Source organism: Vulpes lagopus, chromosome 2, assembly GCF_018345385.1.
Source record: "Vulpes lagopus strain Blue_001 chromosome 2, ASM1834538v1, whole genome shotgun sequence".
Lineage (NCBI taxonomy): Eukaryota > Metazoa > Chordata > Mammalia > Carnivora > Canidae > Vulpes > Vulpes lagopus.
The window spans coordinates 67,303,313-67,431,007 of NC_054825.1; the positions used below are offsets into that span (position 1 = coordinate 67,303,313).

General features: G+C 38.5%; 3 protein-coding genes across 5 annotated transcripts; 1 reads left to right on the forward strand and 2 right to left on the reverse strand.

The window, feature by feature from the left end:
- Positions 1-16,837: 16,837 nt before the first annotated feature.
- SLC12A1 (solute carrier family 12 member 1) lies at positions 16,838-108,743 on the reverse strand. Of its 3 annotated transcripts, none has more exons than XM_041740500.1 (27): positions 108,671-108,743; positions 106,871-107,524; positions 95,978-96,112; positions 95,752-95,827; positions 89,677-89,772; positions 87,637-87,776; positions 86,445-86,555; positions 84,426-84,537; positions 82,234-82,361; positions 75,935-76,019; positions 73,101-73,252; positions 71,838-71,945; positions 71,397-71,520; positions 69,519-69,620; positions 67,428-67,583; positions 64,256-64,355; positions 63,383-63,494; positions 54,728-54,868; positions 52,095-52,201; positions 48,133-48,215; positions 37,476-37,619; positions 34,319-34,450; positions 33,969-34,080; positions 32,117-32,203; positions 21,242-21,377; positions 19,133-19,200; positions 16,838-18,150 (listed from the first exon to the last, which is right to left on the reverse strand). In XM_041740500.1, the coding sequence occupies exons 2-27, from the start codon at positions 107,288-107,290 to the stop codon at positions 18,015-18,017; spliced, it is 3,303 nt and encodes a 1,100-aa protein (XP_041596434.1). In that variant the 5' UTR covers positions 107,291-107,524; positions 108,671-108,743; the 3' UTR covers positions 16,838-18,014. The 3 variants fall into 3 exon arrangements, with proteins under 3 accessions (XP_041596434.1, XP_041596427.1, XP_041596423.1); XM_041740493.1 differs by lacking the exon at positions 89,677-89,772 and adding an exon at positions 90,297-90,392; XM_041740489.1 differs by lacking the exon at positions 89,677-89,772 and adding an exon at positions 90,925-91,020.
- On the forward strand, positions 25,356-26,744 carry LOC121482691 (elongation factor 1-alpha 1). Its single transcript, XM_041740506.1, has one exon. It carries the CDS (start codon positions 25,356-25,358, stop codon positions 26,742-26,744), a length of 1,389 nt encoding a protein of 462 aa, XP_041596440.1.
- Positions 108,744-112,748: 4,005 nt separating the features above from the next.
- Positions 112,749-119,942, reverse strand: CTXN2 (cortexin 2). The gene is made up of 2 exons (XM_041738998.1): positions 119,772-119,942; positions 112,749-113,051 (listed from the first exon to the last, which is right to left on the reverse strand). The coding sequence occupies exon 2, from the start codon at positions 112,992-112,994 to the stop codon at positions 112,749-112,751; it is 246 nt and encodes an 81-aa protein (XP_041594932.1). The 5' UTR covers positions 112,995-113,051; positions 119,772-119,942.
- Between the last annotated feature and the right edge of the window lie 7,753 nt (positions 119,943-127,695).

The following is a 127,695-nucleotide window of genomic DNA, read 5'->3' on the forward strand; positions in this document are numbered from 1 at the left end:
ACTAGAGAAAGGGGCAAGGGCCAGGGGAAGGAGGATTATATGGGCTAAACTGGAAAGCTTTTTTTTTTTTTACTTTTTTGAAGATTTTATTTATTTGAGAGAGAATGAGAGAGCACAAGCAGGGGGAGAGGGAGGCAGAGGGAGAGGGAGAAACAGCCTCCCCACTGAGGAGGGAACCTGATGTGTGCTTGATGTGGAGCTGGATCCCAGGACCATGGGATGACCTGAGCTGAAGGCAGACACTTAACCAACTGAGCCACCCAGGTGCCCCAGAACTGGAAAGCTTTTAAGAACTAAGTCACCTCTAGACGTCTACTATTTCTCCTGGCTCACATGACCTCTTTCAAATAACATCTCCCTCTTTCATCTTTGAAGAGCATCTGATGGGACTGGAAAACTAACTTTATCATGTTTTTTAATGTAACTACCTTACTGATTAGTCCCTGGTTCATTTTCTTTTTCTTTTCTTTTTTTTTCTTTTATTTATTCATGACAGACAGAGAGAGAGAGAGAGGCAGAGACACAGGAGGAGGGAGAAGCAGGCTCCATGCCAGGAGCCTGACGCGGGACTCGATCCCGGGACTCCAGGATCGCGCCCTGGGCCAAAGGCAGGTGCTAAACCACTGAGCCACCCAGGGATCCCCTAGTCCCTGGTTCAGAGAGTAATTGCATGATCCTCTCTGGCCAGAGTAGCAGAGCTGATTTCACTCCAGCACACAGACATGGCAGTATAACTGGCCAACACTGTGAGACTGTAAACTGTCCAGTGTATTCCTTTCATGAAACATGTTTGGTGATGAAACCCCTGGAAAATTCTGACCAGTGCTCCAGGCACCTCAGATCTTCTGACATACAGAGGAAGTTAGTTGGGAAAAAAAATGGCCATTTGTAGGCTCTCGGACAGAGAAGTCAAGCAAGTAGGGTGATCTTTGACAAGGGTTTGGTGGCATAGGAGTTCCTAAGATCACCGGGAGAGTAAAGAGGCTGGAGACATTGGCAATGTTATATTGTGCTACACCAAGCTTGAAGTGATAAAGACCGCATAAGTTTTCTTCTGCTGTAATAAACAGCCACAGCAAATTACCTTAGTGGCTGAAACAATACAAATGTATTATCTTATAGTTCCTTAAGTCAAAAGTCTACCACGTGTCTCACTTAGCTAAAATCAAGGTGTTGACAAGGCTGCCCTCCTTTCTAGAGTCTCTAGGAGAGAATCCACATCCTTGCCTTTTCCAGCTTCTAGAGGCTGACCACATTCCCTGGCCTCTATCCTTCACCTTCAAAGGCAGCAACAGAAGGTTGAGTCCTTCTTATGCTGCTGTTTCTCTGGTTCTCTGATCACAGCTGGACAAGATTCTTTGCTTTCAAGGACTAATGTGATTAGATTGGACCTTCCCAGATAATCCAGAATACTCTGTCTCAAGGGCAGTAGTCTTAATCACATCTGCAAAGTCCCTTTAGTCATGTAAGGTACTATATCCTTGGGTTCTAGCAATCAAGGTGTGCATGTCTTTGGGGGCTGTTACTATGTCTACCATAAACACCCAGAACAGATATTTTAAATAATCAATAAGACTTAACCTTTAACTGGATCAATGGCCCATAAAGTCAATTTGGTATGGAAATACACTAGAAGAGGTAGAAGAAGATAACTGAGATCAAGCATGAGTTATTTGGGTAATTTTACCCTTTTTTAACTGTTCTAAGACATGTGAAGGTCTGTCTGCCTGCTGTCATTAATAGGAACAATCTGGTAGTCACAAAAGCATGAGTGTCTTAGGGAAGCTTCTAGATCTGGGATCAAAAAGCCTTATAAAAAAAGCAGGCCTTGTCTGTTTTTTTTTTTTTTTTTTAAGATTTTATTTATTTATTCATGAGAGACACAGAGAGAGGCAGAGACACAGGCAGAGGGAGAAGCAGGCTCCCTGCAGGGAGCCCCATGTGGGACTCTATCTCAGGATCTCAGGATCATGCCCAGAGCTAAAGGACACCCAGGTGTTCCAGGCCTGGTCTGTTCTTGAATGTTCCCAAGGGTGCGTTTATTTTCTCACCTTCCCTGGGAGCATTGGTGCTTACCCAGTTGGCTCCTAGTTGTTGGGGACCATCTATCTCCTTCTGTTCCTCTTCTCCAATATGGGCCCCATCTCAGGGGGCTTCCTCGATGCTTCTTGGATGAAGCAGACAGGTCCAGGGAGCAGGTATGGAGAATGAATGTGGAAAAAGAAGATGATATTAGGGCCACACTGGACAATTCTGGTGTGAGTAGAAACCCACTAGATGGTTAGTTTGGGACAAGTGAATGTGTGACAATAATTCTGAGCACAAAGTGAGCATGAGAGCCTTACTATACCATTGGGGGTGGCTCCAGGAGAAAGGGTGCCTAGTTAAAACACTACCTCAGACAGTTTTGATCTCTTTATTTCTCAGGTCTTGTTGGTTGCACCTGATTTCCTCCATGACATTAAACAACTGTTGTATGATTTCTCTGTTGGTAGCACACAGTTTTTCCAAATTAAGGAAAAAAAAGACAGGAACAAAAAGGTTATGCTTTTCATCTATGTCTGTGTAAACAAACCCAGTAATTACCATAACTCAAATTGCTGCTTAAATTCTCCATATTTTAATGTGCACACTGTCGCTCTTGCTACTAAATCTCTGCATATATCCTGGGAAGTTAATCCTGAATTAGGAAACAGAAAAACTGATTAAATAAAATTGGGCCAAGTTCATGATTTTTATATTCATAAGATTCAGAATATCTGTGAGGAAATGTGAAATGCAAATTGAATTATCTTCCAGAGTAATAACAAAAAAAAAAAAAAAGAGAGAGAGAGACAGAGAGAGAAACAATGGTAAAATATGGGTATCCATGCAGAGATGTATGAATTAGGCTTGCTAAGGTTTCAGTTGATTGTGATTCAATATTCTGCTCCTCTGAAACAACCTTTACTTACTAGGCTGCACAAACTCAATTCTCTTAGACTATAGTGGATATTATCCAGGTTTCATGTAGCAACATTTTGTCAAATTTTATACTCTTATCAAAAGAGATTTTTTGCTGAACTTTGAAGATAGCATTATTAGTCCTTATAAGTGTTTCAATCACGGTCTTTCTTGATTGGCTTTGGCACAAAAGGGCAGTTGTAAACGTTCAAAGGAAAGTCAGGATGGCAAAAGAGCATTGTTTTTGTGCCTATAGGCATGGGGTAGGTGAAATTGAGTATTAAGGAAATAATGTAGAAAATTCAAGACTCACCATTTGTCTCTAAAAAAAGAAAAAAAGAAAAAAATTCAGGACGCCACATTGTCTTTTTTTTCTTTTTAAAGATTTTATTTATTTATTCATGAGAGACACAGAGAGAGAGAGAGAGGCAGAGACACAGGCAGAGGGAGAAGCGGGCTCCACGCAGGGAGCCTGACATGGGACTCGATCCCCTGTCTCCAGGATCACATCCCGGGTCCAAGGTGGTGCTAAACCACTAAACCACCAGGGCTGCCCTCCACATTGTCTGTTAATAAATTGGACTAATTGGAATGTTTTTACTATATCTCTTTCTTTTTCCCCTCAGAGCCCCTCTCTGTCCCTCTGTGCTCTCTGCCTGGGGAGGCTGAGCTCTTTGGACCTGACCAGGGAGCTCTCTTGTCATCTGGCTTGCCTTGGGGGTCTAACAACAGAGAGCCCCAGCAGGAAGTCAGAGGGAGAGGGGAGGGTAAGTTCTGGGTCCCCTCTAGATGGCTGTGTCCCTCCACTGAAGACCACTGATTTTGCCAAGCTTGCCCTTTCTTCTAAGCTCTGGAAACTACTTTTTTCCCCTTTCCCTTCAGGCCTGGCACTGTTATAAACTTCAGGGTACTACACTCTCCTTGGTAGTTTTGATTTCCCACATCCTGGCCCACAACTTTTAATACCCCTTTAGTCAGGAGTCCCACACTGGCCCAGAAGCACAGGGGCTAGGCTCTAGCATCCCTGATGTGAGCACTTCAGGACTACCTTTCATGTGGGACGGAATATGTCTACTGTCACAGGTTGGCTGACCTGTGTGTGCGCGGCCATTAGGATCTGTCCCACCACCTTCCAACCACTACAGGGAAGTCCTGGCTTCCCCCTCGCCTCAAGTGCATCCATCCCTTCTCTGTGTCACATGCCTCCCCATGCCCTAATTAAAAAAAAATACCCCCTTTAGGAAACTCTGCTCGAATTATCCTGATTTGACTGTGCTCCATTTTATATTACCACCCCTTACAGAAATCAACTCTGGTTTATCCAGTCCTGTATTTAAATTCTCCTCCCATTCCTGGACCACCATCATCTCTTACCAGGACTGCTAGGAGCTCTCCACTTCTACTCTTTATTGCCTCAAAGTCTTCTAAAGGTTTCCTATCACAAATATAAGATCCAAATCCCTCTCGTGGGCCAAGGCCCCATATGGTTAGGCTCTTAATCAACTTCATTTTGAGTCATACTCATCTTGTAGGCTCTAGAACACACCAACTTCTCTTTTGCCTGAGGACCTTTGTCCATATTATTCACCCTGCCTGGACTGTTCTGCTCCCTGTTCTTCATGTGGTTAGCATGATCAAAGACAAAAACTGAGTTAAGTAAGGAGATGGATTTTATTCAGTCCATTGCAAAAGGGAAAGTAACCCAGATCTAAAGATTAGAGTGTATATTATGTTTGTTGTAACAAATTACCACAGAATTAGTGGCTTAAAATGATAGAAAGTTATTCTCTTATACTTCTGGAGGTCGGAAGTCCAAAATGAGTCTCAGTGGCTAAAAGTGAGGTGTGGGCAGGGCTGTGCTGCCTCTGGAGAGTCTAGGGGAGAATCTGTTTCCTTGCGTTTTCCCACATCTAGGGCTGGATTCTTTGGCTCGCGGTCCCTTCCTCTATCTTCATAACCAGTGTTGTTGCATCTTCTGTGTGACTCTGATTCTCTCTGCTTCTATCACATGGCCACCTTCTGTCTGTGGTCAAGTCTCCTGCATCCCTCTCACAGGGACATTTGTGAATATACGTAGGGTTGACCCAGATAATCCAGGATAATTGCCCCATTTCGGCTCTTTAATTACATCTGCAAACACCTTTTTTCATATATGAAAACATTTATAGATTTTAGGAATTAAGACCTGGATATTTTTTAGGGGTCATTATTAGCCCCTATCCTGTATTCTAGCACAGTGTTTTTGCCCTAGATCTTTATAGGAAGTTGGAACAGGAAAGAAGAAATGTATATTTCTGTGCCTAGCTCGTTTTAGGGGGACAGTCAATTCTAGTGTCAGCTAATTATTCATGAGACAAAGAACAAAGAGAATCTATGTCTGATTTTTGTCAGCAGATGTAGGCAAAAGGTTTGCTCTTGTCACAGGTAAACATGGTAGTCATCTATAAGTTTTAGGAGTTATAAAAAAGAGTGGACAGCAAGTCTTATCAAAGCCATGTGGGGAATGGTGGTTCATCAGTGAGCCATTTTCTGGAACACAAAAGGGTAGCAGACTTGAGGGAGGGGGGAATGTTGGGGAGATTTCTTAACCATCACTGTCTTCCAGGAACATGGAGTTCAGGTAGTCAGCACCTTCTTATCCTTAAATCTTTTTGCATAGATGCCCTCCCTGACCACCCTAAGTGCTGCTTTTCCATTATTCTCTCTTACAGTTTCCTCTTTATTTCTTTCTGACATTTTCCATAATTCATAATTATTTTGTGTATTTGTTTGCTCATCTATCAAGACCATAAACTTCTTGAGGACAAGGAGTGTGGTGTCTTACATTTGAAGAGCTTAGAGGAATGTCTTTGTATCTATAGAACATTTTTGTTGAATTGACCAAAAAGGAATTATCAGATGACCAATAAACTCCAGGAGAAACTGTCTAGTAATTACCTCATTAGTAGTTAAAAAGAAGAAGAAGAAGAAGAAGAAGAAGAAGAAGAAGAAGGAGGAGGAGGAGGAGGAGGAGGAGGAGGAGGAGGAGGAGGAGGAGGAGGAGGAGGAGGAGGAAAAGAAGAAGAAGGAAAAGAAGAAAAGGAAGAAGAAGAAGAAGAAGAAGAAGAAGAAGAAGAAGAAGAAGAAGAAGAAGAAGAAGAAGAAGAAGAAGAAGAAGGATGAGAATCACAGTGAAATAAACAAAAGAGAGTCAGAAATCCCGGGCAGGAGGACCCACATGTTCAGAGACACACAGAGGTGTGTGTGAAATGTGAGTCATAGCTGGTATCTGAGCAGGGTGGGGTGAGGCTCCACAGTGAGTCAGCGACCAGAGTCCAGAGGAGCTTGGGATTTATACTTCCTGTTCCCCTCTGTGCCTTTCATTCATTCATTCTATCAACAAATATTGAGTGTGTTTCATGTGCAGGGCACTGGTCTAGACTTTGGGGACAAAGCAGGGAATAGAACAGACAAAAATAAGTCTGACCCTAGGTAGAAATCATTGAAATAAACAGTTCTTTCAAGGTTGGTTTTTTCTTTTTCTTTTTCTTGTTTTTTTTAGATTTTATTTATTTATTCATGAGAGACACAGAGACAGAGGGAGGCAGAGGCAGAAGCAGGCTCCATGCAGGGAGCCTGACATGGGACTCAATCCCAGGTCTCCAGGATCCCAGCCTGGGCTGAAGGTGGCACTAAACCGCTGGGCCACCCAGGCTGCCCCAAAATAAACAGTTCTAAGCATTAAGGAGAAAAGTAAAGCAGGAGAGTAAGATGTGGAATGTAGGCTTGTGATTTATAGAGTGGCCAGATAAGGCCTCAGTGAAAATAGACTCTCTGCCAGGCGTGGAGTTGAGGGCAGGGGGCCCTTAACCAAACTTAAAGGAAATGATATCCTGGGGAAGGGTGTTCCAGGCAGGGGGCACAGCAAATAGTCAGATCCTGTAAGATGGCCCAAGTGGTCTGAAGAGAGTGATGGAGGGTCTCAGAGTTGTAGGAGATGAGGTCATGGAAGTGGGGGGCAAGGTGTAGTTGTAAGGCCTTGTAAGCTTCTGTAAGGACTGTGGCTTTTCCATGGAGTGAAATAGAAGCCACTGGAAGGTTTTGATAAGAAGAGTGACCTACTCTATTTCATTTAACAGGATCGCCTGGGCTGCTATGCTGAATGAGACAAAAAAGGATCAAGGCCTGATGGAGGAAGACCCTTTAGGAGGCTGCTCAGTGATCCAAGGGAGAAATGATAGTGGTAGCATGGGTTGGGAAGGTTGCAGTGGAGATGGTGAGAAGTGCTAGATTCTGGATATATTCTGAAACTGGGTCAGATGTGAGGTGAGAGAGAGAAGTCAAGGATGACCCCCCAAGATTCATGGCAAGGATGAGAGTTGCCATTTATTGAGATCTGAAAGAGTGCCAAATGAGCAGCTTTGGGAAGGAAGGTCAAGTTTTGGACAGATTAAGTCCAAAATGCACAAGTAATACTTTTTCAAAAGAGAATTCATTTTGTAAATGTACCTGTGAGCATTAGGAAATCATAGAACTGGTGATCATATCTCTCCAGTGTGCTGATTGCCTTAGTTGTTGGCTAGGGTAACACCTTTTGAGACCTGTTATTGCTTTCTTCCTTGGACTTTCCAGCTTCCCTGAGAATGTTTCTACCTCTCCTTTGTTGGAAGAAGTACAACAGGAAATTTAGAAAACCCAAATATATAACTGCTTTGGAAATAGCAATTTTTTGCTGTTAAGCAAAGTCCATCTGTGAAATAACTCCTTTTCTTGACCTCTTGGACACTCAGAAGAACAGATGAACTATATTCAAAAATTCAGGAAAGCCACTAGCTTGGGGGAAAGAGCTGTGTCAGGACAGAGGCCCATGCTTTGGCTTCCAGGGCTGTGTCACTGAGTCCACAGCTTGGCTGGCATAGCTTTCTCCAGTAAGTCAACTGCTTAGCTTTGGCCCCAAATAGCCCTCTGCTGAGTGGTTGTCCAGGCTGAGAAAGCAAGCAAAAAGGCTTTTTGCTCCAGATATCATTGCTCTCACCTTCTCTGAAGCAATGACATTCATAACCTGGATCTTGGCCTTAACCTCTGAGTTCCCCTTCCACATTCCTCATCTTGAACTACCCAACCTGAAAATACACTCTTTAAGTCTTATGCAAGAGTGCCATGCATTCTGCTTCATCCGAGTCATTCCGTGTAAATTAATTTTCCAAATAACTGAAGCTTAGCCATCCCTTGACATCAACTATATGAAGGAGAATTTTTCTGAGGATGAACTATGTCTATTCTTACTGTCTTAACCAGAGTACGTGGAACAAAATTGAACTTTCTGCCATAAGGCCGTCTTCTCACAATGACAATGTCTGAGGCTCTCATGAAGTATGGAGAGTCTATGTCTGTGTCTGCTATACTGGATGACCTCAGATTGCCATGTTTTTGAGGTGTGTATTTCTTCTTAAAAAGGTGTTTTTCATGTTTTACTGCATCATTCCTGCTGACATTTGTTGTGTAGTTGCTGCTCATTTAACATGCTGGAAAACACTGAAAAACCACATAGTCAGGATTGTGCATAAATAATCTGTCTGAGAACCTTGATTTAGTGCTAGAGAATTTAGTGCACTGAGGTCGTTTTCAGCTTTATTTTTATGGTTCTAGATTTCCTGAAAAATAGGCATGATGGATTATGCATAGATAATGGGCTTTTATTTGGATATGACTTGAGCATTTTTAACTTATCTAATTCCTAACTTTACTCTTAGTGGCTGATACATGATCTTAGAAATGTGAGATAACATTTGTAATAGAATTCTAATATTGCTCTTCATGGTCACCCTATGTAAGCTCCTTCTCTTGAGTTTGGGCAAGACCTAGGAGTATGATGGGATAGCACTCTAGTGATTAGTTTACTTTATATGTTTGGCAAAGGTGAAGGGATTTTGAATATGTAATTAAAGTTTCTAATCAGCCAGCTTTAATTCAATCAAAAGGGAGATTGACCCAGGTGGGTCTGGCTTATTCAAGTGAACCCTTTAAAAAAGGGTCTAGAGGGAAGCGGTCTTATCCCCTGCCAGCTTTGAAGAAGCAAGCTGCTGTGAGTTTATACAGTTGTGAGTAAATTAATTTAGCCAGCAATCACGTGAATTTGAAGAATCTTGAACGTCAGATGAGACCACAGCCCCAGCCAACACCTTGACTGTAGTGGGAAATCCTGAACAGAGGACTCCCTTAAGCTATATCTGTACTCTCCATCCATGGGAGCTGTCAGATAATAAATGGGTATTGTTTTAAGCAGATAAATTTGTGATAATTTATTATGAAGGAATAAAAAATTAAGACAGCATCCTATTTGGATTTTGTGTTTGAAAAGGTAAAAGAGCATATTGCACTTGCCATGCATGGGTTCACACAAACGTAATCACGTTATTATAATGACCTCATCCTACTATGGATAATATAAATTCTCAGTTTTAGTCAGTCCAGGATATAAAACCCAAGAATTTATTAATATTATCCTTGTCCTTTCCTGAGATTCAGTAAATAAAATGTGCAGAGTTGTAGTAAGTAGTAAGTCCAAGCCAACATTTCTCTATCACTGTTTTTACCCAGGAGAGAATCGTAAGCTTTAAAAAAAGATCTCACTTAAGAAAAAAAAAAAAAAAAAGCTAAACTAAACAGTGTGTAGGAGGTGGGATCAAAAAATTTTTATGGTGGTGTTTTTGTTGCTTATTTATTTTGTAGGTAAGTGCAACAGAATGTAATGATGGTAAAATATCTTACATTTTTCTGTGCTTTATAAATCTTTTTAAAGCTTGTTACATATGGCCCTCATGATATATGTCACTTCAACATGAGTTAATTAAGTACAACCTGGCAGGCAAGTAGTTTCGTTATTTATGGATTTCATTTTTAAAATTTTAATTCCAGTATAGTTAAGATACAGTGTTATATTAGTTTTAGATGTATGGGATAGTAACTCAACAATTCCATACATTATGGATTTCATTTTAAAAATATTTTTAAGGAGTCATTTCAATATAGCAGAAATTTGATCTCTCTCTCACACACCTGTCCTTGATTCATCTTGTTTTCCTCTTTGGAGTCCACCCTTAGTGGTTATCTGAGCATTCTATGGAGGTATTCTATGTAGTAACAATTAAATATTCAAATAATTATGCATAAGTAAATGGTACCTAATGCTCACAAAGTGCGATTAATTAATTTAACTGATTTTCTGACAATAAGGTATATCTGCATTTCTAATTATGGCAAATTATTACTTGAATATATTGATAAAATTGAGTTATTAGTATTTTATTTGGGATTTTTCTATGTTTATTCATGCAAGAAAGTTATTTGTCCTTTCCAGTTTTTATAGTCTTTCATCTTTTGGTATTGAGGTCATGAGAGTTTCCAAGAATAACTCAAGAAGAGAAAGACTTTTATCTTGCTCCATTCAGCAACAGCTTAAATAGAATTGTAATTATCTTTTCTTTGAAAGTTTAAAAGGTGTCACCTAAAAACATAAAAAATAAAAGGTATCACCTAGAAAAAAATCCTTTGAGTTGATATCTTTCTGCAGCTAATTATTTGACAATCTTTGTGTTTTATTTTGAAGTATTAGATTTTGTCAGGTATTTTGTCTTCTTGTGTTAAGTAAAAAATGTAAATTTTACTGGAAATTGATATATTTCACTAGAATTAAAAAAATTTACAAGGCAAGGGTTTTGAAGAGCATTCTCCAAAGTTGTACCAACAGTCTCTTGCCCAAATGTGAATTTGTATGTATTTTTATCTTTCATGCTTTGATGTGCCTTTTTTGTTTTAGCAATAGCAACAAACAGCACTTGAGTTTATTAACTGTACTGTTTCTGTCTTTCCTGAAAATAATAATGTCTAATGCTTAATGTCTACCACAAAGTGCTCAGCTTTTAATACACATTATCTCATTTCTATGCAACAACCCTCAAAGGTAGATTTTTAAAAATAATCTCAAGTTACATATAAGAAAATGGTTTCTTCAGGAGGCTAGGTCATGATCCTTCTACTGCTAAATAGGAAACTGAGACTCTGCTCTGCTCTCTGACTCCAGATACTAAGCTTTAGATTTTACTTCCCTGCTTTTCTTAATTTTTTCTTCATGTTTTCCTCTAGTTACTTGGCACAACTTCTAACTTCTTTTTTTAATTTTTATTTATTTAATTTTAATTTTTTTATTGGAGTTCAATTTGCCAACATATAGCATAACACCCAGTGCTCATCCCGCCAAGTGCCCCCCTAAGTGCCCATCACCCAGTCACCCCAACCCCCCGCCCACTTCCCCTTCCACTACCCCTTGTTCATTTCCCAGAGTTAGGTGTCTCTCATGTTTTGTATCGGAAAAGACAAACATTATATGGTCTCATTCATTTAGGGAATATAAAAATTAGTGAAAGGGAATAAAGGGAAAGGAGAGAAAATGAGTGAAAATATCAGTGAGGGTGACAAAACAACTTCTAACTTCTTGAGTTGCATGTTAACTTTCATTTTTTCAGGGCACCTGGGTGGCTCAGGAGTTGGGTATCTCCCTTCGGCTGAGGTTGTGATCCTGGGATCCCGGATCTAGTCTTGCATGGAGCTACCCGCAGGGAGCCTGCTCCTCCCACTGCCCATGTTTCTGCCTCTCTTTGTCTCTCATGAATGAATAAATAAAGTCTTAAAAAAAACTTTCATTTTTTATTTATGAATGAATCTATTTATAGGTATAAATCTATCTGTGAGTTCCACTTTTCTCAGATACATTTTATGTGTAATTATCAATGTCATTTTAGCTAAATATTCTAAAATTGCATTATTTCTTTTTTGAATTGAATTTAGAAGAATTTTCTTTTCCCAATGAGTGAGGTTTTTGATGTTGCTTACATGATGTTGTTGTTTATATCTGTAAATAATGGTAGTTGGATTTTGATAAAAATATATTTACTATTTCCATATTTGGCATTTACTGAGGTATCTAACATATAATTTGTTTTTAAAAACATACTGTAGATTCCTAAAAGGCAATGTATTCTCTGTGCATAAGCACTGTTGTACCCATTCAATCTATTTTTAATTTTTATATTTATATATATACATATTTAAAGATTTTATTTTTTTATGCACGAGAGACACAGAGAGAGGCAGAGGCACAGGCAGAGGGAGAAGCAGGCCCAATCCCAGGGACTAGGACTCAATCCCAGGACCCCAGGATCATGACCTGAGCCAAAGGCAGACGCTTAACCGCTGAGACACCCAGGCGTCCCTAAATCCATTAAAAAAAAAAAAAAGATTTTATTATTTGAAAGAGAGAGAGAGAGAGAGAGAGAGAAAGAGAGATGAAGAGCACAAGCAGGGGGAGCAGGAGAGAAGAAGACTCTCCCCTGAGCAGGGAGCCCGATGTTGGGCTCCATCCCAAGACCCTGGGTTCATGACCTGGACAAAGGCAGACACTTAACCCACTGGGGCCCCCCAACCCCCTATTAAATCCTAATTAAATTTTTAAATGTAGTTTGAATTCTCTTATCCTTGGTCTTTCAAGGTTGTGATATAGGTGAACTGTTTCCCAAGAAAATTGACTCTCTGTGACTCTTTTTTGTTTCCAACAATTCTTATGTGATTTATGTCAATATTATGCTAGTTATTTACATAAAGCTCGGTTATTATTATTATAGCTATCTTGTGGCTATACGTTTTTTGGAAACACAAAACGATACTCTCTTTTTCTTCTTAATTCTTTTAGTCCTAAACTTTTAATAATACTGCCAATTCTACTTTTTGTTTGACTGTTTCTGTATTTTTGTTTATTCTTTTGTTTTTAGCCTTTTTGATATATAATTTAGAATATGATGCTAGAGTTTGACTATTTTTTGTTAAATTTGAGAGTCTTCATTAAGAAAGTTAAATACAGATAGTTTCTGTTTCTTTGTTGTATGTGTGATCTTCTGTTGTATGATCCTCTGATAAGATTTCCCTTCTCTAATGAGAATTTTTTTCTGACTTTACTCCTATAGATTTTTTTCCCAGTTTTTGTGCTCTTTATGTATTAAAATTTACACACAATGTCTTACCTTCTACTGGAAGACAACTTTAAGTTATTTTTTAAAAAATCATGCTTAGACTTATAGTTATCCAAAATATTAATGCCAATAACAAAATAGTGTCTATTGGTTTTCCCTTGTAAGAAACTGCATTGTTAGCTCTCTTGGTGGCACCAGAGTCCTGTCATGTGGAAAAATGGGGACATCAACTCTGAGTATAAATATGAATAGAAGAGTGGGGCGCTGAAGTGGAACCATATTTTACTTCTTTTCCCCTCTTTTTATATCTATAAGAATGGTATATGATTTAAAATTCTACACTTACATAAGTCTTAAAAAGTTATCTCAATTAGTATAGCAAAAATGTCAAGTGATCAAATACCATGTCATAGTTTAAATGGCAAGGATTTTTTCTCCCTTAGTGGGACCTAAAATAATGGTGTATTTAGGATGGTGAAATAAGTGAGAAGAAATCTTGTAATTTTTTGGAAAACATTTTTCCTGCATGATAAAGGAAGGCTGAGATCATTGTTTCAACCTCGGAAATCCTAAAAGAGATAAGTAAGATTGGCCACACCTTGCTGTGGAAAGTTGGTTCCACCTGTTGACCCAGGCTGACAGGATGTAGGGGAGCTGGTGGCTCTGCAAGAGCAGTTGGGCCACCTGCTGGGGCTGGAGCAAGAATCTAACTTCTTGGCTGTTACTGCAACTGCTGGGGGTGTCATGATCTGTCAGCAGCTGGGATATAATAGCACTAAAGTGAGTTACACCACCAGAGAAACTTCTCCTCTTGTGGAGTCCGGACAGATCTCACCCTTATGTCATGTGTCCCTAAATCTCTGCAGAGGAAAGCTTTAGAAATAAATATCTAGGTGACCTGGGTGGCAATATCCAGTAAGCATCCCCATGGGCTTTTAAGGACCCAGTGAGTCTTTTAAACCATGCTGATGACAAGTAGATGTGGCGGGACTGGTGCTTGACACAGGGCCCTTTACCACACCATCTAGTTATTGTGACAGTTTTCCTATTTAATCTTAGCTAGAGGTCTGCTTGATAGCACCTTGTAGTGCCTGCTTAGTAACCTAGCAGCCTGAGAACAGAGACCAAGGGCCAAGATTGTCCATCTCTGTGACTTTTCTTTGTATTAGGAGAAGTTGTGTACTGAGAGTTGATTTTGTCTTTGGCTCAGTCTCTATGGCAAACACAGATTTTTCTGGTACCTCTCAGAGGCATTCACGTCTGTTCTGGGCACTTGGGTGGCCCCTCTGAGTAGGTTTTTCTGAATATTCTTTGTATTCAGCAAAACAGATCCCACTCACTGCTGTACTCAGTCCCATCTCTAGTTTCTCATCTCCAGATGCAAACTGGGGGAGGGGCTGGTGGAAATCTTTCAGGGTCTTCTTGTGATTTTTTTCTCTGGAGTATTGGTTACAAAGCTGACCTTTGATAGTTTCCTTTAATCTTGTCCCAAGTAAACTATAACTTGATTTTTTTAATGTTATCATAAGGATGGCATCCTTCCTTAGTTCCTACTGTGATACAGATCTTTCCTATTTTTATGTTACTTTGGTCATTTGGGGGGTGAGGAGCTGTAGACAATGGAGAAAGCCTTTGCTCCAATTGTGTGTTTTGACTTTTTTTTTGTTTGTTTGTTTGTTTGTTTTTTGAACAGAAGTCTGGTTTTCCTGCATCTGTAGGATTTACAAAGAGAAACACTGTGAAAATTACTAATTCCATACTTGTATTGGAGACTTCGGGGAGATGTGAAAAATATAAATTTGGGGGACAGGGACACCTGGGTGGCTCAGTAGTTGAGCATCTCCCTTCAGCTGAGGCCGTGATCCCAGGATCTAGTCTCTTGTGGGGCTCCCCGCAGAGAGCCTGCTTCTCCCTCTGCCTATGTTTCTGCCTCTCTCTGTCTCTCATGAATTAATAAAAATTTAAAAAAAATTAAAAATAAATAAATTTGGGGGACATCAGCCTATAGTGGCAGTCAGGTCACAGGAATAGGAGAGACTGCCGCGAGCAGGTTCCAAAACTTTGCAGATCATTGACTCATCTCCCAGATTCTAATTTAGCAGATCTATGGGTCCCAAGAATCTACAATCTTTTTTTTTTAAGCTTCCAAATAAAGATTTCTAGAATTGGGTATTAAGAGAAGAACTTATTAAGACAATGCTCCCAGAATGGTCCTATTTAGATAAGAAAGGTTTATGTCTACCACACATGGATATGTTGTAGGGATGACGGCATGGTCATCAATTGAAAAAGTGATGAAGATTTTGAGAAGTCATTGTGAGGAAGAAGTGGGCATGCTGATGAGAAATGTAAACAAAGTGAGAGGGCAGAGAAAATTTGACACAAATGCATGTGATTATGCAACTTTCTCCGTCCTGCTCTGAAAGCTGAGTGTAGACACAGAGATGGGTAGTTGGCTTAACTGAGTTGAGTGAAGCAAGGGACAAGGGCAGGACACCAAGGGCTACATGAATCTGCAGGTGTCTGACCACAGCCTCTATCTGTTTAATTTTCTGCTACCCTAACCGATTCCCAGTATAGCTACCCTGGACCCCAAAACTGCCAGTCCCTACTGCCATTCACCCCTTTTTCTCAGGCTGTCTACCCTTGTTTCATTAACCTGGAGCCCAGGGACATCACTTCAGTCCCTCTCTTGCATTTAGCCCTCAGAAAATTAAATAACTAGTTTAAGGCCAAACCACTAATAAATGGTAAGACTAAAATTTGAACTCAAGCCAGTCCAAGTTTTTGGGCTTTTTTTGTGTGTTTTGTTTTATTTTAGACCACTACTTTATAGGACTGCTGTGGTGGGATCGCGATGTCCCACCAGACCCTGTTTCAAGGACTACCCAGTGGCAGGGAGTGCAATTAGCAGACACACTTCAGCTCTCAGGCCCCTCAGAGATGCTTCTGCAGCAGAGAACTGCCTCACCCTGCTAGTGACCGATCAATGCATGAGTATAGAGGCTTGGCCCTCTCAGCCCGGCTTGGGACACCTCTGAATGAACTTTGTCTCCAGAGCTCCCTGTGGAGGTGGCTGAGGCTGTCCCGGGCCCACATCATGCTTTCCTTCCCCTTTCCTGCCTCCTTCCCAGCCCTCCCTTCCATAGGCGTTGATCCCAAGGGCACTCCTTAATAAACATGCTCCATGTTAAATGTTCTTCGAGAGTCTGTTTCCCAGGGAACCCCATGTGCAACAGCTTCTCAAGCATGTAAGAGCCAGAATTCCCTGTTACAGAAGTCCTATGACTTCTCACCTTTCCCAGAGAAAGTGTTTCCAAAAGTGTTTCTGAAAATTGTGAGGTCCAGATGAAGCTGGATGCTCCTTCCCCTGGTCACTGGGATCATACCTAGTCTAGTCTTTAGGTTTTGGGGATATAGGGCTCAAGAGGGATGGTTTAATCTGGGGCTGAGTGAGGCAAATGTCCCAGATTTAGAGTGGCTAGCCTGCTACTTAAGTTTTGGTGACTGTTTCCTTTTTCCTCCCTCATTATCCTCCTGAGCTGAATCGGGGCTTAGAATTTAGATTTTTTTTTTTTTTTTAAGATTTTATTCATTCATGAGAGACACAGAGAGGGAAGCAGAGACAAAGGCAGAGGGAGAAGCAGGTTCCCCGCAGGGAGCCCGATGCGGGACTTGATCTTAGGACCCTGGGATTCCGCCCTGAGCCAAAGGCAGTTACTCAACCACTGAGCCACCCAGGTGCCCCTAGAATTCCAAATCTTAATTCCTGGTTTTAGGCAAGCGTGAGACGAGGCAACTGATTGAATTTTTAATGCTTACATCTGATATGCCATTGCACGGTGATCTTCATCAACTTGAAAGCAAAAATGTGACCTGGCCAAAGCATACAAATTTCAATGCTTTTATTTCAGGTTCATTTTTTCCCTTGTATTTTATCAGTTAGAATAAGCAGTCAAAATGTGTTAAGAAAAAAAAAAATCAAGTCATTCATCAGAAAAAAAAAATTGTTGATTTTTCAGTATGATTATTATAGGAATATTAACAAAAATTAAAAAATCAATACTTGTATGTTGTCTACAACACACAATTTTGTAATTTTGTAAGTTTCTCCACTTCACATTAGATTATTCCTCTCAATCCATACAATCAGTATATAGAGTAACTAAGTATATGATTCAGGATATATTTCTTTATAATGGTTTGAAAATTTGGGTATTAGGTTTTCAATTAGACATCTAAGAAGATCTCATCTGTGCTAACCACTTAATTAGAAACAAATATGCAAAGAAATACTATGATGGAGATTTCAAAATAGTAGGCAAAACAAAGTCTATATATTAAAAATGGAATCTAGTTCATCTAATTTGAATATTGTTGTCTTCTGATCCAGCTGACATACTCTTCAGTCAGCAGCAAATTGAAGCCATATGTTATCAATAATCACTCAGATCACTCTAAGTATATACACTGTGTTACATTAAATAACCTTATTTAGGTAACTGCTTTAAACATGTTGTAGACTCAAGTACTTCTTAAAGTTTTCAGTTATTGATTTTCAAATCTTCTTTGTAGGTATAAGCCTCTCAGAAGGCCAAATGTAATCGAGGTTCCTGCCCAGTCTGTCTTTTCCTTTGATAACCACCCACAGTTACTCTACTAGCCTGTCAATAAGCATTTAATGAGGACCTGCTGTGGGGCTGAGGCCTCTACCAAGGCCTAGCAGCAAACACAAGATTAGGTTTGCCTGGAGATGCTTACAATCAAGTTGGTGGTTTTCATGAGGATAAGCCAGCATGGTCTCCTTAATTTTCTTGTTTATCAACAGCAACAATAAAGATGTTTTCCTAGGGGTAGCATTTCTAGGATATCAGCTTTGATACCCTCTTAAGCTGATAGAAAAAAAAATAGCCCCCAATAACTAATAAAAAATAATGACAGTTTCTATGGAATCCTGTAAGATTGTCTCAGAGGTTTGTAAATCCATAGATCAGATTTCCAACATAAAGTACCAGAACATGTTTCCTAATTTTTCGTATATTAAAATGTGTTCCAATCTTTCACATATTAAGAGTAAAATGTCAGGACATTTTTGTGGTTTCCTCTAACTAGTAAAACAGGAGGGAGGTTCTTTGTGAGGATTTCCAACCAAGCCATGTACAACCAATCTGATATAGATCCTTTTCTTGCCACTGGAAGGCTCCTGACAGCATGGAAGAAAAATTTAAAAAGTGACAATTACTATAGGCAGTAACATCACTAGTCATCTGAGCTATTTAATAACCAATGGCCTGAAACTTTTGTAACCCTCCCCCCAAACATGAAAGCACTGAAATTATTCTGAACATAGATATTAAACCGATGTATTTCTCAGATAAGACAAATATCTATAAATCAGAAAAATAGTCTTAGGCCTTGTAGAGCAGCAACAAAATATAACCATAAATTTTTACTCCTCTATAAATAGAAAATTTGATCAACCAATATCTCTCCTTTTTTGATGGAAATGATTTTCCCTATATTTTAAAACTCTTGTATTTGGCAGAAGCCTCAGAAAACAGCTACCCAATTCGGGAGACTGTTCTAGGTCTTACATGGATAGTCCTCTGCTGTAGACCTTGAAGGCATATTAATCTTTATACATAGGAATCATATCATGGGGTAAAATGTGAAATAGCTGTTTTTCATGTTTAGTTGTCAATCTTTAAGTAAGCATTCCTATTTCCAACAGGTACACCTCTAAAATTTGTGAAGTGAAGGGCAAGAGTGGAAACAGGAAGAGTCCTATGCCTTTTTTTCCTACCTTGGTCTCTTTCAACATAGCAGGGAGCCACATGCTGTGGACTCTACCTCAGGAGCACTACACAGGGAAGAAGCCCATGAGCCTCAGTGGCTGACTTGAGGCCTGTTAGGCAGAAGGTTCCAGGGTCAGGTTTCTGGAGCATGGGCTGAAAAGGGAGCCAAGATTCTATGTGGGCACATGCCTTGGCCCTACATGTGGGGCACACCAGAGAGAAAGTCCAAGTGGCAGGGTCTCAGGGTGACGTTTTTTCTCACTGTCTAAAATCCCATGTGTTCCAAAATTTTAAAACTTTCCACCTGAATAGTCATTATTTTTTAAGTCAATTAACCCATTTACCTAAGATTCCCCTGTAATATTCTTAAATGTCTGCAGTGATACTTACAGAACAATGAGATTAGCAGCTCTTGAGTGCTCCTGTAAGAGTTCATTCAGTCGAACTTGGCGGTAGCTCTGTGGACAACATTTAGATTTTGTTGAGAGCAGTTCCACCAGAATTATGAATGTGAATCTACTTAAATTATGGAGAAGTAAAAAAAAAAAGACCTCACTTCAAAAAAACTTACAATTATTTCTTTCAGCTTTGGATACTAGTAGTGTTTTAAAAACTCCTGGGAGGGGCACCTGGGTGGCTCAGTGGTTGAGCACCTGCCTTTGGCTCAGGTAGTGATCCCAGGGTCCTGGGATCAAATCCTGCATTGGGCTTCTCACAGGGAGCCTGCTTCTCCCTCTCCCTATGTCTCTGTCTCTTTCTGTGTCTCTCAGGAATAAATAGATAAACCTTAAAAAAAACTCCTGAGAAATTTTGGAAAGATAAAGAATAAGATCAGGTTGTTGTGCTATAGTGGCTTATTGAAGTCTAAGGAAAAAAAAAAACAAGCGAGCAGAAAACATGGTTAACAGTAAAGAGAAGGTGAGAATGGCCAGATCTGGGAACAGATTAGAGGTAGAAGAACTAATAGAATCATGATACCAATTTAATATCCTAAGCACATAAATTATATCCTAGTCTACATTATATAGGCTCTTTGAATATTTTATCAGCACAGCAGACTGGTTTCAACTAAAATGTCAGCCAAAGACTCACTTGGAAAAATAACTACATTGACAATTTTGCAGGGATGAGAATAATACTTACCATTATACTTCATTGGTTCAGAAATCAAGGCTTAGATGTATGATTTGCTCAATTAGGTGAAAAATCTTTGTTAGAAGTGGGCAGTTTATGAGAGAGAGAGAGAGAGTGAGAGAGGGTTGCTGGAGGGAAGTGGGTGGGGGATGGGCTAAATGGATGATGGAGATTAAGGAGAACACTTTTTTTTAAATTAATTAATTTATTTATGATAGACATAGAGAAAGAGAGAGGCAGAGACACAGGAGGAGGGAGAAGCAGGCTCCATGCCGGTAGCCTGACATGGGACTCTATCCTGGGACTCCAGGATTGCGCCCTGGGCCAAAGGCAGGTGTCAAACTGCTGAGCCACCCAGGGATCCCAAGGAGAGCACTTGTGATGAGCACTGGGTGTTGTATGGAAGTAATGAGTCACTAAATTCTACACCTGAAACTGATTATACTGTATGTTAACTAAGTGGAGTTTAAATGAAAATGTGAAACTAGGGGTGCCTGGGTGGCTCAGATGCTTAAGCAACTCTTGATTTTGGCTCAGGTCATGTTCTTAGGGTTCTGAGATTGAGCCCCGCATCGGGTTCTGTACTGAGCCTGGTGTCTGCTTAAGATTCTCTCTCTCCCTCTCCCTTTGCCTCTGCTCATCCCCCAACTCTCTCTCTCTCTGCCTCTCTAAAAATTAAAAAAAAAAGTGAAACTAAAAATAATAAAAATAAAAATCTTCCCAACTTCCCCTAATAAACAAGCAAACAAATAACTGGCCAGTTTATTATACAGTTTATCAATCTTAGCTCAGTATTTTCTCCACTAAATTTGAAAAGCTTTAGTATCTCTCATTCTAATTTGTTTCAAGTTCAGCTCCTAATGTAATTTATTATATCCATCCTACAAAATGTGCTCAACCCAACTTTGATAATCATTATTCCAATTATGTATTTTCTCAGATTACTTTGTTAGTTTTCATAACCTCATCAGGTTAAAATTTTTTGTTACTGTGTTAAATTGTGAGTCACTTACCTTTAACTTGGTACACATATTGACTTAAGTTATTTTAGAATGATGGATCTATCTCCTGGTCTATAAAATTAAATCTGAAAGGAGACTTCGCAATATATATCAATAATCTGAGATTTTTTTTATCTTTCAAGAAAAGCATTGATTTTATATTAAGAAATGGAAACCAGTTTCTAAATCCTCATATCCAGTAATATATGATTGAAAAGGACTTGAAAAATGCAGAAACCCTGGATCTGGAATAATGAAATTCTATAACAGATACATCGTTACTTCTTGATCTTTAAATCAACCACTGTTTTCTTTTTCAGCTAGTTAGACAGTAAAGTAAAAATTAAGGAAGACAAGTCCTTACCTTTTCCTTGACTGCTTCCAGTTCTGCATCTGTAATTTTCCATGGGGTTTCTCTCTTTAATTTCTCAGCAGTTGTTAAATCTTTGCAGCTTTCATGGAGACGATATGGTTCAATCATCTCTTCAAAGACTTTCCAGCTGAAATTGGAATTATAAAGGAGGGCTCACAGTGGGAAACTAACTCATTATTTCACAGATACTCCAGGTATGACTGGCTCTGCTGGCTGCAGAATCAGAGCTGAATGTCATGCAAATCTTTTAAGAATTATCTTTGCAGGGGAATTACTGTGAGTAAAGCCATGGATATAGTACTGCCTCCCTACCTAAGGAAAGGCCTTAACATGTTTGAAGCCCTGTTAGCCTACTGCGCAATAGACCCTCAATAAAAACGCATCAACACATAGATAGTAATTATTCTGCAAATACATTTTCTACACAGTATAGTCAAAGACACCATTGTAATGTAAACACTTTAGCTCATAAATAAGTTTCCATCTGCTTAAATGAGTTTCCATCTGCTCATTGCACAGACTGTCTAGGAGACATTCTTGAATTAATGTGGGAGATGAACTAGGTTACTTGGGATAGGATTTGGCTGGGCTTTCTCTCTCCTTTTAGTCCAAAGGGCCCTTTCCCTGCCAGCAGGGGGCGGTGGATGGGCAGCTAGAAGAATAGCAAATTTAATGGTTATAGAGCAATTTGGATGTTTGCAGCAAATAATGCAGCTTTTGTCCTTCTCATGTCTACTGTTGCTGTCTGAGATGTTTAAATGACTATTTTTCAGGTGCATGTTTGAGGAATGAACAAAAATCAATAATATTTTTATGTCTAAAAATCTGAGGCCATTTTAGAGCAATTAAGAAGAAATCATTGAGTGGAAAACTAATAGCAGTATCTCACAGCTGTGGAACATTTTAAAGAGTGCCAGAAAATCTCATTCTTGTCTTTTGTAAGAATCTCAAAGATTTTTTTAAACAAAAAACAAAGCTTACAATTTATGAGAATGGTTGTCTTCAGTGTGCTACTGTAAGATGATGCCAAATAATACAATATCTTTTGATTTTATATAATATAGCTTATAATTTAGTAACTTTGGAATGAGAGATAACTAGAATCAATGTGCTGCTGGGTTAAGGAATTAAAATATGAGTTCAATGATCTCATCGGTTGCCCTGATTTTGAATTTGCAGATCAAAGTGCAGAGATTATAAAGGAGAACCTGCCAGAGCCTTTATTAAGGGATTGAAGAGATAATGAATGTAGTAGATTTCTGACACTTTGGTTTATTTAGAATAGACAACAATGGGGAATGACTGATATGCCCTATTCTTTCAACTACATGATACTTTTTTTTTGTTCTTAAACATTAATAAATGTTTTATTTTTTTAAATAAATTAATTTTTATTGGTGTTCAATTTACCAACATACAGAATAACACCCAGTGCTCATCCCGTCAAGTGTCCCCCTCAGTGCCCGTCACCCATTCACCCCCACCCTCCTCCCCTTCCACCACCCCTAGTTCATTTCCCAGAGTTAGGAGTCTTTATGTTCTGTCTCCCTTCCTGATATTCCCCACACATTTCTTCTCTCTTCCCTTATATTCCCTTTCACTATTATTTATATTCCCCAAATGAATGAGAACATACACTGTTTGTCCTTCTCCGATTGACTTACTTCACTCAGCATAATACCCTCTACATGATACTTTTATTTGCTATTCCTTCCAAGTGCCATGCCTTCAGAGACCCTTGGCTGTAATCTGTGCAATGGAAAGGTGCCAGCCTAGGAAAGAAGAACCTGGGTTCTCACTCCCACACTTCCATTGTCCTCCTGGACCTGGATAACCTCGCCTATAAAAGGAGATAATGGTGGCTGCTGAGAGCTGGCCTGAAGATTGGTGTCATGGTTAGATGATGATTTGGGTGACAGTGCTATGAAAAGTGTATAGTGCCCTGTAAAACCAAGGTGTCTTGGTTACACAGTCATAGGACTGAGGCTAGCAGTTGAGAGGCTCTCTGTTTAAGCTCTCTATATACTTATTTTGATCAAGATAAAAGTTTTATTTGCATCTCAGCCCAGGTGCTTATTAGGAAAACCAGTTTGAAAACAGTTTCCTAAGAAAGGAAGTGGAGTGCATGTTGCTTGTTGTCTCCTTGGCATCCATACTATCCTCCCCAGTGCAGTTTGGGTGAGAGTGACTCCATCCCCAGCATAAGCTAATCAGCACAATTCTATTCCATCTGCCAGAGCCCTTTGGCCAGGGTAGGCACATATCTCAGGCAAACTTGACCAAAGGGCACCTAGCATTTCACTGACCAAGTAAAATGGCTTAGTGGCTTAGGTAGGTGCAATGGAGCCCATGATGTGAATTCAATGACTAAAGAAGAGACAAGCTTTCTGTCCCACTGAACATAAATGAGAAAGTATGTAGTCCTGGTTGCTACTGGCTGTCATCTTGTTTTTACGAACAAAATCAATTTTGATTGATGCTTTCATAATGGAAGGTCGAGTAAAGATAATGGAAGAGAATTAGTCCTTGATTACAAAATTAACCTTCTAGATCAAGCTTTGCCTGAAAGCCAAAACATAATTGGATTTTTCAGTTATGTTTACCAATAATTTGCATCATTTAAGTCACTTTTTATTTGCATCAAAACATGCTGAGTGACATAATGGGTTATAATGGGATTGTATTTGCCCATTTATTTTCTCTCAACTCTTACTGTTCTTTGTCTATGTTCATCTTGACTTCTTCCTCCTAAGGTTTATCCCTGAGCTGACCATTTTCCATTCTCCTAGCTAGATGATGCAAAGGTGGCTCAATATTTTTATTCTGATTCTTATGAAATCTGATTTTTTATATAAAAATTTCCAAAGAGTTTATTTATTTATTCATGAGAGACACAGAAAGATAGGCAGAGACATAGGCAGAGGGAGAAGCAGGCTCCCTGTGGTGAGCCTGATCCCAGGATCCCAGGATCACCACCTGAGCCAAAGGCACATACTCAACCACTGAACCACCCAGGTATCCCTATAAAATTTTTTTTAATTGACTCCAGAATAGGCCAAGTTTTACATGCCATTGAATGTAAATGACCATTAGTTCAATTTAAAAAATTAATTTACACCTGCCCTGCCTTCTTCATCCTTGTTCTTCATGACACCAAAGTATAAAAATTTGTTAATTGTAAAAAAAAATTTCCCCCTAAGTTCATATAAGATTTTTCTCAAATTAATAGGCTAGTTGTTTTGTGACCACTCCAGTATCTTTTTTTCTTAAGATTTTATTTATTTGAGAGAGAACATGGGGAGAGGGGCAGAGAAGGAGGGAGAGGGATAGGCCGATTCCCACTGAGTGCAGAGCCCCACACAGGGCTAGATCTCATGACCCTGAGATCATGACCTGAGTCAAAACCAAGAGTCAGCTGCTTAACTGTTTAACTGCTTAACAGAATGGGCCACCCAGGCACCCCACGACTCTAGTATCTTTAAAGTATCCAGTTAATTGCTTCTACTTTCTCTTTAATTTCTATGTAAAGATTGTTGCCTTTTTGGCCTATGACTTTTAAATCAGTATATTCAATAAAAAATAAAATTTAACCACAAGAGATTTTCAGTTTCTCCAGGCTCAGTTATTTTCTCATTAACTTTGCTTTTGTACTCCCTTTCACCCTTGCCCAGCCATATTTATAATGTTTCTATGATAAAATATCTCCATATTACTGATAATACTGACATAATACTGATGTTTTATGAGTAGTCAAAGGATTTATTAGAGGCAATCTAGGTACATTTAACATTAGCCTCCAACATGGAAATCATTCTCAAACTATTTTTGACATTGTATGTCACATGATGACCAAGAAAAAGCAGTGTTGGGGAGATAATTATTAATAGTAGGTAGGGGCTTCCTGGCCAAGAGAGCTGAAATTGAGCTGGCACTCTAATAAGTGTTAGGCCCTTGGACAGGGCCTGGATCAGCTCAGAGGAAGATTCTTCTTTCTCTAATTGAATTCAGAGGAGTTGCCTTTTAAAAATGATCCAAAGCCTTTTTCGCAACGGGTTTGCCGCCAGAACACAGGTGTCGTGAAAACCACCGCTAAACCTAAACCAAAATGGGAAAGGAGAAGACTCACATCAACATCGTCGTCATTGGACACGTAGATTCGGGCAAGTCTACCACTACAGGCCATCTGATCTACAAATGTGGTGGAATCGACAAAAGAACTATCGAAAAATTTGAGAAGGAGGCTGCTGAGATGGGAAAAGGCTCCTTCAAGTATGCCTGGGTCTTGGATAAACTGAAAGCTGAACGTGAACGTGGTATCACCATTGATATCTCCCTGTGGAAATTCGAGACCAGCAAGTATTATGTGACCATCATTGATGCCCCAGGACACAGAGACTTTATCAAAAACATGATTACAGGCACATCTCAGGCTGACTGTGCTGTCCTGATTGTTGCTGCTGGTGTTGGTGAATTTGAAGCAGGTATCTCCAAGAATGGGCAGACCCGTGAGCATGCCCTTCTGGCTTACACACTGGGTGTAAAACAACTAATTGTTGGTGTTAACAAAATGGATTCCACTGAACCACCTTACAGCCAGAAGAGATACGAGGAAATCGTTAAGGAAGTCAGCACCTACATTAAGAAAATTGGCTACAACCCCGACACAGTAGCATTTGTGCCAATTTCTGGTTGGAATGGTGACAACATGCTGGAGCCAAGTGCTAACATGCCTTGGTTCAAGGGATGGAAAGTCACCCGTAAAGATGGGAATGCCAGCGGAACCACACTGCTTGAAGCCCTGGATTGCATTCTGCCACCAACTCGTCCAACTGATAAGCCCCTGCGTCTGCCTCTCCAAGACGTCTACAAAATTGGTGGTATTGGAACTGTCCCAGTGGGTCGAGTGGAGACTGGTGTTCTTAAGCCTGGTATGGTGGTCACCTTTGCTCCAGTCAATGTTACAACTGAAGTAAAGTCTGTTGAAATGCACCATGAAGCTTTGAGTGAGGCTCTTCCTGGGGACAATGTGGGCTTCAATGTCAAGAACGTATCTGTCAAAGATGTTCGTCGTGGCAACGTGGCTGGTGACAGCAAAAATGACCCACCAATGGAAGCAGCTGGCTTCACAGCTCAGGTGATTATCCTGAACCATCCAGGCCAAATCAGTGCTGGATATGCACCTGTGCTGGATTGTCACACAGCTCACATTGCTTGCAAGTTTGCTGAGCTGAAGGAAAAGATAGATCGTCGTTCCGGAAAGAAGCTGGAAGATGGTCCCAAGTTCTTGAAATCTGGGGATGCTGCCATTGTTGATATGGTTCCTGGCAAACCTATGTGTGTTGAGAGCTTCTCTGACTATCCTCCTCTGGGTCGTTTTGCTGTTCGTGACATGAGACAGACGGTTGCTGTGGGTGTCATCAAAGCAGTGGACAAGAAGGCAGCTGGAGCTGGCAAAGTCACCAAGTCTGCCCAGAAAGCTCAGAAGGCTAAATGAATATTATCCCCAATACCTGCCACCCCAGTCTTAATCAGTGGTGGAAGAACGGTCTCAGAACTGTTTGTGTCAATTGGCCATTTAAGTTTAATAGTAAAAGACTGGTTAATGATAACAATGCATCGTAAAACCTTCAGAAGGAAAGGAGAATGTTTTGTGGACCATTTGTTTTTTTTTTTTTTGTGCGTGTGTGGCAGTTTTAAGTTATTAGTTTTTAAAATCAGTACTTTTTAATGGAAACAACTTGACCAAAAATCTGTCACAGAATTTTGAGACCCATTAAAACAAAAGTTTAATGAGAAAAAAAAAATAAAAAAATAAAAAAATAAAAATGATCCAAAGGCCTCAACAAAAGTAGGTTTAGAGGGAACATAACTCAACATAATAAAGGCCATATATGAAAAACCCACAGCTCATTATAATCAATTGTGGAAAATTGATAGCATTCCCTGAAAGATCAGGAACAAGATAAGGATGTCCACTCTCACCACTTTTATTCAACATAGTACTGGAAGTCCTAGCCATAGCAATCAAACAAGAAAAAGAAACATAAAGTATTCAAATTGATAAGGAAGAAGTATTCCTTACACTATTTGCAGCTGACATGCTACTACATATCAAAAAGCCTAAAAATTCCACCAAAAAAACTACTAGACTGATAACTGAATTCAGTAAAGTCACAGGATATAAAATCAATGTACAGAAATCCATTGCATTTCTATACTCTAATTAGGAAATAACAGAAAGAGAAATTAAGAAAGCAATCCCTTTCATAATTACACCAAAAATAATAAAATATCTGGGAATGAACACAACCAAGGAGGTGAAACACCTGTACTTGAAAGTATAAAACACTAATAGAAGAAATTGAAGATGACACAAAAAAATGGAAAGTTATTTCATGCTCATAACTTGGACAAGTATTGGTAAAATGTCTATACTACTTATAGCAACCTACAGATTTAATGCAATCCTTATAAAACTACCAACAGCATTTTTCACATCTAGGACAAATAATCGTAAAATTTGTATGGAACCACAAAATAGCCAAAATAATCTTGAAAAAGAAAAACCAAAGATTGAAATATCACCATTCTAGATTTCAAGTTATACTACAAAGCTGTAGTAATCAAAACAGTATGGCACTGGCACAAAAATAGACACATGGATCAATGGAACAGGACAGAAAGCCCAGAAATAAACCCATAATTATATGGTCAATTAATCTTCAACAAAGGAGACAAGAATATGCAATGGGAAAAAGACAGTCTCTTCAACAAATGGTGTTGGGAAAACTAGACAGCTACATGCAAAAGAATAAAGCTGGACCACTTTCTTACACCATACACAAAAAATAAACTCAAAATGGATTAAAGGCCTAAATGTGAGATCTGAAACCACAAAAATCCTAAAAGAGAGCATAGGCAGTAATTTCTCTGACATTCACCATAGCAACCTTTTTTCTCGGTATGTCTCATGAGGCAAGGGAGATAGAAGCAAAATTAGATTATTGGGACTACATCAAAATAAAAACCTTGTGCACAGTGAAGGAAACAATCAGAAAAACTAAAATGGAATCCACTGATGGGGAGAAGATATTTGCAAATGACATATCCAATAAAGGGTTAGAATCCAAAAATATATAAAGAACTTACACAACTTAACATCCCAAAACAAATAATCCAATTAAAAAAATGGGCAAAAGACATGAACAGACATTTCACCTAAGAAGACATACAGATGGCCAACAGACCAGTGAAAAGATGCTCAACATCACTCATCACCAGGGAAATGCAAATCAAAACTACAATGAGATATTACTTCACACCTTTCAGAATGGTTAAAAAAAAAAAAAAAAAAACAAAAGAAACAGGATGTGGAGAAAATGGAACCATCACGAACTGTTAGTAGGAATGCAAACTGGTGCTGCTACTCTGGAAAATAGTACGGAGGTTCCTCAAAAATTTAAAATAGAGCTATCCTATGATCTAGTTATTGTAGTACTGGGTATTCACCCGAAGAATACAAAAACACTAACTTGAAAGGATATTTGCATCCCCCATTATATTACTCAGTCATAAAAAAGAATGAAATCTTGTCATTTGCAGCAACATGGATGGAAATGGAGATTATAATGCTAAATGAAATAAGCTAGTGTGAGGAAGACAAATACCATGTAATTTCACTTATATGTGGAATTATAAAACAAACAATTGAACAAAGGAATAAAAAGACAAACCAAAAAAACAGACTCTTAACCATAGAAAATAGACGGTTACTAGAGGGGAGATAGGTGGGAGGATGGTGAAATAGGCGAAGGGGATTAAGAGTACACTTATCATGATGAGCACTCAGTAATACACAGAATTGTTGAATCACTCTATTGTATACCTGAAGCTAATATAACTAATATAACATAGTTAACTATACTGGAATTAAGATTAAAAACTTAATAAAAAATTATCACAAAGGTACCAGATGTACTACCAATGGCCATCTGTGAGATTTACCGACTGATCATTCTCTGTTTTAAAGTAGGATTGCTTTTATATATTTGAATATCATTGCCAATGCCAGATATGTGACTGTTTGACAAAGCAATATGATATCAGTTATAGTGGAAGGCTGAAGAGAGGAGAATGACTCTTCCAGCACCCCTTTCCTTGGTGGTATTTTTTCTTCACACCAGGGTACATTAGCTGCAAAGATTCTTTTATTGCAGTAAAAATAGGTGTTTTTTTTTTTTTTTGCATTTTCCTCAAGACCTTGAACTATCAGAGAAAAATATCCCCCAAATTGTGAAATCTAATTCATTTTGTTTTTCCTGAGACAGGGAAATAGATTTCTGCATTCACTGCAGGATGATAAGGATATTTAAGAAACACAAATTAAAATGGTATCTAAAATTAAATTTAGACACCAGTACAAGAACAAAAATGCTTGACCCTTCATTTTTTACTACTCTCCATAATATTTACTGTCTGAAAAAAGAATAACAGGGGCATCTGTTATAACTCAGAGGTTGAGGGTCTGCCTTTGGCTCAGGTCGTGATCCTGGAGTCCTGGGTTTGAGTTCCGCATCGGGCTCCCCACAGAGAGGTGTCTGCTTCTTCCTCTGCTTATGTCTCTGCCTCTTCTGTGCGTCTTTCATGAATAAATAAGTAAAATATTTTTAAAAATGAAAAGAGCACAAAGTTCAGGGTTAGTAAAATAAATTGATGGGCACTCAAACAATGGAAAAGCATTAATGGAAGAGGTACATTGACATCCTTGGTGACAGGACAGATAGGATAGCTATGCAGGGAGTAACTGTGGCAGCATGGCAGAGACTAGCATGAAAGAAAGGGAAAGAAACTTGAGAAAATCAGATTGATCAGTAAAGAGGCAAAGGATATAGAAACAAAATTAATCAGCAAGCAAAGACAGTCCTTAGTTGCTGTTAAGACAAATAACAGCAAGAAGAATTTGACTACAAGGAGTAGATGACTAATTTGTGTCCAGCATTGAGCCAGGGCTAATAGAAAAACTGAAGTCATTAGGGGAGACCACGACTACCCTCCAGACAACAGTAAATAGTCCTATGCTTACAGAGCTCTGGCAGGCTCTGGCCTGTTGCGAAGTGGCACATGCTAGGAAATCATTGTACCTGCTGTGTTATGAAATAGAATGCATTTCCACCAGTTAGAGACGTAAGAAGAGCCTGTTTGATCACATCATTGCCAATTCCAATGACTTAGGAATTAAAATTCTTCAAATGAAATGTGGAAGGCTACCAGAGATTACTACATGACAACCCAGTTCATATCAGAATGTTAATTACATTTACTAAGAGGTATTATTAACTGCATCTTAATTTTAAGTATTTAAAACTGTAGAAATATAGGAATAGAAGGCATTAGTGGTTTATATGATGTGATGAAATATTGCATAATCATAACCAGGGTGAACTCTGTTGATTATAGTTTTCTTATCATAATTAGCATGTTTTGTAAAGCCATTTTAACTGACCCGCAGCCTTGGAGGCATCATGAATACCCTCAGATGACATGAAGTTCAAGGTAGGGTAGTTCCTAAGGTTGCATCTTAAATCTGGATGCTTTTCTGGTAGATATTTAGTTCATATAGGATAACAGTGAATCAAAAGAAGGGAAGAATAATAAGATTTGAGTGTGGAATTGCAACCCATCAAGAACTGCAGGAGGAAGGAGAAATGATGGTAAACAGAAATAAGAAGATGTCCAATGGGCCACTAAGAACCTAAGCTCTACTAAGATCCTTGTGTCCCTTTTGTACTCTCAACCTTGAACGCCCCACTCCACACCAAATCAAATGTATTAAGTCATATGCAGATGCAACAGTAAATATGATTTTGGACTGTAAACAATTGAAAAATATTATAATTGGTAAATTATCACTCAAAGTAGTTTGTTTAACATCAGCTATAATTTCCAGACACTCTTCTTGCACGTCTGGGAATTCCTGTGAGGATCTAGCCTACAAGCTGTTTTCAAATACCATGGACTTGGCAAATCTAATAATTAATGAGGGTTAAAATTATGCCACGGTTTGAAGACATTTAGACAATTATTTCAATTTCGGCATTTTAAAAATTTGGAACCAAGACATTTCCTTGCCAGGTTTCAGATAGTTTTAGAGGACTCCCAAAATTTCATAGCTCTAAGGCGTGGGCCCTTAGTACCTAAAAGTGAAAATAGCTGTGGAGGGTCGGCCCTGTCATTGTGCAAGGAAAACTCAAGCTGTTTCTCTCTTCTCTGTCAGAGCTCCCCATCCAAGATGTACCACCAGTAACTTAAAAAGAATTTTTTAAAAAAGATTTATTTATTTTAAAGGGAAAGGAGGGACCGGGGTGAGGGGAATGAATCTCAAGCAGACTCCTCACTGAGTGAGCACAGAGCCTGAGGCCCGGCTCCATCTCAAGACCCTGAGATCACGACTTGAGCCAAAATTAAGAGTGGATGCTTAACTGACTATGCCACCCAGGTACCCCACCAGTAATTTTAAATAATGAGACCTTGCCCTGACAGCTCAGTCCAGAATTGGCTGAGCTTGTGCTTCCTGCTACTCTTGCCACCAAAGAAACCAAGAACATGAAGGGCAATTCTAAAATGCGAACTAATCTGTGTTTCAACAAGTCTCTTTCTCTCAAGCTCAACTTTACCATAAAACCTTTTCCTCCTATTATAATTTATTTGATAGCTCTGCATGGTTATCTGAAGTAAGTCCCTTTTAATTATATCTTATTAGGAGGTCACTGCAGTTGATAGACAACATTTTTACCCTTCAATAATCAACACAAAAGAAAATGAGACAGTACCAGCAGTAAACAACAGATCTTGTTAAATGTTTCATACCTCTCTTTGTTTGGTTTAATGTTGATGTCACCAATGATATGGATATCTGCAAATTTTATCCTAAATTTGCTCAGAAGGGAAGCCATTCTGGAAATATAAGAGAGAAATACTTCATCATTGCATAGGCGACTATTTTCAGGCAAAGAGTTCACAGCTTATTTCAGCTTCATGTTCAAAGGCTCTGCTTAGTGTTTGATTTCCATCACAGTATATTAAATGCGACCAAGCTATTCCACTGATGGCAAAGACAAATTCTTGTAGGTGCAGATCCTAGGAAGAGCAAACCCAACTCTGCATTCACATTTCAGGTAAGATAACATAGAGCTGTACATACTTCCTTATCATTTGGGAAAAAAGAGGACAAATTTAATATTATTGACTATCATCTTGCTGATAATTTTTAGAGTTACTGACAATGTACTGACAGACTAATAATTATGATATATTATTATATATTGGCGGTTCTTCCCCTGGCAACTGAAATTTTTGATACAATTTCAAAGTTACAGAAAAGCTGCAAGGACAGCATACACAAAGAAATCCCAGATCTTGCCAATTGTTTATATCTTGCCCCATTTGATTTAACACTTTTTCTCTTTATATACAGCTACAGCTGTCTATCTACAGCTTTCTTTCCTTTTCTTCTTGCTTTCTGCTCACCTACCCACCTGCCTAGCTTCCATCTAAAGTAAGCTACTGCTCTTAGGCTCCTTTATCTATAAATATTTCAGTATTTTCTAAGAATAACAACATCCTTTTATGCAAACAGAGTACAGTCTTTGAAATCAGGAAATTTAACGCTGATGCCATGCTATCATCTAATCCACCAGCCATCTTTAAATTTCATCACTTGCCCCCAGTAAGTTACTGGAGGTCTTAAGAAAATACAAATTATTATAGCCATCATGTTAGTTTTCATTATAATATGACTCTCTTTAAGAGGAATGAAATATATTAATCATATAATATATATAATAAAATTATATATTTAAGCATGTATAATATATTTAATATATATTATCCTTCCAGGATGGGGGAGAAAATATGACAAATTACTGAATAAATGTCTGCCATTATTTTGTGACTTTTGGAAGGGCTCAGGACTTAGGCTTGCCATGAGGGCTGCTGAAGGTCTCTTTCCAGATTTCCACCAGAGACGTTTGGATGCACCACATTCTCAACATGCTTGCTGCTTCCACAGCTACACATCAGGGTCTCCACAGTTAAATCAATGACAAAGATGCAAATTTAGTTCCCAAAGATCACTCTGGGGACTGATTTGAATTTTTTAAGTAAAAGAGTTTTCAATAGTCATCCATTTGAACTCTTTCAAGCCACAGATGAGAAACAGAGGGCCTAGATCTGTGCCCTGACTGTTGTTGCAAGGTCCTGCGGCTCACTGAGGGCAGGGCTGGGACTAGGACCAGGTTTGGTCTCTCAGTTCTATTTTAGGGTGCTCTGCTGGAGTAATCACCACAAATTAACAGGTTCCACCTGCCCCAAGGAAGCTACTGGACACAGATTCCTTTGGGATTTTCCTTTCTTGGATACAGTCACTAGTCAAAGCAAAGCAAACATTATACAAGACAATGATAGTCTCATTCAAGACTTGAGATGAGGCTTCTGTGTCAAACTCCTTTTTGAAAGCATTTGTGGCAGGGGATCAAGAGACACAAAGAGAGTGATTACAAGAATTATGCAGATAATTTAATGACCAAAAAACTAACTAAACACAAGGCCTATCACTATGGCTTTGTCTTTAGATCTCTTGTGTCTCAGAAACACTTAAAGTTCTTAAAATTAAAGCAACAGACATCCAAAGTGTTCTAACACAGAGTGATGAGTTACTTACGCAATTTTTTCTTCTTCAATGCGATTGATCTTCCCTCCAACATAGATTCTTAATTTACAGTCTTTCCATTTTTTTCTGAGAGTCAAGATATAGGGGATAAGGAGTGTTAACCCTAAAGAAAGAGTAAATTATGACAGAAGGAATGAGTATGTCTCACAAAGAGGAAATGAATAGCTTTACATCTTTATTCATTCCCACATTCATTGCTCCTAAATAATTTAAAATCTTTGGAAAACACAGAAATATTATTCTTTAACTGATACTGTGTTTATATACCTTCCCGTGCTGTTTGTTAAATTGATCAACATAGTACTTCTGCTCCCTAGTGTATATTCTGGAATTGTTTTTACCTCCATCATCAAATAACCACCACACATCAATTGTGCCTTTTCCTTGCTTCTTTTTAAATTGGGTGCTGGCTTCCACCAATTTCTGGTTGAACTCCCCCACATGCATTGATTGGATCGTGTTCATGCTGCTATCTGTAATGAAAGAAAAAGTAGTATACACATTTGCATTTTGAAGAAAGAAACAAAATAACTAGCCAATAAATCTATTCAGGGAAATAGAGGAAGGGTCATGGATCTGTATTTTTTTATACTTACTGGTAAACAGTGAGCTCTGAAAAGAAGAGATAAAGGTCAAGTCCCATAGTAATTTAGGTCACCTTTAAAAGTTCAAAAAAATTTGATACTGGTTTCATGATTACAGTTTTTATAATAAAGCAGTAGATTATTTTCAGGTCTCTAGTAATCTCAGGGTAGAATTATTATTTAGGCAGGTAACAATGCTAAATTATCTGATACAATAGCTAAAATATCACCATTTTCCAAAATTTCAGATATAACAACTTAATCATATTTTCAAATTTACTTGAAAGTAGAAGATGTGGTGATTGGTTTTCTAGATATAAGCAATAGAAGCAGAATTATTTCTTCATTAGAGCATTCATTTGAGTGCAATGGGTGTAAATTCCATGAATGTCTGGATTATAAAGTTGGCTAGGGACCAAATGCATCTTGATTCTATGCCCCTTAGGTCCTAATATTAGCCTGGCTTGATGCTTTTCTGTTTCCAAGGAGACTTGTGAAGCAAAGGGAAAGCCACTGAGCTATTTGAATCTCAATGAATGAGATGAACAAGCCAGGAAATACAGAAAGACAAAATTCCTTTACTTGAGGTAGAGATAAGGATGTACAGAAAGTTCTTCAAATTTTATTTTTATTTTTTTTTAATTTTTTTACTGCACTTTCCACCCTCTCAAGGATATAGTGAAAGTATACCAGGGAATTAGGCCAGTGTTTGAGCAGGACCCTGGCTCCTATTTGCCAGTAGAGATTTTCATTGCTACACCATATATATTATTTCTCATTTCCACATCTTTTAAAGTTGTGACTTCATTGCTCTGTTTCAAAGGGATGGTGTCAGCAAAGTGCTTAGAGTAGGGCTGACAGCTGCTACAGAGCTTCCTCTCTGATCTGAGGGGTTCTGAAGATGCTTTGTTCCGTCTTTTGCCGCTTCCATGTTTACGGCCTGTCAGTTCCGAAGCAATTATCTTACATGGCTTCTATCTCCCTAGGACTGCTGAGGGAGAAAGTAAATATCTTGACAAAATGGACCAAACTCTGCCCCCACTTACATGCAAATCAAAGCATCCCGAGGACTCCTGTATTAGTGCCTGGAGGTAGGGCTTGTCCTGATCTAGAACTCAAAAAGAGTTGTCAACCAGTGAAAGCCCAGAGCTGTGAAGGAGCCTACTTTAGAGCTGTGTTTGAAATTTGAGGTGTTGGAAAGAAAACCTAACATTATTTTGCTTTTCTGAGCAATGAGACATGCTGACTTTCGGAGGATGTATTTTTGCCAAAAGATCTGTGATGCAGAAACAGGCTTCTAGAAGAAATAATAAGTCCCTTTTCATTAATAAGAACATTGATGCTTCCCTTCTCCCCCATCAGCCAAAAAACCAGTATTGGGCTATGACTTCTGAATTTTCCATTGCTTTTCCCAACTGTAACTAACATTGAATGATTGAATGGCAGAGCGGATTCAATGAATAGTTAACATTTCTCATGAATAAACCAAATAATTGAAAAGGAAAGAAGACTGTTAGCATCCAGATGGTCTTATTCTAATATTTACACCCCGAAGGTCCCAATGTACCTCCAGCTTGAGATTCAAACACATCATTTTCCTAGACAATGTCATGTTAAGGTATGCAATACTTAATAGGCTTTCCTATAGCCCATCAAATATTCCAGGAACCCAAGGGTATTTTAGTATTTGAGTGAGGGCAATGTTTATATTTCATGTTATTCTATGTAAATATATAAAAAATATTATATTACAGGTGAAACTTTGTCCTTGGGTGACAGTAGGAAAACAAGCAAAGAGAACCAAACCTCTCCTGGGGTATTAGAGAGCCTCATTGAAGGACGTCTTTAAAAGGTTGAGGCTTGTCAGACTAGACTGGAAGCCTGCTAAGTTTCAATCTGGATCTTGCTATTTGACTCAAAAACTCTCCCAGAGAAATGATCTTTTCTGGGGCTCACACCAAGTGACTTCAGGTATAGGATTGTGTATGTTAACATTCTAATTTTCTACCAGCAGAGGTCGCCATGGACCTCATTAAACTCAACCTGCAGTGTTTCTGAGAAGGAAGCAATTTTCAGTTTTCAAAAAACTCAGATCACCTGTGTAAAAGTTGTACAAAAAGCTCTCAGTCTGTGGTCTTCTATTCCTGGGGTGCATACTGGACGTTCAGAGGTAAGTGTGCCACTCAGCTGAAATCTACAGGTAATCAGTATCAAGAAAGTTGCAAGGCCAGAATTCTGATTTGTGTTAAAGACAGATGCTTTTTCGAAATTAGGGTTCTAAATAGATCCCTCATTTAATTGTACTGGTTACCTTTCAGTCTCCTGAAATGTCTGCAAGGGGTGTGTGTGTGTGTGTGTGTGTGTGTGTGTAGATAAGTCCACACGGGAATTGGTTCTAAAATTCCTATCCCCTTTCCATCTTAATTAAGAAATATCTATTTTATGGCACTCAAATCTCTGTAAGCACTATAGGACTCCCAAACCAAATACTGCTATTTTATACTTAAGTTTTTACAATAAGATGGTGCAAAAAGCTTACTGTTACTGATAAATAACATGCACATTTCATCTATACTACTGTCTGGAAAGAAGCATCTCTTAAGTTCTTCTCTAACTCATTGCCCCCAACATCTTAGATGCTGACTTCTAAACCCTAAGATACTTAAGCAGTGGCTCATTTTTGTCTATTTCTTGTGAATTTTATTTTATTTTTAAAAAGATTTTATTTATTTATGAGAGACACACAGAGAGAGGCAGGGACATAGGCAGTGGGAGAAGCTGGCTTCCTGCGGGGAGCCTGATGTGAGACTTGATCCCAGGACCCCAGGATCACCACCAAGATCCCATGAGGGGAGACACTCAACCACTGAGCCACTCAGGTGCTCCTTTACTTGTGAATTTTAAAAGTACTTACCTTTCTTAGGAGTTGGCTTAGTAATGTTCAACTTGCTAGCTTTTTTAAACAAGCCTCGGATGCCTCCACTTCCTTCTTCACATTCGTTATCTTTGATAGTGGCTTCCAAAGCCAGCCTCTCCTGTTCCAATTTCTCTAATTCATCTAATGAAAGAAGACAAAAAAATCACTTATTTAACTCAGAGTGACAAAGCTTCTAGTAGCGACCTTATAAAAGATTTTAATATAAAAAAAGTGTCCCATTTGCAACGACTTGGATGGAGCTAGAGAGTATTATACTAAGTGAAGTAAGTCAGTGGGGGAAAGACAAATACCCTATGATCTCACTCATATGTAGAATTTAAGAAAGAAAACAGATGAGCATATGGGAAGGGGGAAAAAAGGAGAGAAGGAAACAAACCATAAGTGACTCTTAATGATAGAGGACATACTGAGGGGTGATGAAGGGAAGAGGGTGGGAGATGGGCACTAAGGAGGGCACTTGTGATGAGCACTGGGTGTTGTATGTAAGTGATGAATCACTGAATTCTACTCTAGAAACTGATACTGCACTGTATGTTCACTAAATTTAAGTAACAAGAAAATAAAAAATAAAAATGGTGTCTATGTAATAAAATTATACATCATATGATTTTTTCCAAATGATTATTAAAAAGTAATATACATCAGCAAATTGTATTCAGAAAGTGATAACTAGCTCAGGAAAATAGCTCTATGTGTGGTTATAATACATGAAGTTGATAGGTTTTTATGTGTGAAGGTAAGGGAGGCTATGTAACGATATCTTCATTCACATCTGGCAAAACCCAAAAAAGATCCACGGTACATAAGATCTTGTACACTGTACACCACTGATTTCCTGACCTACACTACTGGGTTTGATATTTGACAAGTGGAAGTGCCAAAATTACCAAAGTATACCGGGTATATATCAGGTACACGACAAAGCCTCCTAAATTGCAGCATAAAACTAGATGGCAAGAGTTAAGGAAAGGTAACCAAACCTTATTATAAAGCCTTGTATGGGCTCCAAATAAAAATTACAGTGAACCATGTCCACTAACAATTCTTTTTTTAGAGAGAGAGAGAGAGTCAGTGAGCATGAGTTTGCACACGTGTGCACTGGGCGGGGGCCAGGGATGGGGCAGAGGGAGAGAGAGAGAGAGAATCTTACTCAGGCTTCACACCCAGTGCAGAGTCCTCACAACCCTGAGATCATGACCTGAGCCGAAATCAAGAATTAAACACTTAACTGACTGAGCCATCCAGGCACCCCAACAATTCCTTCTGATAAGCAAAATACTTTCTGGAATGAGTGACCCAAGAGTAAGAAAGAAAAGCTTAGGTTTCTGTGTGCCTATCAGATTTCAAACTGCTAGAAAGGGTCTCACAACACTCAAGTCTGGAATAAGAGGCAAGCCTTGCAGCTTTCTGTCCAGGGCTTAGACCTACTGTCCAAGCTTTGATGTTGCATCTGGCTACCTTTTATCTGTTTTGGATTCTGATTGTGACAAAAAATTCCTAACTGTTATGTAATGCCTTGCATCTGTCTCTGACCTCAGCCTGCATTGGGTCAGGGTATATAAGACTTCAAAAGCAGTCCCGGGACAGCGCTAAAGCATGATGGGCATTCCTGCTTACAGGAATGGTAGGCGAGGTGGCCTCTTGTCAGATCCCCTCATCTTCTTGCTCACTGAGAACAGACACTTAGAAAATGAGCAATATTCTGAGGAACAGAGTAGAAAACCTAGCTTCAGTGTTACACAGCTGTGGTAGGGCTTCTGTAAATGTCAACCCTTGGAGCCTGTTGCCTTATCTATCTGGGAAGCGAAGCTATACAAACTCTAGATTTATCAATTATGTACTAACTAAATCTGTCAGGACAGTCACATCCCTAGACGGTGGTGTTATTCAGCTATACAGAATTGTCTGGCCTCTTTCCAGGTCTTAGCAATTAATCTTTTGCCAGTGGCATGAGATTTAAGGTCAAATCACCCATGTGATTTCCCCAAAGCTTCAAAGGTTCTCAAGATCAGCAACTATAGAAAAATCTGATAAATTAGACTGATGGTATTAAAGTTCAGACAGGAGTTGCTTACCTCTGACGTTCGAAAGGTGAACCCAAGCTGCATTGCACTGGGGGTCGTGACCGATTACAGCTCTGTTGCGGGCTTTATGTGACATTAAGCAAGTCATTTACTTTTCCTATGCCTCTGATTTCCTATCTGTGAAATGGAAAATTGTAACCCTTCCCCTTTCCTACTCTCTCGGCTCCACAAAAAGAAATAAACACCACTTTCTGCATGGTGCTTTGTTGCTCCTGAAAGAACAAAGCAACGAGCGTGTTCTATAGGCAGTGTATTTATGCAACTTCTGGAAATGGGCTCAGTCATGCAAAGCATATTGGGTATTTTGAGAAGCCTGGGAGTTATTTTAGCAGTTACTATTTATTGCGCACACTTTGGGTGCCAGGGACTGTGCTGCATATTACTCCTTCCCCAGTGACTCAAGATAGTTACTATTATTACTCTCATTTTGTAGATGAAGGCTCAGAAAGGTTAAGTAATTTGTCTGATGTCACCCAGTAAATAACAGGGTTCAAATGCAAAGAGGTCAGCCTGACTCCAAATGCTGATGCTTTCCCCTCTGAAGACCTTTTGCTTTTTTTCTCATTACTATTATCTCAGAGCTGTTCCATTAACCTCCAACACTTCATCACTGGGCGAACCCACACACTCTCAGGCAAATGGTGTAATGCCAAGTTCCTTCCCCAAACTACAGCCCTCACACATGTCATTTTCAAGGGAGGACCCTAAAAATATATGTGACAGACTGCCCCAGGGCAGTGACACTGGCAGCATCCCTGCCCCGGGTAATGGCCCCCTCGCTACTATCTATTGTTTGGGAGGCTGTGGGGTCACCTCTTTGCAGGTGTCTGGAAGGTGCATATTTGTGAGCTTCTTTGGAGGCAACTGCAAGGGCCATGCCGGGGGAAGTTTCTTTTGCTTTACTTTTTTGGCAGGCTCCAGCACACCCTGAGATTAGGCACTAGTTGCCATGTTCTTTGTCTTCTAGGTTGGACAAGAGAGGAAAAAAGATAAATCCTCCTTTGTAACAGCTGGCTGAGTGAACTGGGAGCTCCTCCAACTATTTGCTCAAAGGTATGTACACAGCCCATCCTGGACAGAGCAAACCGCAAAAATCCCAGGCCCCAGAGACAAAACCAGACCTCGCTTGAATGCGTCAGATTCAGCAGTCCCCTCAAAGACAACAGACAGAGGCCAATGGAGGCAGTCTGTTCTAAGGGGCTAAAATCTGCTTGCCTGGCCATCTTGGGTTTTCACATTCACACAGTGATCCGATCACTTGCACAGTGATTTTGCAAATTCTTATTAGAGCTAATTCTTAATTATTCACTTTGTAGGTGATCTAAGGCCTCCTCCTGTGTAATCCATCCTTTTCTAATTTCGGTGCTAAGCAGAAGTGACGGTTTGATGATCTGTTCTGAATGATCTATCTGGTGTACTGCTTGCCTCTGCTCATGTGTGAGTCAAGAAGAGTAGATAGACTTTGTCAAAATCCTTTCGAGAGTACTGGCTAGCTGACTTGCAAAAGTGTGCCACTGGCCACAAGGGGGTGAGCCAAGGGGGTATGAATGGATAGATATAAACCTATTTCCACGGGGCTGACAATAAAAATTACTCATTCCATCACAATCACATTTGTAATGTTCTGGATTCACAAAGCCCTTTCCATGTGGTATCTTATTTGTTACCAGTGCCAGTGCTGGGATGCAGGCAGAGCCAGTGGCATTCTCCCCATCTTACTGTGAAGGAAACAGGCTCAGACAGTTCAAGGTTGCACAGCTGGTGATGCAAGCTCCTGCTTCCAATTCTAGTATTCTCCCTTGTTACCATCCTCCCTCAGTGATATGCTCTGACTGCCAATATCTGCCTATTGAAGAAATACACAGTCTGCATTTTTTGAAGAAGCCACCCCCCAACTTCCCAAATGGAGAAATGTCTACATTTCCATGATACTCTGCTTCCACCTTTATTCCACTAACTATAACTGTAAGACAGGGAATAGAGTTTTAAGATACATGTTTATTTTATGCCCTCTAGACCGCAAATTCTTGGAGGTAGCTTATGTCATATTTCATTGCCTCCATATATTGAGAGCTTATTTTGTGCCACATACAATGCCAAACATTTTGTGCAGCTATACTATCTTTAATCTGAAACAACAAATCTGTGAGCTAGGTGATATGATTATTTCCATCTGAAAATGTGAAAAGTGAAACAGAGAAGATGAGTAATCTGACTAAGGCTGCACAGAGAAAAAGTGTCAAGCTGGAATTTGATCCCAGTTCTGACTGACTTTAAAGCCTATGCTTAGACTTCTCACATCCTTAGTTGTGTCCATGCCTCCCTACTAGAGTCTACCACCGAGAAGAGTCTGTTGGAATAAAAGAACAAGTCAATGCTATTCAACACAGTTCAATATATTTGAAAGTATCTCTGGAAAGGAAGGAAAACAAAAGGATAGTTGTCAGGGATGAGCATGTGTAATGTACTGTGTTGCAAGGAAGCAGGGTTAATGCTGTATACAGAGTTATAAAAAGAGGGCCTAATAGGGGCCTAATCAGGGCTTCAAGGCAGGCTGGAATGTGACAGAAGTTAGGACAGGCAGGTTTGAGCCGAAGAATGAGAGGCAAGGAAAGGGATCCTTTTCTTGAAAAGATCCACCATCTGGGCATCAGGTGGGAATTTGAACTTTCCATAGTAGAGAATCCTATAGTTCTATCACGACTGACAAAACCACAATGTGTGTGTGTGTGTGTGAGAGAGAGAGAGAGAGAATAAAAGCCTGCCTGTCTCTCAGTGCCCTGATAATCTGTGAGGTTCTAATGATGGGGGGAAAAAAAGCTTAGACCTTTATAGTCTCTCAGTTGAGTGGGTTTCTTTTTTTTTAATATTTTATTTATTTATTCATGAGAGGCAGAGACACAAGCAGAGGGAGAAGCAGGCTCCATGCAGGGAGCTAGATGTGGGACTCGATCCCAGGACTCCAGGATCAGGCCCTGGGCTGAAGGTGGCACTAAACCACTGAGCCACCAGGCCTGCCCCAGTTGAGTGGGTTTCTAACCAATTCTTTAGATACACTCCCCAAGCAGTTCTCATAATAAGAACAAAGAGTGACCCTGAGCCATGCCTTCATACAAATGCCAAAACCCCTTGAACAGTAGTTATCCATTTTCAAGTGTTTTATAAATTGGTTGTATGGTAACTAACTGGAGTGACTACAGTTTGAAATTTAATTTAGTTGTCAAGATTGCTTCAAATATTCTATCTCCTTTTTTTTTTTTAAAGATTTTATTTATTTATTCATGAGAGACACACAGAGAGAGGCAGAGACACAGGCAGAGGGAAAAGTAGGCTTCCTGCAAGGAGCCTGATGTGGGACTTGATCCCAGGACCCCAGGATCATGACCTGAGCCAAAGGCAGATGCTCAACCACTGAGCCAGCCAGTTCCCCTTCGTCTTTTTTTAAAAAGATGTTTTAGAAATAGGTAGGAGTCTACAGATTACGATTCACTTTGAATCTCTCAGATGGAGAGCAGTCAATTATCTGACAGCAGAAGAGCTAGCAGGGAAACCCACTGAGGAATCGTGTCCCCTCCCACTTCACAGCATCCTTACTCTTCATTAATTATTAAATTATGATTCTTTCCTGGGTCAATCAGCTCAGAGCTGTAAATGCTCACATGAATCAACGTGACTTACCCCAGGTGAAGTCTCGTTGAATTGAAGGCAGGAAGCAATCCTGCAGTGGTCGTCTTCCAATCAAGTAATTATTTACTACACTGCCATCTGTCTTTATTTTGCTAAGCCACTCCATCAGACACAGCAGAATCCCCATGCTCTGAGATGGCCATAAATCGTGTAGTACTTACATGGAACACTTGACCGCAATATATTGCGGATCACGTTTCATCACTTTATTCCTACCAGTACAATTTGGACTCTTTGTTGTAGTTGGCAAACTTGCTAAATACCCCTGGGAAGCAAACAATATGAAATACCGCATTTTTGGTGTTGTCAGGCAATAAATTAATTTATTACGAGAAACTATCAGCCATCAGTATCGGAAGAGTTGCTGCGGTATACAAGTTAGAATGTTATGAGCATCGATCTTATTTATATACAAAAGTTATTCTCCTCACATAAGCCTGTGACACAGTATAGAAATAATTGTCATTAGCTGGTAAATTACCTATAAAGCTGATTTCTATTCACTGCTTTATTAACTACAGTATATGGGCACTCTGAATTGCTAATATTTCCTTTAAATTATAATCTGTGATGACACTGTGGTGCCTGTGTTGGAAAAGCTATGATGATAATCATTAACATAGTGTAATGCAATACTTAAGATTTATCAGGCTCTTATTAAGCCCTATATTACAGTATAATATAATGAAACACAAGCTTATTTCTTCCAATTCAAAATCTAATATGAGGATGGTGTCATAAATTACATAAACTTCAAAACAATGCATAGAAGTGTGGCGTAAAGTTAATTTCTATCATTATGCTGTTGTTTTTCTGCATGTTCGTCATGTATTTGTATAATACTGTTTTTTGTTTATCCTAGATAATTGGTACTTATAATTATTTTGTTAACATCCAACTGTATTTTTCCCTTTCTTGACTAAGAAGCAGAAATATTTCAAACATCAAAGTTGATATAAATTGGATACATCCCTTGGGAAATTAAAAAGGGATGCAGTTCACTGCCAGGATTCTTTCAGAAATACTACAAAATTTGCTTGCTGTATCACCTTACAGGACTATATTGATGGTTGCTTTTTGGCAGATGGAGAAGTGAAGGTGGGAGCAATATTTTCCAGCTACGTCACATCTTTCGGCTTGAAGAGATCAAGATAACGTACAAAGCAAATGTGTAATCTATATACAAATTGTATTTTGTATTCTCATTTTTTAGATGGGAAAACACTATAGCACAAAAGGCAAAAAAAATTAAAGCAAAATGTAGAAAGTTAGCAACAGAACAGCTCTCTTAATATTAGATTTTTGTAATCGTTGTTAACATCATGTCTATTTTATCATGAACAACAGGTAGTTCCTCCCCCCAACTTTAAAGGAATTGTTCCATCCCCATATCTCAGATTTCATCATTGGTTCTCCTTATCTTAATCATTGTCCTCTCTAGATCTCCTTCCTAAAAGATAGAAGAGTAGTTTCAAATGGACATGGGTCTGAATCTTACCTCTACCAGTTGCTAGCCTTGTGCATCTTGGGTAAATCAGCTATAAAATGGGGTTAAAGATAGTGCATTCTTCATTCTTCATAGGGTAGTTGGGATGACAAGTGTTATGGGTGAACATTAAGTACATACATGGCAATAAGTGCTCAAAAATGGTTAAGAGTACCTGGCTGGGTGCAGAGCATGTGACTCTGGATCCTGGGGTTGTGAGTTCAAGCCTCACATTGGACATGGAGCCTACTTAAAAAAATGCTAGCTGTTGCTGCTAATGTATTAAGTTTTACTAGAAAGAACTATGAATTAATCATGAACACTGGGAATTAGTATATCCATTTGGAAATGTAAAATGTCCATAAAAGACAATAGGGACATAAAAAAAGGGAAGCGTGAGGCACCAGAGTATCCTCTTTGCTACAGTTTTGCACAGGATAGACTCTCAGTTTTATTTTTTAAAGCTATTCATACATAATCATAGAGTATACACATTGGATAGTGATTCTCTATCCTATGTAAATGCTTGATCTCCAGTTTCCTCTTCTTTCTCCTTCTCCCTTAACACACACCAGAATGGCTGCATCAGGAAGTTGGCCTAATCCTCGCACGCTGCCTGCTGTTATGATGGAGGTAATCATACATGGCCAGATAGAATCTGGACCGTCAGGCACCGGCACTCTCAGATCCCTTGGAGGCTTTTCCTTTCAACTGAACTGATCCTGCAAAATTCAGATCTTCCTCTATCTGATGACCAACTACCACTAAACAAAAACTGGACAACCAGCAAGACTCCTCCACCTTCAAAGAGACTTGAGAGCATTGTGCATGATCCTCCTCAATCTACCACTCCACCCTATCTACATACCTCATAATCAATGCTCACCTCTCTTGCTCTAATTTTAGAAGATGAAGCATTTTTTAGTTTTTCTCTTTCAAGCTGCCTCTTCCATCCACACCCTTCCCTTGATTCATCCTGTTCCTCCAGAATCTTACTCCACGGGTTGCCTTTATTTTTTTTTTTCCCCTCTACATTCAATTTCTCACATTCTCTTGGACCCATTTCTCCAATCTGAAATATCCCCCTCTCTTCCATTCTAAGGTCGATGGGTCTTCCTATGATAAATCTTCTCAATCTCACTCTCCTTTGCATCCAAACTTCTAAAGGTGTTGGGCCACACCCATATTCTCTGCTTCATTGTCTCATATTTTCTCTTCAACCCACTGCAATCTGGATCCTGTCAACACAGCTCTATAGATAATATTCTCACTAAGGTTATCTGTGCCATGTCAATTGCATTTCATTCAGAACCTTACTAGAATTTCCTGCTGTATTTGACAATAGTGATGATTCTTATTTTGAGCACTCTGCTCCCATGGCTTCCATGACACCACAGATTCCTGATTCCTTTACCTTTCTCAATGCTCCTTTCCTGCTCCTTCTTTGGGGCTCATCCCTTGTGTCTTGGGGTTCTTGACTACATGCACTCTTTGGGTTATATTTTCCAGTGTCGCTGTTTCAATTTTCATCTTAACTATAATGTTTTCTGTATCAGTCCACTCGGCTTGCCACAACACATACCACAGACTGGGTACTTAAACAACAGACATTTATTTTCTCACAGTTCTGGAGACTAGAAGTACACAATCAAGGTGTTGGTAGGATGGTTTCATTCTGAGGCCCCACTCCTTGGAACGTAGATGGTTGTCTTTTCCCTTTCCTCTGAGTGAAACTTCTCTTTTGATAAAGATATTGGATTAAGGCCCATCCTAGTGATCTTATTTTATCTTACTTACCTCCTAAAAGACCTTACTTCCAAATACAGCTACATTCTGAGGTTGGGATTTCACCATAGAATTCTGAGGGGACATAGTTTGGCCTATAGCATCTCCTAAATCTGTATCTCCAGATCACATTTCTCCTTGAAGACCAGGACTGTCTAACTGGCTATGGGGTATTTCTGGTAGAAACTCCCAAAGGAGATTATTTAAATCTACTCTTCCTCTGTGTTTCTCATTTCCACAGGTAGCACTGTTTGAAAGTACTGTTGTCCTTTCCACTCCATCCCTGGTTCTAGTTCAGGCTGTTGCCTTCTCTGCCTTTGATTATCATAAAAATCTTTTTTTTGATTTTTGATTTGTCTCCCTGTTTCCATTCTAGTCCCCTTGGAGTCCATGTCCCCTCACTAAAATCTCTTCAATTGTTCCTCATTGTTTGCACAATATGTCCACACTTTTTAATATGGCAAATGAAGCTTTTAAAATCAGGATCATGTATCAGCCGCCTCAAATTTCACTACTGTCTGCTTCATAATTTCTATTTCAGTAACACATATCTGTTTTGGGTAGCCCATAAACCCCATTCTTCCATAATCTCATGTATTCACACCTTTGCTGATGCTTTTCTCTTTGCCAAGAATGCTGATCCCCAAACTCTCTCATTTCTCTCTCACCCAACATTGCCTAGTTAATTCTACTCATCTCTAGGGTAATTTCCTCCAGAAAGACTTCTTGGAGTATGATGACCCCCTCTCTTTCCCATTATACTCTATTAATATACTTGTTAGCACATGAATAATACACCCATACCCATTTCTAGGCTGTGAATCTCTTGAGGATACACACTCTTAATAGGCTTGGTTAACCCAGCACTTCATTTACACCATGCCTGGTACACAAGAGATATCTAGAAAAATATCCCTTTGTTTTAGTGTCAGTCATCAGTGGACTCTATTTTGAAGTTCATAGAAAGAGGTAAGTCACAAATTAGTGCCCTGTCCTAATTCAATGACTCTTTAGATGTGTCCTTTATTTCATATGTAAGAGAGTATATTTAAACCCTTAGGACTAAACAAGTATACTAAATCCTCTATAGGGAAAAAGCAGAATCACTAATCTGAGTTAGTGTTTCTGCCTTGGACTTAGATTAGTGATACACAGTCTGATACATTCAGCTCATTTCCATGTTAGCTGCAAACAGATCATAGACTCTGAAAAAAAAATACATGGTTTTTCAAGGAAAGAATTAATCTTTGTTTTCTCAAACTTCTTGCCGAAATTAATTCAGCAGTTTATTTCACCAAAGATATTCATTTTCAGTGATGCTGGCTTTGTGGTTTTGTGATAAGAAGGATAATTTATGACTGCCCTGGATTATTCTGTTTTTTATTTACTTAGACAAAGGCCTTTTGTGTTAGCAATGGAGAAAACACCAGGGAAGTGTACACATCTCAGATCAGCACAAGAATGTAAGCTCCATCGTTAGGGGTTTTATCTGTATTGTACACTGCTGTATCTCCAGCATACACCTAGAAAAAGGCCAGGTGTGGAATAGGTGCTCAACAAATATTTGTTGGTTAATAAAGAAAGTACATACCTTGCACTTGAAGAACCTGAGAGATGTCAAACCCTTGGCTGATTCTGACTATGACCACACCAATCTCAAAATCAAATGCATCACTGAAAGAAAAGGCAAAGCAGTTAGTGATTTAAAAGACTCCTTTAATCCTGAGGCTTTGTACTACTAATAAGAAATTCTAAGATTCTCAATTCTAAGATTTTAATGGAACTAAACTGTGAAAATTCCCTTAGAATACAGCCAAGAGATGATGCCTTTTTTGTTAGTTTGTTTTTCTCCCTTTCTGCCTTTTAAAAATGTTTTTTGGCAAAAGGTAACTAATTCATTTACTCTGGAACCAATTTATTCAAATAATACTGTCACCTAGAATTTTGATTAAGAGTTTGTCACATACTTTTAAAATAATTGTTTCTTTTCTAATGTAAGCATATATTTAGAACAGAGAGTTTCCAGGTTGCAAAGACCCTTTGAAATTATTAGCTAAATCCCTACTTATTGGGGATCCCTGGGTGGCACAGCAGTTTGGCGCCTGCCTTTGGCCCAGGGCGCGATCCTGGAGACCCGGGATCGAATCCCACATCGGGCTCCCGGTGCATGGAGCCTGCTTCTCCCTCTGCCTGTGTCTCTGCCTCTCTCTCTCTCTCTCTGTAACTATCATAAATAAATAAATTTTAAAAAAAATCCCTACTTATTGAGAAAGAATCCTACAACATTTCTGACATCAAGTTCCTGGCTAAAAATATCTCCAGATCCTCCAAAGAAATTTCACCATTGACTCTGGGCAGAGCACTTGAAGTGATGCTTTCTCATGACAATCCTGTGCCATTGAAGTTGGCTGTTGTGCTTTATCTACGCTCGATTCAATAGATTTAGATTATTAGAAGGAAAAGAAAGTCTCTCTTTCTTTTATTTCTCTTCTTGTAGAATATTTTTTCTTAATATTTTCCCCTAAATATGGGGCAAACCAATCAGTACTTTTGAGTTCATTTAAAATTTTCTCCTTGGAGGTTCCTTTGTTCAGTCTCGAATGAATCTGAAGCCTTGTACACTTCCCATCGGAGGTCACCCTCTACCAGAAATAATGCAGTTTTGATTGTCTTACCACAGGCAAACAAGTTTCTAATAGCCAAAGTGAACCTGAATTATCAAATAATGATATAAATAAATTCAGTGTAATATGAACATCCATGCAAAATTCAAATTGTAAGTGATCTTCATCAAGCAACATAGACTCATTGTAGCAAAAGTTGCCACAAAACAAATTCATGGTAAATCTTGTTTCCATTGTCCACAATTATAAAATTTAGACAATGCTTTCCACAAGAAATATTTGATCCTGTATTAGGCAGAATAATTTTAGACACCCTCCCCCAACCCCGCCAAGATGTCCACATTCTAATCCCTGACCTGTGAGTATGTCACCTTATATGGCAAAAGGGACTTCGCAGGTGTGATTAGATTAAGGATTTTGACATGAGGAGATTAACCTAGATTATCTGTGAAGGCCCAGTGTAATCACCAGGCTCCTTAAAGCACATTGGGGAAGCAAGAGAGGTCAGAGTAATCTGAGGAATATTTGACCCATCAAGAGCTTTGAAGATGGAGGAAACGGGCAATGAGCTGTGGGCTGCCTCTAGAATTTAGAAAAGGCAAGGCTAGGGATTCTCTTGTAGAGCTTCCAGAAGAGAATATAGCCTAGCCCACACCTCAGTGTTAGCCCAGTGAATTAGTCTCAGACCTTTAGCCTATGAAATTTGTGTTGTTTTCAGCCACTAAGTTTGAGGTAAATTCTTCACAGCAGCCAGTGAGAACTAATATAGATTCTAATTAAAATTAAACCATATCTAATAATATTATAAACATTTAAAATCTTTTACTCAAAGAAAAATGATAAAATACTATACTATTGTAACAATACCCCTATGTTAACAATTATACCATGTTTTAAGTCATAAAATAAAACCAAACAGAAAGGGAAATATAACACAAAGTGGATGTATGTCTTCCTTCTATGTTGACCTCACTGCTGTGGTAGTAAAAAGTTAAAGTCATTTAACTTTACTAAGCCAGATAAGTTTTATACTAGTACAAACTTGAGCCACCTTAACATTGAACTTTACTACCGAGAAGACCAATTATTAATTTAGTATAAAACCCAGAAGTCTCCTTGGCCTATTATTACTGGGTTTGATTATTTTGGTACCTTTGGATTTCTAGAATGTTTGGAATTGTGGGGAGGGTGGAAGACAACACCAGATAATTTTGTATCAACTAAAGGACGTTTAATGACTGAAGGTTTACATATGTCTTTCTGTTTGCTCCAACCCTTTTCTTCTGGAAGATGAAGGTGAAATTTCTTTTCTCTCCACCCTTTCCCTCCCCTGATGGTAAAAATGAAATTTTACTGAAGAATCTGGATAGCAGAAAGCAGATCTAAGCTATTTCCAAGAATGGTCAGCAACTATGATTCTAAATATATCAAAATGCTGGTTGCTGAGCATGGTAAAATTCTGACCTTGATCACCTGCTTTAGCCTTAACCTACTGAACTTAAGGCATCAGCAGGGGCCACAGTAGGTGGCATCCAGACCTCATACCTTCGGGGAACACAATTTGGGCAAATGCATTTAACACACAGGTTCTCCATGTTAGGAGGATTATTAAGTGAATTTCTGTTTCATAAGTAATGCATATAAATTTCAGAAAATGAAAAATTATTGTCTTATACTTCTTTTCAACAAACTAATACTCGAATGCTTTTGTAATGTTCCCCAAACCTCCCCCAGATAATGATAAATATGATGTTTGTTCTAGCAGGGGCCAGCAACACAGCCTGGTATAAGAAGCACTGTGTGTGTATATATTATTTTGAAGATGTGAGGATTTGTTTCCTGTGTATTACAGACTTTTAAAGTACAGCCAGACTTCTCAGGGCACACTCTCTGCCCTGTGGTATTGAATCAGAGCAAAGCCAGACTCCAGACAGAAAATCTTCCATTTTCAGAGTTGTTGACAAAAGATGGCTGTTAGCATAGCTAACATTGCTCCTCATAAGACAAATCCGATTAAATATTTTCAGGCCTGGAAGAAAGGCTATTTTCTAGAATGGTCACTGAGGACACCCTGAGCCTTTCCATATGTGAAGAATTTGTTTTCCCTTAATTCAGAAGAAAGAACTAAACTAGGTAATACTTTGGGTATACACGTACTTTGGGAGGCAGCAGAGCATTGTGGTCATGAGTCTGAACCTTGAATTTAATTGTCCTGGGTTGAAATTCCAGCTCTATTACAACACTGTCATTTTCTTCAGGTTATTTAATTTTTAACATCCGTATCTACTTATAAAATGGGAACAGTATTAGTATTACCAAGGCTCCTTGTGAGAATTCAATGGGATAATTCATGCTAAGGACACTAGCCTGGAACCTGCTAGTCTTTTAAGGATATCATCATTGCCCTTGTTCTAAGATTTTCCCAATATTTAGATATTAGATGTCACATCTCATTTAAAACTCCCCTTTTGTCTTAAACCAACACAGAGGCACTGATATATGACAGCCTCATATCAGCCAAAGAGGGAGCTGAGGCTCTGGGGTAATAAACTCTTGATCCCAAGGCTCGGGAGAAGACAATGAGTGAACTGGGCACACTAGCCAACCCAAGATTCCAGATGTTTTGAAAGAACATTTCCTTCCTCACCTAGCTGTCCTTTGCTTTTAAACTTATGAATTGGTTTTGAGATGGTAACCCTTAATATTTATCTTTTTCTTTGATGTCAAGTTTCTTCCACCCTACCACCTCTGACACTATGATCCCCCCTCCAGTTCTATTAGTGGCAGTATTTTTTCACTTTGGTAAAGAATTCAGGGTACTGGGGGAATGTCCTCCTCTTAGGCAATTTAATCTGGTACAGCAGCACCTGTTATGTACCACCCTGGTTAGTGTTTGTAAACAGAACCCGTCTCGAAAGCCATTACTTACTGTATGATTCCCACATAGTTCTCAATCTCTGTCAAGGGAGCTTTCCTCCAGTTTTTTTTATATCCAATCACCAGAGTGTTTGGCTTCATTCTTCCTAAGCCCGAGGCCTAAACAGAGGAGATAAACACATAGGCAATCCTTTCCATACCAGGAAACTACCACTGCAAATGAAAAATAATGCCCACAAGAGCACTGAAGTAATGTCCTGAAGATTCTGAAGATTAGATTACATTTTAGTGCATGTCCTTCATGCCCGTACCCAAGCATAAAATAGAAAGATTAGTTCTAAATCATCTCAGCCATAAATGGATTTTAGATGACAGAAATGTAGCTTTTCCAAATTAGCAGTCATTTGCATTTCTTCTGACACACTCATTAAAATGGTTCAATAATTTAAAATCAAGTGAGGGTCGGCTTAACCGTTGGCATGCGTGTTGTAACTTAGTGGTTCAAAGCTCATTTCCACCTGTTTTATCCATAATGTCATTAGCTATAAAATCCCTGTTTGGAAAATTCTTAGATACAAGGATCACTGAAACTTCTAGTTACATTATTTATTGACGAGTAAGTGAGCTATGTCTCCAGGACCTAATCCTCTTACATGACAGTATCATTAATAGTCATCTTTCACCTCAGGTTTCACTCCCCCCATTAGATGGCAGGATATGGCTTCCAGTTAATTAAACTTCATTCAGCAATATTATTGAGCACCTATTAATTGCAGAGTGTTATGGTAGGTGTGGTGGAAGAGCAGTGAGGCATAATCTTTGGCCCTATAGAGCTCAGAGTAATGTGAAGGAGGCAAGATATACACAGATAATAATTCAAGTGCACATGCAGTAGGAACTCATCTGGAAGCAAAAGATGAAGAAGACTTGAATTCCAGCTGTGGATTCATGGCTGGCTTCAAGGGAGAGGTGATATTTGTTCCAGATCTTACAAGTTGGTTAGAGGTTGACAAGCACAGAAAGGAGAGCAGTGTGAGTGAAGGAAGGACACTCTTGGGTTACAGGAAGAGGGAAACCAGTCACCAGAATGGGACATGTTAAGGGGGATACTTAGAAAGTAGGAGGAGACAGGCATTGATGGAAGGGTTCCTGAAATAAACTTTGTCTCCATGGTTGTTGTGTTTCTCCTAGAACTGTACAGGTAGCAGGACAACTCCTTAGGGCTGTCATTTGACACTTGGCAGGAGGGAGCTCGTCTTTTCTGTGACTACAGTTTGCGGATGTGATCATTCGTACCTTAGGATCTTAGATGCAAAGAAGGCTTTATCCAAAATGGTGTAAAGACCAGTGCTTTCCTTTAATTCCACCCAATCCTGCTCTTTTGTCCTGGTTTCCCTCTGTACTCCAATTTTCTTTGAGGAAATTCAAGTGAACAAGCTTTCTGCATTGTCAATTTTTTTGGTTTCTTCCAGATTAATATAACAATTATTTTCAAGACCTGTGTCTTTTCTCTCCCTGCTCATTCTTCATTGAAACTTCCTCGCTGAGATTTTTGTTTATCAATCTTTTGGGATAATTTTACCTTAGGTTGTGTAACCTTCTCAACATATTTCACCAAAGAGCTACTGAAAAGTAACTCACTACAGAAAATCAGCTTCTTAAAATGACATGTATTTCCATGGCTTCGCAAATTAATAACAGATGAAAAAAATGCTCACTGGGGGTAAGAGGTCTTTCAGAAATGGTTTCTCTACATGTGCAGCTACTTTGCAAGAGTTCTTCAGGAATATTAGAGACAGGAATGCACCAAATACTCTTAATCTCCAAAATATTGCAGTTTAATCAATGTTTTTTCTTTCCTGTCTGCATAAGCATCAGAGAGACCTGGACGCTGTCCTGAATTTTGACACTCCTGGAAACGGTAACTCTGAAAGTGAATACAAAATTTGGTAGATGTAGAATCAGGGCTTTCCAACCCCATAAAGCCAGAATGATTAGAAAGCCAACCCCTACAGTTTCTCAGGATCTCTTGGGTTATTTTAAGGATACTTCACCAGTCTAAGTTATGATGGGAACTCAGGAAAGATTCTATGTACTTATTATGGGAGGGGAGGAAAAAGGAAAGAATAAGGGGGAAGAAAATAGAACTGCAGGCTTTAGTGTTGAGCCACAGAGATTATTACATTTTATTCAACATTCTGGAAATAATTTAGAGGAATAGGAAGATTTTACGCCCAGATCACCACGCATTTATTTAGTCGAATCTAGCAGCTTGCCCTCACGCCATTTGCAAAAGAAAAAAGGAGCAGAATGCCTGACTTGAGCATTGCTATATGCAGTATGAGATGCAAAAATAGTTTGAAGTTTTAATAGGATCCTGAATGTCGTCAACCATCAGAACAAATTTGCATTTCAATAAGTGTGGGGACAGAATGTATGCTGGTGGCCAAAGGCAACCTCATTTTCCATTTTCAGTGTATCATCCATAGTTCATTGTAATAGAACCTCTCTGCTTTTGTTTTAGCTTTGCCTCTCCTCAGGAATTCAAAATGAATTCCTTAACCATCTGCATTGATCTCTGGTGCTATGCTGCCTAACTGGAGCCATTCATTTTGGGAGCTTCATTAACAGAGGAGTACTAATTGTCTTTTGCCTCCGTAGTCGTTCACTCAATGCCAGCCTTACCTGAAGGAGACTTCGGACACCATCTCTGAAACAATCTGCCGCTACTGCAGCATAAAAAGCCTTGATTTTGTTCTTTATAAGCCAGGCCTGCTTTTTTGCCATGCCACTGTTCATCTCTTTAACGCACAGCTTGCGCGGTCCCTGTACAACACGATGAAATATTGGTTAGAAGCCCTGCTATTACCCATCGCGCTGCTGTTGTTTTCTAAAGGACAAAAATAGCCAGCAATGCCCCACTGAGCTAAGAAATGGGAAAGAGGGGAAAACACCTCACTAAATATGGTTCCTGCAGATCCAACCCCTTGGAGTGGGCCTGTGCTCCTCCCATCATTCACCTGCCACCCAGAATGTCCAGATGCATTAACACTTGCTTAATTAACTGCCTCGTGCCAATGAAAGCAAGAGTGGAGGGCATCACAGCACAGGAAAAAAATACTGAAAATGCCACTGAAGAAATTCAGGATAAATACACAATCAACCTTTGACTCAATAGCAAGAGGCATGTTTAGGAACACTAAGGAAATCTCAGCTGGAGCCCAATTTGAAGAAATGGACAGAGATCCTGGAAGCCAGAACATGGTGAGTTGCCAAGTCCTGCCATGAACTACCACATCTTGACAATTCTATTAGGCCCTTCATTACTTTTTGTGTGTGGTTAAAACACCCTTGCACCATTATGTTGACTTACTCCCATCCAAATAAATTAAGATTTCCCTCTCACTTGGTGAATTTGGTAGGAACAAAAGTTCATATACCTAATGCATAGGAAGAATAGGAGAGTTTAAGAGAGAAGGAGGCAGGTGTTATTGTGGTAGCTTTTAATTTTAAGATTGGAGTTCTGGAAACACATTTTAACTTAAATTTTGATTATTTTTCTTCTCCTCTAAAGGTCCAAGCTAGCTCTTTTCTTTGCAAGTTTCAAATCAAACCCAAAAAGGGTTTCTGGTGATCTATAATGTGGCTGATAGGGTATGAATCCAATATTTTAGTAGGAAATTCTTTCAACTCATGGAGAGAGTAAGTATGTTGTTGAATTGTCTTAGATTTCATACGAGCTACCTGGGATCTTTTTTTTTTTTTTTTTTTAAAGATTTTATTTATTTATTTATTTATTTATTTATTTATTTATTTATTTATTCATGAGAGACATAGAGAAAGAGAGAGGCAGAGACGCAGGCAGAGGGAGAAGCAGGCTCCATGCAGGGAGCCTAACATGGGACTTGATCCCGGGTCTCCAGGATCACGCCCTGGGCTGAAGGTGGCGCTAAACAGCTGAGCCACCCAGGCTGCCCACCACCTGGGATCTTGATGAAATGCAGTATCGGGATCCCTGGGTGGGGCAGTGGTTTGGCGCCTGCCTTTGGCCCAGGGCGCGATCCTGGAGGCCCGGGATCGAATCCCACGTCGGGCTCCCGGTGCATGGAGCCTGCTTCTCCCTCTGCCTGTGTCTCTGCCTCTCTCTCTCTCTCTGTGTGACTATCATAAATAAAGAAAAAAAAAAAAAGAAAAAGAAATGCAGTATGTAGGTAGGTCTGGGATGAGGCTTAAGTTCTGCATTTCTAACAACCCCCCAGGTGACATGGATGCTGTTGGTCCTCAGACCATGCTTAGAGTCAAAGTCTCAGACGGTCTTCGATTGGAGAAAATGAGCTTGAGATGTATGAGAAAGATGCCAGGCTTTGTGATCTGCAGAACTGGTTTTTTTTTTTTTTTTTTAATTTTTTTTTTATTATTACTTATTTATGATAGTCACAGAGAGAGAGAGAGAGAGAGAGGCAGAGACACAGGCAGAGGGAGAAGCAGGCTCCACGCACCGGGAGCCCGATGTGGGATTCGATCCCGGGTCTCCAGGATCGTGCCCTGGGCCAAAGGCAGGCGCCGAACTGCTGCACCACCCAGGGATCCCAGAACTGGTTTTAAATCTAAGCTTGGCCACTTTGGAAATTTCTGATTATTTCTGAGCTTTGATATATTTTTTCTGAAAACAGGGATAAAATCTCTACCCTGAAATGTTGTTTTGAATAGTAATGATAAGTGCCTAGTCTGATGTTTGGAATACAGTAGGTACTCATCCAAATTTGGATGATTTTTACCATCTTAAAATGAGTGCTTACAATCTTGTTAAAGCCCCAGACCTTTTTCCACCATTGTGTTTGCTCTACGACAGAGTGCTGAATTGGAAGCCAGAGTATTGGGTATAGAGCTGGCTCGGGCACTGACTGGCTAATACCCCAGTGTGCCATTTATCCTTTCTTGGTGTGGGTTCTACATTTATAAAAATAAGAGAACTCTCTAGTTCATCACTGTCCAGTATGATAGCCCTTATCCATTTGCCATTGAACATTTGTAATGTGTCTGGTGCACATTGAGATGTACTGGAAATGTAAAAAACATACTGGATTTCGAAGCCTTAGGATGGAAAAAAAAAGAATATAAAATATCTCATTAGTATTTTTATATTGTGCTTATTAAAATAATAATATTTCAGATGCATAACATGAAATATAATCTACTAAAATTAACTTCGTTGGCTCCTTTTACTTTTTTTTATAGCTACTAGAAAATCTTAAATTACATATGTGACACATACTATATTGCTATTCCACAATACTAGATGATCTCTGTGGTCACTTCTATTTTAATATTCTATTTGAATTGGATCAGATTCTTTGTGTACTTGTTTTTACTAGTATACTTTCCAGAATTCACCAACTGTTCAAAAGACGTTTCAAACAAGAGCCTTCAATGAAGATGGGGTAGATAAAATTATAAGGGATGGTAGTTATTAAACCAGAACACCTAACCTAAAGAAACATATGTCATTATGGATCAAATTTTGCTCAGGGTTCTAGAATGTCAATGCATTTTGAACCATTAGATCTCCTTGGGCATTCTAGACTCCGTCAACTGCAAAGAAAGAAGAAATATTTTATTCAGGGAAGTTCAATGGTAACATGAGAGAGAAGAATAACTAACAACTAGAAAAGGTATTGGGCCATCAATATATTGAGTTGTACCACAATGACTGTGAACCCCTGGGGAAAGTGGCATTTATTTAAATAAATACAGTCTAATGTATGTCTATTATTGCTACAAAAATCCAGATTAAGCATTAATTGTGACAGAAAGATTTACTCTAATGCCTGAATTTGCCATATTGAGAAGTCATAAAAATATTTCAGGCAGAAACTCTCTTTGCTAAAAGTGATTATAATATCATTGTTGCACACTTATTAATGTGAGGCAAGGCTGCAATACAAATGTAGTAGAGAAAAACAAACTAACAAAGAGAGAAGACATACTGGAATATAATTATTCAACATTCAAATATATCATAGTCACAAAAATGGATTTTACCACTCAATTAAAACATTATAGAGATTGGCTCAGTTAGGATCCAAAATATCAATGCATAAATTAATTCAGAATTTGAACAAAGAAGGTCTAAAAATCTTGTATACATTATAACTTTGACATTGATTGAGAAAAGGGTAAAGAAATTCTAATTATTTAGTCTGGAGAAGTAGTTGATGTGATGCTACTTCAAATAAATGAATATTATGAGAAGAATTTGCAATGGACTTCCAATATCATTAGGATCAAACAGAGAAATTTGGGCCGAAAGCAATGTTCTTTCCAGCTTTCATTTTTTAAGACATTGAGAATGTTTCTGTTCTGTCTTTGCTTTCATTGTTGCTCCGGTTGGAATGGTGGGAAAGAGAATTTTTCCTTCCTGATTTGGGCCATATTTCATTTCACCATGTGCCTAGTGCCCATTCATAGGTCATTTCATTTTTCCCACACTGGGCCAGGTCACTGTCTCATACACATCATGACAGAGACTCGACGGCTAAAGAAGAATAGATGTAGCTATAAAAATGCATCAGCTTGGTGGTTGTGAACGTTGAGATTAAGAAGAGGCTGAAGATAGAAGAAAAAAATGAGAATTTTAGTTTCCCCTGGTTCATCTGTGCTTGAACTGCACAGGAATTGGTTGTATTCCCTGGATTTTCTGTAGAGCATCTTTGAATTCAAATAGAGACTTAGGGTTTATGATGATATTTTATAAATTTCAAGAAAAAAGGGAAAGGCAAACAGTAAGGGTGAAATTTTGTTAAAAGGGCGGGGGGTGGGGGTGAATGGGTGACGGGCACTGAGGGGGGCACTTGAGGGGATGAGCACTGGGTGTTATTCTGTATGTTGGCAAATTGAACACCAATAAAAAATAAATTTATTATAAAAAAGGGGGGGGGGGAACTACATGAAGAAACTGGCCAGAAACTGTCATCTCCTCTACTGTGAGAGGAAAGAACAAGACACTCAAGATTTAAAGGATGTGAAAGAGTAGGAAACATTAATCAAAACAGATCTACATCTTGGCACACTTAGGTGAAATGAGTAGAATACCAATATAACTCAGATAATATTGCCTTTGGAGAGGGAGAGAGTCATGAAAAAGTGGTTATAAGAGAGACTTCAGCTTAAGCAATGATGTGTTCCATTTTAAAAGTGAGAAGGAACATCTATGATAAAAATGTTAACAGTTATTAATTAAAATAAGTTGAATATGGGTGTCATTTAATCCTATATAGTTTAATCATATGAAGTTGCCAGTGTTCCACAGTTTTGACTGACAAAAATGGAAATTTCATGATTCAACCTAATAGTTTTCTTACAGTTTCAAAATAAAAAAAAATAGAAGCAATCTAAATTTTTTTATTTTTCTTTTTTAGACACTGTGAGAGCAAAATGGACTTAATCAAAGGTACCACAGCATACATGAGAGCCTTTTGCAATTTTAGGACAAATGAAATTTAGAAAAGAGGTAAGTGTTGCATTTGGAGGATGATAAAGGCTTTCTCTGATTTGAATCTAAAGCCCAGATGAATTGGATCAAGTTCCCATCTTTAATGTATACTTGTCTTTGATTTGTTTTAATAAAAAATACCTGCCTTTAAACTAAAACTAAGAAGTGTATGAGCGACTGACTGTTGACGCATGCGTGACGTCTTCTTGCATGGGGAAGAGAAGCGTGAGCTGGCATCATACAGTTTTTAGAACCAAACATAGTGTGCCCAGAGAAGTAAGCCCAGACTAAGTTATTGCAATGATTGGTTTTATCATCTTCCTAACTGCTACAAATAAGTGAGGAAACTGACAAAGAAAGCCAGTCTGTTTTTATGTCATGGTACACAGGGTGGAGCTTGCAAACCCTGACTTAATACTTCCCTGTTGCTGAACCCACTGAACTGGGCTATGCTTGACAATTTGAGAAGATACTAGAAGGTAGAGTCCCACTCCCTTTGATCTTTCTGTGATGATAGAAATGAGGCAGAGAAGAAGAAGAAATCACTTTTGTTCTGTACATGGCCTCTTGGGATATAAGTATGTCAATGATTTATCACAAGTAATTCAAAGGAGAAGAATAGATAATACTGTAAGCTGGATTCCTTAAAATAAAAAAAAAGAAAGATGCCCACATTTGAATGATGAAGGATATTTCTAAAGTGTTCAGGTTGGTTAGGAAAGAAGCAAAGAGGAAGAGGCTCTGATGGGTGGATGTAAGAGTTAGTTGGAGAGTTTGAAGGACACAGTGAGAGCTTGGGGTTCAGCAAAAAGAATTACTCTTTGCATTTCAATTTCAGGAGCTCTGAGAGCTATGATGTCTAGTCCTTGAAAAATGTCTCTGTTTAAAAAAAAAGAAGCCTCTGCTTTAGAAAATGGCAGCTGTAGCCACATGCTTTCCATCTACCCACCAGAAATGAAATACCAATGAGCTCTGAGTTTTGCTCCTTCCTTGTAGTAGCATTTCAAGTTAGCACCTAAATAACCAAAGACCACCAGAGGAACAGAGCACAGAGCCCGCAGTCTTATGATTAGTTAGTGGGAATACATAGCTCACTGTTCTATCATAATCATATTGGACAACTAAAAAAGTCCAAAATCCAGCATCGGGATCTGGTTTCCCTAAGAAAGGACATTTCCAGTTTTTGTTGCAAGGGATATATTTTTGGAGTGAAAATGGCAACTATGGTATACCTAAAATAATAGTGGTGATGAAAATACAAGTACCAAGATTAACAAGTACAATTAGTTGAGCATTTACTATCTGACAGGTGTTGTGCCAAGTACTGGAAAGCTTACCTGATAGAATTCTCACAACAGCTGTGCGACGTAGGTGCTCTATTGTGATGATTCCCATTTTATAAAGAAAGAGAGAAAATTGAGGCCCAGAAAGACTAAATTCTGTACCTAAAGAACTCACAGCTAACAGGTGGCAAAACAGTGATTCAGAACCTGACCGGATGTCTGAAAAGCCCGTGAGTACCAGCTTCCCAGGGTTAAGAACTGCATCGTCACCTCTCAAGATCATCACTCCCAGTTAACCTTCCAATAAGATTGGCCAAACTACCAACAACTGTGCTTTTGGAAAAAGCTTTCTAATGAAATGCTGCTGTCTTCCCCGTGCCCCCTTCCATCTGTTTCTTAGCAAAGATGATTGACGACTGAGCCGCTGGTTGAAAAATGCTGATGGCATCTGCAGCCCCAGGGGCTCACAGAGAGTAACCACCTGGAAAGTCATTAACTAATGCAGTAACTATTTTCTCTCCCCAAGAGAACCCCAGAACCTGGGAGCATGACCCATGGGCCCTACTCAGAGAGACAAGCACAGCAATATATGATATGGTCCAATATACATGTCACACAACAGGGCCATCAGAGGCACAGACACTGGTGCCTACTTCACATGAAGGTCCACAATCGCACTCTTTATTAGAGTGAAAGCAGCAAAGGGTTAATTAAAAGCAATATCTCCTGTCTCTATGAGAAGACCTTTTCTCCCTTGCCAATATATATATGACTTTATACTCCTGGTTCATTTCTCCTGTCCTAAAGATATTTTATTGCCTGCTAAACTAAGTTTTCTCTAAATTGCTGGAGAAGAAAAACACCCCAAACTGCTTATTCCATCAAAACCAGCTCCTGTATTATATTGGCCAAAATGAAATTCAGTAATCCAGGGCACCAAAGTTGATAATATGAGGGAAGAGTGCTTGATAAGATTTTTAAAAATCCTCTGGAGTCACAGCTGGTCATTACTTAACCTGTCAATCTCATGTAGTCAGTAGAGTTCCTTTCACTCCCTTCCAGATAATTGCGTTGAGCTATATTATCTCAGTTCCTAGCATATAAGCACTGAGAGGAAGAAGAATACGACCAATTGCTTCATATAGCATTTAGAGTATTGCCAAGTGTAAAAAGATGCTTAAGAACTGGTCATGATGATGTGTGGCAAATTTGTCCATGCATAATGGCACAGCCAACTGGCCCCAGAATTACACAGGTCCCTGTCAACCCTACTCCCTATTGGAAGTTTGGGTAGTGGCACTTGATTCTTTCAGCACTCCCAGGGACACAAGTCTGCTAAGATTTTCTCCTCATGAGGAAAAACACAGAGCACAGTTGGGTGGCCTGGACTAACATCCTAGTTCTGCCACTTTCTTATCACATGACCCTGTGCAATAATTTAATTTTCTTTTTCTTTTTTTAAAGATTTTATTATTTATTCATGAGAAACACAGAGAGAGAGGCAGAGGTATAGGCAGAGGGAGAAGCAGGCTCCATATGGGGAGCCCAATGCAGGACTCGATCCCAGGACCCTGGGATCACACCCTGAGCTGAAGGCAGACGCTCAACCACTGAGCCACCCAGGCATCCCAATAATTTGATTTTCTTAAGTCTCACTTTTCCAACCAGTAAAATGAAAACAGAGATTCTTTTTCCTTTCTGCCTCACTAGGCTGTATATAGATCAAGTAAGAAAAATTGCAGGAAAATGCTTGGAGGAAGAGGTATGTACTAAAAAAAAAAATACATTGAAGTAGCTAAGGATTTTGAGCAGTGTGTGTGCCTGTGAGCAAGAGAGAGAGACAGAGAAACTGTGATTATTATGGGAACACAAGTAGACATAGACTGGTTTGGAGGACCCACTATTTTGTTATAATTTTAATATTTTCTTTTCACTTTAGAGATTGGTGATTGGTCAATGATTTGGTTAAATTTTTAGCATCTACTTTGAATACCTCCTGGGAACACCACCAATAAGTTCCCATTAGTCTACCACAAACTTCCTGAACAGAAAGGAACTCATTTGGCTCTGAATGTTTATCTAAGGCAGGAGAAACTGGGTTTAATTCCCTAGATATCTATAGTGTCATCAATTTTATCCAAATATTTAATCTAAATTCTATGTGCTGTCATTTCAGGACATTATGTCTGGTTTCCTCATCAGTTAATCTATATAATAGCACTCTCTGGCTCATTCCATCCTTTTATATTTCTGTGGACAGTTACCACCCCAAATGCTTTCATTTTATTTCTGAGCCAGTTCTCTTTTTCTTGTCTCAAAGGCCATCATTTGGAAATATTTATCACTTTTAGTTGGTCTTCTATGAAATCTGAAACACTTTTTATCCACTCATTTAAATTCAGGATCACGGCCCTTGCTAGTTCTTCCTCTATGAATCAAGGAAAAGGACTCTTGTCTAAACTGGCTTGCCACTTTCCTATCACTGCCTGTACCCACTTGGCTCATGTAAAATAACACAAGGTGAGTAGGGAGGGAAGAACCTTCCCGGGATGAAGTGGCTCTTACCACAAAAACTTCACAGCAGATGCAAAGGCCACTGTTCTTGGTAAAGGCATGCGTAATGTCCAAGAGAGCAGGTCTTGTCATAGGTCCCCCTGTTAAGACAATGCATTGGGGCCTGGAAATGAGAAAAGAGGATGTGAGAACTGGCCTAGGACCAAGAACATCCCCAATGGAAATGGCAGGAATGGGGAGAGTTTGGCAAAATGGGACAACTTCTCCCCTAAATATTTCTTGGGTTTCTCATCAGAATTCTTGAACCATCCTGCTTGTTCATCTTGCCATCTTTGTATTCTTAGTTCCTTAGTGATGGCAAAAATGTGAAGTAAGAAAAGGTGGTCTTGGGTTCCCCCTGTCTTTTATTCTCCAGGCACTACCATATCCTAAATCCCCAATACAAACTATCACTCTCCAGCTGGTATCTTTATGCTGCTTTCCTTCATCTTCCTTGCAAAGCCTGTTTTTTTTTTTTGTTCCATTCAAAATAAAATATAACTAATGAAGAGTTTAAAATATAACTTTTCCTAACAGAATTCGGTAAGCCACAGAGCTTTAAGCAGAATGGAGATAGCACCAATGATTAAGGTATTTGGGGACATCTCTCTGAAATCACACCCTTAGATAACCTCTCTATCTCTGTGCATGGAAGGTGACACCTGACATTATGATGGTTTATAGCTGGAAGTGGGCAAATCTCAGAGCAGAAGAGAAGAAGCACTCATTCACAGAGATGTTGTGAAAATGAGGCATTTTTATATGACTCCTTATTCTTAGAATATACCCATAAAGTGTATCACTACTCTAGTGCATTGGTCTCCCATAAAGGAAAGCCACTTCTAATGTGGAGCAACACTAGAATGCCTGGGAAGTAAATTTTACCTGAAATTTTTCACATGGTCTTCCACAGTAGTTAATTCCAGGGCATTGTCTAATGCACTGACGTAGGAAAGAGCCTGCGTGGAGGAGCCCCAATTCACATCTGTGGACAACAGAAGAATTTGGCATTAAAAGCATTGGCCTTCCCTCTGTATATGAACAATTTTTATAAGTCATTGCCTTCTATGATTTTCCTTGGCCATGTCATCAGTGAAGAGTGCCCAAGTTAGAGAAAACACAGTGTACTATTTCCTCGAAAGAGCATTGTGTTCTTCTCTGAACACTTTATGAATTCTTAGAAGTGACAGCTCTCTTTCCAGTTAAGGATCAGACTTAGCCAAAGACCTAGAAATTTTGCTTGGTGGGAGGGGCTATGTGATAACCACACTGCAAGTGGATAGACTTGGAAAAATGGTTAGCCCCTAAATAAATTAAAAAGTTCTTCACAAATTCTTCAATTGAAAAGAGGCATTTCTGTAGACACAGATAGTGTGCAGCAATCTTTATATTTTGAATAGTAAAACTGAATAGCTCAGAAATTCTTACTTTCTTGGGTATCCATGAAGAGGATTCAGCAAGCATTTTAATCTGATTTGTAATGAGGGAGGTAAGTACTACCATCTCCTAACTCCCCTTTTTCTTCCTACACTTTTTTGAAAAAAGAAATAAACTGAATATTAGATGGAACTACCCACCAGGAAGTCCCTGATGGGAATTTACAGATTTACTCCAGATGGCAGATAGAGTCATCTCCCTAATTTTGCTTGGAAGAATCAGGGAAATGGTGAAGACATAAAAAAGGATTGATATTGCCTAAGGTTGACTATGCAACAGGTATTTAGCATACTTTAGGTTATTTTATTTAAATAGAAATCTTACTAGTTAATTAGATATTTGAAAGTAAAAAATGAACTTTGAACCATTCTTCATGCCATATGTAAAAATTAACTCAAATTGGAAAATGGACATAGATTTAAAAACTAGAGCTTTAAACTTTTAGAAGAAGTTTGTGACCTTGGATTAGGGAAAGATAGATTAGAAGTAAAAAAAACATAAAAGCAAAAAATGATGTATTAGACGTTATAAGAACTAAGTGTGTCTGCCTTCAAAATAAACTGTAAGGAAAATTGAAAAGGCAAGTCATAGTCCTACAGAAAATATTTCCAAAACACGTACAACTAAAGATTTGCATCTAGAATACATAAAGAACTCTCACAACTGAATAATAGGAAAACAACTAAAAAATATAGGCACAAGATTTAAACAGAAATTTGACTGAAGATGATAAATAAGAAGATGGTAAATAAGATGTTCAACAACATTAGTCATTAGGAAAATGCAAAGCAAAGCAAAATGATAGTACTCTACATCTATTAGAATGTTTTTTTTTTTAAATCAACGACAATACTAAGTGCTAACAAGGATGTAGACAATGAGGACTTCCATTTATTGCTGGTAGGAATAGAAGATGATACTGCTTCTGTGGAAAACAGTTTGGCCGTTTCTCGTGAAGATATTTATATATACGTATGCATGTATACACACACACACACACACACACACACTCTTATTATATAATCAGAAATCCCACTCTTAGATATCCTACTCCTAGAGAAATGAAAACAAAGGTTCACATAGAGTTCTGTGTGTACATGTTTATAATAGCTTTATATAAAATCATCCCACGCTGTAAACAATCCAGATGTCCATCAACTGGTGAATAAATTTTTTTAAAAATTTGAGATATATTCATATAATGAATATAAACCACTTACACATGCAACAACATGGATGAATCTAAAAATACCATGTTAAATGAGAGGAAGCATACACAAAGGCTATATGCTACAGGATTCTATAAAATATTCTGAAAAGTTGAAGCTATAGTGACAGAAATCAGAACAGTGGTTACTAGGAAATAAGTTGAGGGAAGGAGATCAACCATGTAGGAGTGTTAAGGGAACTTTTAGCGATGATGGAATAGTCCTCTGTCTTGATTGTGATGATGGTTACAAAAATGTTGAAGTTTGTCAAAACCTATAGACTATACATCTAAAGGGATGAATTTCACCATATGTAATTTATGCCCAATGCAATAAGTCATAAAGACAAACAGCAAAAAATCCCTCAAAGGTAGTTAACTACCTTCTCTACTTTCCTTATGAAATACAGGTAAGGGACATAGGAGGGTACTTCAGGGCTACCTGGCTCCTGAGACTGGACCTCTCTCTACCATGCTCTGTAGTCTCTAGTCTCTCCCAGCCTCAGTCCATCCTTCTCATTGATTCTAAAGCTAACATCTAAAGTTCAGATACAATTGAGTGATCTCTGTTCACATATTCCTTAGCATGACATTTATGTTTCTTATTTATCTGACCCCAACTACTCTTCTAGGCTCACCTCATGCCTCTTCTCCTTAACACCCAAGAACTCCATCCGTATTATAGGCATTGGAGCTTCCAACTTATGCCATGTTCTTGCATGCCTCCTAATTTCACTTATGCTTTTCCTTCTGCCCAGAATAACATTTCCTTGTTTTATCTGACTAACCAATCCTTAGTTTCTTGTCTCTTTTTTTTCCCAAGGCAGTTTATTTGTTCATTCAACAAATGTTTATTACGTATCTACTGAGTTTTGGCCCTGAGAATACAGGCCATGAACCAGAAGAGTCTTCTTGGACAACTCTAATGAGAGCTAATCACTCCCTCTCCTCTTCTCAATACCTCTCTTATGCCACCGCATGTTACTTACTATATTGCATTATGGTTAGTTGCTTGTGTGGGGGTCAGTGAACTCCTTGAGGACAGAGACTATATCTTATTTATCAGGATTTTTAGAAGGTGATATAATGGAAAGCGTGGGGAATTTGGTATCATACATTCTACTTAAAATGTCAGCTCCATCATGTCTGTTACCGTGGCAAGTGATCAACTCTTTGAATTCTAGTTTCTTCATCTGTAAAATGGGTCTAATAATACCTAATATGTAACATTATTGTGAAGATTCAATGGGCACATGGTATATGATTATATTATATTATTAATCTCCACCACTCACATCACACACTTAAGCACATAGGGGCTGCTCAATACACATTTGTTGAATGAATGAATAGGTAGGAAGTGCTTTCAAAACCCCTTCCTATACAGTCCTTCCTATACAGTCCTTATCTTACCTGGCTTCTTATAAGTCACATAGATATAGAGGAAGAACTCAATGACGTAGGTGATGACAGCCGCCCACCAGTTGATGACAAACATCACTGCACAGCACAAAATGGCTCCAAAAAGAGATACCCACATGTTGTAAATTCCATATGCAGGTCTCCATCCTGAAAAAAAAAATCTCGGTGCATAACAAAAACTTTCACACTATACCACTACACATGATTAGAATGCAGGCAACAGTTTTTCCTAGTATAAAAATCAGAACTTTTAGGTCAAATTCCCAATTCTGTTATTAGTTCTCTGTGATCTTGGGTCCCTGGCTTAGGAAGGTATACCAAATAAGAATGCTGTGAAATACAGAAAATGTGGCACTTAGGGCCTTTTCATATTTCCTGTGGGCCACAATTGTCTCCCCTCAACTACAAGACCTTAAGCTTTTGATATCTATACTATCAGGAGCTGAAAGGAGGCAAGGAGAGATAAGAAGAGTGGGGTCTAGGAGAAAGGAGGGGAAGAAACTCCTTGGTGGCCCAAGAAGGAGAAAGTTAAGACAATGGGCCTATTTTTCCCATGAAGAAGGCAGAGCATCATCGAAAGTCAAGCCACTAACTCCCTACTAGCTCTGTCTTTACCTTAAGAGGATAGTATCTGCCCTTTCAGAAATAAGCATCTAAAAAAAATAATCATCATCATCTATGGAAAGGGGGTGTGTGTGAAATTTTTCTGCAATAGCTTCTCAAACTTGATGCATTATTAAGTTTTGCATTTTACAGTGAAAATATTTCTCATGGATAAACACAGGGAGTTTCCTGTGTGCTATTATTTCCCTGCAATACAGAAACTGGGAGACAGCACGGTCAGGCTGGGGAGACTCTGAAGGGCATTTGGCCCATGGGTGAAGTACATTTTACATTTGTAGTTGCCAAAACACAACAGAGCTTTCAAAATCTTCAGGAGCAATTTCTGAAATGGCCACAAGATGGAAATAGCACTTTGAGAACATCTCTGGAAATGCCCTTATTTTTCCAGTCTGGCTGTGCGCGTGTCACAGGGGCACTGTGTGTGTTGTTTTGTGGTTTTGTGTATCTCTGTGTCTCTACGTGGTCTTCTCTTTTTCTTCTCTCTTTTTCTCTCTTCTTTTTCCCTTCATCATTTCTACTCTTTCCCTTACCTCCTCTATTATTTCACCTTGTTTTTCAAAGACAAACATAACATGGCACAGAGGCACACATTTCTATGACTTGTAGTCACTGACTAGAACTTTCTGTTCACTGCTTTAAGGAAGATGACACAACAGAAATCAAAATTCTTCAGTTTTCTTCTGGAGCTTAGTGGCCTTGGGTGGATGAAAGCTGCCCTTCCATCTGTATTTTGTCTTATCGGCAGCAGGTTTTCTGAAGGAGGCTTGAGACCACAACAGACCCTAATGGAAGGGAAATGAGCTTATATCCCTGATAAAGGCCTTCATGGTGAAGAACTTTCTGAAGGTCAATAGTGATGAGTATCTATTCTGGTGGAAAGGCAGAAGGAATTCTAATAGCCAACGAAGGAAAGGAAGAAGTGAGAGGTGACAAGATAGGAAAGGTTCTTTGGTGTGAAATTTTGCACCTCTTTCAACCACAGTCTGCGGAGGGCAGGGATGTCACTGGCTTCAACACGAATCTGCATTGACTGTACTCAGCAGGTAATTATGGGAACTACTCATCCCTCTCTTCTGCACCATGGGCAGGAAACAAATTGATAGTAAGGAAGTTTCAAATATATACATTTATTCCACTTCTGTGGTCACTTTCACCCTGGAAATAAATAGTGGTGTTTTTCTACTGCTGAAATAAATGTGGTTTCTCTTGCAATGAATAATTTATTGCCGCAGGAGAAAATTGACTTTACGGTTGGTCAAAAAGGCCATTGCTCAAATGATTCTTTTTCTATTTCAGAAGTCCCCCCACCTCAACTCACCAAAATAAAGTGGATTACGTTGCCCACTAGGATATAGGGAAACATATGAACACCGATTGAGCACTTTTCACTGACTTATTTCATTTTATTGAGACAAACTGTCTGCTTAGGCTTCTTTTACTTTTGAAGAGTCAACTTACCCGGAGATTTGGCATAAGAGGCATGGAAACAGGAGAAATTAATAAGTGCGTATGAGGCCAGGAAGAAGTTGGAGATGATGGGGGCGATGGTATTCAGTTCCGCTGTGAATGAAGCAGAAGTTAGCATGTCCGCGTGAGTGATGAGACCAGGGGCTGAACAGCTGTCAGAGCCTGGAAGCTCGACTTTATTTGGCAATTGAAAACATAGCTAGCTAGCATCTGTCAAAGTTTAAGAAGTTAGTGATTTTTCTTTTGGATTGTATTTATTTAAAAATATTTTCTCAGGGTTTCCATAAAGCAAGAAGCAAGAAAACCTCCCAATGAGAAAATAGACAATATATAAGGCCTCTGCCTACCAAACATTCAAATGGGCATGGGTGGAGGTTTTGGGTACTGGGCAGATGATAAATTTCCCAGTCACCCTTCTAGAGGTACCAAATCCTGCACTATTTCTCTGCTATGGATATAAGCAAAAAGCTCTACAGAGTGACAGGTTAGTTAAATACCAGGGCACCAGAAATGCCTAACTGGAAATCTCTATACCCATCTTGCTCTCCCTGGCTCTCAAAACCCTTGCTAGTCCTAGGCCCTTTTCTTTTCTTACCATTTCTAGAGAGTTCTACCTCTCAAGGTTTGCCAAAAAAATGATTACCCCAGTAGCTAAATTATCTGGTATAATTTAATCGTAGTTGAATGGTTTACTGTATGATATAAGAAATAATTTAGAGACATTCTCATTTATCAACCTCTGTGATGCAAATGCAGGTGGCAGCTGGGTGTGATTCTCAACCATGGATGCCAGCCAGGAAGTAGGCAAAAATAGCTGTCTTGAAGCTTGTGCCATGAAGCTAATCATTGTTCTGAGTGATTTTTAATAATATTTAATTTGTACAATTTCTTTTAACACTTTGGCTATTCGATCACATACATGCATTACAGGGCAATGATTTGAGGTCTTACAGTTTAGGTTTTGTAATGGAAACATTTCTGTACATTATCACTTTTTGTTTAATTTTTTTAAAAATCTAACAAACATAGCTATATTTTCCCCCTCTTCAACCCTGTAGAAATCTTATGACGATTCAGGAATTACAGTCACTTCCTGAGCTTACGTGATGATGATGAGCCTTTATTGTTTGGTGCCACTGTGCTGAGGAAGGCTTTGCCCTTCTAGGCAAGTTAGCGTGGCCTCACTTTTTGATTCTTCTCTTCTCATATGCTCACCAGCAAAGGTGGCACCTTGGGGAGGAATGAGGAATGTGCAGGCTAAAGTTGATGAATGTGTCTCTCCAAGATTATGCAGCAGTTTCTATGTTGCTTAGGGAGAGGGAGCCGAGATGATAGTCTTGGCAAGTGGTTCTCAAACCTCAGTGACCTATGAATCTCTGGAGGAGCGTGTACACATGCAGGTTCCTTATCCCCAAAGACTCTGATTCTAAGTCCAGGGTTGGGTCTGAAAAATTGGCACATTAACAAACCCCAAGTGCTTCTGATTCTGATATAGGCGGTCAATGGACCACATTTTGTAAATGACCCTTGGATTCTCCTGCTGGCTACAGGCCAGTAGACTGTAGAGACAGGTGGCAGCTGGGGAAGGCTCTCGAATTAGATGATATAGGGCAGCTTGAAGGAAGGATTCAGTTGCATTTGGTTGGATGGATTTCCAAAATTTGAATTCAAAGAAGAGATTAAAGTCTGAAGTCTACCTCAAGCCCTCAAAAGCTCTACACACAAGAATTCCTCATTTCCTTCTTAGACTCCAATATTACCAATTGGGATATTAAACACAAAACAGGAAATTCCTCAAGCTAAAAGGAAAACCCTATCAGTAATCAGAAGAATTCTTTGGCTTCCAGTAAGCACAAGAAAAATACGAACCAATAAGAATGAACGCCATGGCTATAACAAAAGTGAGAATGTATCCTCTCAGGGGTTCATTGTTTTTCCCATATCCCTTTGCAAAGAACTGCAGGGCTTTGTAGATGTTGTCCTTGCACAGAGCCTAATGGAAAAGAAGAGGAGAAATTTGTCATTTATATCTATGCACAGTCATTTTCCCTAGGTGATTCAAACAAGAAGATTTGGAAAAAGATGAAGTGATACACAATATAGGCACAAGTTAACACTGCAGTTTATCATTCTTTATATTATTTGAATCGATCTTGACTATGTGGCAGACAGCATTTGAGCCAGATGCAAACGTTAAACTGTTTCAGAAAATGATGGAAAATGATTGCTGGTGAGAATGAGTATTTCAGCTTGATCCATGTTCAGTGGAAAAAGACGTAGGGAGAAGCACATGCTCTTGGCCTGAATTACCTGGAACACTTTGGGTGCGCTGACAAGCGAGGCCAGGGCTGAAGAGAGCGTTGCAGAAAAGATGCCAGCAGTGATGAGGGGGCCGAACCCTGACACCATGCTCATGACCTTGAGAAAAGATGTTCAAGTCAGGAGACTCATCCAATGGACAATTAAAAAACAAACACAAACAAAGCCAAAATCTTATGCAAATGCTTCTCCCCTTCTGCTTTCCGTTATTTGGAATCTCCTTTATAAGCTAATTGCTTCTAACCAGATTTTTCTTTCCCCCTTGCTTCATTCTCAAGTTCTTAACATTTGTTGTTTCAAAATGGAAATGGCCGTTTTGTTATCATTGTTTATAAAAATAGGAAGGGCTCACCACAATACATCCAGGAGATACTAGGAAGAATAAAGAAGGCAATGGTTTCAAAGAATTTGATGACATTTCCCTCGTGATTTGTGGGCATATGTTTCTTTGGCGATGGGGAAATTCTATCCAGCAGAAAGTGGTATTTTAATAGGGTTTAGGGAGGGCTCAGCTGTTTACAGGTCTTTTGAAAAGCTTCAGGCTTTCTTGTCCTTCTTGCACATAGAGGCTTTTCAAACCTTTGCTTTCTCTGTGCTCATTAAATATAATTTTAGATCTGAGACATGATGATATTCTATCAACTTAAGTCATATTTTGTAATAATGACTTCAGCTGAGCTAATTTCTCTTTGTTGGTTGTTAAACTAGATGAATGAAGCCTTCGTGACAAATTTGCCTCTCCCTCCACTCACCAATCATTCAGACAAATTGATGTTTCCAGTTCCACAGTTTTCCCAACTTCCCTTATTTCATCCCCCTTGTTTACCTCCCCTTCTGCCACTGACAATTTCCCTCCTGGCCTTGTTTTCCAGGCACCCGAGGGCTGCATCAGAGGCTTTCCCAAAACTGAAGTCCATGCATGAAGTTCATTCCAAGTACTACCTAAGTCTCTCTTCTCCCCACCATGAAATCTTGCACAGTTGATTTGAAGATGCATATCAGGTGGTATTCTTTCCCTGGTGATGCAATTCATAGGACTGCCTGTTCTCTCCCCCCACCCCACAATAAATGTAACCACAGGATTTGGTGCCATGTAATCCCTAGAGTGCTCCCTTCCCTCATGCATAAATTTTTCCTTGCTGAATTCAAATGGATCAATAATCAATCAGTTACAAAGTCAGAACTTTCATTATGCCTCACATGACATTCTACAAATGGAAACAATAGCAATAAACTTTTTTTTTCTGCTCAAACCTGGAAATTGTTCATCAGCCCATATTGACAAGGTTCATGTCGACATCTTGAGAAGTCGTAGCCCAACCCACAGGCTGCTGAACCATTGCAGTTCATCCCAGAAATGATGGTGTCATTCATGCTTCCGGTAGCATCTCGGACCACACAAGCCCCTGGGGAAACAATCATGGCTCATCAATTCTTTATAAGGGTGCTGCTCCCATGGGGTTCTCTACTGAAAACACAGTTTACTGTGAGTCTGAGCAGGTCCACTGCCATCCATCCTCTCTTGTCATCCTGGGGACATAGTAGGAGGAGGTTCCCATTCTCAGGGGCTTGAGAGCGCCCCCTGTCGCTGACAGTCTGCCACTGCTACTGCTTTGGGTGGTTTTGGTCCAAGCTCTCACCTACCTTTGTAGGACACTTCGGGATTGGATCTCTCTTACTTTCTGAAACGCACATGGCAGTGCTTTGCACATGATATTCAATTCATATTTCTGGCTTGATGCTACTGAGTAGGTGTTTTTTCAGGTAGAAGGATTTATTTCCTCATCTGTGAGATACCTAAGGGATAGCATTATTGAATTCTCGTAATTAAGAGAACGGAGGGATCCCTGGATGGCGCAGCGGTTTGGCGCCTGCCTTTGGCCCAGGGCGCAATCCTGGAGACCCGGGATCGAATCCCACATCGGGCTCCTGGTGCATGGAGCCTGCTTCTCCCTCTGCCTGTGTCTCTGCCTCTCTCTCTCTCTCTCTGTGACTATCATAAATAAATAAAAATTAAAAAAAAAAAAAAGAGAGAACGGAGCCCTTGTTTTCAACTGATGATAGTCCTTGCACAATTTCTTAAACAGTTGCAATTCTACTTTATAGAGAATGTTAATCATTTAAATAATGAGGAAAATGGAGATAAAATATTGAGATTTCCTGGTAATATTAATGGTCAAATAATATTCTATCAAATATCACTTTCTTCCATTATTTTTATCCATTTTGGTATTTCTGTTATATTCCATTATAAATATTCTAGGATGAATATCTTTGTGCCTACATTTTTTCTTGTGTATTTCAAAATATTTTTCTAGGATAGATTCCTAGAAATGGAGTTATTAACTTTTTAAAGATCTTTGATACATATTTTACTAAACAACTTTCCTTATGAATAACTATAATCTCTGCCATTGTCTATTTGATAAGATTATTGAAATATATGAATATATGTGTGAAATCTGTAGAAACTTTTCTGAACTACGTGAAGGGTAGATATTTTACAAACTAAATCCCAACCAATAAAACTGTTCATTTTGCTCTTCAAACTCCAGCCAGAATGAATTTTCATTATTTGCTAATAATTTTAAGAGAAGGCCCAGTGACAAGTACTAATGGGAACCCTCAATTTTACCCACGGAATTCACATCCTGTGAATCTTCGAAAGACTTAAAAGGATCTTCAAGCTGAAGGAGTCATTTAAAATGATCAGTACAGGAATCTGTTTATACAGCCCTGAGGGGTGGCCTCCCAGCCTCTGCTTAAACAGTTGAAATTATGAATGTTGGTTACCAAGCAAAACCATCTGTTCCAGATTTTACCTTTTTGTATTGTTCATCTATGTTGAATTGACTTTTCTGAATTGTAGATCTTCGCTTTTGCATAATACAGCTCCCTAAATTTTCATGAAGCCAAGCCATGAGCCATAACTTGCACTAATGACAGGCTATGGACCCCACGACTATCATCCTCTCCAGGGAAAAGTATAGAAATGGGATTTTCCCCCAGGCAAAGACTGGAAGAAACTCTGATTTCAGGTCTATAATTTTACTCATTTCTTCATTTTTACTTTGTGTGAGATAGGAAACCATTTGGGAAATTTAACTTAAGGTGATTTCAATGTCATTTAAAAATATGTCAATTTTCTAAAGTATTGGAATAAAATTTCTTTACATGTGACTAAACTTGGAAATGCCACAGCAATAGAGCTAACATTATCCAATTTCCTCAAATAAGAGACTGAGAGAAGCAAAAATTCAAGTTAATGGTTTTGCTTTTCTCTCCAGAAACCAACGAAGATCAATGCACTTCCCCGATTTCCTTCAGGCAGAGGACAAGTGGGATGTGCCCTTCAGTAAAATGGTCATTCGAGCTTCCGCAGTAGGGAGCTATATTCCCTAGTGTGCACAGAAAAGTTTTCTTCTAACAGTGTTCCACATTTCTTCCTCTCCTCCTATGGCATAAGCATGAAGTGACCCCCAGGAGGTGTGGCTGCAGGCAGCCCATGGAAAGAAAGTCAGCTTCAGAACAGCAGGTACATCCACATATTTTCTGCTTACTGAGCATTGTGAGGGCTGACCACCTACACTGCAGGCAGGTGGGTCTTGTTCTGATTTCCTGCCAACTGGTGACAGTGGCATTTCCATAGTAGGTACAGTAATGCAAGGAGGAGATACAGTTATCAATTCTATATCTTTCATACATTCCTAAGGCTTTTGTTTTTGTCTTGTTTTGTTTCTGGCTTCTTTTCTTTTGCTCTGTTTCTCACCTGTCTCCCAGGGCAAGGGAAGCAAATGCTGAGTGGTGGCTTCTTTGGCAGTGGGATTATCATCTGGAATAGCTAAAAGGGAATCTCTTTCTGTTCAGGTAGAATGACAATCTGATTAATTCTACCCTGGCTCTGACCCAGAAACATCTGTATCATAGCTTAATTGCATTCAAACCCCTAAAGCACCTAGGGAGGGAATTAAAAATGTTTTTTTTAAAAAAAACTTTCTGTTTATGATCCACGGAGAGCCCACTGGACATGAAGAATGACCAGATTCCTTGTAATTCTGGCATTCTGACACCAGAGATAGACAGCTTACCCACACAAATAGCAACTCCTATGTAGGCGACAGTGGTGATGAAAATGGCCAGCATGGTTCCTCTCGGGATGGCATCTTGGGGATCCTTTGAAGAAATAACATGGTGGGATGAAGAGACAGAGTGGCTTAAGAAATAGAAATGACTTGGATTTATTACTATTTTTCAAATGTTTAGGCTGCCCTTCCTGAGGCAGGTTCTAAAGAAAAGATCAGGCAAATGGCAAAGTAGAGAGCCTGAGCTCTTTTTGGACAAATATAAGGTATTCAAGGTGAATAATGAAATCTCTAGAACTTGGTGCTTGGGCAATCTCTAACCGTCCGTGATGGAGTTTTTATAGAAAGGTAGACCAGTTAGCTCACCCACAAATGCATCTCCCTCCCTTTATCTCCTGTGAATTTCATGCAGATGTATCAGACCTTAAAGTATTAGGGGAAAGACATAAACATACCCTGCATATTGATGCTCCTTGACAATTTCTGTGTGTGGGTATTAGTTTTGTACTAAGCTTAGACTTGCCTTTGAAAAAAATAACTTTGAAGCAAAAAGGATGATCTACTAAATTCTCCAATCCCTCATATTCTCCATTTGGAATCTAGTTCAGGAATGACTGCAATGGGAGATATTTAATTTCCATAAGCAGGCATAAAGAAAGGGGCAAATTTAAGCTTATACCAGAAAATGGGCTTTTATTTTGCTTATGAATGTATATAAATTCATGGGGCTGAGCTCACATCATATATAATATATCATTTTATATCCTATCTTGGGGGCTAAATCATATCATAATCAATTTCCAAGCACCATAACTTCTAAATAATTGAATCCAACTTAACAGGGATTATTAAATAGAGATTTCAATGTATTCTTGCTTATAAGACAGTGCCTGGCATATAGTAGGAGTCAATAAATATTGAATTGAGGGAGGCACAATCTCAGTAGATATTAATTCCCCTACCAGAGGACCTGAGATTTTTCAATACAAATAAGCAATAAATGCAGTCAAAATTTGAACTTTTTTGTTTTTGTTTTTAATTTAAATCTGCTGATCAAATCCATCCTAGGGGGCAACACATGGTACATGCAGACCCAACCTGACAGCTGGAAATAACTATACATGTGAATTTGTCCCTAATGGGAGTCAAGTCAGCCCTATGGCGTTGCTCTGTGGTCATTGAGTCCTTCCTAATTTTTTAGGAATATTTGCATATAGGGCCGGTTCTGCTGCATACATACCTAGCCTCCTCCTTCCAAACTATTGTCTCCAAGAGTGATTTCAGCTAATGGGTGCAGCTGAACAGCATGTCAAAGGAAGAAGAAGGTAATTGTGGTTGAAATGGGCCCCACTCAACCTCTCAACTCATGGTATGTTTCAGGTTTTATTTTATTGATTAACTATTTCTTGTGATCTGAGTGAAATGGGAGGATTAATTTAAGTGGAAAGAAAGGACACATATCTAAGGATTAGAAAGTGGCAGGCAGTAATGTACCTCAAACACGCAAACTTAGTTTTTTATGTAGAACTATCCGCTACAAACTCTGAAATTACTTACTTAGAACGTACATGAGGGTCAGACTTGGCCCAATATAAATCCAGATATCAGTATCTTAATGTATGATCATATATTCACACTGTCTGCTCTGGCTCCCTCTCCCCTAAATAGGGACCAGGACTCTGACAAATTCTTAGTTTCCACTCTAAGTGCTGGTTTCCATCTCCCCAGCAGTAGCTTAAAAATCGAAACTTCCTTCATTAGATATTACATTTTTTTCTTAAGACAGAATATGCAAGAAATCTACTAGGTTGCGGTTTTTTGAGTGTCAACCACGTCCTAATCTTGAATCTCTGAAGCCACATCTTAACTATCTTGATTTGAGTACCTCCCAAATCTTCTCCTTGGTGCATATTTACAGATTATGAATTAATGTGTTAACAAATGGAAGGCTCAGGGTGGGAGCTTTGTAGCATCCCTTTGTGCCAACTCTTGTTGTCACTGGCAACCTGAAGTGCCATCATGAGAAGGATTCTGAGGCTGTGAACAGAGGTAACATCTTGCATATCCCTATAGTATGTAAATAATACATGTTTACTAAGTTGAAATGAATCTGTTATATTGTGATTATTTCTAGTTTCACTCTCAGAGAATTACTATCTTTAAGTACTGAAGTTTCCTTGTCATTTCCCACTATGTAGTCACCTCTCAGTTCTTAACATATTTGACCACTCTGGCTTTTGGTCATGTTAATTACTCCTTCTCTCTCTTTTTTAAAAGAATTTTTATTTATTTGAGAGAGAGAAAGAGAGAATAGAGTGAGCGAGAGAGAACATGAGTCGGGGTGGGCAAAGGGAGAGGGAGAATCAAGCTCCCCACTGAGCAGGGAGCCCAATGCAGGGCTCAATCCCAAGACCCTGGGATCATGACCTGAGCCAATGGCAGATGCTTAACTGACTGAGGCACCTAGGCACCTCCTGTTAATTACTGTTCTCAAAGCATTCTCCTCTCTTGACCTTCATGATCCCACTCGCTGTTGCGTTCCCTTACCTCCAAGATGGCTCTGTCTTTCTTCTTCATGGCCACCTTTTCTACCATATATATTTTGAATGTTCCCTGGGCACTTTCCTGGTCCTTTTCACTCCTCCCTCTTGCACAGTCTTGGATGAACTCATCCAGGCCATGGCTCCGAGTCCCGCCTTAGTACCTTTCCAGAGCTCCAGACTCATAAATCCAGTGACCCACTAGACAGCTCCACTCTGATGTCCTTTTTTGCCATGCCAACCTAAATGGCCAGATCTGTGCTTCTTTACCCTTAGCAATTACTGCATGGAATCACTTCGGTAGGTTACACCCAGCATAAAAAGAATACAATAAAATAGAACTGATGTGACAATATCAAAAGACATCATTTGTAATAAAGTTAAGAACTGCTGGGGGAAAATTTTATATGTGTGAACTTGATTGTGATGTATAATGTCTTCTGACTGCAGATCATCCTAGAAAACACTCTTTCCATTTCCTCTCCTAACCCTAACAAAAGCTGACCCCTTTGATCCTTTCCCCCTGCCATGGCCTTAAATCAGGCACATGCCATCTTTTGTCCAGACTGCTGTGTTATCGTCTGATCTTTCTGCCCCCAGCCTCCCTACCTATCACCCCCCTCCACCCTCTACTCCATCCTTACAAGCTGCTAGCTGGCTCTCTGTAAAACACACATCTAAACAGCTTGCTCCCTGAACTAACTGCCTTAGTGTCTCTAGCTAGTTTTGGGATAACATCCAAACTCCCTTTTCTGTAGTTTAAAGGGTCTCTGACTTCCACTTAATAGAATATAGTAGTGTATGTGCTGAAAGTTATACTTAATTGCAAAATCACCTAAGTATTTTTAAGCAGAAAGAATGCAACTTTTTATAATACTATGACCACACGTGCCTTGAAAATCATGACAGGGGGGTGCCTGGGTGGCTCAGTCAGTTAAGCATCTGCCTTCAGCTCAGGTCATGGTCCCAGGGTCCTGGCATCGAGTCCTGCATCGGGCTCCCTGCTCAGCAGAGAGCCTGCTTCTCCCTCTCCTTTCTGCCTGTGCTGTTGCTATCTCTGTTTCTCTCTCTCCCAAATAAATAAATAAAATCTTTTTTTTAAAAAGAAATCATGACAGAACATCCTCTACATTTTCTTTATGTATCAACTCAAACTCAGAGACTCTCAGTACAGACTGGATAGAGAAATAAAACTGCTTAGTAGTATAGCACTTCTAAATCAAGTCAACAGTCATTTTGTGAGAAAGGAGCTTTATGTGCTACCATTTTTAGATAGGGATATCTTCTGGGTTTTTGCTTGCTCCCATAGCATCAGGACACACAGAAGGTCCTTTATGAACATGCTTATGAAAATTTTGCTGAAGCGATTTTACTTGCATACCCCAGTCTACACATAAATTAATTTCCATCAGCAGCATCTTTCCCTGTGCCTTTTGACACTCCAGGCCTTCTGTTCCGACTGTCTCCCTCTTCTTTGTTCTATTGATGAACCCCTGTTTGTCCCTTGAAATCTGGATGGAGTGTCCCCATCCTCTGAAAGCCTCCCCTTGCTTCTTCAGGGACAGGCGATTACTATTTCCTCTTTCCCTTGTGCATGATTCTGTTCTTGCTTCTTACGACTCATACAGAGGGAGTCTGTCTTCACCTTAGACCATGAGCAACTAGAAGGGAGGATTGAGTTCTTTGCTTCCCCAGTGCCTGCTGTCAGTAGGCACTCTGTAAGTGTTGGCTGAGCTGAAGTGATGACTAAGTGTCTAATACGAACTTGTTTCTAAGGAAAGCACAATATTCTTTCATTTAAATGTGTGCTTACAGTTTGCAGGACTTTAAATCAGTGACCTCTGATACTTTCCCAAATCTGAAAAACTGGAAGCTCCACATCCATTACTAAATTTCGTTAAGCAGCGATACTTAACTACTTGAATCACTTTGAACAAGTTAATCTAATTTTCTGAGCCTCCATCTAATCTATTTTATGCCGTATCTCAGCTCAAGAATTTACCATGGCACTGTGACCCCTAATATGACAAATCAAAATGCCTTTATTCATTCAATAAATAAATATTTATTGAAACCTTACTAGATCTGAGGAAGTAGCAATGAATATAACCAAAGGCAAGGTCTCCACTCTCATGGAGTTATATATTCCAGGGCAGGCCTCTCTTGCTTAGGTTCCACCAATAGCTATTTCCCCTTATGTTATAAGGTCATCCAGCCTCATCAGGGCTTCTCCAGTTGAACTGTGAGGGATCTCTTACTGCCTCCAGCATCCCCATGACTGACTGTTCTTTTGTCTTCTCTACCTGGAATACCCTTACATTTTCTTATCAATAGTCAGTATTGAGCTTTTGCTCTAAGTTCACACTTAAAGATAGCGTCCTTGAGGAAATCATCCTGGACTTAACAACTATTATGTTTATTTCACGATTTATTTAGACAGTACATATGATTTTGATTTATACCATGTCTCTTGATAGCTCTTGCAAATATTTCTTATCTTCCAAAGTTGATTATAAATTTATTATTATTTTTTTTAAAGATTTTTATTTATTTATTCATAGAGACACACACACACACACACACACACACACACAGAGAGAGAGAGAGAGAGAGAGAGAGAGAGAGGCAGAGGGAGAAGCAGGCTCCATGCAGGGAGCCCGACGTGGGACTCGATCCCGGGCCACCAGGATCACACCCCAGGCTGCAGGCGGCACTAAACCGCTGCGCCACAGGGGCTGCCCTGATTATAAATTTATTGAAGTAAAACCTATGCCTTCTCCTTTTTTGTATATAGTAAAGACTGTTTAGTACCCCCTAATGCCCATTCACACCTTCTTCCCTTTAACACTAGAACTCTCTAAAATTCTAGGAACATGGCTGCCCAGCTAGAGATTACATTTCCCAGTCTTCTTTTCAAGTAGGCCAGGTCGCAGAGACTAAACTCTTGACCAATGGAATGTCAGCAGAAGTAATACCTTCAAGGTCCAGGAATTGCTTGCCCTCTATTCCTTATTTCACTTCCTATAGGCTAGAACATGATCTTGGAAGTGACCAGTCATCTTGGACCTGGCAGGTGAGGGCAAACTCCAAGGTTTCCATAAATCAAGAGAGGGCATCTGGGATTGTGGGCTACCTTTTGGAGCAGACTTTTCTTATTCCACTGCATGGCCTATGAGCTCAGATTTTTATTCACTAGAAAAATAAAACTTCTATCTTGGTTAGGTCACTGCTACCAATCTTTTATAAAACATTCAACTCAATATTCTAACATAATGCTCCTTACAATACTTAACATCAAGTAATATGAATAGAGTGCTAAATATATACCGATTAAATGAATGAACATATCTCTGAATTTAATGACATAAAAATTCACTAATAAAGTGATTTGGTGGGAAGTGGGTGGGTTTTTTTTTCTTCCTGAATGTTATGTGTTTTTGTTCCTTATGTGTTTTAAAAAGAGCTCTGATATTTTTTTTTCACTGAGTTATATTCATTTTCTTAGAAATTTTATATGGTGTCAATATACTTTACTTTTCTGATATCACTGAATAAGACTTTTTGGAAGGACTCTTGGAAATAGGATGGTCTGAAATTAAATTTTGGCATTAAAAGAGAAAGCTTTTAAATTACTGGGACTCTTACAGAAATTTTAGGTTTAACATCTTTAGGGAACTATGGTCTCCATTGACCTCTATAACTCACGCTGCTCACCAACTGCACCACGACTTCCTAGTACTACAAAAGCAGAGGAAAACAACATACCTCCAAATCTCCTGAGATATTGGCACCAGCAAGAATCCCAGTAGCTGCTGGGAAAAAAATTGCAAAGACAGAGAAGAAGCCTTCACCTTTTGTGAAGCTTGGCCCAAAGTTTTCTGCAAATATTGATGCTGCAACACAAATAATGAGAATATTATCATGTAGACTTTCTTTACAGAAAAGTAGATAGTTACCTTTAGCTTCTATCAATGTATCACGTAAATGGGTCCCTATGTGCTAAATGGAATTAATTTGAAAATGTTGGTATATTCCTGATAAACCTCGTGTTAATATTTGCTAAGAGTCAGCATATATATAACAAGGTTTTAGATCTCCAGAAGATGGCTCTGAAAAATTTTTGTGCCAATAGAGACCGAGGCCTCCTGACTTTTTTGAATCTAGAATATTGAGAAATAGGGAAATGGAGAATTCTTCTCATGACCGTACTGGTATATTCACAAATATAGCACACACACCACACACATACCCTGCCCTATACACACACATAACTACTCTCTTACATGCATAACTACTCTAATCAACACACAGCTTTTCTGCTTTTACATGCTTTTTTTTAAAAAAAAATCATAGGAGAAACTTGTGGGCAAAACTATCTTAAATTTTTGATGTTTATGTTCTAACCTTCCCACTCCTTGCTCCCAGAGATTAGATCTTAAATTCTTATACTAAATTCTCATATATGGGAGAATAATAGTAACGAGGAATGCTGGTCATAAAATAATACTATCCCAGGGGGTCTCAACAAATTACTTAAATGAGAAGGGAATAATGTAGAAGAAAAATAGAAAAATGAGGGAAAGAAAATGCAAACAAAAGAATCTGGGATGATGAAAAAACAAGGAAAGAAAATTTAAGTCATCAGAAAAAATACAGCAGGAGCTAGAAGAGGGAAAAACATAGAAAGGAAAAGGATGTTAACCTACAAAGCAAAAAAGACAAACTTTACAAAGAAGAAGAATCAGGAAGAAAGAAATGATCTGATACCAAAAGGAAACAGATACTAATAACTGAATAAATAATAAAGGGAAATATTTTTAAAATATCATCAGTAGGGGATCCCTGGGTGGCTCAGCGGTTTAGCGCCTGCCTTTGGCCCAGGGGGGCGATCCTGGAGTCCGGGGATCGAGTCCTGCATGGAGCCTGCTTCTCCCTCTGCCTGTGTCTCTGCCTCTCTCTCTCTCTCTCTTTCTCTGTCTCTCTCATGAATAAATAAAATCTTAAAAATAAATAAACAACATTTCAACAGTGGATTCTTGAGTAAACTAGAGTGGAAAGCACGGAAGATGTGCATAGGTGGAGTAGAATTTCATGCTTTGTGACATTCCCTCAGGATCCTACACCAATGCCAACAATCTTTTGTGCTTGAAAACCTGACAGTGGTGCTTAACTAGGTAATGCTATAGATAAGCAAGGTGCAAAAAAAGCTTAGCAGGGGGGTGCCTGGTTGGCTCAGGAGGTAGAGGATATGACTCTTGATCTCAGTTTGTGAGTTTCAGCTCATACTAGGTATAGAGATTACTAATAAATAAAATCTTTAAAAAAATAAACAGAGGGAGAGACAGAGTACAAGCAAGGAGAGTAGTGGGCAGAGGCTACGGGAGAAGTAGACTCCCCACTGAGCAAGAGTACCATATGGGACTTGATCCCAGAACCCTGAGATCATGGCCTGAGCTGAAGGCAGATGTTTAACCAACTGAGCCACTCAGGTGCCTCAAAAATAAAATCCTTAAGAAAAACACCCCAGCAGTAAAATGGCTGTGTTTGGCTTTAGTGTTCTCAAGTGTTGAACAAATTGTCTGAACTATGTTTTCTTTCCTTGCATGTATGACTCTACTTCTAGTATTTGACAGCAACAACAATTTGTCCCACACTTGAAGGTTTTCAAAGCACCTTTGCATCCACGATCTTCACGATCTTTTTTACTTCTCAAAAATCCCCTCAGTAAGTTATTGCTCACACTTCAAGAGAGAAATTCGAGCCCCAAACACATTATGTGACTGGTCTAGCTGGCAAGCAGCAGGGTTGAGACTCACTCCAGATTTCCTGAGCCCAACTCCAGGCTCTTCCCTGGATCACAATGGGATTCTCATGGTCGCATGGGGATCACAGGGATGATGATGGAGACAGGCAGTGAAGAACCACTGATTGTGAAGCAACTCATCTGTCACACGTACCTTGGTAGTTAAAGAAACCTCTGGACTTCTTCTCATTGTTGGAGGGAATGACGGTTCCAATGAAGAAGTTTGCAATAGCAATGAGAAGAATGACCAGAAGTATCACCTGAGCCTGGAAGGGCAAAATAAGAGAATTATGTAACAATTTTTTACATAATTATAAAAGTCATGTCCACTGAAAGTCCACTGGAGAAAGACTCTGTCTGGTTATTCTGGTTAAAACTACTATCCAGAGTAGGTAATAGTATATCCCTATAGAATGGCATCTTAACAAGCCTTATCTGACTTGAGTGTGGAAGTTACATTTTCAATGGGGGCATGTGTGTGGGCACTTGAAGGGGATATTTCAAAAACATTCTAAGTATTAGGTGGGTAGCTTACTCCAGGGTCTTCAGGAATAGAAGTGGAGCCCAAAGTTTTATCACTGATAGAATCTATTTCTTTTCTAGGCAGAGTGCCTATGGATTCTTTCCTTTCCCAGCGCTAAATGCAACAGCAGTTGCATTAATAACACAATAATTCGTAGAGTTCCTGTGATGCCTTGTGCATTTGATGTTGGGCCACCAGTGTGTGCCCAGCATATGTGGTTTGCAAGTTTGACCAATCAAATGGTCTTTCTTTATCCCCTACTCCCCCTGCTGACATTTCTGGGGTCTGTTGGCTTGGCGTTCTCATATGCTGTTCCCTCTGTAGAGAATGCACCTTTTTCCTACTCTTTGCATAACATTTCCTTTGTTTCATCCTTTAAGTCTTAGTTACTTACTCAGAGAAGACTTTTTTGACCACCGAATCTAAATAATAGCAGCTAACATTCGCTGAGGGCTTACAATAACAGACAGACTTAAGTTTACCAGTATTCTTTCAGATAAATAATACCACCAATAACTGTATGAAGTAGGTAATACTGTTATCATTTTAAAGATAAACTGAGGCACAGAGAGGTGAGGTAAGATCATACGGATGTAAACCAGAATAAAATCCAGGTGCTGTGGCAATAGAGCGAGAGCTTTAAATCTGCCCTCTAACTGCCACAAAGCTACATTGCCTCCCTCAGGGAATAAAGTCATTGAAAGCAGATTCCCCTTATTTTCTATCTCAGTGCCCTGTTTATTTCCTTTATAGCACATTCACAGTTCACCATTCTATATTTACTTGTTTATCTACTTGATTGTTACTCATATCCCCACAGACCATATGCTCAACTAGGGCCAGGATTGTGCTTGTTTGGGTCACAGCTGAATACGCAGTACCTAGCAGAATGCCCAGCATGTAACAAGTACTGAATTAATTTTCATTTGACATGTGACTAAATAACCCACAAATAAATGCCATATAAGGAATGATTTCCATTGCCTTATGTAGGTGGGCGGGCTGGTGACCTCTTGAGGTCTAGGTACTGTATCTCCAGGCACTTAATACCTGTTGTGATTACACCCAGTCACTCACTCTAGAGAGTCCTAAATCAGGGAAAAGATATGCTCCCATCATTCAGAATTTTACCTACTGTATTACTACTAGTTAAGTCCAGATATTCTCTAGTTCCAGGACCTACAGTAATCTCAAATTTGCTCCTGAAGTACTGTGTCTCAGAGGAGAATGATAGCTTCTGCCTCTATTCCCTTGTCCCATCACATAGGCCATTTCCTTTGGGCTTCAGCACTCACAGTCAGCTTGAGAATAGGACCACAGTGGGATTGAGGTGTTCCCAGAGTGTACCGTTGCCACGATCATACGGGGTCTGTGTGTGATGATGGCAGCCACCTCGGTGTCTATGTCATGGTAATGACAGCACAAAGGACAGAGTTGAGGCCTGATCATGTGACACATGAGCGGTGAGTCGTGACTGCCTCAACATCATGCTTTGAGGGCTTGGGGCTCCTGCCCCCCAGTGTTAACCTGAAACTTCTGACATAGCAAGTAATAATAGCAATTCTTTTTGAATATGGGGTATGTTCTATTCCTGCAATTTGGTCAAGACCTGAGCAGCAGTGGCTGATAACATCATTTTGAGAAAATCACCTTTGCTTCCCATTCCATTCCAGCTACTGAAATCCCTAAAAGAATCACCACTGTGATGGAGCCTATTATCCGTATGTCATTGGTTGGATCCACCATCATTGAATTGCTCTCCTGGAACAACAACAAAAGTCGCCAAAATGGTTAGAGACAGAGCTTTTTTTGCCCGAATGCCGTAGTATAGAATTGAACAGTAAAGAAGAAAAACTGTGCACTAATGACCATGTAGGATAATAGAAAAATGAAGTGCTCCTTAAACTGGAGATTAATATTATTTTGTCCTATAATAATAAGCCTTTGGTAGCCAAGGTTAAGAGTTGGAAATCCTAGATGCTCATTCTAGTCACAGCTTTTAAAACTATTATAGCACTAAGATAAGTAGGTACACATATAAATACAATGTTTTGCTTCAGAAGAATGACTATTTTTGTGTATCAAGGGGAATCTTAGAGAAATGAAAATAAGTCATTTTAAATGTGAATATTGGAAAATAAATATTCAATTAAATAAACTCTATAAACGAAATAACACATTTCTTGAAGATAATATACCTTATGAACTATATAATTCAGTCATTTATTCATCTAATTTTCAAATAAAGGTAATATTATTAATTAAATTCAGTGAATATTATCATGACCATGAAAGGAGAACTAGAAGTTAGTTCACATATCAACTAGTTAACATGCTCACATACATAATGCTGTGTAGACAGAGCACCTAAACCAGGAAATGCTTCGTTCTCTGCAGTGAGTTGTTTTAACGTTTGAACTATCTTTCCTTTTGGAAATCTATAACCATGGTAGTAATATTGCTGCTGACAATAACTAACCCATTATTTATCTTTTGTTTCATATTTTACATAGTATTTCATGTACATTATTTCATTTGTTCTGTACCACATTTCCATGAAATACATAGATCAATATTATTAGCCCATATGATAGATTTGAGAGGCAATGTTCAGATGAATACAGGGACTGGCTGAGAATGTCTCAGCTGATAAATAAGAGAGCCAGGATTCCAAGTCAGTTCTGAGGCCAAGCCTAGAATTTCAACTATATCCAACATCCACATTCTACAGAATAAATCTATTTCTTCTCTCTTGCCATAATGATATCCCCTAGTGCTCTGAAAAAGGCAAATTGAATTGAATTATCTTACTTGGTTGAAGAAAAGAAAAACTTGTAATTACCTTAAGAAGATCTACCACTGTTTCAGCAAATCCCACCACATACATAGCAACAGCCACTGCATTGGCAAAAGCAAAGATCAAGCCTATAGACCCACCGAACTCGGGCCCTAAGCTTCTGGAAATAAGATAGTAGGCCCCACCTAAAACAAAAAAATGAACATACTTTAAGGAACTGCTAAGGGATTTAGTTTATATGACCAAATAATTTTGGATAATTTTTATTCTAGTAAAAATATCGCAACTTCCTATTTAGGAATCTTGTGTCACTTTAATGAGTAAGTTAGCCTTTCCTTGTACTCTGAGAACTGTAACAGAACATGGTAGAACTATCCTGACATACATAGTAAGTTCTGATTTATCGAAACCTAATTGTATACAAATGTTTCAAATAAGACTATAGTAAACTTTACCAAAACAAAGTGCTTTGCCTTTTCAAAAAAATTCACTGGTAAGTTTAAATCAATAATGTAGTCAAAGTAAAATTTTGTATTTGAAATCTCCAGGAATAGGCAGGTCTAGGCAGAAAACAAAGTAGGTGAAGTTTATCATTGCTATTCTAACTTCCTTTCTGGTACATATTTGCTGCATAAACAGGTATCTGTATACACAGCCCCTGGGTGGCGCAGTCCATTGAATGCAGACTCTTGGTTTTAGCTCAGGTTGTGATCTCAGGGTTGTGGGATGGAGGCCTGCATTGGGCTCTGCTCTCAGCTTGGAGTCTGCTATTTTCTCTCTCCCTCTGCCCCTCCCCACCACCCGCAGAATAAATTAATAAATCTTTTTTAACAAAGTTTTCTGTATAGTGCTACACATTATCCACTCTATAAATTGGAATGAGTTCTCTATGTTTTTAGCTCAAGAAGGCATGATTATTGCCAAATATCCATATGTATATGGGGATGGCAAATGGGAAGGAAGGTTAGGAGGGTTTGGAACAATTGCTTCTCCTTTGGACCTTGAAAAGATGGTTCTGTGTATGGCTGTGAACTTCTTTCTGTGCACAAAAGTCTGAGCTGTGTTGGTTAACTCCTAGAGGGTGCTGAGAGCAGGTAAAAAAGGCTAAATGTCAAGAGGCCTAGGTAGCTAGATGTTCCAACAGACCATTGCAAACTAATGACTTCCTATACTGAGCGAGTCTCAGAGGTGGAAAGAACTGGTAGGGGAATGATACCAAACAAACATCTCAAAACAGAACAAAACTTTTCCTTTTATGGAAAAGGAATTTCCTCCACTGTAGTAACTCCTTTGGGGTAAAGGGTCAAAGCTCTCTTTAGAGATGTAACCAGTTCTCTGGTGGAGCAAATCTCCATTATCCCTTTTGTCCACTCTACATTAAATAAATTAGCTAGCCAGTGACTTAGGCTTCGTCAAAATGAGAGAGGGGCAGGGGAAGCTGTGAGAGGATATGTGTTTGTGGGAGGGAGAGTGCTCTTAGAAGGGCCTGGGTAGGAACATCTGATTAAGATTGAGGCCCCAGGAGCCAAATAGAATGGGAGAGGGGAAGATGAGTTACAGCAGCAATGACAGACTCACCCTCTTCACTTTCTGCTAGTCCTGCTTATTCCTGGATGATTTAAAAGTAACTTTTTGTTCTGTTTATTTGCTTCTATTTTCTTTTAAAGGATCCTCTCAGGCCTGTGGGCCACTGGGAGCATCGTGTTGGGGTGAATTCTGAGGGCTTACCAAATGGGAAGTGTCAGCTGGGGAGCGGAGTGGGCGTGAGAGAGGGCCAGTGGGGCTCAGCCAAGGCACAAAGAAACCATATATTTTACTGTAATTATTTATTCCTTCTTTCTGGACACCTGGTCACTCTTTATAAACGTATTTAATCACAGGAAATGGGTCAAAGAAAACCTTCTGGAGATCTCTTAATTTTATTTGAGAGAATATGCCTTGATGTTTAAATTTGGGTTAGTTCACTTTGCTTTAAGGCTTTGGGGACTAATTATGAATATGCAAATTTTGCTTCCAGCATTAAACCAATTCTAGACATGACTTTGTAACCCAAGCTTGTAGTCATAAGCAAATGAGTTGGCTTACCTCCTCTTACTACTCCATTTGTGCAAATAGCGGACATAGAAATACCTGTGAGTGTTGTCACTACCACACTCAGGCCAATGATGATGACTCCGAGACCTGCAAAATCCCCCAAGAAAAGTGTTTGGTTCTGGTAAATCAAGAAGTCACCAGCACTTGAGGAAGCAGTGGTCTGAGTCTTGTCACAGCAGAGTTGGTCTCCCCATGAAAAACCTGAAATGTTCTAAATAATCCCAGTCCATAAAGGTCTCAGGAGCCCCTGAAATGTACTGAACTTTAAAACTGAAGCCATGTCAAGGGATCATTTCCCAAGACACTGCTGGCAAGAGGTGTGCAAACTGGCCTGAAAAAGAAAACATTCACCAGAGGAATCTGAGCATCTGGAAGCCACGAGCTGCAATGTGCCAGAGAGGTCCATTAGAGGAGATCCCATAGGTGACCAGCGCGGACCAGGCCTGAACTCACGGTACCTTAGGTTCCTTCTGCATCCAGCTCACCTATGTAGTTCACCAGGCATCAAAAACATCGAGGCTACTTGCTTGCTCCAGTCAAAAAGAAGTATATAAAAACTTTTCCTACCCGTGGCAAGCGATGAGGGCTTTTAGGTATCTTAAAAATGTTACCTCCACGAACAAACCCGTTAGTCGCTATTGCAGAAGTTGACAACCCCGTAATAGAAGTTACCATGGTGGAAAGGAGAATTATGAGAACTCCAAGACCTGTTAGCAATGAAAAATAAAAGATAGTACATTTTACTTTTCTTACTTGGATTCCCTATTGCTGCAAACTATACTGCCTCTGATTTAAGTTTTCACCTCCACGCCTTGGGCCCCAGTGGAGTTGCTTTGTGCTCTGGAGAAACTGGTTTGCCTGGCATAAAGATCAAGTCGGAGGCCTGCTCATTATGATGAAGGATGGTCTCCCAAAGTAAACACAATCTAAAATGCAGCCCTGGAAAGGAAAAGTTGACTTCTGCTGGTGTCCTGGGAGAGGAACTACCCTGGCTGTGAAAAGAGAAAACATGACATTTGACCTTCTCTCTTGCTTGAGAGAAACCTGAATGAGAAAGTTGGGGGCTTGACAAAGGTTAAATGCTTCCCCATTTTCTTGCATCTCTCTTGCCTGGAGGAGAAAAGAAAGGAACGGACTTGGATTACCTTTGAACACACTCCAGAAAGGTCAGTGGTGAGCTATCTGAGCCTGTGTTGCCTTTACCTTACAAATGATCATGCGGGTCACACGTTTAATTACCTCCTCTGACATATCCATTTGTGGCAATAGCAGAGGTGGATAAACCAGTGATACCAGTCACTGTCACGGCTAAGCCGATGATAATCACACCAAGACCTCAGTTGAGAGAGGAAAAATAAAGGCAATTAAACAGTGAAACAATCCATTAGATCGTTTACATAAAAGCCAGCAAATCTAGGGTAATCACCAAAGGACCACATTTGAATTAACAAGTTGGCCTGGAAACCACCAGAGTAAATGTTCAGCTTTGAAGGTTTCTGCCTGTAGCAGCACAGATCTTAGAAACTGGAGAGCTAAGATGTGCAGTGAAAATTGCCCAGAACTGAACAACCATGGCTGGTCAAAATTTAATGCAAACCCCATTTTTTACATTGTTCTAGATGCCTACAGACATAAAAATTGGTCAATACAATTCTAAGCCGCTAGTATCACTGGAGAGTAAATGTTCATCCTTCCAGGTAACTATCTTTTTATGTACATTTGGTTGTCTGGGAGTGCAGATTTATATACAATGTAGTAAATTGTTCATCTGGCAGATAAGTAAAGTGGAAAGATTCAAATTAAACTACATTTACCGATTGGCTATGTGACCTCTGGCAAGTTACTTATTTTTCTGAACCAAAAAGAGCAATGAAATTTGAAAGCACACGTCTAAAGTGGCTGGCTAGCACGGTGCCTAGAACATAGTACACAACCAGTGGCCCTGCTTTTTCGTCATGTCCACGATAGCTGTAAATAGGTGTTGTTCACGGAAAGCCTGCTATACATCCAGCTGGTGTCAGGTAGCATGTGAGATGCAAGGAACAAATGAAATGAAATGAAGAAAGCTGCCTCAAGGATCTTATGGTGCAAAGGTCAATGATTCTAAGAGGGAGAAGGTGATAAATGGAATTCAGAGAAAGACAAGGCTGCTTTCAGCTTCAGAAAATATACAGTCAAGAGGATACTGAAGGGTAGCATGATATGCTACCCCAAAATGTACCGCTTTAGCAGAAAGATTATTTTGAACTGAAGGTGACAGAAAAAAAACAGATACCTCCCCCTTTTTGCCTAAAAACAAGATATAAGTTTGTAAAGTGGTCTCCACTTTCCTCTATACCGGGAAGGGCAGAAAGTAATGGTCAGAGCCAATTCTAGAGCCTTATCAGCTAGGGTAGCACCAGAGGAACCTACTAACAAACGTTACTTATTTTCCCCATGTGTCTGCCTTCCCGCAATTTGCCACCCTAGAAACTCAGTCCTTTCCATTGTCTTGTTCCTTCTCCAAAAATCTCTTGTTCTCTTAATAAAATGCTATATAAGGGCAGCCTGGGAGGCTCAGCGGTTTAGCGCTGCCTTCAGCCTGGGACCTGATCCTGGAGACCCAGGATCGAGTCCCACATCGGGCTCCCTGCATGGAGCCTGCTTCTCCCTCTGCCTGTGTCTCTGCCTCTCTCTCTCTCTCTCTCTCTCTCTGTCTCTCTCTGTCTCTCATGAATAAATAAATAAATAAATAAACTTTTTTAAAAAGAGAGAAAAAATAAAAAAAAATATGCTACATAAGCCCTCTCCTTTGAATGACTCATTGCTGAGTCTTCTCATGTGTACACATGATGTGTGAGTTAATAAACTTCCAGTTGTTTTTCTCTCGTTAGGCGGTTGGTTGCCAGTGTTACAGAAAGATGTGTGGGGTCACAGGCACTGAAATCACCCTGGCTCTAGCCAGAATGCTCTCGCCTGGGTCTGTTAGGTATGCTCCCCCACATGAAATGGATGTTGCATAATTGTTGTTGGAAGGCTCTCTCATTCCAGAGATAATCAGAACAGGAGTCTTCTAAAGGAGGCTGTGATCTCTCTGGCCACGCCCTGGGAGAAGGAAGGACATTCAGAAATGGAAACAAGGCATTGGAGGCTGCCTTTCTTGATGCTCCATGCTATATCTTGGCTCTATAAGAAGTCTCCAGGCTCTTTTACAGTTTGAAGTGCAATAGGAAGAGACTAACTGTAGGCATGAGATGCAAACTTGGACCATATTGCTTCAGTCCCTAAAGACTCTTCAAGTTTGGTGTTGTGAGAAACAGTTGCACTAAATTCTTCAAATGTATGGCAGGGATTCTTTGGTGACCATCACCTCTGCATCACCATGTAGCCTCAGTTCTTTGCACCCCAACAGGTAATTTCTTCTTATCTTTTGCACACTACTGCTTCTGATTTTGTTTTGAGGACATTTGATGTCAAATGTTTAGCTCACCCTAGCAACTACACAGAGCTCTACAGTTTGCATTTCAGGACACTAAAGCTACTCTGACTTTATTATTTCCCTACCCTTATTTTCCCTTTGCTTCTATTTCCCCAACAATTCTTACTTATTTGTTTGCATTGTATACATTTCTGTAAACCATTTGAAATCCTGGAACAAAGTTTTATACATTTAAACAGCAAGAGATTTGCTTTTCTCTCACAGTCAAACATGAAATCCCAGGGTGAGAGGCAGCTTCAAGAACATTCAGTTTGTAGTTGTCTCCAAGTGAGGTCCTTGAATCACCTACTTCAGGAAAGTCCTGAAGTGTTTATTAAAAATGCCCAGACTCACTGAGTGTGAATCCTTCAAAGAGAATCCCAGGATTCTGTGGTTTTGTAACCTAACTTCCTGGGTAATTCTCAGGTACCCCACAGTCTGAAGATTACTGCACTACCTTAGCCTATCTCAATTTGTGTCTGCCTAGACAGCAGGGTTCTTTAGCTTTATCTTCAAAGAATTGATTGGGAAATGATTAATCCAGCTCCTTAATTTTCAGATGAGGAAATGAAACTCATGGAGTATATAAATGACTTGCTTCAGGTCATACCTGTTTCATCATATCCTTCTTCCATGCTTGATGTTTATTAGAAACTATCTTGCCCCAGCCAAAGTCTCCAGGTCAGAGAAGACCAATTCAACGGCATTTGTGGTTTATTCTATCATTTGCTTTTGGGGAAAGGACAGCCCAAACTCATGGCCCTGGAACGACTACAGGGGCTGTAGCTACAGTGACTCATGGCTACAGCTTCCTTCTGGCTTTGTTCCCAGAGTCTCCTCTTGAAAGTGTATTCAGGTTTCTTCTCCAAACTATCCCCACAACAAAGAGAAACTACTTGTATTTGCTTCTTTTCTTACCCAATAAAGGGAATCCAAATGGGACCCAGAAGGTGACTTAATCAACTCATTTAGCTTTAATTTCACAGCAAAGGCCAGTAAAACTGAGTAAGGGTGGTAATAAGTTTCTATGACTCACTAAAGTCTACTCTGTGAGAACTAAACAACAACAACAAAACTCTTGTTCAAAGGAAAATCCACTAGACACCCATTTAAAGTAGGGTATGACTACTTAAATAAATAGGTCCTTGTTAAAACAATACTGATGTCTGAAAGTACAATACAGTTTAGCAGAAGATAGGGTTCTTCATATTTTATAACTCTGTAATAAGCATGAAACTGTGAAGAATAATGTAAGATCTGATTAAAGTTCAGATTATTGCCCAAACGCATGGATGTTAAATAAGTTGCATTAGAAAGAATTACTCTTGCCCTTGGCTACACTCACACCTCCAAACAAAGTAATGTTGCTTGATGATCTCAATAAGTTACTAAACTGCCCTTAAAAAACTAATTTTGCATGAAACCCTGGAGCAAACACTTGGCAATATTAAGATGCAGATTTTCCATGGAACAGCATATACTTATTTTGTACCCTGCGGCTATAAGCATTCATTTGATATGCATCATAAAGCTGGCAAGCAGCCCTTTGTCAGGAACCCAACAGTTGCCAAACATGAAACATGGAAAAACTATGGGAACTGGTTCCAGTGTTTCAATTTACAGCTCAGCCCTTTCTTGTTGCGAGTTAGTCTTCTGGTGATGCTCAATATGTTTTGAGGAGCAAAGGCAATAAATAATGACCAAGTACCTTTGAATGTGAATTAAGATACATTCTGGAGCAGTATCTAAAAGCACATCTGAAGCTCTATGTTCTCGATACTAATGATTTATTTGGCTTCTCCAAAAGTGGATCTATAATGTATTTCCCATGTATAGAGTGGAACATCATTAATTTGTAACACATTAAATCAGGGACTTTGATAAAATTCAAATAATTTTTTTATAGAACTTTTATCAATATGCTCCCAATAAAATAACAAGCTTGCCACAGGAAATGATATTTTAAATAAAATATCACCTTTAAAAACATCAAATAATCGCTGGAAATAATTTCAACGTCATGCATTTTCCTTTAGAAAAATTAGTAATCGTTACATATGTTATCTTAGTCATTTTATCTATTATTTTAAAGCCTCTACCTGGCAATATTTTATTAACCTTTGTTTTCTTACCACCGGCATCTGAAAGTAACACAATTATTTTCTTTGGAAAATGTCCAACTAATTCAGCATGAGTCAGGTCACGCTGTTACCACTTCTCCCACAAGTTGTTTTTGTCAAGTGAAATTTTGCCAATAATCAATAAGGGGGATGCACACATCTCAGTATGTCCCCAAATCTGAACAGTGCTGTTTCACATATACATGTCTCTATGTATTGGTATACCTAAAACTCAATGAAGAAAAGATAGAAATATTTGCGCAAGCATTTATCTGATCGGCAAGCTGGAAAATTCCAGTCTCCCAGAAGTTAACGCTTCACTTTTCCTCTGTGACAAACATTGTCCAAGAGGCAACGTTAGAGAGCTGGAGCGCAGATTCCTTCTGTGACCTTGAGCTCACATTCAGCATTCGTGGTCAAAACAAGTTGCTTATGGAGTTTATAGCTGACATTGAAAACTCTACGCGGGGCATGGGGAGACATGCTTACCAATTCCAGCTTCTCCAACAATCCAGGAGAGGCGAATGAAGAGCATGACACCCCAGATGTTCAGCATGCATCTTACCTGTGGGTTGAAGGGGCATGGAAAGGGACGTCAGACATGACAGTGGTGCAAAACCTAGCTGGCTCTGCAGCTCTGCTATGGGGCTCTGCTAACAGTCTCTGAGGACACCGAACAAACAGATTTCAGGTGGAAACATAGGAGCTTTCTCACCAGCACACCTTTCACCCATCCAAACTTCACAGCACCGGCTTTATCCTCCCCTTCCTTGTTTTCAGCTTCTTCATCTCCAGGCATCCCATCACCGTTAGCAACCCTGTCAGCCGAGCCGGGCGCCACTGCCACATTCTGCGTTTGTACAGGTAGCAAAAACACAACGTTTGGTCAACACAGGGGCCCATAGAATTTCCAAAGGCAAATCAAAACAAATGACATAAAATTTTAGACATACACACAAAAGGAAACATTCTAGCATTTGAATAAGGTAATAATTTTTTCCTCCTGGGAGCTGGTGAGTTCATTTTATGAGTGATTTCAGGCACAGTGAGACTGTGAGGGTGGCAAAGGAGCTTGGGCAGTTCAACTGGTGAAAATATTACCTTAGGAGAAAATGGTCAGATTTGGGTATGTCTAGAATACAAAAAGAACAAAGGAGAGAAAAAGAAATAAAGGTGTGGCAGAAAGCCTATCAAAAGTGAATGAAGTGGTACCTGGGTGGCTTAGTGGTTGGACGTCTGCCTTTGACTCCGGTCATGATCCCGGGATCCTGGTATCCAGTCCTGCATCAGGCTCCCCAGAGGGAGCCTACTTCTCCCTCTGCCTATGTCTCTGCTTCTCTATTTTTCTCTCATGAATAAATAAATAAAAGCTTAAAAAAAAGTGAATCAGTGTCTTTGAGGCATGGTAGGAGGTTAATCTCATTGATGCAGACTATCTGGACATCTTTCCATTAACCTCCCTGGGCTTTACTTTATTCACCTAAAATAATGATAGTAAAACCTCTATAATCATCATCTTTAAGAAGATTGAATGAAAGAACACATAGAAGCATTTTATTCAAAAACAAGCAGAAAAAGGGTTACAGTTCTAAAAAGATTTAAAGGGACTATTTGGCAACAAGAATGTTATTCCTATAAAGGAAGTTTCTTTCAGACTTGATAGGCCTTTGCCTGAGAATTGCTGGATGTGCTGGTAGTATTGCACAAAGAGTAAGAAGTTCTCATGACTGACTACTAAAAGGTAAGCTGAGTAGAAGTAAAAACTGAGTTGTATAAAAAATGTCAAAAGCTTATTTAGTGGTTTTTGGTGACCTGATTTTGAAGACCTTCCTTGTCAGTAGGATAATCTGAATTTAATGGGGAAAGGAAATAGCTCTGCTTCTCTCAAGGTAAGAACAACCCTAATTTCTCTGTTAGATGTGACTTTGAATAATTTAAGATGCATCTACTTAATTTAGTCTACCTGGCACCCACCTGACTCTCATGGTTAGACTGAGTTACCCACTGAATTCCCCCAAAACAAACTTTTCCAGTAAGGGGTTGAAACCACTGGGGAAGTCTCTTAGATTCAGCACTTAATTATCATTATTAAAGAACAACTTTATCCTAGTTAAGCGGCCTAAATTATTTTAAGGCTGGGATGATGTGTTCCCAAATTCCAAGCTAAAGAAGTCTCAGACAAGGGCAATTATTTTTCCCTTCTAAAATGGGTCTGGTGTGAAATAAATATCCAATATTTATTAGAAGGACTTTATTTGAAGGTGACCAAAGTTCTCGTCCTTGCCATGCTTAAGGGTTATTGCTTCTTTGGGCTTTGGTGTATCATTAGCATACCTACTGTAAGCTGACTCTAATTTGGGCTATTTGCTCCAAGTGACTGACTTCTTGTCTCCATGTTTTTTGCACTTATCTATGTAAGTAAGGATTTCTTCCAGCTTTGTTATTCCACAAGATTTTTTTTCACACTAGTAAGCCACTTGGGTAACCAGTGCAATACAATGTGGTAAGGATGTGGGCTACTTCTCAATATCAACCAAGAGCCTACCATACTGCAGGTCATCAGAAAACATTACTGAATCCATAAAGTAGATTTGAAGGTCACCCAAGCTCTACCACTGAAGAACAGATGACCTAGTTTCTTATCCATTCTTGCCTCCTATTTCTTTTCTCTTTCTTCATCCCTATTGGGTATTTCATTTCTCATTGTTTCCTTTCTATAACCCACATTTAAAAAAGGAGGGGAAGAGAATGAATCTCAAGTCAGATCATCTTACTATTTTCTGGCAGTATTCAGAGTAAAACTGAATGAAATTAATAGTTATAATATTGCCTTTAATTACCTGAGGAATATCTTAATTTAAAGCATCCTCAGTCCCTATTTGCGCAGATAATTGAAGGCTGACACAATATGTTCACACCAATATGAGATACGGGTAAACAAAGTTCACAGAAATTGAGGCTGAACCAGCAGGGCAGAAACTGGTTATCTGTACCAGCTAGAGATGCAAGTCATGTATGTAATTCAAAAATTTCCAGTAGCTCCTTTTAAAAAAGTGAAAGGAAATTAGTGAAATAAATGAATTCAGATTTGGATTTTTAAATTTTAAAAATACACTTAACTTTTGTACAATATCATTTTCTCAGTCTTTGCAATGTAATATTCATTAGCTATAGTGGCATCCCACCTTGTAGGAGGAACCTGATCATGGGCTGTTTTAATAATGTACTTTACAGGTAGCCCAGGTGGCTCAGCCATTCAGTGCCGCCTTCAGCCCAGGGCCTGATCCTGGAGACCCAGGATCAAGTCCCATGTCAGCCTCCCTGCATGGAGCCTGCTTCTCCCTCTGCCTGTGTCTCTGCCTCTTTCTCTCTCTCTTATAAATAAATTTTAAAAAATAACGTACTTTACTTAATAGACCTATATAAAATATTATTTCAACATAAAATCAATAAAAAATATGAATGAGACATTTTACATTTTTTTCACACTATGCCTTTGAAATCTGGTGTGTAGTTTACACTGAGAGCACATCTCAATTTGTACTAGCCACGTTTCAAGTGCTCAATAGCCGCATGTGGCTGGCGCTATCATATTGGAGTGCACCTATCTATACACTGCGGTCTATTAGAGATGGATGAAACATTTGAAGTTTTTTTTCCAGGCAATTAAAAATTCTATTTTTCTCTGAATAGATTCTATACTCATAAGGCAGCTGAGTGATTCAGATGTAACTTTCATTTTCCGTAACTAGAAAATCAATGAGAGCAGAGAATTGAGGTATGTGTTAAAATGCCCATGAATGTTGAAGAGATTATTTGGTTAAGAAATTCATTTATTTGACTTGATTAGAGAAAAACTTTTAAAATTGTCAATATTCTAGTTAATCAAGATCTCACGGCCAGACTATCAGCAGCTACTCATTCAAGGAGAAGGCAATTTCCTTTTCCTCGGTTAATTGGGGATCCCATGAGACAGAACCCTAGTCACTTGCTTTTTAAAGGCAATCTTGGGAATAAAACCTATGTTTTCTGATTAAACCTGAACTTGAGGGTTTGGTCCAGGAAATTGCTTTACTCCTAGCTGAACTCCGAAGGTAACCGTGACCCTTACATCTGGATTAATGAGAATACCAATGATGGTAAAAAAAAAATCTTACAAAAGAGGCTAAAGGATGAATAAGATGTTTAAAATTTCCCCTTAAATGGACATTTTTATCCGGTAGATGCCCTTCTGGGCACAATTTAACAGTTCTTCAATTTATCACTAGGACATCACAATATGAAGCAAAAGGAATATTCTATGCAGGCATATCAGGGAAATCATCATTTATGGAAGTTAATAAGGCAATAAATATCTAAAACTATTCAAAAATAGAGTCAATGTAGATGTTCAACTCTTTCTTCGTTGAATGTGTTCAAACTGCTTGAGTTTCAAAGTTTTTAATATATGCATGCCATAGAGGGGAAAAAACCTTTAAATGTATATTTCTTCTTTTGACTATAAAGGGCTGGTAGTAAATTTATAAGTACAGAATCCATTTCCATTGCTTACTGTCTTACAGGAGCTGAAAAATCACTGTACCATATGAACTAAGAGACTTGGAATCTAGTTTCAGCTATGCAATTAATTCAGGGTGTGTCCTCCAGCAAGTTACTTAACCTTTCCTGGATACTGCCAAGGAGGATAAATCCAATGGGTTTTCTGAAAATCTTACTTTGAAGTAATTTACTCTAAGGCAAAATCATTTTTCTATGTTTGTCATCTTCTCTTCTAACATGGCAAAGCAAAATTTGGTTTCACTCTTTAATAAATGCCTCCTTTGTAAGTCCATACGGCAATTATAAAGTCAACTTATCATCAAAGTACTGAAAAGACTTTGGGTCGAGGGTTTGTGGGTACTTGATGGCTGTGAGCTATAACCAGTGGCTGGCAGGCTCCTGGCTGGTGCATGTACTTGGGACCAAAGTCTCAAAGACTAAAAGTTTTATGATTGCTGCCTGAAACCAGTTTTCCCCTCATACTTTGAATTAATTTGTTTGTTCACACTCCATTACCATAAATGATGACCCTTCCACCTTTCGTAAATGCATTTTAAATTGCATAGCTTTAGGGAATGATTATTTATTTACCAAAAGTTTTACCTGTGCATTAAGTATTCAGAGAAGGTAAAATGAAGTGCAAAAGAAAGAAAGAAAGAAAGAAAGAAAGAAAGAAAGAAAGAAAAAGAAATAGGCCATGTCTCCCCTCCAATATTGATAAATTAGTGAAGCTTCAATCACATAAATTATTTTATTTAACATAAAATATGTGATTTTTCAGACCCCATAAAAATGACAAATACTTTCTAGCTGTTATCAAAGAAGAAAAAATTATTATTCTATAATTCTATAAATTATTCTATAAATTATATAAATTCTAACTAGATAATATTAGCTACTATACATGTTTTTAGGTTTTTACTGTTTAGTCTTGGGATGGTAGAAATCTTAGCACATCAATGAGAAGTAGCTCCATAAATATTTAGGACTACAGAATTCCCTCTCAACTGTTTTAAACTTTCTTGAAATATTTAAATATATGCAGTAGTAGGGAGAATAATTAGATCTCATGTGCCTATCATTCAACTTCAATAATTATCAACACATGGCCAATATTATTCTATTTAAACCTCTCACAACCCTGGGATTATTTTAAAACCAATGCTAGTAAGAATCAGTTCCTAAGGTTCATTTCAGAATGAAAAGCATGAGTCTAGTCACATTTCTATATCTTGTTGATCAATGTTATTATATTTATACATTACTAGCCCTTTATGATATAGGGGAGTATTTAAAATTATGAAAATGAGGGGTTTTTCTTCCTTGTTTCAACAGATAAACCATGCCTCTAAATCACTACCAATGGTCACCATTTATAATCTCAGTATTTTACTGTGTCTGAAAATATGTAGCTCACACACAAATGGACTTATATTTTTGATAAATTAGGCCAAAAGATAACTATGTGTGAAATAAACAGCATAAGAAAATAAAACTAAAAGATTCTTAATACTCTCCATATATACTTCAAGGAAACCCCTAGTTTACTCACCATCTATTACTGAATACTAAAAACTGCAACTAAAGCTTCTAGTAAATATTAGATTCTGAGTCTCTAGTTGCAAATTTTCACTCCAACAAATATTTTAGAAGTGGCCACTAATCCTTACTGGATTTCAATTGAGGCCTCAATTTATTGCCTCAATTTTCATGTCTAATTTATTTGGCTTCATGATATTTCCAATTTTGGATACCCTCAATTTGAATGCTAAAGTTCCAAATTTGAACTTTGCAACACTTTAGAAACTATTATTTTTCAGAGAATGCACTTGTATACTTTTGTTTGTCATTTTACAGAATATAAGCATTTACACACTGGTTTCTGTGGTTTTATGTTTTGTGTGCATATTTGACTACATGTCCTTTATTTCTACCCATAACAATGATATTTGACATATAAAATTCTGGGGAGTAGAGATCAAATCTCTTTAGTTCACTGTGTACAGCAGTTCTTGTAAACAGAAAACTAATAAATGCTTTTGATGATGACAGGAAATGATTGAGACCTACAAGTAATTCTGTAGGAGAGGAACAGTGGGTGGCTCAGTGGTTGAGCATCTGCCTTTGGCTCAGGTCATGATCCTGGGGTCCTCGTTTTGAGTTCTGCATCAAGCTCCCCGTAGGGAGTCTGCTTCACCCTCTGCCTATGTCTCTGCCTTTCTCTGTGTGTCTCTCATGAATAAATAAATAAAAATCTTAAAAAAAAATTAATTCTGTAGGAGAAGCAACATTATCTTTTGGTGCATCTCCAGGAAAGGAATCAGAATCTCTTGTTCTACCCATTAGGACTGAGATACAATTTCTTCTTTGGGCCTGAGTTCCACTATTTCCTGTAGCTGTCAGATGAGCTAAGGCAGAGTGCTATGGGAGAGTAAGCTGAAGATGGAAAGTACATGGACTCTGGAGTCATGCAGACTGGGCTCAACTTATTAGACACATGACCTTGGCTTGACTTTGGAAGTTTATTGACTTAAGTTTTGTTTTCTCTTCTAAAGGATTCATAGGATTTTATAAAATCTTTGCTACCATAAAATAGCAATAATAACAGTACCTACTTTGAAGAATCGTTCTAAGGATTGAATGAGAATTTGCCAAGTGTGAGCACCCTGATAGGTAAAAAATTCTCAATAAAAAGTTTGTTTTTACAACAGAGTTTGATTCCACAAATCACTATTCCTAATGCTTTCTATTCACAAATTTCTTTTTGTTGCTAACAGCCTAATGGCCCCAGTGTGAAGTCATTCCATTGTTTTTGTTTCCGTTGGTTTGTAAATGGTTGGTTTCCTTAAAAACAATATTTCTATCTTAATTTTTATAGTATTTGATACTTTTTCATAGACAATTTATTTCAATGACATGAGAACACGGACTTTGATAGAAAGGCTATATATTTTCTCAGTTTCTATATAATATATTTTTCTGTAACAACAATGGTGGTTAGTAAGTCTGAAAAGGAGATCCATTTTGGTTAGCTCTGTAGTTAGGAACTGTGTTTAAAAAGGTGGCCACAAGACTATACTGGACACAAAAAGTAGAATTATTTTTACAAAGTAAAAATATTAGATTAATCTTTGCCAGGTGTTTAATAATCATTATACATGTTTTGATATGGAAAGAAGTCCAATGTATATTATTTAGTGAAAACAGGACAATGTGTAAAATATGCTTCAATGTGTGTTTAAAAAATATAGACAGAAAATTAGATAGGTAGTAATATAGATACTTAAGTAAGTATGTTTGTATAGGCGTAGAAAATGTCTCGAAGGATTTATAAGAAACTGCCAATAATGATTGTCATGTAGAGACTAACTGAAGATCTTTATGAGATAAGAGGCATCTCTATATTTTTTAAGTACTTGTTAAATATTTTATCAGTGTATATTTTACTTTTTATTTTATTTTATTTTATTTTTTTTAAAGATTTTATTTATGTATTCATGAGAGAGACAGAATGAGAGAGAGAGAGAGAGAGAGAGAGAGGCAGAGACACAAGGCAGAGGGAGAAGCAGGCTCCATGCAGGGAGCCTGATGTGGGACTCGATCCCAGGTCTCCAGGATCAGGCCCTGTACTGAAGGCGGCGCTAAACCGCTGAGCCATCTGGGCTGCCCATATTTTACTTTTTAAATAAAAATCAGCTAATACAAAAATTTCCATCATCATTATCAACAATCATTTATTGAGTTTCCATCCATTATAGTCAACATACTAGACTGTATATACATAAAAATTATAGTATTCACAAACATCCTACAATATCAGTTGGAGTTATGTAGCTTGTATAATATTGCAGAGAAAGCAAAAGATGGAGTCATTTTTTTCCTGCTTTTAACTAGAGTTTTTGGAAATCCATAATTCATAGCCACCCGTCTAGGCATTTAGCTCTTTACTACATAGAAAATGAAAAGATTTATTTAACTATGATCTCAAATCATTGGGATTACAAATTTTGTCAATATGTATCATTCCTAGAGCTTCAGTTAAGGTAGTCTTGAAATAATGTCTTTTAAACCTACTTTTCATTTCTACTACTAGGTAAACGTTGTCATGTAATTTTTTTTCTGACTTGGAAGTAATAACCAGGATTTGCACAAATCCAACTGGTTTCTGTCTAAATATGTCCTGTCATTTAGTATGAATGTATCATTACTATATGGCTTTTTAAAGCATTAGAATCATGGGTACAAAAAAATGTCACCAAATTTGTACTATGTCTATTGCTTCCCACTTTTAAATTGTTTAAGTAAACATTATAACTTAGGCATTATAATTTTTTTCACATTATAATTTTTTGCATACAAAATCTGTGATGTGTCTGAGCATTATGATACAATGTTTGCTTTATTGATGATTTCTAGCTGTAGTTTGAGGGACCACCATAAACATGTCAAGGACCACAAAGAGGTAGCACATTAGCTGCTCCATTCCACTCTAGGTCTTCATCTTTTATGGGGAGGTAAGCAGGGGGAAATAGGATCAAAATCACTAACAAGGAAGAAAGAGGTGAATTGAAGAAGGCCTGGATTGTTCATGTCTGGTATCAAAGGATAGTACAGAAGTAGAACATTATAGAGAGGTGAACTGGGCCCTAGAGTTTTAGAAACACTAGAATGTAGATTCCATGGGTGTATTTGAATTCTGCTCCCAATTTGTTGATACTTCTGTATGATTTAATCAAGATGAATGTTGATGAGTGCGGGCTAAATTCATAAAAAGAGTCACTTATTACTATACTCATTCATTCAGAATGATTATTCAGGGCACTGGGCCTAAACCTAATTTTTTGAAAGAATTTTACTTGTCTATTTTAAAGATAGAGAGCACAAGCAGGAGAGGCAGAGGGAATCTCAAGCAGATTTCACACTGAGTGCAGAGCCCATCTTACTCAACTCAAAAAAGTTAATTCTTTGTCTCATTTTATCTTTTCAAAAAGAATACGATGTCACAAACAGCTGTGCAGTCTGTCAAATGCATGTATTGCATTTCTATCACGGTCATTCAGATGGCTTTTGAACAAGTGACCATTGTTCCCTGAGAATTTTTTCCCCTAATGTAAAGATTTACATAAACTGTGGCTTTAGGAATCGTAAATAAGCTACGTTTCTCTCAACATTAGTCGAAAGATCTGTGTGAGTTTGCTCCATTCCCTTTTTAATGGAATTAGAGTTTTACTTTGCTTTGTTGTAAATTGGGGGAGGAATGTGAGTGAGAATATTTAAATTTTGATGGTGACTTTACAAAGGATGAAGCTTTAAAAATTATCATATGTAATGAGTTTGATTATGGTGGGAGAGAATTTTAGGTTTTTTTAAAGATAACTTTGGCTCATTTTACTTCTTCAGCATAAATTGAAAGCTCTGTATAATGTCCTAAATTTCTTTTTCTGCTCTTCCCATATCTTGAAAACTCCCGTGCTCCCTTCTCACAACCAACTTTTCCCTCTTTTCCTTCTCCCCTTTCTCTCTTCTCTCCTCTTTCCTACAGAAAGCCAAGTGACACCTCAGTCCGATTTCAGGAACTTCAAATCAGCCCTTTTCTCAAAATTCTTAATGGGGGCTGCTATTTTTCTTCTGACATTGTCACATTGCTAACTGCCTTTGATGAAAACACTAAATATCCCAGATAAAGCCTAAATCTTATATGTGTAAAGAAACCAGTATTAAGCTGAATATTGCCAATGTGGTGTATGGAACAAGTAAGACTTGTTGCGAGAAAGGTTAAGGTAGAGTTCCCAACATGGGGTTTCCTCAAGAAGTCCCTCAGTCTCTGGTGGTGGGATGCAGAGTCAGGGGCCCTGTGTAGTTTTAGAGATGAGTTTCCTTGTGGAAAGAAGAATGAAAAGAAACTAAAGGAACATTTTCACTTTTATTAGTGTCTTTCATGAAGCAATATTCCCAGACTCCCGAGGGTGGGTAATTGATTAATTTTAAAAAATTGTTGAATGAATGAATACGAAAGGAATTGTTTCAGTCCATTTTTTATTTTACCTCAACACTTGAGCAAAAGTAAACTCCATTTGGCTATGTGACAGCTAATTACTCTTTTTAGCAAGTAATTATATCCATAAAGAATGATATTCAGGGGATCCCTGGGTGGCTTAGCGGTTTAGCTCCTGCCTTCGGCCCAGGGCGTGATCCTGGAGCCTTGGGATCGAGTCCCACATTGGGCTTCCTCATGGAGCCTGCTTCTCCCTCTGCTTATGTCTCTGCCTCTCTCTCTCTCTCTCTCTCATGATAAATAAATAAAATCTTAAAAAAAAAAAGAATGATATTCATTCCAAACTGTGCTCTAGGAAGATAAAGTGCTTCAAAGTATTTTAGAGCAAGGTAGAGAAGAAGAAATCTACCAAGTTCATAACTGATTTGCTACAAGATTAGAAAAAGTGCTGCCTCATGCTTCTAGCAGATTTGGGAACCCTGGCTATATTCCTTAAATAATGAAAAGTTTAGCCACGTCTGTTGCTTCTGTACTTAAATTTAATTTAGTTACTTTTACATGCTTAAGTGCATTCAGGAGCCTCAGGCAAAGTTTTGAAGAGGAAGGGATAAAACGCTGAATCTTATAAATCTTCGCTCTCTAAAGAATATAAAATACCCATGTGCTCTAAAGGCTGGCACCACAGTATTAACTACTGCAAGTGCCAGTGATTCCCCCCCCCCCCTTTTTTTAAACTGTTGTGGAGGCATTGATACTACGGTGAAACCAGCTTAGTATTTAGCTGGACATGTTTAACCAAGTGTGCAAACGAGTGGACGAAAACATAAACAGGATACGACACATTGCCTAACTTTCAGAGCTAATTCTTGAGTTCTCTGTGCTTAGTCAGTGAGTATTTGTGAGACACTTCTCTGCATTTTCTGGTTATTGGAAACTAGAACCTGTGGTGGAAGGAAGAAGGGTGGTTTGGAATAGACCCCTCCACCAGACACTGTGACATTCATTGCACTATTACAGAGCAGGAGATCACCTGAAGGAGTGAGGGAGGATACTTGCCTGTGCCCTGAAGCTTACCTTTGCAAGTTGCTCGTGAATCTCAAGCAGGCTGGGTCGGTTGACCTTGGGCCCGCTGATGCTACCCGTGTTGCGATAGTACTCAATCTTGGGAACAGCATCCACAGTGTTGTGGCCAAAGGTTTGTAGGTAGTATGTGTTTGTGTGAGAATCGTAAGCATGAAAACTGGCATCTGTCTTAGCAGTTTCTCCATTCTGAAGGAAATTGTCATAGCACTCCTGATTCCCAGGCCTAAAGCTGATTCTGAATCTATTCTGGGTTTCATCCCCAAAAGAAGTTTCCTCATAATGTGGAGGGTCGGTGTTGTTATCCACAGCCGCACTGCTCTCATGGCTCTCATTTATGACATTGACTTGAAAGCGATTGCTATTACCGGGCACTGAATCCAGAAACACATTGGAAGAGTTGTTCAGAGACATCTTCCAAAGTGGATTTTTCTTTCTTTCTTTCTTTCTTTCTTTCTTTCTTTCTTTCTTTCTTTCTTTCTTTCTTTCTTTGACTAGTCTATTCTTTTTTTAATCTTTGTATTTCCTCCTCAAAATAAACACTAATGTGTTTATATTAGGGAGTTCCTGGCTTTTATTCTAGAAGGACTCAATAAATAGATTCTTGATGCATTGTCGCCTATATAATCTTCAGAATGTTCTTCGAAGCTGCCATTGAAAAAGAAAATTAAACTTGTTTCAAGAAATAGAAATACACTTAAGTAGGGATAAGGGTATGAGGGAACAGTTTTATGTCTCAAGACATACAATTTTAAATTCATTTAAAAATTACCTGTCCAGGAACTTTAGTCACCTGAGCAATTAAATCCAATAATAAATAACTAGGGACCTGCTTAAGCAAACAATTTTCAATGCAGTCATGAAACTGTTATCTTTGTTTATAGGACTTGCTTAGACTCATTGCAGTTGGATTTAATATGATTTTAGAAAAGAATAACTCTACCAATTGAGTATAGTAAGAGCCGATAAGAATATCCTGTCTGAAATACAGTTCCTTGACAGTACTGAATGTTGAAACTGTAAAGTATTTTATCATTGATATGAACACATATTATGTGATAATGATGATTATACTCTATGATGATTATAAAATTAAAAAAAATATTTTTAAAACTTCTAAAAATTACAGGTTATTAGTTTATAAAAATACATCCTGTGAAGAAGATAGCTTTATAAATTCTTGGATCTTTTACTAGCCTTTCATTTACTCAAACACTTGAATGTTTTAGAAATGCTATCAAGGAATCTTTAAAAAAAAATACGAGTATTCAGTGTAAGAAAATAAATCTCAATCCTTGATAAAGTTTTATGCTCTATTTAGGTAAGATAACCTATGGATTCCCTTCAATGAAATAGTCTCAAATTCATTGAGAAGCTTATTTTTGACTATGAGATAAATAAACCATATAATCACTTTACAATCCATGATATGAGCCCATCTTAGAACATTCTTTCATGAGAGTAATATGTCTTTATTGATATTTTAAATTTTGGCTTTTTAGAAAAACAGACAAATACAAACAAAAACGCACCTACCTCTTGAAGTTATTTCTATTTCTTTGAACTATTAGGCTATTTCTTTGAACTAAAAAAAAAAATCTTAACATCAACTTGCAAATAAACTTTTATGGGGAAAATTATAAGTGAAGCTGTCATCTCTTTAGTTTTTGTAGAACATCTCACTTCTCTTCATAGTCCTTGACATCCTTTGCCTTTATTTCACTACTCAGAATCTACTTTATGACATAATATTAAGTGTGATTTTTATCCCACCCAGAGAGGTTTTTAACTTACCACCAGAAGAAGGAAACTTCTTCTCAGGAAGGATTACCTGTTTCAACATCACCCAGGCATATATGGGGCACTTAGCTTTCAGCCCAGAACCATAGGCTTCTTCTTATTGGTTAGAATCTTCATTGAAAGAGGTGATTGAGCAGTGATTGGTGTGGAATAATACTGTAGGCCCTCCCCAGTCATTAGCCCTGAGTACCACCTCAGCTAGTAACCAGTAGTAAACCATTAATCCATTTAGACAGGAAGTCATATAAAATTTCTTTAATTTGTAAGGGGAGTTGGATTGTTCAGCATTAATCACCCAACAAAATATAAGCAGTGCTTCAGTTGTTTGGTGCTAAATAAATTGAATCCCACTGTCTTCACATGATTCCTGGTGACCTCCTATTGCTTAGCACATACAGCAAAATCAAGGCCTCCAGAGATAATTTCTATACTTTGTAACTAGAAAGTGGTATTTGAAATCATTTTATCTTGCTTGTAGTAGATATTAGATTAATTCTTCTCTGCATAGGAAGTGAGCAGATTGAATATAAAATCAGTGATTTATTGAAAATATTTCTACTTAGTGGGAAAACTATTTCAAGCAATAATGAAACTGTGACTAAGTTTCCCAGTGGTCTTTTTGTCTCTACCCGGCAAAACATGTATATCAAACCTGGTATTTTTGGTTTATTGAGAGAAAGATTTTGCTCAAATCTGTGAGGTGGTGATTATTTAGACAGCACAAACAATTCCGCTGTGCAGGTTCTGTCATTGGTTTTCAGTTGAGGTGATTGAATGGATCCTCCTTGTCTTTTACATTAGAAGCTATCCAAGTGGTTTCCAGCTGCCTGAGCAGCACACTTGGAGCTTGACACAGTGGTTAGGAGCAAGACTCTGAAGTGAGTCAGTATACTCAATTCACAGCCCAGCTGTGCCACTTCTGTGTAAGCTCTGGCAAATTAATCAATCTCTCTGTGCCTTAACTTTCTCATCAACCAATAATGGTGGATAATAATGTTACCGACTTTGCTGTACAATTATTGAGTGGATTAAATGAGTGAATTTGTGTGTTGGATTTAGATCAGTACTGGTTTGTACTTCACACTTTTATTATTTTGGAAATATTTACAATTGACTGAAGACTTTGAGGGTGTCTGGGTGGCTCAGTGTTTGAGTTTCTGCCTTTGGCTCAGATTGTGATCCCCGGGTTCTGGGATCGAATCCCGTATCAGCTCCCCACGGGGAGCCTGCTTCTGCCTCTGCCTATGTCTCTGCCTCCCTCTGTGTGTCTCTCATGAATAAATAAATACAAATCTTAAAAAAAAAAAACACCTTTGACTTAGTCAAAGATTCCAGGGTGAATCATTAGAGATTGGGATAGGTACTATTCTAATAAAGTAGGAGGAAAGGTAGATGGGTGAAAAGATGCTGGATTGTAGAAAAGGATTTGGAGACACCTAAGTAAAATGCCCTAGACTCTACTAGATAAATGTCATACTAATCAATTGGGCTAATGTCATGAGGCTGTTTCAGAAATAGAGACAGAATTACAACTATGTACCACTAACTCAGTCTGTTCTTAAATACAAGCCGTTTATCCATTCAACAAAGGGTTCTGACTCCCCGCATAGAAGGCATAGGAATTATGCCTTTCAGATTCAAATTCATTTCAGAATCATCTGGCTGTTGCTATTTAGAACAGCTAAGATGGGGCTAGGACTCAAAACAAACCCTATTGATTGGCCCTGGATGGAAGCTGTGAACTCACTGGCAGTTATTTCTACCATCTCTAGTCCCCTTTTCCTTCAACCATTTCCTCAATGCCTCTTTCAGGAGCCCACCTATTTGTTCCTTGAACTTTTTCCTCTGCCAAGGACTGTGAATGCATCCAAAGGTGGTCAATTTCCTTTATCCTTGCTGCTTGCCTGCCTGACTACAGTGTCCTGTGAATTAGTTTCAGTCTTGGTCTTACATCAACCAGACATTTTCATTCTAAGCCTTTTATCTCTAACTGTGAAATGAAAGTCTTTGTTCTCTATTAAGGGGATTCAGACATTCTAGAGCAGATGGGAGATGGTTTGGGGGATGTGGATGAAATTACACCATCCATAAAGCCAACCTTGAAAGGTAAACCCAATTTAGGCTTTTCAGGTATGTGGGTAAGGTAACAGGAGGAAAACTTCTGGAGGTATGATCCTTTAATTTTCCTCTTGTCTTTCCTGACAGGGCTCTGGGGAAAGTGTAGCTGGAGAATGATCTAACTATGACATTGGACATTCCTAAAAGAATTAGCATTTCATGAAGTTTCCATGATGTATCCATACTATAACCATTTCTCATATTTTTTGTATTATTTCTGGTTCTGAAAATATAGACACTGACCACTCTTTCCCATCTGCTGCCCCCCAAAAATCTAAGGTGAACAATAGATCATGAATAAATTCCATGGATGAGGACAATTTTGGTTAAAAGAATTTCCATTTAGTGGGATTGAAAATAATACTATGGTCGAATTGATGATATCTGGAAAGCTTGTGAGTGGTGAACTTTCAGAAACAATGCTCATACTTCATGAAGTTATCTTCTGTTTTGGGTCTTAGAGTCTTTCTTCTTTGAAGGGTAGAGCTGGTCTTGTTATGTTCTAGTGACCAAAATGGACGGTCTTGTTCAATGTCTTCCCTGGGGAAAATGGTGCATCTTGTACTTGGGCATATATCTTAACAAGTACTTTAGAAACCTGGGTCACGAAGGAGATACCTAGCATCCTGGGCACATACAACTCCTAGTATGTCTGGCTGACTTGGTTCAATGAAATGTTCTTGGACCAAACTACTGACTGGCTATAAGGTGTCCTAGGCTGACACTCCTCTACCTACTGGGGTTCAAAGAGCTCCTTGAGGTGTGAGTTTGGTCCAGAAGATTAACAACCAACACAGATGTGTTCTAAGTATATTAGGAGTTGGAAAGTATCAGGGATGAGACAGTTTGTTTTGGAGTGCCATAGACTTGAGCAGTAACTATCTCTGTAAGATATATAAAAATGTTGAGGATCGTGTCTTGGAGTATAGCATGATGTTTACAAACAATGACTTTGACATTAGACTGCCCACATTCAATTCCTAACACAATCACTCTCTAGCTTGATGACCTTGGGAAGTTATTTAAGCTCTCTCAACTTCAGCTCCTCACCTGGGACATTAAGGTAATAAATAAAATGGAAATAGTAATTTTGAACTCAAAGGATTCATAAGTATGTCAAGTCACATAATAAATGGAAAGCATCCAATTTAGTGCTAACTCTGAGTAAGCAGTAGTCATTCGTTTTTTGGTATGTTTGGCAGTTGTGCGTTCTGGTGACACAAATATTTTTGTATTGATTTATCTCCTACTATATTCCTCCATTTGGTAATCACTAAAGGGTCAGAAATTGTAGTTGGAAAGAATTTTAGAATAAAATAATTCTATATTTTCATTTATCAAATGAAGAGAATTAAGATAGAAAAGAGAATATCTTACACTAGGCCATTGTTTTTTGAAGTTTGAGAATCTCTATTACTATTGCCAATGAGGGGAATAAATAATAATTTCAAGGTATGTTTTGACAACGTTTTCTGGTTTTCAAATTGCTTTCCCATTCATTATGCATCATTTGGTCCTCTCAACATTCCTGTAAAATATGAAGGATAGGTTTATTTATCCTTATTTTGCAGATGTGAAAAGGTGCCCCTTAGCTAGCTTTCTAGGTCATAAAGCTAGTTCTTGACTAAGTCAACATTAAAATTCAAATCATAAGAGTTTAGATTCCTAAACTGGAAAGCTTTTCATGATATCTTAAATCTTCATTGATCTCAGATCTCTGGGTTTCCAGATACATTCACAGAGTTCATAGAGCACTAGATTTGAAAAGGACATTAAAAATCCTCTGATTAGCTTCCTCACTGAAGTCCATAGAGATTAGATGACTTGTCCAACCACACATGTTTATTGAATTTAGTGAATGAAATGAGCCTCTTCCAGCATGCTCAAGGAAATTACAATTGTATCTTCCATGTGTCCCAGTGGTATAAGCCTAAAAACCATAAAGGTGGAACTCTCACGCAAGTGCATATTCAAATGTTCCTTTATCAAACTCTTCAACTTCATCTTCCCATGTAGAGGAAGGCATGCTACTATATGGGTCTAAGAGAATTTTGAAGCATCTGATAATAAGAAGTCCCAAGAAGATACACAAAATTCCAACAAAAGCAAAGCCAGTTTTTTGCTCCAGAGTCAATGAAAAAGCTGATACTTCGTTGACACTCATCTTAGCTGAAGAGTTGCCACAGTAGGTACTACTCATTATTCACTGTCACATCATTATGGCTCTTCAGAATTCCTGCTGGAGTCACCTCTTGGCCTAGATACAAAATTGGACTCAGTTTAGTCTTATTCATGTATATTAGTGAGCGAGTAATTGCTTTCTAAAATCTGGCAGTTTTCAAACCTTCTTGACTTAATTCACAAAAGACACATGAAAACATCATCAGATATGGATCAGGATCAAATTATCATTGGAGATGCTATTTCTATTGTAGTAATGACAGACTACAGTAATGACAGTAATGGCCTTTGTGGACATCCAAAACTTACCTACATGCACTAAATATAAAATCAGATATGAAAGGGAATATTCAAATAATTAACCCCAGAAGCTTTTGATTCATTGTGAGATAGTTAAGTCACTGCCTCCTTGACCTGAACTGTCATCTAATCTTTACTTCATTTTTTCACGTGCAGATAACACCATAAATAATCATAGGGTGTGAACTGGTCAAGCTCTCTAAGGTCCATGTTTTAAGGTCTGTCTCCAGTGCCTTTTGTCTGATACAGACTCTGATACTTTTAAATAGGTATGTCTTCGTTCTTTTTCATTCTCTTAGTTTTTTGACTTATGTACTTGTGTTTTTCTTCCCACTACCACTCTATAGTGGTAAATATGAATTTCTTAAAGATATATATATATATATATTTAAATTATTTTAATAAAAACAGTACCTTATTATAGTATCCTGCAAGTAGCAGGCAGCAATAGCTGTGGATCATTAGCCATCTCCCCACCATCCCCATTAGCTTTCAGAACACCCTAAATAAACATAAAACCCAAGTTAAACAGCATGTTTTTTATAAACATTCAACTTCAAGATGAGCTTCCCAGTTCTCTTCCCAAACAGATTCCTAGTCCTAAGCTCCTTCTGTGCTGAGATTCTAAAACTACAGCAAAAGTGTTCAGAAAGTATGGGTTGAATGAACAAAAAATAGATTTTCCCATTTGATACCTTAACAATAATTAAATTAATTAATTAAAATTGAGATCAGTTAATTAAATCAAATGGTTACTAACCCACAGCCACCCTTCTTGAGAGGACCTTTTACCAAATAGCTTGTCATCCAGTAATAGAGAATAATCAAATGTTTGTGTTTGAGTTTTTATTATTGCTTTTTCTATATAATAATTGTAAAGAATTATTTATTAAAATAACTGACCCTTCAGATTTTTTTGGATTCAATTTTCAGAAAGCAATTGAGACAGAAGAGGGATGGCATATAAGGAGTAAAGAAAGGAAGTAATTAATAAGAACAAACCCGTGGCTTTCAAAGTTATTTACCAATGAATAAACCAGTTAATATTAAACAATATTTTATTTTATAATTGTTTGTATTACAAAATAGCTTTATATTCAAATCTTAAGTGTTAGAAACATTTAATACACTTGGGATATACTGTTTGTTTAATAAATGGAAAAAATTGTTTCAAACCTCTCTGTTAAACTTCTTTCCATCAAACCATTTTTCTTCCCTGTTATATATGGCATAGTGACTATACTCTAAATTAAAAAAAAATTAGTATCACTTATGTGGCTCAGAGTGATTTTTCTAATTGAGCTCTTGTTCTATTTATCCTGTGGAAGACATGAGACCGGACTGAACATCTAACGACCTTGGGGTTTAACAAGAACTTTCTCTTTCTTTCTTTCTTTCTTTCTTTCTTTCTTTCTTTCTTTCTTTCTTTCTTTCTTCTACGTATAATTATGATATTAGTTGAATGTATTTGTTTTTAAGAATCCTAATGCAGACAGAGACACAGGGTCATAGCTGATCATTAGATGAGTTAAGTCAGTTAGCTCTAAATGATTAATCTACTAGACTGTATTATTTGTGTAAAACCCATCAACTGAACAAACAAATAAAAGAGGTATTTTCTAGCTGTAGCAATAGAACACTCAACTCATTTGTTACTTTTAAATTAAAACACAGTATCTTCCTAGTTAGAGATACAAAATTCCTTGTTAAATTATCTACCATACCATATATTGCCTTGTTCTGAGAATCTCAGACAATCTGTGAAGTGAATTACTTTCTTTTTAAATGGAAAAATAACTACCTCTCAGGTACTGAATATAGTTCCCAGCATATCATGGGTATCCAATAAATATTTGAACTGAATCAAAGTAAATTTATTGAAAAATTTAAGTTTTGATGAATAAAGTTCTGGTTCTGAAAATCTGATTTTTAGACATCCAGAAAACATGTCAAAAAAATTTAACATTTAGTTGAAATGAATAAGAAAGCTTTAGTTTGATTTAAAAAACAAATTGGCCTTGAAGTAAATATCAAAATCCAGAAGCTCAGAGTTCAGTGTTTCTTGCTCGTTTTTATCAGATTGATTAATAAAAGCATTCCCACAAAGATTCATATGATTTTACTCCAAATAATTCCAACCTGTAGGGGAGAGGATCCATGTACAAACAGTAAGAAAACAGCATAGGCTTCTACAAAAGCAATTAAAGGGAAAAGGGAAAAAATTGTATTTAACATATACTGGATACCAAACATTGCTTTACATCTATTATTTTATTTTATTTTATTTATTTTATTTTATTTATTTATTTATTTTTAAAGATTTTATTTATTTATTCGTGAGAGACAGAGAGAGAGAGGTAGAGACACAGGCAGAGGGAGAAGGAACGGGCAGGAAGCCCGACATGGGACTTGATCCCAGGTCTCCAGGATCACGACCTGGGCTGAAGGTGGCGCTAAATCGCTGAGCCACCTGGGCTGCCCTATTATTGTATTTAATCCCTATAATAACCACATGGGATTAGTATTATTGTCTTTAACATCTTGATGACAAAAGAGATGCAAAGATCTAGAGGGAACAGAGATTTCATTCATTTAGAGATCAGGAAAAGTTTTTCTTGTGAGAGATTTTATTTGAGCTGAGTCATGAAAGAGAAGATTTAGATATTTGAGGAAGGAAACAGCATTACAATAAATATGAAAGCAGAAAAGTACTGAATTTGTTCAGAGCAGTTTGGCACAAGCAAAGGGGAATATGAGAAACAAAACATTGGAAAGGTAGGTTGAGCCAAAATGTAAAATCTTTTGACTGTCAAGCTAAGAGTTTACAATTTCTTTGCCAAAAGTCTAAACTTATGATGAGGCCAAAATAGACATAGATTTCAGGGAAGGAGCATCATGGGAAAGAAATGGTCCAAGTGAAAAGCAATGAGGGCTTGGACTATGAAGTAGGTGTGTGGGAGAGGAAATGAAAGATATTTGAAAGATATTTATAAAGATATCAGGGATAGTTTTGGCAAATGATGGAAGGTAGTAGGCCATGGAAAGAGAGGTATCAAAGATGACTGTACTCCATTAAGTCTGGACAAGTGTGGAGGTCCCTGGGTGGCTCAGCGGTTTAGCGCCTGCTTTTGGCCCAGGGCACGATCCTGGAGCCCCGGGATCGAGTCCCAAATCGGGCACCCAGCATGGAGCCTGCTTCTCCCTCTGCCTGTGTCTCTGCCTCTCTCTCTCTCTCTGTGTGACTATCATAAATAAATAAAAATTTAAAAAAAAGTAAATGAAAAGTTTAGTTCTAGTCAATAGGCAGTTTTAAACAAATTAATCCAGATCATGTTGTCCAGCATAAAATTGCTGGTGGGGAGACTATCTTAAGGATATTATTGTCAAATAAAGTTAATACATAGAAGCATTTACAGATCAAAATTTAAGGAAAGAATTGCTGAGGTTTGCAGAAAAGGGAAGATCAAAGAGGATGACAGCTGCTTTCAAATATTTGAAGTGTTACTGTAGGAAGCCAGATCTACTCATTCTGGATTGATCCAGAAAGCAGTTTTGATGTAATCGCATTAAGGTTCTATTTGCAGTCACCAAAAAGGACTGAAAATGGAAGAATCCTAGCAATGAGCCTCAAAGAATCCCTTTCTTACAAGAAGAAAGCAGGATCTGCTAGTGGAATTGTATATGGAATGATCAGAGTCATAAGTGGATCTGTAGTAGGAAGTCACCTGGAATAAAGGAAGCTAGAGGTTCTATAGGTATTGGTAAACAGTGTCAAATTCTGCAGCGCTGGTGGAAACTAAGTGCTGAAAAACAGGGCATTGGGTTTGGCATTCAGAAGTTTTTCATCACTGTAAAAATTTTGGTTGAATGACCAGGGGTGACACTATATTGAAGTTTTGGGGTTCATGGATAGTTCAGGGTTTTGGAGTGATGGATAATGAATAAGTGAAGCCAAATGATAAAAGAAACCTGACACAAAGGAAGTTTTACTTGCACAAAAATTTAAGTGCAAAAGTTGAGATCGTGAGACCAATTATTTCCGATAATAAGGACATGATTATATATTCAGCTTTTAAAAGTGGAGCCAAGTAAATTCACTGGGGTTCAAAGAATTAGGAATTTTCCATTTTTAACCAAAAATTGGAATGATAAAGAGGAGGGAAGAATTTGGACTTCTACATTCATTTTAAAATTCTACCTTATACTAAAGATGAAAACAAAGTTCAAGTCAAGGAAAACAACTTAAAAGGTAGTATTTAAAGGTTGAAAAGAAGTGTCTACACAAGCAAATAAGTAAAAAGTTAAGCGATTGCCTAACAATATGTTTGGCAAATAGATGCTGTTGGTGATTTAAGCAATATGTGTAGCAGTTGAAATACGAGTATTTTCAGCCCTAAATTTTTCAAATGTTTGCCCAAACTTTGCATTTTACTTGTTGTGTGAAATGAACAACTTGTCTCATTTCAACAGCAAACCTGAAGTTGTTGAGGCTATATTGTTAAGTGCAATGAGCTTTGTGCCCTTCTGTTGATATAGAGCACAATTTGATAAAAAAAAAAAGTATTGCTAATAACAAAATACTGTTAAAAATTAGTAGAACTCTCCATTTACAATACTGACTTCTTCATAATTAATAAGATATCTGGAATTACTCAATGAATGTGGATGAAAGACACATTTTCACTTTCTCTAATCCATGACAGAGAGGAGAAAGCAAAAACAAATCAATAGGTTCTGTAAAACAGACATTTTAATGCCTACCTCAGAGAGAAAGCATCATCTTAATATCCTGTTTACTGGGAAAAAGAAAAATGAGAGACATTTAAATTGTGAAGTTATAAAACCAGGATAAATAAACCCTGTTAAGAAAAAAGAAATGAATTTTTTAAAAAAAGAGTAGATGTAAAATAGTGTGGTAAAAGCTTTTTTAAATATGCTACCCCACAAAAAATGGATATGAAGATCAACATTTAGGTACTTTAGAAATGAGCAATTGAGTTGAAAGTACATCATTTCCTTCATGGCAACTGTCAGGAACCGGGATTTCTAAGTCCTGATGAGTCATAGGATTGGGCCAATGGTATACCTGTAGACCAAAAGGCCAAAATCCCACTCAATAGTTTTGTAGTTAATAACCAATAAGCAAAGTCTTTCTATGATCAGTCATACATACTATTGTGAGCAGTCAAAAATAACAGTATTTTAATCTATTTTTATAATTTTATATTTTATAGCCTTTCATACACATGAATGTTGTATGTGATTTTTTTCTTCTATGAATAAGTTTACTGATTAGAAATATAAAATTTCACTTTCCAGAAACCTATAGTTTGCTACAATGTGCAACTACAGGAGCCAATATTATTTTTAAAGTAATCTCTACACACTATATTGGGCTCGAACTCACAACCCCAAGATCAAGAGTTGCATGCTCCACCAGCTGAGCCAGCCAGGTGCCCCATGCAGATACCAATATTGAAAAGTATATGCCCATTAAAAAAAAAAAAAAAAAGAACTTCCTGCATTTTATTTTAATCAACAGGTTTTTCCCTCTGGTTTATTTATCTATTAATGATAGTCCAAACAGTATATCTGAAATAACAACTATTATAGTGGAATATGGCATTTTCAGTGAAAAGTATTTTGATATTGGTTATCAGATACAGTAATCTTTGATGCTAATAATATGAAGACTCATGATTTCATGAAATGAGGCATATAAGAAAACCCAGGCTTAAATGAATCCTCCCATAGTACATACACAACATTACCCTACCAAATATCAAGGTTATTAAATCCCATTCCAAGTAAACAGGGAAAAAAAGAATTATTCAGGCCACTTCTGCACGGAGCTAGTTAATCATTAGGAATGGAATGTGTTGGAATTAAAGGAAAACCTTAAATTACAAACCCAGATATCTTCATCATGATGAAGTACATAAATTGCAGGCCTTCCCAGAGATCCAAAACCCTGGAATTTGTCAGAATCCCCCTCTCTAACCTTTCAGATTTCAACCTTAAGAGCGTCTTCCCATGGCTCCCCAAGGACTCTGACATTGGATGTTTTCGAAGCACTGGATATCAGGTCTGAAAATTTTCAAAATGTCTCACTAGAGAAACCTGGACTGTCATCATCATTCTGCCTTGTTTGTCCCCACTTCTCTTTGGGCATATCAAACTAAAGAAGCATAGAAACCCCCTACAAAATATTATAGGAGAAGCATCAGCAAGCTAACTGCAAACACACATTTTTTTTTCTTTCCTTTTTGGCAACAGCAGCTGCAGCAGCGGAAACATCAGGGCTCTTTTCTCCTTTAGAATTTGAACTGACCAGACCTGCAGGCTCCATCCCCGCGCCCCCCACCCCCTTCTCCGCTCCCTAGCTTCAGAAATACAGGAGAATGAGAACAGGCTTCATCTGGACCCGCGCTTGAACCCTGTGGGCTACTGCGGAGGGTAGGGGGAGAAAGTTACTTCGCAGACAGCGATGTCTCACCTTCCATGCTTGTTGCCATGGAGATGAAATCCAGCCAGTAGGTCTAAGTGTTGGCAGGTTTGTCTGTGTTCGCTGATCGGTTCAGTAACAATGTATGAGGCGTGTCCTGGGAACCTGCGTGGAGTCACAGGACCGTGGTTAGCGTCTCCTGGCCTACGTGTGTAAATGTCTGTATCTGTCGGTGAGAAAGAGAGGACGTGGGCGGCCGCGAAGTACGTGTGCGCGCGCGAGTGTATTTGCAGGAACCTGTGCCTGGATTGATCTGCTGCGGCCGAGTGTAAATATTTGCGCGCGCGCGCGTTTGTGAAGGCGTCTGTGTTTGTGACACAGAAGAGTTGGTAAATGAGAGGGGGAAGGGAATGGGCCACCGCAGCAACAGGCTCCATCTATTCCTCAGTGTTGCAAAAAAGGGAAAAAAAAAAAAAAAAAAAAAAAAGCTGCTCATTTTCACTCCTATCACACTCACTGCAGGTTAGCCATCGGAGTTCGTCACCCATTTGGTTTCCTAAGGCAGTGGAAGTTTAATTAATTTGTTGTTAAAACCCTTGTTTTCTTCTCCTCTGCATCAGTGGCTGGGCCGCGGGCATTTGGCTGTGCTTCTTGACCGCAGTCTCAGTCGGGGAGTAGACGCTACTTACATCTTTCTGCTCATCCGACGAGAGAAAGACGAGAGTGAAAGTGTATTGGTTTAACTGGGGACCGCATGCGTCATTTGGAGTTATTTTCTCCTACTCTTCACCTTTCCTTTTCCATGCAAACCCAACCAGATCCTTCCCTCCCCACCTCTCTGCCCCCAAACCCCGCAAGCTTTTTAGGGATTGGTGTAGGCGCTGTCCGAGGTGCTGAAACGTTGCGTAGCAAGACCTCTGAGCTAGAATACACCAGGACAAGAATGCTCCATAAAAGCCCATATGTAGTTGCAAGGCACGTTTTCTAAACAGCGTTGAATACATAGAATCCAAATTTAAATGACATTGAAAGCAAAGCAAAACGATACCAAAGGGATAAAACAACAATAAAACCTCTTCCCCCATCCTTACTTAGGGGACTTTTTGTCCAGCTCAATTTTAAGGATCCAATTCTATTTGTGTTTGGATACTATATCCAGAACCTTCAAATTCCAAGCACCTGTAGATTCTCTAAAAACTTAATTATTGACCTTGTAAATTATTAAATTTTCAGAGATTGGGGAAAATGTAGATGCAGAATGGGGTCATTGTTCATGTAAAAAATGCTGAAAGCACATGATGTAAAGATGTGTTAGAATTCAATAATAAGGTGAAGACAATGTATATGGTCATTCAGAGTATTTACTAATTTAGGAAATTTCATGGTCTTACAAAATATGGGCAATGTATAACTGGGAGTTCATGTAAGACTATACTCAAAAAAATTATTCTTTTTCATTTAAAACTGCTAAACATGGGATCCCTGGGTGGCTCAGTGGTTTAGCGCCTGCCTTAGGCCCAGGGCATGATACTAGAGTCCCTGGATGGAGTCCCACATCCGGCTCCCTGCATGGAGCCTGCTTCTCCCTCTGCCTGTGTCTCTGCCCCTCTCTCTCTGTCTGTGTCTCTCATGAATAAATAAATAAAATCTTTAAAAAAAAACTCTTAAACACCTTAGGGGTGCCTGGGTGGCTCAGTTGGTTAAGCACCCAACTCAATTTCAGTTCAGGTCATGATCTCAGGGTAGTGGGACTAAGCCCCACAGTGGGCTCAGCTCTTAGCCGGGAGCCTGCTTGGGATTCTTTCCCTTACCTCTCCCTCTGCCCCTCCCCCATCAAATAAATAAATAAATCTTCAACAAATAAAACTATTTTTTTAAATTTTTATTTTATTTTATTTATTTATGATAGGCACACAGTGAGAGACAGAGAGAGAGGCAGAGACACAGGCAGAGGGAGAAGCAGGCTCCACGCACCGGGAGCCCGACGTGGGATTCGATCCCTGGTCTGCAGGATGGCACCCTGGGCCAAAGGCAGGCACTAAACCACTGCACCACCCAGGGATCCCCCAAATAAAACTATTAAAGACCCTATAATATAGGTCAACTGCCCACCAATGAAGAGAATGGAAGGAGTTCTTCCAGTAACATGTTCCGAGCCATGGCTTTATTGACTTTTTTTTTTTTTTTTTTAGCTTGCTAAGGGCCCCATCCTGTTTTGGTAGTATTTGCTAGAGCAATGCCTCCTGAAATTTAATGTGCACATAAGTCCTCTCAGGATCTTGAAAAAAAAAATGCAGGTTTTCATTCAGTAAGAGTGAGTTTGGGTCTCAGATTCTGCATTTCTAACAATACTCCACATGATTGGAGGTTGCTAGTTCAGGACCACACTTCAAATAGCAAAGGACCACACTTCAAATAGCAAAGTTCTAGAAATATTGTATTCTCGCAATGCAGTCACTCATAGAGTATGGGAAAGGAGGTAGTTTTCTTCCACCCATGATTCTGTATGTTTCTGGACTGTTGCAAGAAAGTTCTATTCATATTAGTTCAGAAGTTAATTGCACAATATTAACAAATTATTTATAACTCAAATTGCTTAAAAATTTGATCATTTGGTTTTGATTTTGACATTGTCTGGAAACATACTACAGTTTACATCACTCTCTATATCCATACTATAAACTGCAACCACGCATCCTCTTTGCAATCCAAGCTCAAGGAAAAAAAAACAAGTTACATGATTTTATGACTCATGTATGGGCCCCATGCCAAGGATTTGTTGTCATGATTGAAGATTTTGACTTGTCCTTCTATGGCTTCATAATAACTGTTTATTATACTTATTTTACAAATCTGAATGTTGCAGATCTAATTCTCATCCAGTTTAGAAAGTAAGATAAGACCATTGTTTTATAAATCATTTGAGTGTATGCTGACCTGTCATGTCAGTGACATAACACATGTATAGTTAGATTTTGAAGGTTCTTCTGGATGGTTTTCTTCTTTAAAAAATAATCCATACATATATCAGTTGAGACAGTATTTTTTAGTCAAAGCTTTTGAATTGATGCCAAAGGCGAGTTTTTACTATGTATTAGGTTCCTTGGCATTAGTTAGTGCATGATCTTGATTTTTTTCTAGCTATATGAAAGGTGGTGATGCTCTGGAAATTCTGCAAAGTGGCTCAATGAGGAAAATGTAATGAATTAAAAATCTATTTTTTTATAGATAGATCTATCTATTTCCACTTCCTTACTGTTGCTGGGATTCAAAGATAGAAAATCTTTGGTCTCTGATCCTGATGTGATACATTGTAAAACAACATGGCAAATTCTACCAAGTTTTATAGGAGCACAGAGATTAATAATTTATATTTCATTCTCCATTGCCAAAGAAGGATGAAGAATAGAAAAATAGATAAAACCCAGAATACCTGCATTTCAGGTCCTTATAAATTCCTGCTGTCAATTTTTATTTTAAAATATTTTTTGAAAGCTATGAAACACATGAATGCTTTTCTAAAGCACATGTGGTTAATCCGTAGTTCTGGATAGTCTATTATTTGTTTTCAGAGCAATCCAAATTATTAGAAAGGTAAGTAAGAGGGTTTCATTGTTTAGACCTTCCCAAAATAGATCAACATTACATTTTCAGTTTATATGCACATATTCTGTATAAAACAATCCTTAGTTTACATGCCTTGCTCTATGTGTATTATAGGTTGCTACTAAAGACTTGGACAGCACTTACTATTCCTTATATGAGATCTCTCTAAAAACATTTCTTTCATTTCCAATCTAATGAATTGAACTCTCATACTCCTCCTCCTCACTTAAACCATCCAAAGGTAAGTGGTATGTCTTCCTCTTATACACAATGCACATCATATAATTGATCCCATTTTCTTTTAGTTACTAGGGATGTCAAAGTTAAATTAACAGCTAAAAATTAGTAACTGTGTAAAATATTAAGGCTTTTATTTTTGTGTTCTTTATTTCCTGACTACTGCAATTTTGTCTTCTCAAGTAGTGGTATTCTTTTCATTAACTGTTTTTATGTGTGTCCTCATATAAATGTCCTCACAAAATCAGAAATTAAGGAGGGCATGTGATATGATAAGCACTGGGTGTTATGCCATATGTTGGTAAATTGAATTTAATTAAAAAAAAAGAAATGATGTAAATAAATTAAAAGTAAGTAAGTACATTTATTTTTCTACTTTTTGGCCGTAAATGTTGACTACTGTATGGGTATATATAGTTAGTTGTTCTACAAATTTGTTTTTATCAAGATGCTAAAATAAGGGATCCCTGGGTGGCTCAGCGGTTTAGCGCCTGCCTTTGGCCCAGGGCCCGATCCTGGAGTCCCCGAATCGAGTCCCGTGTCGGGTTCCTGGCATGGAGCCTGCTTCTGCCTCTGCCTGTGTCTCTGCCTCTCTCTCTCTCTCTCTCTCTCTCTCTCATTGTGTGTGTGTGTGTGTGTGTGTGTCTATCACGAATAAATAAATAAATCTTTAAAACAAAACAAAACAAAACAAGAGGGCAGCCCAGGTGGCTCAGTGGTTTAGCGCTGCCTTCAGCCCAGGGTGTGATCCTGGGGACCCGGGATCAAGTCCCACATTCGCTCCCAGCATGGAGCCTGCTTCTCCCTCTGCCTGTGTCTCTGCCTCTCTCTCTCTCTCTGTCTCTCTGTGTCTCACATGAATGAATAAATAAAATTAAAAAAAAAAAAACCAAGATGCTAAAATACAGAGAAAACAATCATGTAGTTAGCGATGAAGATAAAAATATAAGTTATTATGACTAAATAATAAATGTTAACCTAACAGATGGAAATTTTAACTATAGACCAGCTTTATTTCAAAACACTTTATTTCTGTTTCTCCTTCTATATCCTAAATAGTGTCATTTATATGAGTAGGGCCATTTTTTTATGTCAGAGAGCTGAAGTGTTGATTGCCTACCTTGTTAGAAGACATAGCAACTACAGAAATGTAAAGAACATGACAGCTCCACTTTTAAAATACACTTTAGAATAAGAGTATCACAAAGGAATTAAAAGTGAGAATTTCTTCTAACAAGCCAGTTTAGGATTCTCTTCAGAGGAAAACTTTTTTTGCTGTACATTCTTGCCACCCTGACTCCAACTGACTTCTTGCTCTCCAGTTTTCTAGTGGGATTATCTCTTGAACCTAATAGGCCAACAAGTTACCTTCAGTTTTTCATGGAAACCTACATCTTGTCTGGCTGAAGTTTGATTATTCTTTCTAAGTTAAAATATCTTAATGTAACTGTGTCTTTTTATTTGAAATGTTACTATTTACTCAAATATTGAACACTACAACTTTCAAATGTTGAACTCTAAAAAATATATTAAAGACAAACAAATTATTTTTGTTATAAACATTAAAAAATTAATCCAATGCTTATTTGGCTTTAGATGGTATTAGATAATTAGCTATTTCCAAAAGTCACCTATTTATCTTTTAAAAATGCATTCTTACCTGTTCTTAGCATTATTTTTAGCTACCCATGCCCTTTTCTCTACAGGAGTGGTTTTAATTTTTTTAGAGGGTTAAATTGGAAATACAATAAGAAATATATACCCTCTACCTAAAAATATATGCAGGAAATTCTGCTCACAACTCTGAGCATTCATGGGCCCTTGGAAGTCCATTTCTATAATCCCAAAGGAATCCAAGGAATGATTTAAAAATTTCAACAAAAATGAATGGTCTTGTTCTCAGTTTTGCAACTAAGTATTGACTGGCTTAAAGTCCTATATATATTTTTTAACCATTCTATTAATTTTCTATTTTCTTTCCTTGGAGTTCTTCCTGTTGGTCATTTTAACGTCTTATCTTTAGAGTAGCCAATGCTGAATATGCTCCTATAGGATTAGAGAGTACAGTAATAGGATGATTAGATTTGATTAGAAAATGACTGGGATTTTTATCAACAGTGAAGAAATTAAAGTAAGTGGACTCACAAGTGAATTGAGCATGATGACACTTCAGTGTAGATAATGATCTAATGCTGGTCTGTTTGATGAGTACCATTGAAAATGAGATGTTATATTTTGCTGGTAAACTTCTCTGCAAAGAAAAAATGTGCTAAATGCTTCAGTTCAGAGTGATCTATTTAAATGAAGTTTCATTTAATTGGTTTTAATTTACAGCCTGTAAGCCTTAAATTGTTTCATTTAAAGTATACTTCAAGCCCTCTACTATATTTACTGTTGAATCTAGTATGTATGATAGAATACCTTGGGTACAATCTCCACAAGCGTGTGAGCCATAACCATGGTGTAAAATGTTTAATTGGTTTATTTTACTAGGTTAAAGAAAAAAAAAGAAACAAAAGCAGTGTATTTTGCTGCAGTGTATGTTTCTGTAATATGAATTAATTAATACATAATTGGCAAATATATATGTCAATAGAATGTGGAAATCAATTAGTTTATATAGTCTTCCTCCATATATCAGGGTTTGACTGCCAAGTAAAAGCAGCTTAATCCCAAGTTCACACTAACAGCTGAATGCAGTAAACTATGAAGGAAAGCGGTCCTGTACACATGCCCATTCACTCCTTTTACTCCTGGTTCAATTTGGCCACATGCTGTCTTGAAAATGCTTACTTATCAGTTCTTCCTAATCTTTGTGCATTTGTCCCTATTTTCAAAATTTAACCTTTCCTTTCACTTTTTCTATCATTCTTTTTTTTTTTTTAAGATTTTTATTTATTTATTCATGATAGTCACACACAGAGAGAGAGAGAGAGGCAGAGACAGGCAGAGGGAGAAGCAGGCTCCATGCACCGGGAGCCCGACGTGGGATTCGATCCCGGGTCTCCAGGATCGCGCCCCGGGCCAAAGGCAGGCGCCAAACCACTGAGCCACCCAGGGATCCCTATCATTCTTTTTTAACTAAATATTTTCTTGTGAAGTTCTAGATATATTGCAATGTATATTTTTAACTGCTAAATTTTCATTAGGTTTGTAAATGTTTTTGTGGTGTTCTGGTTGTGAAGTTTCATGGGTTTTACATTTTCCCCCCAATATGATTTTTCTTTTCCTAAACACTTTCAGTTATTTTTTAATTGTGTTGGCTTTATTTTTTATTTTTGATAGAGAAAGATGGTGGGAGTGCAGAGGGAGAGGGAGAGAGAGAATCTTAAGCAGGCTCCATGATCTGCTTGGAGCCTGACATGGGGCTTGATCTTATTACCCTGAGAGCAGGACCTGAGTCAAAATCAAGAGTTGATGCTTAACTGACTGAGCCACCCTGGCATCCCAAGTGGGCTTTGCTTTTTTAAAGCAGTTTTAAAATTACAGAAAAATCTATCAGAAAGTACAGAAAGGTCCCATATACCTCCTCTCCACTTGCCCCACAGTTTTATCTATTTACATATTGCCCCACAGTTATGTCTATCTACAATATTGCATTAGTGTGGTGCATTTGTTACAACTGGTAAACCAATACTGATACATTATTATTAACAAAGTCCATAGTTTACCTTAGAGTTCATCTTTGTGTTGTTCAATTCTGTGGGTTTTGACAAATGCTTAATGTCATCCATCTGCCATTATAGTATTATAACAGAAGAGTTTTATTTCCCTAAATACCTTCTCTAAATATCTGTCCCCCACCTCATTTTCACCTACCTGCATCATGAACCTCTGGAAACCACTGATCTTTTTACTTTTTAAAAAATATTTTATTTATTCATAAAGACAGAGAGAGAGAGGCAGAGACACAGGCAGAGGGAGAAGCAGGCATCATACAGAGAGCCCGACGTGGAACTCGATCCAGGGTCTCCAGGATCACGCCCTGGGCTGCAGGCGGCGCTAAACCACTGAGCCACCGGGGCTGCCCGATCTTTTTACTTTTTCTATAGTCTTATCTTTTCCAGAATTAGTCTGTATGGAGTCATACAGACTCTGTTATTTTTTCAGACTAGCTTTTTTCACTTAGCAA

Coding starts and splice junctions, on each gene's coding strand:
- LOC121482691 (XM_041740506.1), top strand. CDS start 25,356: ATGGGAAAGGAGAAGACTCACATCAACATCGTCGTCATTGGACACGTA.
- CTXN2 (XM_041738998.1), bottom strand. CDS start 112,994: ATGAGTAGTACCTACTGTGGCAACTCTTCAGCTAAGATGAGTGTCAAC.
- SLC12A1 (XM_041740500.1), bottom strand. CDS start 107,290: ATGTCTCTGAACAACTCTTCCAATGTGTTTCTGGATTCAGTGCCCGGT. Junction 82,362..84,425: donor AGGTTTCTTTAACTACCAAG/GTACGTGTGACA, acceptor TTTGTGTTGCAG/CATCAATATTTGCAGAAAAC. Junction 54,869..63,382: donor TCTGCTGTGAAGTTTTTGTG/GTAAGAGCCACT, acceptor CGTGTTGTACAG/GGACCGCGCAAGCTGTGCGT.